The 117,409-nt window shown below is 42.9% G+C and overlaps 1 protein-coding gene and 1 long non-coding RNA gene across 5 annotated transcripts; both read left to right on the forward strand.

Moving 5' to 3' along the window:
• Positions 1-24,133: 24,133 nt before the first annotated feature.
• LOC148057593 (uncharacterized) lies at positions 24,134-42,183 on the forward strand. Of its 3 annotated transcripts, none has more exons than XR_015707514.1 (6): positions 24,134-27,159; positions 29,758-29,961; positions 33,306-34,051; positions 34,208-34,287; positions 37,369-37,461; positions 40,550-42,183. It is a non-coding gene; the product is annotated as an uncharacterized LOC148057593 (long non-coding RNA). The 3 variants fall into 3 exon arrangements; XR_015707512.1 differs by having other exon boundaries at positions 33,306-33,466; XR_015707513.1 differs by lacking the exon at positions 37,369-37,461 and having other exon boundaries at positions 33,306-33,466.
• Positions 42,184-48,405: 6,222 nt separating this feature from the next.
• Positions 48,406-109,806, forward strand: ZNRF2 (zinc and ring finger 2). 2 transcript variants are annotated; one of them, XM_087770289.1, is made up of 6 exons: positions 48,406-49,308; positions 81,511-81,606; positions 101,821-101,926; positions 102,676-102,753; positions 102,862-102,878; positions 103,962-109,806. In XM_087770289.1, exons 1-4 carry the CDS (start codon positions 48,843-48,845, stop codon positions 102,731-102,733), a joined length of 726 nt encoding a protein of 241 aa, XP_087626415.1. In that variant the 5' UTR covers positions 48,406-48,842; the 3' UTR covers positions 102,734-102,753; positions 102,862-102,878; positions 103,962-109,806. The 2 variants fall into 2 exon arrangements, with proteins under 2 accessions (XP_087626415.1, XP_087626408.1); XM_087770282.1 differs by lacking the exon at positions 102,862-102,878.
• Positions 109,807-117,409: the final 7,603 nt, after the last annotated feature.

A 117,409-nucleotide genomic window follows, 5' to 3' on the forward strand; every position in this document is an offset into this window, starting at 1 on the left:
AGTAAAGCTTCCAGTCAGTGCCCGTCACCTACCCTTCATTTCTCAAAATGCATGCACTGCTCTTATTCGGCAGCGGTACTTAAATAGTGTCAATCTGCAATCCCAATATCCCATAAAATGATTTGTTAGCCATGATAACACAGGAGAAGAGCTTCCAAGGAGAAGGGGGAGACTGCTGATATCACCAATGTCTGTATTAGCTATTCTGGTAAATGAGCTTTTTAGATTAAAGAAAACAGATGAGACTTCCTGAAAAATTTCAAGCAGCCGGAATGTCTCCAAATCAAGCTCATTTTACCTTGTTAAACTTAGGCTAGAGCACAGTGAAAAAATGGCTGTTTCTGTAGGTGACCACTGAGGGACAGTGTGGAGTGCAGCTAAGAGGAGTGGGGATGCCCTGTGGTGCTCTCATGCAGTCCTAACCATCAGTAACCACTACTGCTGATGACCGGTGAGTCTTACAACATGCGGTAGCAGCAGAGTACACAACTATTACTCACCTGTCCAGTAGCCAGCCTGCACAGATGAAATTGGCCAGCACTGGCCATTCGTAGCTGGACCTGTGGCTTTCATGGCAGTGGTGGCCACATGCTTCTGAAGGGACAACCACGCTCTCAGTTACATCCTGTATTGTCACCTCCACTGTCAACCCCAAGAACTGGTCACAGTTCACAGCCTCCCTGACGAACAGCACAGCCCCTCCTAGCTAAGGTGGGCATTTCTCCATGAAGTCTCCTTTGAAAGGTCGGTCCTCTGTCCTCTTCCCCTCTTTCAGCTGCAGTTGCTGCTACTGCTACAGCAAGCTGTAGCCAACACAGGCTAGCAGAGCAGGCATGAGAGACTCCACGTGAATTAGGCCTGACACACCCATGGAAGAAAATCCTGCGTGGGGAGGAAACAACTTGATCCAGTGACTGGTTCTATGTGAAAGCAGCAAAACCCTGGTTTAATTTCCCTCCTCTGCTGTGACTGTTTGCATTCCTTCAACGCCACATGGTTACCTCAGAAATGCAAGTACCTTCTTTATTTCTTGAAGAAATACATGTTTGGTGGCAAAGTGCAGGGAGTGGAAGTATCCCAGGTCTGCAGGTGGGCTGTTACTGGGGTCACCCACTGGGTCTGCATCCCCTGGGAATACGCTGGGCAGGACAAGCTTAGTTCTTCTGCAGTGGGTCTGACCCCCCGCAAGTTAGCACTTCAGGTATTAAGTAGTGCCACTGGGTTTGTTTACTGATAAACTTGCTGAGATCTGTGTGACAAGACAGCACATGGGGAAAGCTGATTTTACTGACATAGCTCAGCAGTTACAAGAGCCTCACAAAAGAGCAAAATCCCAGTCTCCTCTTCAGCTTAATCAGTGAATCTGAGAGCTGATTTTCATCCAGCTTCTGCTCTTTTTGTCCATCTAACCAACTGCTTTACGGCTGCAGAGAACTCTAAAGATGTTCTGGCAAAGCCTTTTCCTTCTGTCCTCAGGATTTGCTGGGTCACGGAGTCCCCTGTCACGCTGCCCTGGCATGTGTACGTGACCGCCAGAGGTGCCTCGAAGGGCAGATGACAGGGATGCATCTTGAATGACCTGGCTCTGATCCAGGAGGACTGGGCGGCCTGCCTCAGAGCCTGGGCAAAGGCTCTGGCGAGAAGCCACGTGCGGACCAAACCCTGTCGGAGCCAGAAGCTGGGCAAGCCGCTGTGGAGGCAGAGCTCACCCGCAGCAATGTGAGCCGGTGGCACTGTGCGGAGGTGGCACAGACATGCACTGTGAGCCAAGGCAGGCACCCTGGCATGACTCCACATCCTCTGGCTCGCCTGCTCCCTCCTACGCCAGCGTAAGAAGTTTTCTCCTCACCCCTGCCCTAATTGCTCGTTCCTGGCCTCTGGCCACGGCTTGGTGCTCCCAGTGCCTCTGGTACAAGTATCTGCAGAACTGCACTGTGAAATGAGCTGGGTTAAAAGCCAACGAGGGCAACCAGGTTTCTGGTTCCTTCTGACCGGCTGTTTTAAACCTCAGTCATGTTAGCAACTCATTTACAGTTGCTTCAACTCACAAGGGGACAGGGATGGGGACAGGATGGGTGGGAACGTCTTGGGTTGGCTTTGCTGCCAAAGCTGGCAAAGCAACATCCCTACATCTCAGCCTCGCTAGAAGCTCTCTCCACTCTTCCCGGGCTCCCATCACTTTGCTGGCAGATTCCTACACTGCTTGAAGGAGTTGCATTTCCCCTTAGAGAGTAAATGGTTCATGTAGTTTGGCATTTATTCTGTCACAGCATATGTGGGACTATCACTAACATTAACAGGAATGACACATCCATCCAGCAGAGAATAATCTGCTTAATGGCTAAACAGGAAAGCTGGGTACTTTAAATTGCAGGCTAGTCAGCTTCATGGTGTAGTTTTCCCTTTGATAAAATTGAGACTCATTTCAAAACAGGAAATTAATTTTCCCTCTTTTTATTCAACGGGTGCCATAAACACAAACCCGCCCCTTGACAACCCGTAGAGGTGTCCATTGTTTATAGGAGCGGACGTGCCATAGATGCCTTAGTCTAACACCAGCTTCTGGCTTTGTTGATGGCTTCTGAAGTGACAGATAGCCTGGGACAACACTTGTCTCAGCTCACACCTTGTGCCAACCCAGGAACAGCTTTTAGAGGCTGAACTTAAGCATTCGAAGTTTCTCTGCTGGAAAGCGGGAGAGCAAGGTGATTTGAAAGAAGGGAGAAAAAAAGCAGGTGGATGATAGGTACTTAATTTGTACAGGTATAAGTTACCACCAAGTATTTAGCTGTTCTCAAAAAGAGAGTAAAATCTGGGTGCGTTTCATCAGAAAATTCAGAGCAGTTGTACTTAAGTCCATGCTATTCTTTCAATAATTAAAGTTCTGGCTACAAATTTGCATAAATAAGGGTAGAAGCTCTTTGTTATGCATTTTAATAAATGAAACGGAAATACAGCTATGGAAAATGGGAACTAGGGAAAAGAGTCACTGGGGAGCCAACAGCAGCGAGGCTTGGGACTATCATTTGAACTGCTGCCTTCTCCATTACACATTCAGCTCTGCAGTGGATGTGTAGCAGTTGCTGTTTTTCAGTATTTAGAGTGCATATACCACTGCACTGCCAAAACAGATTCTGAAGAGTGTGTGCAATAGGCAGCCCCTGCCTGCACAGCAGCAGCAGCGTTAGCAGATGATAGCACCTGGATGGCATGCACATTTTTGGAGGCAGTCTAGCTCAAGCGGGACTTCATTCTGCATTTGGCCATTCATTTCTCTCCAGCCCTGCTCTCTCAGTTGTGCCAGTGAGACTATTTGTCAGGACCCACAACGAACAGGACTGGAGACTTGATTTGTGTTAAAAACAACCTCCCATACAGACGAGGTTATTTCTAACCCAGGCTGGTTCACCTTTCGGCCCCAAATCAGGAGCTGATGGAACGAGGGGATGTTTCTAAGGGGCAATGAATAGCAAGAGGAGAAGCCACTGATGAAAGAAATCTGAGTCAAATGACTGCCTAAGATGACAGTCTGTCAGTCCTCCTGTATGTGCTCCACTGCTGTTTGCTTATGGACAGGGATGTTCCTCCTGAACTGCAGGTGGAGGGTACACATGAACAACGAATGTTTAAGTACTAGAATTCACAACTGTGTTATTGAACAAATATTAAGGCATCATTAAAAGTGCAAGAACTGAATTGAAGCTACTTTCAGTTGTCTTAAGGTCACAAAAGGACCTGGAGAAATCAGGGCAAAGTGTGTTTCCCTCCCTACAAATTCCCACATTGCTGTCCCCGTCATTCCCACTGGATAAGCTCTTCTCCCACTGCTAGCCACTGAGCAGCTCTCGGCTGCTAAAAACCAAATAAATCGGGCCAGATGTGTGAGACCTACGTCTGGGTTACAATAACCCCCTCAGCCCCAGCGGATCCCCTGGAGCCAGGGGACAAGTCCGAGGTGGAGGGGAACAAGATGCAGCTTCCCTCACTCCCCTCCTAACCCACCCGCAAACCTGGGGGTGCTCAGGCTTCTCCCCAAGAGGAGCAGCTCAGCTCTGGTTAACTGAAACGTACCAGGCTCATACTGAAGCGCAGGCAAACCACAAGCCAAAGGAATATCATCCTTGATATTTTGTTTAAACAACGGTTTCCCGTATAAGCCATGTATGCTACTGCTGTATATGCTACAGCCCGATAATTAACAGCTTGTTGATTATGCCCAGGGTGGATAATAAATACATTGTGTCCTGTCTTCTACTCTCCCCATCCCAAATAAGGAGGTACTGTGAGTGCCTTTCAGGGCTGCCACTAGCTCCTAACATGGGCTATCCCCAGCACAGGTTACACCGAAAGGGGATAAAAAAACCACCGCGAGCAAATACCTTAGTCCTCTCTCTGGCCCCTTGTCTCCATCTGTCTTTGCAGCTTCTGACCTCCCATGGGGAAAGGAGCTGCAGCATAACTTCTTCCCTCTTCCCCCCATCCCGGCCGCTCCCGGGGGAGCGAGGAGGGGAAGCCGGAGCCAGGGTGGTCCCATCCAGCCCCGCTTCGGCTGCTGCAGCTGCAGCCCTTCACCCTGCAGGGGCAAAGCTGCTGGACGCTGCAGTGTGAAGCCCGGGGAATGGAGACATTGGTGTCTTGCAATAATTTGTATTAATATACAACCTGGTTTCTTCAGTGTTTTCCTGAAAATGTAATGTCAAACACTCTCTCTTCTATCATCACTTTTGAAATCAAATATTTCTCCTGGAAAGCACTTTTCAGCCCAGCATCAGGGCGAGAAAGCTCGCCCACATAGCGGAGGCTCGTTAAAGCTTCAAATTATGAATAGTGGCTGTTCTTAACACAAGTAACAGACAGCATTCATAAAAAACCTTAGCATGGGACCAAGGTCAAACTGAGAACATGAATATTCTGCTGCTTAAAGAGTACTAGCCTAGCGCAGACTCATCCTGGCTTCTGCAGCTCCCCAATACAATTTGAAGAGATGAAGAGGGAAGATCCAATGAAGAAGGAATGGGGTTTTGGCTGGTGGACGCACTGGATACAAGAGAGCTTCGCAGGTATTACTCCTTGTTCCCAGAGGAGAAGGAGCTCAGGGCTGCAGATGGCTCCGGGCAGTCTGCAATTGCATGGGATCATAGGTTATTTTTCGCTTGTGGCCAAGTCAGCTGCTGTATTAAAAAATGGCCACGGGCAAAATCAGTGCTGGACACGGACACAATCTGGGGAAGAAAAACCATGCAGTAGTACATCTGCTCCCCTGGCACACAGCCCAGCGCGTTAACCAGCAGTGGTGGGGAAGAGGAGGAGAGGGGAGAAAGACCTACAGCCTCCAGAGGCTTCCCCGCTCCTGGCAGCAAGTCTTTCTTGGGCAAAATCTTCCCGTGTCGTGCGAGTTTGTGCACCCCTGTGCAGCACACTCGTAACTGAAGACATATGATTCAATAGTTTCCTGACTAGGGTAATCTCAAGTGTGTATTTATAGGCTTTTGTCCTGATCTCTTACCTAGGACCCGCGAAAGAGCAGGGTATAAGATGCTTGAGGGAGTGTCTGGGGGGAACGCAGTTGCCAGGCTTGCCAGCCTGTGCAGGCGTACAGGGAGGCGGCCAAGCGGGGCTGCGAGGTCAGCCTGGGAGCTTCCCTGAGGATGCCCTGGGGTTGGCAGCCAGAGCAGCAGGACCCTACATTTCTTCCGAGTAACAACCTTTCTTTGCTGCGGGGAAGCACATCCCACTGTGCTGCCTCGTCCCGCTTGCACTACCAGCTGCTGGAGACTGCAGCAAGGGGAATCCCAAAGGCAGTGATTTTGGATCAGAAACCTCCTGACCCTCACCAGCCCCTTGCTAGAGCTGTGCAAGCTCTCACACATGCTGGCACTCCCCGGGGGACATTAATTGTAGGATGGATCGGGGTCTTGCAGTGTAAGTGCTCAGGGAACCATTTCTTTGTCTGGATTTCTCTGCTACCGCCACAGAGGGGTACTGATCTCTGCCTGGGAGCCCTGTGTGCAGTCACTGTGTCAATATTTAATCACAGTAATTAGTTACAGGCTGGGTGGCTCAGGAATTCACAGCTCAGCATTTACCTCCTTCACCTCACCCATCTTTTGGGCACGTCTATGGCAGAGAGAAGCAAAGGCTCGCATAAGTGTAGCTGCCCCATTTTTTTTTGTAAACGTTTTATTTATAGGCTTTCACAAATGCATCTTCCTTTTGCTCTGGTGGCACATGACACTGTAAACCTAGGAACAGAGGAACTGTATTCCAGGTCAAAACAAAATATTTTTGTACCTAACCCATGGGCAGCTGCCCTTTGCTACCAGCATTTTAAGGTTTTTAACTACCATGGACTGGTGGCAGTGCAGAAAGCAGCCTCTTTCCTCTGAAAACTGGAGTAAGGCAAGACCCTGCGTGCCTCATGTAGCTCTGTCCCCAGCAGAGCAGCACATGCATCCAGTTACATTGATCAATGCCCTGCACCTCTCCCAAAAGCATCAGCTACCAGGAGTGGCTCCTCTCTGTTTTAAGGCGCGAGGTTCAGCCAGCAGACTGGGGCTAGCTGCTTCCAAAATCTTTAGGAATTTCTGTTCAGGAGAGTCATAAATTAAGCTCTCCTTAGGGACATCATAAGTCACATCCAAGGCCGCCTGCTTTGAAGCAGCTTTCCAACATGGCAGAAGGACTCTCACTTCTGTACATGAGCTAGGGCTCCGGGATATACCGATTCTTTGGCTCTGAAAGTTCAAGTTAATAGGTGTAGTAAAATGAAAGCCAAATGCAAAGAGTTGCAAAGGGAATGATCAAAAAAATGGTGGATAAAACTTAACATTGATAAATGTTTCTGGGACTCTTTTTCCTGCGACTCTTTTTCCTGCAAAAGAGAAAGTGCAGAGGGGGATACTAAAGGTCTGGAAAGTCATGAGTGATGTGAAGGTGGAGAACGGGAAAAAGGTTTTCACTTTCTCCTCCAATACAGGAGGTAAGGGCCATTAAACGAAACTAGCAGGAGGCAGGTTCCAATAAGTGAGAGGTGATTCTTCACCCAAAACATACTCAAGTGGCAGAATATGTTACTTAACGCAGGAGGATGTGGGTGCCCAAAGTTTAGCACAACTAGGCAAATTTGTAGAAGAATAGATTTATGGGAGGACCAGAAATAGCTGTAGTGCCCCCCCATTCTCTTTCTAGCCCATTCTCAGGAACAGGAGCTGCATTGAGTCCTGAACTGGAGAGACCCATTATCCAGGGAATCAAAATTCGCTGTTCATATAACAAAACAGTGACGGACTCACAACAGACATCTCCGTCACATATGGAAGCCTCTGTTGTCAGCACTTACTGCACAACAGAAGATAGTTACTGGGTCAATGTCCCCTCCTCATCCATCCTCACCCTGTCCCATATCTCCAGCAGGGCACTGATCCCACCACATCAGGTGTCTAGGATATATGAGTGTTTGATAAGAGAGAAAAGTCTGAGTTGGACACACCACTCACTAGTCTCAGCCCTCCCCAGAAATATGGATCAGTGGGCAAAGTACTGATAACAATGCTCCAAGACACATGGTAAACTGGGCTTCTGCTTTTTTAAAGTGCAAATACTGCAAAATATTGCAAATACAGAGCAATCAGCCTTTATCCTGCCCGAAGATGCTGGTCCATGGCACTGTGGTGTAGCAAAGTGGGCAGCAAGGCAGGGACTATCCATCAGGGCCCGGTCTGAAGGGAACCAGCTACTTGGCTCTCTCCCCTTGCACATCTGTACTGAGCCATCTTCTCTGTGACGCCTGGTGAGATCCACCTACCACCATAGCACCGGCCTGCCTGCTGTCTCGCACCATGCTGAAGATACTCAAGGTATCATTATCACCTTTCTCTAATGCCTGTGTGCACATGCTAGTGCATATGCATTAACTACAGTCATGGAAATACTTATGCATGTATTTTTATATAGATAAAAAAGCCTGGTTTGGGTCTGCTATTTTCTAAGGAGATGAGGATTTGGAAAAGGCCTTTTTTTCCCTGAGGAGGCAATTAGGTAGTCCACCTATTTTAATAAGGGCTGTATCCTGCTCTGCCAGTGATCAGTGCGAACAACTGCCACAACAGCCGAGCGGTGCAGCCGGCGAGCGTTTGGCTTAATAATTTTTCGACAGGTCTCTGTGGAACATTCATAAATAATTAAACCTGCTGGGGGCACGGGAGCCGACTCATCGCTGCAGACCCGCAACAAAACAGACAACAAAACCCCAACCAAACCCCGCATCTTTTCTAATTAGTGATGTGAAGCTTCCAACTAAACCGAGTTCAGAACAGAGCTTCTCGTTCGTGCTGCAGAGGAGAGGGTACGGCATTAGCATCCCTGGGAGCTCATCAGTGACAAGGAGAGGGAGGGGGAAATATCTGGAGCCCCGATGAGCGCGGATGGCAGGAGGTGAGTGAATAGGGAGCTTCACTCGGAGCGTGACAGCTGCAAGGCTCCACGTCCCCTCCGCTCCCGACAGCAGTGCCTCCTGGAGCTTTTGTTTCTCTGCAGCCAAGCTGACAGCCTCGCACGTCTTTTCACCGGGGTACGCCTTCCTTCCAGACGTGGATGCTGTGCACATGGGATCGAGCATTGTCAGAGCCTGCCAAACAATAGGGCAATAAGAGAAAATAAAGGGTGGCTTTCTTCAAACCCAGACTTTCTCATTTCCGAGTGATCTGGCTTTCAATGAAAGCAGCTTACCTGATTGTACCACTCCTTGCTGCATGAAGGGAGAAGGAAATAGAAAATATGCCCTGTGTTGGCAACAATTAGAAAAAAAAAGCTGCCTTCTCAACGCAAATGGAAATTGGTAACAAGCGAGCAATACACTCAGAGCTTTCTGGGTCCTGCTTTCTCATCCCCTTCCTGTGCATTGACCCTGCGCTGGTGCTGTCACCACAGCGCTGTGACCTCTCTGAGTTTAGCACCATGCCTCCCGACCTAGCACTGTGTCAGTCAGAGATGGGGGGGCTGCGCTCAGCCATGCATCGTGCAACAGCTCAGCAGAGAGACATGAAAGTCGGGGCTGACGTGCCCCTATGGCATGGCAGTGTTTGCTTTGCCAGCTGTTTTCTGAACCCCACTCCAGCAACAGCAGAAAACCACGCATGGCGGACTCCAGGTGTGTATCCGAGTGAGCCAAGGTCCTGATTTAGTGTGAGGTACAGCCTTCATCACCTAGCAGACTTCTTAAGGCTGCAAAAGCTCCGATAGCTGCTTTGGTTTTGTCTGGAGCAAACAGTGAAAGCTCCTGGTTGGGCTGGGATGCAGGAGGGTGGTTTGGGAACTGGCTGCAACTCTGGCAACGAGAACTCCTGCAGACAGCCTGCGGGATTTCCTCTGAACCCCTGCCACTTGCATTCCCATTTCCTTTCCTTGCTTTTCACACAGTTCTCTAAAAGCAACCTCCTCTTGCCTGTTCCCACCCCTGCCTCTGATCCAGAAGGGGGACTGCACAAGCCATTTTACTTCTGTAGCTCTTGGTCTTGCCACCCACCAGAAGTTCTGCAGAAAGACCTAAAGGTGACGGTTCCTGATTTAACCTGCATGGACGATACCACGCTGTGGTGAAAAAAGGGAGACACTTGATTCACACAGATGAGTGAGTGCCATACATTAGGCACCGTGAACACCACAGAGCTGTTGGAGTCCTGTATTTGGCATCTAACAGCACACAAAAAAAAGCTGCTGATATATTTCAGTAATTCAGGGGAAAGCAACGAGCCAGGGCGGGAGGGGTGTCTAGACAGCACCACCAGTGAGAAAAGACTGTACAAACGGACAGTGCTCAGTGAGACAAGAAAGGAAAAGAGAAGATTGAGAAGAACGAGGACTGCAGCCCTCAAACATGCTGCTGCTGATGTGCAGGGAATAGTCTTTCCACCACAGGCAGGACAAGGAGAAGTGAACTTAAACTGCAGCAAGGGAGACTTAGACCAGAAAGTTAGGTTTTCTAACTCTAGGCATTGTGAGACACTGGAAGAGACTGCCTGAGGTGCTTACTGAATCTCTGTTGCTGAAGGTTTCTAAGAACAGACTAGGAAAATTCCTGTCAAAAATGGTTTACATGTAATTGATTCTGCCTTGGCGCAGAAGGATAGACTAGATGGCTACTAAAGGCCTGAGGCAGTCCTATTTCCTGAGGTGCTTTTAGATGTGCTAATGATCTAAACAGTTCATAAGAGCTAGGTATTTGTTTTTAATGCCTAGCATACCTGGCATGTTTGGCATGCTCTTAACCATGGCCTGCCTACAAAGGGAAACTTCTCTTTCAGTCAGCTAGCAATGTCCCAAGCAAATCATCTGTATTAAAAATGCCATTCATGGCACATATTTTTAAGAGTAGCATATTCATCAGATTGCCAGCCAGCCAGCTTCAGAACGGAGAGCACATGAAATCCCTGTCTCACACATTTATGAAGCCTGTGTCCCCATGTCCTCCTTAAGTAAGCAAAGATCTGTGATTTATGACAATAAACAGCCTTGATTGGACCTGACTGGGTTTTGGAGCACTCACATGAGTGGTAAGGTGTCAGGTCAGAGGAGTTGGGACCCCCCAGCACAGGCTGGAACAAGCACCAGGGACACTCCACTCTGGGGATTTCCAGTTACTTTCCAGTACAGAGTGAGCTAGCCTGGCTTGGCCTACTGTACTCACCAGGAACACACAGGTCCAGATGAGGCAACATGCTAAAATCCACCGCTAACCTGACACCCATGAAAAAAAGGTGAACCAAAAGATACCCATTTTCTGAGGATGGAGATGAGATGGTGTGCCCCCCTGTACGTGACAGGCGAGCCTCCATACAGAGTGGTTTTGCAGCAGCTGTCAACCAGTTCTTGATGCAATCTGCCAAAAAACCCAGATTTCCATTAACCCCTGTGGTGCTGGACTTGGGATCTCTGCAGAGGAAAACCTTGTCACTATATAGGTTCTCCCCCCACGCTCTCCTGTAACACACATCCTTCACAGACCTTAATAACGCCCACTTCACATTGCTTCCCCAGACTGTTTCAACTCCAGCACCATCTACAAGACATGGAGAAGAAGGTAGGAAGCTGGGGCAATGCAGCCCAAGGTCACAGTTCAGGCCAAGGGGTAGAGCCAGCAGGCTGTGCATTGGTCACAGGTAAAACTCCCATTTTGTCTATCATTTTGTCTGCTCTGCTAAAAAACAGGTCTAAGCACAGTTCTGCCTAGCTCCTGATCGCTTGTGAACAGCCCATGCTGTCCACGAGCCTCAGCATATCAGGTATGCCAGGACTCCCACCAGCTGTGAACAGCTAAGTCCATGCTCTTGCAGGGGAGTCAGGTCTGGAGGGTGGCCATGAGGCAAGGTGGACGTGGCCACAAAGACCAGTGCTTCAGTCCATATTCCCTGTATGCTACTCTGCCTGCTCTGCCTGCTACGAGCTGAAAGCTAAGATGCTTATTCAAGTCACTCCTGTGAAGAAAAGCATAGGAGAAGGCCAAAAAGCAGGTGGTTTGCTGCAGATTACTACTTCTTGTGAAAGGATTTCAAGGGCGGACCTGTAGACCTAAGCCAGACGGGCTACTGAGGTCCAAGGAAGAGATGGCCAGGCCTTCTCCTGAGCTGCAGTCACAGACATCCCCCTAGCAGGCTGAAGCATGGCACAGATGGTCTATGATCCTCCTCTTCCCAGCCACAGCTCCTGGAGTCCCCTCAGGCAGCTGCAAGAAAAGTAAGTACATGTAGGCACTGCAAAGCCAGCCAGCCATCTGCTTGCAGGGCCAGCCCGCTCCGCCCCATGTTTGTGGACCCCACAGGAATGTGAAGCAGAGAAGCACACACACAACTGTAGGGGAAATTATCTGCCATGCTGGTGACGCAGAATGAAGAAAATCGTATCTCCAAACCCATGCGGCGAGTAGGATGGTGCTAAGCTCTGCCCTAAGTCTCCTTTTGTCGGGAGCGCCCTGGTGGGATGGATCAGGGACTCTGTGGCAATCCAATTTCAATATGAAAATGTACAGAGTAAGTATGAAAATTAATCCACAATTCAGAGCCCTCCGTACTGGTCTGGGGCTTGCTTCTGACAAGCTTACACTAAGAAGCAATTAACTTTGAAAATGACCCTGTTGGACCAAGAAAGCAAGGCAAAATTTTCTGCCTTGGCAATTTCAGTTCTGTTACACTATTTCAACGTATTCCATTTTTCATCTGCTATTATTGTGGTTTTCCCCAAAACAGTGTGCAACCTTGAGTTCCCAGGCTTTTGCGATTTTGGGAGGATACAGATGAACTCATTAGCAGGAGCAAAATGATCACTGAATGAAATAATTTGCATAGACCTTTAAATGGCTACTTTTAGGTTTTCACTAGAAGGAGTAGAACAGTTTCCTTTTGAAGTTACTGCTTGAAACTGCCTCGCACTCCAGAAAACAACTTGCTGGCAATTCACATTGAGTTTTCTTCACACGATGATGTCTAGTTTCAAAAAAACAGAGGTAAAACTTCACCAAATGCCTTGTTCCCACTCACTTAACTGGCTCCTGAGCTTCTCTCTTGCTGAAAGCTTTAGCCTCTTGGTCTCAGTTTCACATCCTGTTTCAGCGAGGTATGGAGACTTTGGCAGTTGCCAGCCGAGCACAGAAATAATGTAAATGTAAGCCTTTGGTAAAGGAAAGGAGACAGATGCATTAGTTACCTGCCAGAATGGAAAATTACAGAGGGTGTGTCTGTTTGACCCAGCCCAGCGCCACGCTGGTTTGCACCACGGAGGTGCAACGTCTGCACCAGCACTCAAGGCCGGCTCACCAGTTTATTGTGTAAAGGATGGAAGAATTAGAAAAGGCGATAGCAGTCTTCCACCCCTTCTGCTGCTGGGACCCCTGGCTGCTGCAGCACGGGATGAGCTCCTCTGCCTGGATGACAGCATGGTGGGATGAGCCCCGCCGAGCAGCTCTGAGTTCACTAGTGCTCTTACAGGGTGGTGCTCATGATACAGATTCACCAGTCGCTGACAGCAATTGGGTCCGGCATGTGGACTTGGGTTTGAGGAGTCCCTTGGACAATACGCTCCAATGCCCTTACCTCATTAATAAAATTACAGTTCCTGAATAGGTGCGTGTAATATTTCCAGTGGATAAGACAACGCACGACACATATACTTATGCCCATTGAATACATGTACCTTGATTAACTACGCATTGATTATGTGTATATTGGTTATACTTTTGATAAGATACACCATGATTAAGTGGCAAAGGCACAGCATCCATGACACGGAGGTGTACACCTGGGTAGTCATGGTACTGCACGTCGCTGGCTGGTGAGCGGTTGCACATTGCTCAGCGTACATGGGAAGGCCGCAAACACACAGATTGCTCCTCGCACAATAACTGCACTCCTCGTACAATCATTTCTGGGTCCCCCACGATACACACAGAAACAGCTAAGCAAATGGGCAGTTCTCCATAGGAAACCGAATGAAGTCAAGCAAAAATAAAAATAGCACACCACCACTCATAAAGCTCCACACACTCAAGGGCACTGGGATCAGGCAGCTCTGCTGAACCGAAGGGCCTTTCATGGCACTTCATGTATACGTGTGAACTGCGCCCCTGGGAATTGCTAACTTGTCCTTTAGGAGCAAGTCAGATGAATGAGATTCTGATATCAGAGCTAATGCCCCTTTGAAGTGTCGCTTTGCCTTTGTGTGCTTCTGTCTCTGCGTTATCAGAATGTCTTCCACGAAGCTTTATTATCACTGGTAATGAAGAACTAAGAGGCAAAATTTTCTATTCAAGGACTGAGTAGTTAAAAAAAAAATACTTCCCTGGATACTGGAAAATCAAATAGAAGACTCCAGGGCAGAAGGGCTAATTAAAAAAAACAAAAAAAAAAAGAGCCTGCTTTACTATGAAAACCCTTGAGGGGAGATAAAAGCTGAAGGGAGGTGCATGCTTGAATAATAAGGCCTTAATGGGTTTGGGTCCATGTCTAATACAAAGCATTGCTTTTGGCTGCTTCATGAAGTTAGTTATTCGATTTGAAAAATCTAATTTAAAGGGACACTGCCCACTAAGATCACTCTGTTGGAGAAGCCTGTATTGCTGTCATAAGTAACTACTAATTTTTTTGAAAAATGAAAGACACCAGAGTGAAAAAAAAATCCTTTGGGTAATCACTTGATTTCATACAGCTGGCAGAATTAGTGGTATGTCTTAGCTTCTCTTTTTGCTACGTCCACCCCTTGCACACTTTGTTTGGTCTCCCAGTGGCTCATCAGGAGTAGAAGAAGGCTGGAGAAGTATAATTTAAAAAATAATAGGAAGACGTGACTGCAAAAGTGCAGCAAAAGGTAGAAGCTGGCTAGATAGAAGCCAGGGAAAGGAGGCATTTCCAGAAGATATTTTAAACACTTTATTTGAAACTGGGCTATTTCCAGCTTGAGAGTGCCCGCTTAAGTAGGTGGGAACTAGACACATCATTCTCAGGGCAAATGTATAGTTTTATTTAGAAATGACAGATCAGGAGTGAGACTGGGCCACTGACACACCTCAAGATATTAAGAATAGTGCTCGACTCATCTAACTTTAGACAATACAATATAAATGTCTTTATCTCAGCTTGTGGTTTGAACTTCCTTTGTAGTCATTGGGAAGAGCGTGAGTCATCTCATCCCAATGCAGACACCTAAAAGAGGGCAGATGACTCATGCTTTACAAGTACCTACTTCTCTTCAATGATGGTAAAGGCCAGCTCAGATGGAGACATCTGATGTCAGGTGAGATGACCCCCACCTTGACTGGCCAGACTGCTGTAAGATGCAAAATATGAAGTTAGACAATGGACAATACATGCAGACTGCTTAGCACCTGTATGATATGTTACCCTAATTGGTGACTTGATGAGAAATCTTGTGTTTGATTGCTTTCTCACATCGATGTGCACCAGCTGGAGAAGAAAGTCACCATTCATTCAGGACTGCCCTGGTATGCTCCCACCCCACAGGAATGACAGCCCAGATCAGCTTAGCAGAAGCAAGGTTGTGGGTTAAATCCTGTGGACCAGGTTATGTGGTCGTTCAGACCGGGTGGCTGTAGCAGTCAATTTTGGTCTGAGCATCTGTGAGAACCATGCCAACGGACATAGTAATACATGGTGTAGGAACATGAATGTCAGTAAAGCAGCAGGTTTTCGATGTTAGACAGAAGCAGGCAGTCACCCCCTTTTTCAAACCCTCTGTCTGCAGTCATCTTGCCTTGTCCTTCTCAGGCTGCGACAAACGGTGACAGTGGCCACTGGTTCATCCACAGCTGGTGAGATCCAACTGCAAGGATCACCAAAGAGATCATCCAGAAACTCCTGTTTGTAGGTGACCGTAGCACCGTGTCATGCTTAGGAGGCAACCTTTGTAGCATCACCCAGGAGCTCAGCCTAATCATTAGTATTGAAAAAGCAGGTTTTCCCCCAGGCCAGTGTTAAAATCTCCCTGAAAGGCCAGCTAAATAGTGGTTGGCAAGCTTATCAATCTTGGTACCATTCCTTCAAATCAGCAGTAATTATTGTATTTCAACAGCAAACCTGTCATTTAGTCATCTACAAAGTTGTCTTTGGAGTGAATGAAGGATTCAGGGCTCAGCCAAAATGACTGTGTGTCTGACGCTTGTTATTTCTGCTCTCCTCCCTGGCTGGTAATCTTGGGCTCTGTAGAGTTGCCTAACCCAGCTTCTGCAAATGCTGCCCGTACTGGATTCTGGGCATGCGCTCCATGGACATGCCATTAACACTGAGACTCCGTCTTGCAACAGTTTCCTTAGTGTTACAACCTGATTAAGATCTCAACAGCATTGGGACATGCATTCAGTGAGGATGACTCTGGGTTCCTGAGCAGTAATTTCACAGCTAGTTAGCTTGGGGCAAAAAATAGCTAGTGGCCAAGAGAGTGCTTTCAGGATACCCTGAAATCATCCCGCAGAGCCCATCAAAATTAGTAACTGGAAGGGCAAAACCTTGGACACAGGCATCTAGAGACGAATCTGTGACCATGGCTTCTGGGGCCAACCCGGCGGGCAGAAGAGAGGAGAAGGTGCTTAAAGACAATCAGTTAGACACTTTTGCAGACATCTAAAATTCACATGTCCGGCTTGTAGCTGTGCACATCCCTCATAGACTGGTGTGTTTTCATGTGACTGCACAAAGAGTTGGTGCATTGGCTAAAATTAGCCACAACACATCTAGGAAACGGGCAGTATAACACCACCCATTAATCATAATAATACTTGTCATACTTCCCTTAGTTTCTGAAACAATACCTGTTTAACCATTCAAATGTCACAGGGAAGTTCTGCTGTCAGGTCTCGCCACCATTACAAAGCAGAACCTGGTGCTGAAGCTCGCTGCAAGCATTGTCTCAGGTAAGCACATTGCTCTATGAGCAGCAGAACAAATGGATATTGAATTCCTACAGATTTGTGTCCTATATTCCCTCATCTGCCTCCAGCTATGCCCTCCACAGCGCTCCCAGCTTCCACCTAGGTCATCTGATAAAGTAACAGTGTCTACGATGAGGTTCCTTCTGAGTGAAGGAAACTAGGATTACGCAGATCTGATCTCTAAATCATGGTTTATCCATATAGGTTGAAATTTCAGCAGTTGTGGAAGAAGGGCAGCACAAAGGGAAGGGTCATGGCATGCGATTTTGCACTACTGCAGAATCTGATACGGTAAAATATAACACTGCAGACACAAGGGCTTTGCCTCAGAGACCAGAGGAGGAGAGGAGTTGTGTGTCAAATTGTCTTTTTTGATATCACTAACAAGTGTTTTGAAATCCTCTCATTTAAAACCTTTGGCATATTTTTTTTCTCTCTCTCAGGCTTGTTGGTGATGTTCAGTTTTGAACCCAATTCTCAGTTTGCTCCATCCCTGGCAACTACTGAGTCCCACCTGCGTGCCAGCACCCGCACCTGCTATGGACAAAAGGGTTAGAGATCTAACTTGCCAAGTCCTACACTGCTTCAGTTCAGGGGCTATCAATTTCTATGAGCACTCACAGATTGTTTGGATTGGTTTTCTTGACTATGCAAGTTCCCAAATAGCAATATTATTATTTATATCCATCAAGTCTCTCATTAATCCAAATCCTGCCCTCTAACAAAAAAATATATAATGCCTCCTAAGGGAGGAGGTTGCTTCCGAGTCACTGGCAGAACAGCTTGTTCTCTGGTCTCATGGGCTCCCCAGCGTATCTGGCTTTTATTTCTCCCTCTTTCTGGTTTTACGAGTCCTCTCTTGGATTACAGTCATCCGCCAGAGTCCTGCAAGGTGGCAAGGACTGAACAGGAATGTCTGGGCATTTCTCTTATTGCTGCCAATCAGTACCAGTGTTGAGTAAATGACCTGGTGCTCTTTTACACTGCCAAGTAGCATTGAACATGAGTTTGGGGCATGTTTCAGCAAAGAAACCTAAAAATTAGTGATCTGTCCTTATTTATGTAATTTGAAGGCTATTGGTCAGAACTGATTAAGCATTGAAGCGTGCATGTTATAACATGGCACGATAACTTGGCTAGCCATTCAATGACCTAGCTAATGAAGAAAGATGATCTCAGTCTGTTTATGAGAAGTAAAACGCTTCCAGCAGTGTCCAGATGGCAAAACAAGTTGGTATATGGTAGCATCTCACTTCCACATGGCTGGGTGAAATCCCGTGTGAGAAACAACTGTGTTGGGCCCGAGTCCTGGAAATCCTCACACGTGTGCTATACTTTCAGCATATGGGCAGTGCTGTTTGAGTCAAGAGCACAACTTTGGCCTCTCCTTCAAATACCAAGGCCAAGCTTGTGATTGCCTTTAAAGGCAAGTTACATTCAAAAGCTTCTTGCTGCTGGAATATGAGGACTGTGGTGGGCCATTGCTGTTGTGGTGTAGGCAGAGAGGTGTGAAGGCTTGCCATTCTCTTGAGATGGTGATAAGCGTCACTAATAAACATCAGAATTGCTTGCCCTGCTTAGATGAAGGCAAAGAGCATGCCTGACTAGAAGTGTTAGCATCACTGCTCACTTTCTGGCAAGCAGGATATTGACACTGGAAACAGTGAGATTGGGTTTGTAGTTTTTGCTTGTTTGTTTTATTGTTTAAGTTGAGAGAACTGTAATGAGATAAAGTACCCTCTGGAAAAAGCTAATTGGATTTCAATAGCTTAATTAATGGAGATAATCACCTACATAAAACCTTTTTTTTTTCCCAAATAATGGGGATCTGCAGTCTGCAAAGAGTCAAAATCAGCACATGCTTTATGATACAGTGCTCAGGTATTGGTTAACTGTAACATTATTAATGGTTGATGAGGAACTGGGCATAGTTCTTCTGTTAAGGCTCTTTTTGTTCAGGTAGGCTATACATACATTCAAATGTCATGAGCCATACAGCAAAATACTCACCGCTAAGAACAGGGGAACTTTCTAGTTTGTTTTTTTCTTTTCAAAAAAATATAACGTGGTTATAATAGAGAATTAAAATATGACAAAATTATGCACAACCAACTAACATCAACTGTATGGTTGAAGTGCTAGCCTTCATCTGAAGTGAAAGCATTTCTTATTTAACCTGTGGAAATTGTTCTTGCAATTACTGTTAATATTGATTAAGCTGATGAATTTACAGTTGTAGCATTCTTGGTCACAGTTTAACAACAGTGAAAGGAGAACATTTGTGCCACATTCCTGCTGCCTGTTGGAGCAGGAAAAAGATATAGTCTCACGGTAGTAGAGGCATGGCTGTTCTCTAAACTGTCACCTCCCACGGCCTCCAGGAATTATCTGAACCAGGTAATACTTAGCTGATAGTAAATTTGATAAAAGTCTTTCTCAGAATAGCCAGGGGATTCACAGAGCAGTAGCAGAATTTCCCCTCTCTTGGACTCCACAGGAAAGAGGTATCAGAAGAGAAAGACTGCTGCTCTAGGCAGGTGGGGGGGACCGCTGGCTTGGGAGGGACTTGAGAGATGCAGAGAGAAATATCTTAAGTTACATGTTAATGGAAGCTATAGGCTTTGCAGGATTTCCTTTCAGCCATCCACTTATCCTATATTGTGCCCCGCCAGACTGGTACTGTGATGGACCAAGGGGCAGAGCTAAGGTTATAACGCTGACATTTATGGTGCTCAGTCATGATACTCTGTACCATTTTCTTAATGTTCGGTGGCATGTTTCTATGAAACACAGCTCTTCTGTTAAGTTTCAATGGGGTCTTCCTTAAAAGGAGACCCATGCTCTTAATGTTAACACCAGTTCAATGGGCCCAGTACTTCAGTACCTTCTGAAGTCCCTGCTGACATTAAGGGAGCTTCAAGCTGTTGAGCCAGCTGTAATGCTCTCACCTCCTGAGATATTTCTATGTCTATGGTGAGGAATTGCTTAGCAGACTTGAAACAGACTCTTGTTTTTGCACTTACATATTGCTAATTGTGGTGCTGACAGATTAGCTCTATCACAGACACAGCTTCTAACATATATGCAATCTAACCTTGGCTCTTACTTGTCTTTTTTTTTTTTTTCCAAATCTCCTTATTCATTTTCACCACCACATTTAATGCATTGGTCCTGAATATCCTTAACAGAGTAAATATGTTAAATGTATTGTGTTCGTGAAGCAACCTATCACAAAGAGGTTTTCCTTGGAATATAAATGACACCTTCAAATTTGTCTTCTTTCCATAAATAAATCTATTCTAATGAGGTCATTTGTGCCAAGAGCATTTTCTGTTCTCCAGTGTTAATCCCCTTGCAAGTCTCTTCAGGCCTTCAGAGTAATCAGTCGCATCGTTGGTAATCAGTCACAGCTCTCCTGAACAAACATGGGCCGTGGTGGCACACGGTCCCACAAACCAATGCCAGGCTAATAAGGCAGTATGAGCAGGGCTTTCGTATTTGATTGATTGAACTTTGGGAACGTGAATTCCCTTCTCGCCATCCTGAAGCAATTTGGTTTTTGACAGATATGGAAGAGAACCTCTGGCCCAGAGATACAGTTCTCTTTCAAATACTACCTGTACTTCATCATGAACATTTGCCTACCAGAATGCCCAGGTTTTCTACTGTAATGTGTGAGCATAAAAATGGACAATCCATGCTGGGACAAGAAACCTGATTGTACTGTATACAGAAAGGTGCTCAAGCACACTTTTAAGTATGGGTGAAGTTGCCAAGAGGTAAGAACATCCTAACTCATGTTCCAGATCGGAATAGACATAAACTATCTGCAGCTTAATGTGGTCTTCCTGTTAACGTGTATTTTATAAGGGACAACTTTATTTCCTGCACCCTTTGGAAAATGAATGAAAGTTACCACAAATAATAAATACTTCTGGTTACCTCATTCTGACCCAACTTATACAGTGTAAAGAAAAGTTACCAAGCTATCATGAGATGCGACTGATGGACTGTGTTGCTGTTGCTAGAAATGCTCAAAAGAAAAGAAAAAGAAATAGTAAACTGCATCTGTATGAATGATGCTGCTAGGCTGAATAATTAGGACTGAATTGTGCAGAAGTTTTTTGTTAATGGGGGATCAAAGAAGACAATTTCTCTCAACTTCTTAAAATTTCCACAGGGCTAATTAACTACAACTCCAGAGCACCAAAATGCAGAATCCACTTTTTCTTTCCTTTTTCATTAATGCAAAGTTCTCCTGCAATGAGTGGCTGAAAACACCCGTTATCATACCCGGCGATCACACCGGCAATGGGTGTAAAGGGATTTAAGACATAAGTGGAGCCTGAAGTGGCCAGCCAGCTGACCAGGAGTTGTACAGAGCATTCCCAGCAGATGTCTGCTTCCCAGAGTTAACAGAAAACCTTGGAAAGCAGAAGATAACATAGCACAGCCTTGAAGCTACTGTGTCTTGCCTTAGAGGGCTGGAAAAATCAAACCCAGAGCTTTTCCCACAACCTTGCTCCAGGTACCTGACTCAGGAGGAACAGGGCCCAGTTTTTACTTAGAACGGGGCCTTATGTTATGTCTGATCAACAAATATATACAACTTATTTTGCAAATTTATAGTCACAGAGATTAACAAAACCCAGAGATGACAAAAGGATGCGAATTAAACTCTTCTTCAGCAGCCATTAAAGCTACTGCTTTTCAAATGAAAAGCATAAGAGTATATACTTGACTATGTTTGAGTATGTACAAGAATAGGTGCTATGTCTGCAAAATGTGTAATTGCATAACAGCCAACTCCTTTTCCGAGAACTCTTATAACAGGAAACTATTAAAATAAAACACAAAGTAAATTAATAATTTAGAGATCTCATTTGTATGAATCCACTTCATAAAATATGTGTATGTGTGAAGGGGAAGCCAACTGACCATAAGAGAAAGTAAGAAGCCATGAGCTCATTGTGGAAGGAAAGTTATTTTTAGTCAAATTTAAAAGAAAAGCTTTCTATTCAAGGCATCATATCATGCTCTATTAAATTATAAGAGTTAAAACAGGTTCTGATTTAAAAAGAGACGGCATAGCAAGATGCGACGTGTCAGAAATGTAATTATATATTGTACAGTGATGATCTGCTTGTCTTCAATTTGTTGGAGGCTGACCAAAAGGGGAAGCTGATCATAGCCAGGAGAATCTTAACCCTCAAGAGTCCAATCCTGCAGCTCTTATATACAGCAGTAATATTTCCCCCTTGTGTAATCAATAGGGCAATTTATGGTAGTTAAGAAGTCACAGGAAATAAATCCCCCAAAGTATAGTTAGAGTCATTGGGGACGGAGGTGAGAGCTGTCTCTGAAAATTAAGCCATAAGGATCAAACCCACAAATAATATAGGCTGATATAGTCTTTAAGATGGACAAAAATCATCTGTTGAGAGTCCTCCCCACTATGCAAGGGCCTTCTCAATGGCAAATGAAGCCTGGGTGTCTTCCAATTAAATATACATTGCAAATCTCGCTCTGAGTGCTGGTAACACCCATCTCTGCCTTACCATGTTCCAGCAGAATTAGTGACCCTGGTTCATCAAATCTCCTCATTACCTCCAAGGAGCTTGACTTGTCCCCCAGGACACTCCTGACTTCTTTTGTGAGACAGCAGCCTCTTCCAGTCCCAGGCCCACCCGGTTCTTTTGTGCCTTCGTTGCCAAAACCTGACATTCAGGCAGTTTGAGCGGAGGCAAAGAAAGAAATGTATGTATAAATAAGAAATAAAAGCTATTTTGCAGTTTAAATGCTCTCTCAGACATAAAGTTTGACAGCCCTGGTATTTGAAGGGAAGAAAGGAAAGACAGGTTTTGACTGCTGTGATCCAGAACGACCAACCTTTGGCTTCTTACAGTGTCAGCGGAGAAAGGCAGTGCCCAAGAAATGGAGGCTGCAATACTGAATGAGGGGTTGCAGCGGCCAGGCTGGGTGTTGTTGGTGGTGATCATGCCTAAAGTACTAACAAAATCTCGTCATGTAGGAGGGCAGTCATTTTACCCAGATTTAGTCTTTTAGATATCAAGCATCTAAGGTAACCTTGGTACAGAGCTTATCTCTATAGTCAGTGGAGATTGGCCACCACTGGGGGCAATTATCACATCCTAAAAAAGAAGTGTAAGCTTGGTGGGCTGAACGGCTTTTGGAAGATACCTATCGTTGACCACTGACTATAACCAGAGCCTAACTAACTACATCAGATATAAGGTTAAGTGGAGGATGCCAACCTTTTCCTCCTTAGTCCCAGGACTGATCCTCATTCACAAGGTTACTCTTCTGACTAAGATTTATAATTCCAGACTGTACCACGTGGTTGAGTGCATGTGTAGAGAAGAGAGCGTACATTGTAAAAGAGGCCTCCTTGCCCAGAGCATTTCAAAATCACCTGACCCACCAGAACTTCAGTTTCTGCTCAAACTTTCAAGTACTGATGAGGTCCCCAGGTGTCTCTGGAGTGAGGAAGGACAGATGAGCAGCCTGCTCAACCCTGTTCTTCTCTACAGGCTCTGAAAATGGACTTCCACACTGACAGAAAAGTGGTTTCTTGAAACCTACTTGCCTTCCATCCTGCTCCCGAGGTTACTGCTGGTGCAGCAGTCACAGGGAGGTGGCTGGAGGCTCAGGCTACGACTTGCCAGCAGAGGCTCTTCTTCTGTATTCTCTCAGCAGTTAAAGAATGGCTTGTATGCATAAACTGTCTGCTTTAGCTATTCCAGCATGAACACAAACTGGTATAGCCAGCCTGGAGAGGACACACAGGTTATACATCTATGCTGCAATAAAGGGAACTGAAAAAATACCTAAGTTGGCTTTATAGGGTATCCCTGTGTCTCTTTTCACTGTCAAGTCAGAAAAAGAACTCATTAGTGCCCTACTGACAGCAGCAAGTGACTTTTGACTGGAAAATAGATGCTCTGGTGAGCTCTGAGGGGGTTGCAAGAAAACACTGGAAAACTAACAGGTCCTTAATATTTGTGCTCTTATGATTATAACCATAGTGAGGAGGACCTGAGAAAGATCCTCACCATGCCAAAAAATTCAGCAACTGTCCACATTGTTCAGAAATTAGGACATCTTGTATCTAGAGAGGAGCTGCATAATGGACTCATGAAGCTTCAATTCATAATGCTTTGCTACGGAACTGCAGCACTCAGGAATGGAACTGTTCAGGAAAAGTCACCCAGAAGAGCAAGTATGTGGTTCCAAAGTACTCTCATTTACCGAGACAAGAATTAATGACTATTCTGAATAGGTAACAAATCCAAAGGCAACAGGAAAAAATGGGAAAAGAAAAGAACTGAGCATTTAACTTGATAAACATCTCAGGAGGCTTGCCTGAGATTAGTTGATGAATATATGAGCTGGTTGGTGCTGTACTTACGCCAATCCCTACCTTTCTTCTAGGCTCTTCCTCTTAACCCATAATATGACAGGGTGTCCTGGTTTCAGCTGGGATAGAGTTAGTTTTCTTCTTAGCTGGTAGAGCGCTGTGTTTTGGATTTAGGATGAGAATAATGTTGATAACACACTGTTGTTTTGGTTCTTGCTGAGCAGAGTTTACACTAGTCAAGGACTTTTCAGCTTCTTGTGCCAGGTGCATAAGAAGCTGGGAGGGAGCACAGCTAGGACAGCTGACCCAGACTGGCCAAAGGGCTATTCCATACCATGTGACATCATGCTCAGCATATAAAGCTGGGGGAAGAAGAAGGAAGGGGGGGACGTTTGGAGTGATGGCGTTTGTCTTCCCAAGTAACCGTTACGCATGATGGAGCCCTGCTTTCCTGGAGATGGCTGAACACCTGGCTGCCCATGGGAAGTAGTGAATGAATTCCTTGCTTTGCTTTGCTTGCGCACGCGGCTTTTGCTTTACCCATTAAACTGTCTTTATCTCAACCTGTGAGTTTTCTCACTTTTACTCTTCCGATTCTCTCCCCCATCCCACCGGGGGGGAGTGAGCGAGCGGCTGTGTGGTGCTTAGTTGCTGACTGGGGTTAAACCACGACACAGGGTCATATTTATCTGGTGTTGTCCACAAGGCTAAAGGGCATTTGATGATGGATAAAAAAATAGAGAGAAAAACTCAAGAAATGCCATTTGCAATCTGAGGGAGGAAAACAGAGTGACTCACTTTGAGCACAGTGAACTTTCTGAGCCACTACAAGACTCTCTCTATCCATTTACCTGGAGGTCTGATGTAGCTGATCATTGCTACAAAAGTTTGCTTATGGAGGATTCTGACTTGCAGAGGTCCAGGAAAATGAGTTGGAGAGAAAACCAAATCAGGTGGTGTATTCTTCTCCTGCATTCATGCTGCCACAGGAAAATATGAGCGAAACATGCAAACCCTCACAGGAGCCCTCTGGTTCCCTACAAATGACTTTGTGCTTAGCACTGGTGTTGTTCTGCAAGTCATCTGTTGTATTCATATACATTGGTATATTGGTCATTTCATCACAAGCATGTATTCTACGTGCTATAGAATACAATTTTTAGTTGCCTCAAAATTTCTTCTTGTTGAAGGCTTTGCTTTTCCTTTAAAATTACTCACAGGCTTTGAATGCACAGAGTGCCCTGTGTCTGACTTCACTGCTGCATTAGACATAGTCAGGGCAGAGCTAGGGATATAATGGGACAACAGATTGGCCTGTATGTGCACAGATTTGCAACTGCTCGTTCCTGCCTCCTCTGGAAACAATGGAGGAGCAGAAGCAGCTGGTACGCAGAGGAGATGAAGCGTAACATCTCTCTAGGAGCGCCGACTGCCCAAGCACCTCTGGTCCTGCCAGTCCTGGGCTGTATGCTGGTGAGAGCAGGCAAGGTCAGACGGCTGTTTTCGAGGCTGTAGTCTATTCCTGTCTGTATGCCATTTGTTACTATTGCCCAGCATGAGCATCTTGCTTTGGTCCACAGAGTGTTTTTTGCTGTGCGTTGCAGCGCTTCTCCATGTGTTGGTTCTGAAAGTGGCAGCAATGATGCTGATAGGTTTGGGCCTTATAAGCTGCTTGACAACCTTGTAAGCCAAATTTGGCTCTTAGTGTGTTACGAGGGGAAAACAAATGGCATGGAAAGCATCAAAGTGCGGCTTACACAAAAAGGCTTAATAAAGAAACATCCTTCTCCATGTCCTCAGCTGGACTTGCTGGCTTCATTGACTTCAATGGAGTTATTCCATCCTACACCAGCTGAGAATACAGCTCACTAGACTATGCATTGCCATGTAAAATTCCCGTAAGCGGTACAGTTTATTTTCTCATTTGTTGGTTCTGCCATCTGGCACAGCCTTCTTATATCCTTCTCCATTCACTATCCTCTGAAAACATCTTTTGTATTGTCTAAGACACGTGACTTTTCCCTTGCCAAATATTAGCTTTATGGCTGAACACTTCTTCTGATTCCTTTTGAAATCACTTCACAACGTCACCTTTTTCCGCCTGACAACACCCCAGGTGTCTATTATGCAATGTTGTATTGTGTTTCCTGGTTCAGTATGGGTTAAAAGAATACAGCTCCAGTTTTGCAAACATTTGTGCAGCTTCACAGCTTTAATGGATCCTGGTGTCTATAAATAATAAAGGGAAACTAAAAAATACACTCCTTCCTTTGAGTCACATGTAGGTTGGCTACATTTCTGAATTCACCTCCTGAGAGAAGCAGCTTTGCCTCCATTATAAGACAGACACATATCATCCTGTGATGGCACCGCAGGGCCAGACTGTAGCCGATGAGAAGTCATGGATGTCACATATACCTGAATGAGACGTTTAAACTGAAAACTCTTGTGATTGATACAAAACACAGTCTCCCACAAAGACCTGTGCTCATCTACTGAGAGATGGGATTAGGAATGCAAAGATTCCTGCATTTCATTTCCTTTGACTGGATAGCTACAGGACCTTGTTCCTGAAGATCTAGATGCAGAACTCCAGGAAATCTCCTGGGCTTGCTCTCCACCCTCAGTTCTCTCTGACTTCAGGGACACTTACAGTTGTCTACCCCTCTCAAGAGTCAGTGGCTTTGGACTTTCAGGCTTTGGACTTTCAGGCTGATAAATATGCTAGATTATAGCCTTCCTCCCTCAGACTGAATGGTAGCCTGCTCCACCAGCGGCCCCACTGATGTCAGTGGGAGTACCTAAGAACTAATAGCCCCTTTGCAGTGATTGAGGGCACCAGATGCTGATGAAAAATTACATCAGATTTAACTTTTCCCATTTTGAGGAGTCATAACTAGCTCCCTCCTTCTCATTCAGGCTCTGTGGACTAAGGAAAAAGAAGCAGCTTTTCTAACTACATATGAACAGCATTTCAACCAGTTAAGTGTAGATACTCATCCCACTGAAACTACAACAAGACTTTTGACAGGCCTGCACCAGTTGGCCTTCACGGCTTTGTTCTCATGGCTTGCAGGATCCTGCACACAAGTCTGGAAGGACAGTTAGGATGGAAGGAAAGATGCAGTCAGGACCTGGTTCCGAAGCCTTCAGGCACTGAGATTAGAGGGAGCTTTGCTTTCATCAGAGAGAATAATATTTGCCTGCGAAGAACTTGTCAGCTAATGATTTCAAGAGTGAGCGAAAGGTGATCTAAAACAGATCCCTGAAAACCGATCTCTTCTGTGAAAGACCATTTATTGTTCCTGGATCAGACATTATGTCCTGCCATCATGAAGGACTTGTGAACAAGGTAATTATCCCACCTAAAAGAAGACAATTTTTTGGTGTGGCTACACCATGTCCACCTCAAGTATAGCAGCTCTTCAGAAAGAGGTCATTTACTGGCAATTTCAGTCAGTACTGCTTGTTGCTCCTGTGTGATCTTGCCTGCTTTTTGGCTAACTCTTGACCCCTTGGAAGAGGAGGGCAACAACCACAGCTCCCTCTCCAGGCCCAGAGTGTCATGCTATGAAGCAGTGAATGAATAGGCAATTTTTAATGGCACCCTCATCACTTACAACTGCAGTAACAGATCTACTTTTTCCTATAGATACCAGTGAGTGGATAGGAAATATAATAAAAAAGTTCTGCATATCAAAAAGTGCTGCTGAGCTCTTCTTTCTTTGAGACATACCTGAAGAAATGCATTGCTCTGGTTGGTACCTATCAGCTGATGGTTACCAAACAGGAAAGGTGGGAAGCAGATGCATCGGGGTGAAGCTTTTCAGTGCTGCTCTGACCAGAAGAGTTAAGGCAGGGCACAGGGAGTTACTTTGAACTTCCAGTTCTCATGGGAGTGGGAAAGGTTCAGCAGCTCTTGGGTGGTCCTCAGTGTGTTTCAAGACTAGGGCTTTTTTTAGGATGTTATGTATGGGTTGAACCACTTACAGTGAATAAGCACCAACTCAAAAATAAATTGTGAATGTAATGTGCAGGGTAGTTGACCTCTAACAGCAAACAAAGCAGAACTTTTGATCTTAAGACAAGTTGTTTCTCCCCTCGAGGGTGTCCTTTGATTCAGTCTGTGTTTGTAAAATTATTAGAGAAAATGAGATATATTGCAAAAGATCAGGAGCAGCAAGAACCAAACACAAGAAAAAACCTTTAAACACAAAGGCAGGCATCGCAGAGGGGACATACAGAGAGCGAGCTCTTCTCCATTTTGGTGGTGCTTCTTTCCCACTTGTAACTACACTGCTGGGAGATTAACTGAATGAAGTAAAAACAAGGGTGGGATGCAAAAAGAGGAGCTGTGACTGATTTCTATGACTCCCTAATAACTGACTGGCAAGCTGGCGTAGCGGATCACTAAATGCCATGAATCATTTGCAGACCAAGATCAAAGAGTAAAGAGGACACAGTTCACCTAGCTGGGCATTCATGCAGGGCTTTGACTACCTGAAGCCTTCAGAAAACCATTGTTTTTTCTCTTCTCATCTCTAACCCCTTTTCGCCTCTGTTTCCTTCTAGACTCAGCCATGTAACTTGTCTAGTTGTTCCTTACTTCATCATGTTAATCAAGGAGCAGAATTTCAGCTCTTTTCAATTGTTTTTTACCAAGAGGAAATTGAGCCTAACAATTTCTATTATGTTTTGTTCCCTTCCTTCCAAGTGCTGAATCTTGTATTGGGTGAAATAGAAAAAAATCTCCTTTTGGGAAAAATAAGGATTGACTGGTCCTGTGCCTGATCCTGTTTCATATTTTGCCTCCATCTGAATATAGTGTCTTGTAATTGGAAGACCTATGGAACCGGCAATCAAATTATTCTAGCGTATATGCAGTTCAGATCCAAATAGCCAGATATGGGCATCCCATAAACATAAATCCAATAAATCTGTACAGCAGGAGAAATTTGTCTTATCCAGATATCCAGAGCTGACAAAATATGTCTGAGACCTCTACTAAAATGAAAGTATGATGCATAGCAAACAGCTTGGAGAAAGAGTAGCAATCAATACATTGAAGACAAGAAATGGAAAACAGGGCTGTAAATTTAAGCATCCCTAATGCCACAATACTTCTGAAGCAAGTTTGACAGACCTCTGGTGCTTTTGTGGATACAGCAAAGTCATGCCTGAGATTTTCAAAATCCTCACTGAAGCTGCAGTTCTGTCAGAGTCTAAGCTGACCTCGGTTGCTGTCACCTCTTGACTACCTGCCCACCTGCCCCACGACACTACTGGCTGGATTTTCCGGCTCTCCCACACACTGGCAAAAACATACCTAATCCTGCAGTGAGTTGGTTCAGAGAGCTGAATTGGAAGAAAATGCTTCTCTCCCCCCCCCAAAATGAGTTGCTAGTTTCTCTCCCTTAACTGGCTCACTGTATGATCAGACAAATATCAGTGAAAAGTAGAATAGAGAGTGCATCTAAGGAAAGGGGGAGGGCAACCCCACCTTAGACCATACTAAACTGCTGTGGAATTGCAGCTTTAAGCACACAACCCTACTCCCAATCGTGCATATGTGTCTGTGTGGATGTTTCAAAAGACCTATGCATCCACTTTACTACAGTTGCGTATGTTTACTTTGATAGAGGATTCTTAAAACACAGGGTCCACTTGCTTCATGAGTTAACCACATGGAACCACCATACTCTTTGGCATTTAAACTTCCATTAAAGAAGAAAAAATGCTCCCATCCATCATGGTTGTTCAGGAAATCTTCCTAGTAGGACCCAGCTGTGCAGTGTTTCCTTTCTTGAGTCTGAAAATAGTCTGAAACAATACTGACGAGAGAGGTAAATGCTGCCCAAGCTGTTTGTTTGCATTCAGGCTTTGACTCAAAACCTTATTGACACCATTATAAATGTCAACATTTGGTACATAACACATGAATACATTTTAGCAGATGGAGAGGAATGGAAACAAAGCCAAGATGCAGTTGAGGCTGGTTTTGGAATTGCTGGAAGGAGGAGGATGAAGAAAGGAGAGACGCCAAGAAGGAAGTAGAGCAGAAATAGAAAAAGGAAGATGGGAAGGAAAGGAAGAGAAATCACTCCTACTGAGTTCTGCTGCATCAAGCACTAACAGAGTGAAAGAATAATAAACAGTGAGTTACCTTCTGCAGCAAAAGATGAGGCTTTGCCTTTGCTCATTCTATGAAGCTCCCTTTGAGACGAGCAGGAGTCGTGCTGTGGGCAGAAGGCAACATGCTCGCCTATATTTGTACCGTAGCCCATCCTCCATACCCAAGGCATGGAGATCGTTCTCCAATACCCAGGCATGGAGATTGTTCTCCACAGGATGAACAGGATAACACCTGGGTCAGAGACAGCTTAACTAAAACAGCCCATTAACCACCTATTTTAGATTAACAAGAGTAACCCACTGCCTAAAACCAATAGCTATATCAAAGCTACAACTTGCACTAAACTTCTGAAAGGGTTTTGTCATAAATAAAAATTATGATCATTCTAGATTAAACAGATATGGGATGCTACCATCACTCAGGCTCTAAAGAAATTTATACTTTTTTAAAAAGCTCATCGCTATGCAGCAGAAACACATGCAATAGGGATGAACTGTCTGCAAAATAGTCCTTCCAATCTGCCAATGATAACTATATTTTTAGGGTCTAATAAAAATATGCCAGAGGACAAGATGAGAAAAAATGTGCAATCAAAAGGTAAACTTAAGATTTTGCACTCTGGGGACCAGGTTGCCGAGAACTACTATCATTACCCACATACCAAACAGGCACAGAAGGTGATTTTCAGAAATTCCTTCACATTTTCCGAAGAGGAGCTTCTATGACTCTTCTCCTTTCTTCCTCTTCCTATGTTGTTTATGTGCTGAATATTCACACTGCTTTTCTTAGAAACACAGCTGATTTGTCCCAAAGTCTCTGCATTTAAAAGATAAGTGTATTAATTAATGATATTCACTATTCTCATGCTTTTCTTTCTCAAAATATAAAAGAACAACCACAATTCAATACTCAAAGCAAATTTCCCTAGGAAAACAAGGGATCTTTTCTATTTCAGATCCTTGGTAGCTCCATTTTCATAGAGCGGATCAGTTTGTCTGCTTTCAGTCTCAGGATTGCTTATCTAGCCTTCAGCAAGTGCTATGCACAAGCATAAGTCTGACAAACTTGATTTATGTTAAGAAATAATTTTTCTGTTGTCATAGAAACGACTGCAAGATGATCCAGGCATGAGTAAAAAGTAACAACGATAAGCAGGCTGCTGGTTTCGCCAGTGAAATTCCCCTCGTTGTTGATGTCCCACCAGTAATTTCCTTGCTCCCTAGGGCCAAAAGGGCAAAAAGATGGTATCTGGAAGGATGGCTGAAAGGAAAAATTTGCCTAGAGGGTGGCTTCAGTGTCACAAGGCAGGCACATTTCTCAGTCTAGAAGAGAGTGTGCAGCCAGCACAACTTCCCCTGCAAGGCTGCAGTATGGGGAGCAAAGTAAATGTTTCTTTCAAATAGGGAGCAAAATTGGACTAGAAATCCCCCAAGCCTGTTATAGAGACCTCCATGTCACGGTGGAGACAGACAGAATAATTTGCTTCTCTTATGCCAGGGGTTTGCTTCCATCAGCAGGAATGAATCATATCCACATTTTAATGTTTGCACAGCTCTTGCCACTGTGCTATGCGTAAACAATTTCTGCTTCAGTAAGAGGAAGCATCTGCCTGGACAGTAACAAATACAAGGGAGTAAAAGAATTGATGAACACCGATGACCATGACATATTCATGTAGAAGCGTCTTCACCCACCCCAGCACTGCCTGCCCACAAGCTCCATGCCACAGCATAGGCAATTGCACCCTGCCTGATATAAATGATAATTCATTGCCATTTTTACGCAATGAAAGCACAGGAATGTATACTGTGTACTGCAACACTTACACTCTACTTAATCTCCACCACCAGTCATTGACATTTTAGGGATGTTTATCCCCAAGATTTACAAGGGCAATGAACATTGCTAGTACTTGCCACTACAGCTGTCAGACTGACTTGACGTTCTTTCCCAAGGGAAATCTGTTTCTGCATCTGCTACTGTTGGTTCAGCTTACAGCAGGCTTTCAGCTAAAGGGTTGTTGCTGTGGATCTGTGGCCTTGCAAAAAAGGCAAAAGGACAAAAGTGTTACTGCAGAAAAAGTCAGAAAGCCTGTAACGTTTTGTGCAGGCTTGGCGTTCCTCTAAGTAATGAGTGGAAAAGCCAGAGGATTCCAGTCCGCGACACTCCTCTGCTGCAATTAGTACTGGGAACAGTCCAAAAAGAGGAGCACATGGATAGATTACAGCTTCTTTTTGCCTCTAATGCTGATTAGTTGCAATATGTCAATAATTAGAAGAGAATTTAGTGAACAAATATTGCCTCTTTTTCTGCTGGTGCACTGTCCAGACAGTTTTATTTCCCCCCTATTATTTATCATTTGAAAATATTTGCCAGTCAATCTCTCCAAGTCCTTTCTGATCTGAAGCTTACTGATATTAATTTTGCAAGTGTAAGAAACAGAGGCAGGTCTGGCATTGCTTCTGATTCCTGATAAGGTGAAAACAGCTTTTAGGACTGGGTGTGCCATGGATTGTTGAAAGTGAATTCCGAACTGATATTTTCCAATATTCTCTGTGACATGCATTCCTGTAGGCTTTCCATGCAGCTTTCTCCTTGTTAATAAAGAAAAAAATGCAGATTACAAGGGGCAGGAAGACAGCTGAAGTAAACTTGCCCCATGATTTAAGTGGGTATTAGTGGATATTTTTAACAGTGCTCACTGAAGTCTAGTTACAAGAATCTGAATAGAAAGCCTGGTTAGTTGCTTCTTTTCTCCAGGTACGCAAAGGTGCATGGAGGATGGGAAATGAAAACAGAACTTAATTATTGTCATGATTATTGTTGCTAGATTATAAAAAAGTGCCTATCTGCCACTTCTTCCCTATGTGCACATGTACACGTCTCTTTTTATGTTCACTGCCTGTCCACAGCTTGTCTTGTACATGCATCTCATTATGTCTCATTATCACATTTCATTCCCATGCTCTTTATAGTGCAAAACAAGGTGTGTATTTGGTTATGAAAATGCTGGAGGGGGTGAGGGCGTTTTTGCATGAGAGATGCTGTATTACCATGTCAATCATTGCTCCTCTTTCTTAGTCTTTGCAGATTAATCCTGGATGAGCCTTCAACTGGGATGCTTCTGGCACTGGTGAAGCTGAGATTTAGATAGCAAATTCTCAACCCAGGTCCACTGGCATGTGATTCACACACTGTTAACAAACTTGCACTGAGGGGCCTGAAGCTTTCCTCCCACCATGCTGAAAATCTGGTTTAGAGCTAAGCATAACTTACAGGTTGCTGGGGAAAGATTGTCTTTCCCAGTGAACTCTTTCACTCTGGGCCTACATATAATCCCTCCCCCCCCTTTTTTTTTTCCCCAGATGAAGGGCTGTTGTCTGTTAACCAGCCCAGCTACCGAAAAAGGAGTAGAGGAGGGAGACCGCAGGCTTCTTCTCCAGCACTATAGTACCCACTGATGCTGGCTGGGCATGCCATTTCTGCATATCACCCATGCTCCTGCTGCAGTTTGTCCCCCGTGAGTGTGAGTACTGAAGGACTTTCTGCTGTAGCCTGCTGCTGAGATGCTTCTCACTTTCTCTTTTGAGGCGAGCTGTGAGTTTTGACCTATGTTCAGCAGGAGATACCACTAAACATTGGGACCTGAAGGCTGCCAGGGTCTCTTGGAAGAAGCTTTCTTTCCTTGGAGGCAATGGGGCATGCAGAATGGCTATAGTGGGAAAGACATAGGCACCTTCCCCGTGAGAGAGGAGTAAGAATGGGTGGACGCAGAAGAACTGCAAAAGCAGCATGGCAGCATGTCTGCTCAGAAACAGTAAAACAAAACCCATTCAACTGGAATAACGATGGCTGCTGAGCAACGGTGGCTGCTGTGACCTGAGGTGTGGGCATCATGTGTTCAACTGCATAACCTACACTCTCAAAAGGGCAGTGATCCCTGAGAAGAAGTGCCTACGTCACCTACATGCTCAGATAGCACTGCCTTGACCGCTGCGTCCTGGGCCAATTGCAGATCCAGCACATTCATCAGCTGTTGGTAGAGGCTCTGTTACGGAGAGATGGAACAGGAGAATGGTTGTAGCATTAGAAGAGTTGCAGCAGCAGACAGGTCTGTGGGAGAGAAGGGGTGTTGCATTTTCTGGGATATGAATATAAAACCGTGCTGCCAAATCAAACGGTTCCCCTTGTTTGTTTTCTTTTTATACAAATAACCAGTGACTTAAAGACAGAAAAAGATAATAGTATGCCCTCCTTTATATTCTAGAGCATCACCCTTCTCCCTGCTGTTTGGCACCTTGCCCATTTCCAGAAGGCACTTTCAGATGCAGATTTCTCCCTCAATAGGTATGGCGGGGCTCTTTGTCCTCATCTTCCCCTACCTTCATTAGCGGCTCTGCTGTTGGGGGCCTTGTTCAGCTATCAGAGGGAACAGGGCCGGGTAAGAAGCAGAGCTGAATACTGATTCATTACCATACAAATGGAGGAACACCCTAGCTATGCAGAGGGCGGTATCTTTATAAAGCATGCGTAAATACCACACAAAACAATGATTACACAGCGCTTATGCACCAGTTAAAATTCATCCTGGACAGGCTGGATAACACATACACATATAGGCTAAAATGGATTCTCTTAGGATCTGCAAATGGTTTATAGATGTCTCCTGAGATAGGGGCATTGCCTGGGGCGTGGTGGACCTATCTGTGCAGTAATGTATCAGCAAGCTGCAACAAGAAGACAGATTATACAGGCAACTCGAGATGATCCCCCATTTGTCTGTGTCCGTGTGGCTCAAAGGCTAGCTGTCCTTGAGGATTCACTTGGGGTCCTGGCTGGGTGCTGTGCCCAAATCCCTGATGTGTCCAAAAATACCGACCGGCTCATCTGAGTGTGTCTTTTGCACTGCACTAGGCTGGGTTAGAACCCTAAATCCCTGTGCTGTCAACCTGGGGGGGCACATTTTGCAGGAAAACCATTTTGATAGCTCTAATTCTAGTTATGGCCCGTGGTCCATTGGAAACGAATGAGAGAGCAGCTTGGATTAGTATAATGCTGGGGGTTGTGGGATATACCCACAGCAGCTCCGAAACCGAACACAAATGACAACCAAAGTGCTTGTACAGTTCTTCCACCCCCGTTCGCCTGTCCTCTCTCACAGGAAGGGGGACTGGGATGCAGACGGGTGATGGCACTTGAATGCAGCCCTGCAGTACGGCTGCACGTGCCCTCGCTGGGTCTGCTGCTCACTTGAGTTAAACCTACAGCAGAGACAGATCCTGAGGGGCTAAACCTGAACAATTTGGCCTAATAAAACTTGGTTAATCAATGCCAACCTTTCTTGCCAACATGGAAATGTTTTCTGGAAGGATTATATAATGTCTACCTACACAAATAGCCACACAACATGCTGGATTCACATCCATATGATGACACCTTCCAAAATAATATATTGTAGCCCTGTAAACAGCTGAACAGGTAGGTAAAAAATACTTTGATGACAGGTACTCTGGAAGGAGTGCAAGAGCACTGCCTGCTGTGGAGAAGCAGAGGAACTAATCACCCTTTCTAGATCCTCTTTGATTTGTCGGGGGCGGGGGAGGAGGAAATCTCCCTGTTTCTTTGAAAATCAGCATAAGGCAATACAGTCTATAGAAATCTGCTTTCTGTCCTTTCAGGTTTTCACTTTTCAGGCATATCCATTTGCTGGTATGTAAAATACATGTAAGCCTCCCCAATAACAAATATGCTTTCAGACCTTTATTAACCAGTAGAACTGGGAGATTGGCATATCCCAGATCTGGAAGAGGAGGGTAGGGAAAACATCTTATGAGCTCCGTGAGAACCAAAATTTGGAATATAATTCAGGATTGCTTGCAAATGTTGACCAATTGACCTGCCCATTGGACACGTGCCAGGCTGTAGCCTCATTAAGAGATTCCAGATTAATCATACGCCTCTTAGAAAGGCGTCTTAGTGAACTTTGCAAAGACTATTGACGTGGTTCCAGTTATGTTGGACTCTGGTAAATATAATGGCAGGATTTTTAGCATGTGTGTTACAGAAAGAGGTGAAGAGGTATGTCAGGCTAGTTTAACCACATTTTCAGCACCAGTCTGGCTAAATCTGTTTCTAAATCAATCTAGTTCTGCTACCTCCATGACCAAACCATGCACAGAAAAGTCTTAAGAACTGAAATGATAAAACCCCAAGGAACAGCAGTTTATAATGAAAACAACAGGGCTGATAATTAAACTTCTACCAATGGTCTGAGTTGGCAGTCAGCTCAGTTAGCAAACAGTAACAGAGAGAGACAGTCCAAATTCTTTACTGTCTGTCTGTGGGACTGAACAGCCTTGACAGTGTTTCACCCTCTCTAAAATAGGGTGAAAGGCTCTATTCAGGCAACAGGCAAAGCTGTTTCCATCTGGCATACTCCTTTCTCATGAGTTTCCCCCTACTGATTATTAAGGAGCCGTTTTATATAAACCTCCCCACCCCCTTTGCCTATGGACTCCCAGCTCATTCTTGTCTCATTACTTCAGTTTTGATGCCCACAAGACATTTTAATAAGAATTAATTACCTACCTGAGAAAGCCCTAATAGGTACCGCAGAGTGATGTTAAAGAAAAACAGTAGGTGCTGTAGCACCTGATTCCTGGGATGTTGTGATTAATTGTGACAGCAGCATTAACAATAAATACATTTGTTTTGTCAGCTGCTGTTATTGACAAAATATTTATCTATTTTCTTCCAGTACAGGTCATATCTATAAATCCCCAGGTGAATTCAAAAGTGGCTTCTCTAGCCACTACAATCTCTACATGATAAAGTATTCCCATGACTCATTTTTTAAGAGATATCCTGCTGTAGTGAATTTACAGGGTATTTTTGCAGAAATATTTATTGCATGTTCTGTGCTTCATGGCTCTGCTTAGCAGGCTAGCATTAGTGGCATTATTTTTTTTTTTTGTGAGGATACCATGACTTCTGTAAAAGCTCTGTATTTCCAAAGCTCTCCTTATCATAGGGATCTAGTATAAAATGTATTGACCTTCTGTGCTTCTTAACGTCCTTTTACTTACTGTTTGAGTTTCTTGCAATTTCTAATGTGTTTTATCCTGACAAAATGATAAAGAGGTAGAGAGCAGAAAGGGAGGAACTGAATCAACAAGAGACAAAGTGACTTATAAGTTGCCCAAATAATCAAGCCAGATATAGATAGCTGAAAAACAGGGACAAGTTTCCTTCTGACCTAGGCTGCTGCTCTCCAAGCATTGCAACCTCCGTCCAGTTTCTTCCACTGGGAAGGAATTCTTCATGTAAATAATTTTGGATTTAATGACATATTTTTAATAGTTTTTAGCATCCTTATTCAGTTTTATTTTTTCTCTTCCCTTTGCAAAACGTCCTTCATAAAAATGGAAGTGCATTAAGATTTCTCCTTCAGTCTCCATTGCAAATAGGGACCTGAATCAAAGACCTGGTTTGAGCACTATTAGTAGAGGCACATCAGAACAGGTGAGTTACAGCTGACGAAAACTGCATCGTAATTTTGTCAGACAGAGCAAACTATCAGATCATCAAATACGATTTTAAATGAGGTATGAAGTCTGAAAGGATTCTGGAAAGAATCATTTTCAGATAAAGGCAAGGAGAATTACTCAAAATATAAGGAAGGAGCTGCAAAAAAAGGCTCTTCAGTTTCTTCAGTTCAAGGGGGGTTATGTATTTGTGAATTTTCTAAAGCATTATTTTCCTCCACTGTCGTTGTCTAAAACACTGCACTCCATAACTGTCCTCGTGCATTCACATGTTTCTTTGTCGCTGAGGACAGCCAGCTTGAATTAGAAGCTGTTCATAGCCAAATTCTGAAGTATCAGGATATTAACTTGGATGTGGCCACGGATTAAAGCAGGGCTGCTCCACCCCTTCTCCTAGCCTCGCAGGGGAGGTTGTTGAAGGGCCATGCAGCAGCTCCTGAACTGCCACTGCTCCCGACTGGCGTATTTTTTGCTTTACTCTAACATGTCAAGCTGTCCGTATCCCTCTGTCAGCTCCAGGCAAGGATGCCATCCTCTAAGATAAGGGCAGCATGATCAGGCAAGGTTGGTAGCTGTGTCAGCCACCCCAGCTTAATCTGCTGCTGCATGGGTCTGTACACTGCCAAAACTCTGTCATTCCTGTCTCATGGGCAGCAATTGTTTGTAAAACCAGTCTACTGCTCTACAAAAGTTACTCCTTCACCCCAACTTGGGGATTTGTCAAAGTCCTGAGTCCCTGATTAACTAAAAGGCCCCACAGAGGTTCTCTGACTTGGGTTGTGGTCCCTCAACCCTTGCTGACAAGTAGCCCTGACTCATGCTGTTTGTACGAACAGGGGTGTTCCTTTCACTGAACCGGACTCCTAAACACAAGGCAAAGGATCAGGTGGGGAATTTAATATTAAGCTCAGAAAACTAAATTATTACCATTCAACATAACTCACTGGTCCCCAAAATATATTTGAAATTTCATTAAAATAGATCGTGTTCTGCACAAAGCAAGTCCGTGCTCTTAGTTGGGATTATATACATTATTGCCTAGTACCATACTGAAAAAACATTGATTTTAATACACTCTGCAATGTTCCTAAAGGCTTAGGAACTAATGGCAGCTCAGTATATTCATACTGGATGTTCCATCACTGCACCAAATAATGCTCTGCAAACTAGTCACCTTTAAAATGTTAGTGGCGCCTTCTTGAATAATTCGCTACCACCAGATTGCATGTCCTTTGGGTCCTCTTGAAAGTTGAAAAGCAAAGGATGGACAGGAACATGATATGATGACACCAATGTTGAAGTGATTTAATTCCATGTTATTACTATACATTTGGATTTTTTTTTCCCATGTTTTTAAATTTCATCAGGGAATTTTCCTAAATTCCTGCATTCTTTTCTTGGCATTTCTTTCAGTCTTTCATTTTCTTTCCCTTTTTCTTTCTTCTTTCCTTTGTTCCCTTCCTCTCCTTTTCCTCTTTCCTTTTCCCCTTCTTTTTCTTCTCCTTTTCCTTTTCCTTGTTTTCCTATTCTACTCTAGTTTGTTCTGCATTTTTGGTTTTACTATCCTGTTACTTTTTATTTCAAGAAAATTCTAGACATGTGATACAGTTTTGCATGCTTTTGCTCCTAATAATAATTATGGGACAAATTTTGCACCCTATAAATTTGGGTGGATAAATTTGGTGTAATTCCACTGATATTAATGGAATTTAAACTGACATCAGACTCTAACCCTACATTTTAATGATTGATTTGCATGGTCTCAGCTGTGAGACAATTTGTCTCAAGCCCCCATTAAATCAGAAAATGAGTGTTTCTGACTGAGTATGCCAATCATTCTAGCTTATCTGGTGAGAGATGCCACATGCTTTCTCCTGCTCTAGCGTTATTTTTTGACAGCTACTTATGCTACTTATTGTCTAATTGGGCCTGCCAATCCTCCCTGTACGTCCCAATCTGTCCAGCCCAGACACAAGAGTCTGAAACGTTTTTAAAATCTGCATACGGTTGTTGATTACAAGAGATGATGGGGGAAAAAAAATACAGCCTAGATGTGACAACGTGCTTACTTCTATACGATTATTGCTCAGAAAAATATAGAATTGCAAAAATTAAAAGAAGAAATTATATCTGAGTACTTGGGCTTTCTGACTATACGGGGAGGAAGGGTACTATGGACGGGACAAAAGCCACATTTTCTTCTGAGGCTTTCACACTCCCAAGGCAGTAAGGGCTAAATCTTGCCATTTGTTGCTTGCTGTGGTGTGAAAGAGGAGGAGGTAAGAGCTATTCCCAGGTAGTACCAAATGGCAAGAGATACAGCTTGCCGAGGTGCCCCAACGCATAGCGTAGGGTTTCTGGAGGAAGAGGATGTCCTCACATGTAGCAATGGCTGGTAGGTTAGGACCTGCTTTGCCTTCATGCAGAGAAACAAGAAGTCCCCCGTGCTGGGTCCCGCTGTGAAATCCTGCCTGCCAACACCAGGATTCCCTCCGTGGAGGATACATCTGCCAACCTCTGCTTAACCTTACGGCTGCGACTTGCCAAACAGCAAGCCAGCATTTGGACTACAGTTTCTCAGTGGGGCTGGCAGAGTTCTGACATCTGTCGGGACCTGATCCAAAGCTTCTGGGATTCAATGGGGGAAAAAAACGTCCATTGATCTTGGTGGCTTTGGATCTGTCCTTTTGCTTGTCTCCTTTGATGATTTATACAACGCTGACATGCATATCTCACTTCTGAAGCACACAGAGCACATGGTTTTAATCTCACTATTTCCCTGGTGACCGGGAAGGAAGTGTGCTGACAGCTAAGACACTGAAAAACACTCATTATTCTGTACATTATTATTACTTTTTACTTCCACAGAAGGTAGAAATTACAATGAAAAATCACAAATATTGTTTTACAGTCTTTGCCTGCCCTTAAAGGCAGAGTAAAATATTATAAAGTGCAAATTTGTGTGTGTGTGTGTAAAAATGATGAGAATGTTTTGTATCAAAATGGGAGGTGAGAGAAGATTAACAACTAAAAGCCACTGCTAAACAAATGACCTCTTTCCCTAGGAAAAGCTCAGAGAGGGAATCTTTCTGATGTACCAGGGAACTATCTTCTCAGATTGGAAGGTGAGAACATTTCATCCTTCTAAAGTCTTCGTTTGTAAAATCAAGATTACTGGGCCATTGGCAGCAGTGCTCTACTAGTTATGCTGCTCCGGTCCAAGTCCTACAGTAACGGCGGCTACAAACCAAACTTAAAATAAGTCACAACTCAAGATTCCTCGTGTCCTGAGGAGCAGTTTCCGGGGCAGCCAGGGGTTGCTACACTGAGTACCTGGCCGTCGGACTCGGTAGCCCACGCAGTTCTTCAAGGGTTGCCCCCACAGCACCCAAGTTCATGGAGCCAGAGCACCTCCTGCCCACTGGAGAGATCCACAAACCGTCAGACGCTTTCATAAAGCAGGAGGGAGGCTTTGCTATATTTTTAGATTTTCATTCCAGTCCAACACCTTTTTCCTTCTTTGTTTCCTCACTGGCTAGTGCAATTTTTTCAGCACTAGATGTCAGTGTGGACTTGCGATACCAGATTGCTCTGTATTTTTCTTTTAACAAGAGGAGAATTGCCATCCAGAACGAAACCATGTCTCTCAAGCCTCATGATGTGCTTCCTACAAAACAGGTCTTGTCTTTACTGTTCGAACTCCACATGGAAAGCGTAGAACTGCATTCTGTCCTATGATTGGGATTAATACAGCTGCAAAAGGGCCCTATTTATTTTGTGATGATATCACATCTGAGTTAAAGAGGAGCTACCATGACTCTGGAGGAAAAACTTTGTTTAGAAAATAATAGAGAAAAAGAAAAGGTTCTGAATTATCTTGATAAATTGTGACCCTGCTAAGGTAACGTTGTACAGGTGCTCCACAGGGATGGTTAATCGGGCAACTAACAGTACTCATCCCAATGAGAACCTACTGACCAGACTGAGTCTTTGCATTCCTATTGTCTAGATAGACATTGCATCATCTAGAAATGTTTTGCTGCACCAGGCTGTTAACAACGACTGTTCTAACTTGAACTGGGTTTATTATTTGCCTGGTATTTTCTGAATACTGAACTGAAACCAGCGTGGGGCAGAGCAACCGACCAGGAAGCGTATGCTGGCTGCGTGGTGACATGGCTGGTTTCTGTCACTCTTTGGAAAACGTTTTGTTTCTTTAAGAAATTTAAGTCCCTCTGTCTAAATTGTCAGTGGTCCCTGTGCTGTTATGGGAGGGCTGAGGAAGATGCATGAAGCACCCCGACACCCTTCATTTTGCAAGCAGCAAAGAAGACACTGCTCCTCTTGCTCCTGGAGAAGTACAAACTGGGGAAGGGCAGAGAGTGGAAAGGAGAAAGCGGGTTCACAATTCTGATTTCTCATCTCTTACTTTCATGGGTTCCGGCTTCTGTCAAGTGGATCTGAGCCAACATGACAGATGGAGCCTTTTACACCACCCTTGTGCTTGGTTTACACCAGGCGTGATGCACAGAAGCCGAGGCAGAAAACGCTTCTGGCAGAGAACGCAAAGCGGAGCGCTCTGACATTCCTCCCGACTCGGTATAGTTGCGGCTGCGATCTAGGCCTTCAGAAAAATCCAGTTACATGCTTTTCTACTCTTCACTATGCATTAGTTAATAAAGTATTACCCTGATACATACACTAGGTACACCTTGCTTTTATTATACTTTAATGTTGTTACCGTCCCTTTGACTTCTGTTGCACGAAGTCACTGCAACACATGCGTGACTGCCCAAGCAGCTGTGCTTAAAAGCCCTATGAGTAACTACCCAGTGTGTTTTTGTTTCTCATTGTTAGGCTTATCAGTAGCAGACTGTAAGTAGGTGGCCACAGAATATTAAAAGAACAGTGCTTAAAACTATCAGTTGAAAATATTAGCAAATACTGTGCAACAATAAGGACAAAGGTATTTTTTCTCCTGGATTCTGAGAAGTTAAGGTAATACTTGGCAGATAATACAGAACCTGAGAGAATACAAATTGTACTTGGCAAATCTAATGTCACATGGCTCTACCGCCTGCTGTCATTCCTACATATTTCACTCTGTTATTGTTTCTGTAATACTGTTTTCCATTTACTCACCTCTTTCTATAGATGTCTAGCATTCAAGCAATTAGTACTGCTAATGAAAGATGTATCCTGTAAAAGAGCTTGTCTGCAATCAGCGTCTGAAGGCTGATTTACCTGTGTAATATTCACTGTGTCAAGACTTGGAGTGCCTTCTGTTGACTGTCATGAATGGTTCAGATCAGGCTCTCTGTAAAGCCAGCTGCCTCTCTGGGAGCAGAAGCGTTTCGTGGTCTCGCACCCTGCATCGCAAGGCAAAACAGCGTAATCCAGGAATATACCTTGAAAGACGATCATTGTTTCCCTCTGCAGAAGTAAAGGGAGCTGAGGCGATCAACAGTCCTCCCCCAGCTCCCGAATCCACATTCAGCTGGCATTGCTGGCTGCTGATACACCCGATCTGAAAACACGAGAGAGTAAACATACTTCCCATCTGTTAGTTTGTCCTCCACCCCCTCTTCTTAGAAATCACAGAAACAGAAAAATTAGCTGGGTGGGACATTTATATGTCAACTCATCTATCCCGGACTCCCATACCCACAGATCTGTGTATCGCGCCTTGCCCAGACAAACACGTGTTGATGTCACTTCATTTATGAATTGGTGCAAATGCCTTTAGTGTAGATGCGAGCATAGTCTAAGCAACTGTTTGTCCTCCGTTATTCCTTGAGCGTGTAATAAAAATGGTCTGCACGGTCGCTTCTGAAGAAAGATAGCGTTGGGGGGGCTACAGCCGCATGAAAGGTCAGGAAGCTGCACAATGGGATAATTCATGCAAAGCTGATAACAAAAACCACACCGGCGAGTAAAACTAACACAGTTTATTGGAGAACCAGTAACAACACTGGCCTGATTGTGCACTAAAATGGCAAATTCATAGGAATGGCATTTGGTATGGCATCTGGTTACCTACAAAGGTGCTCCATGGCTACGATAATACAACCGTGAATGTAGAACAGCTTAGAAATTATAAAGGTGAATACTCTTTCCTACTAAAATTGTTAGACTAAAGTATATTTCTTATAGTACTATACTTTATAGCATGTGGTAACACAGCACAAATTGCCATTTCTTCAAGTAAGTTATTTCCAAGAATTTCTTCCTGTACAAAATGGTCAATCAATAAGTCCAGTCAAAATGTCAGTTTATTTTTAAGATTGTGTTATCTTTTCTGTGAACATCAGTTTTCTCTACGGGTAACTTTAGTGTACAAAATACAGCGTACTGTTTACAGTGTGATAGAAACTTCAGAAAAGCATAAACTTCAAACAAAAGATAGATGGTTTTAAACGGAATTTTTGTAAAGCAAGGGTAAACTTCCTTATCCTTGTAAGCATCACCACACATTTCCAGAATAATTTTAGGACCCAAACCTCGACCTTTACGAGCTGCTTATTTTTTTTATTCCACGAAGACTGATCACAACATGTTGCAGGACTGTTTTTCATACATCAGTGTAAGCATGTGCGTAAATCTTCATAGGATTCAAGTCAATACGTACAAAAAGTTATTCAATGCAAATAAAAATCTAAGATACCGGATAATAGGGTCTCCTAAATCTCTCAAAATACAGTTACCAGCTGGAGATACACTGATACCAAAATATATCTAAAACGATGCCTGCAATAGGTTTATGTATAATTCGTAGTCACGCTGACAGGGATAATATGGGACCTATTGCCCTTAGCTTACAGATGCGAACACATAACAGTCTCAGCTGCTGGATGGCTTCCTCTAGCTGCAGATGTAAGGCATGTGTATTTTACACATCTTGTTTTAGAGGGATAGAACAGTTCTGTTTTCCTTTCTCTATGAGCAACCGAACACTTCAGAAGTCTCTATTTTCAGTATCTGTGAAGAAGTGGTGTGCAGCGCTATTTATTTTAAACAGCTGAAATACACGGTAACGTAAAAACGGCATTGATCTCTTCCAACCACAACGTGCACCTCTAGTTTGGTATCTGCTCAGAAAATCTAGTTGCCCAAACCCTATTAGGAGCCCACACTAGCTATTATAAAATAAAGCTGTATGTTACGAGTGTGTGCCATTACTTTTTAAACCGTTCTCCTTTAGAAAGGAGTGCCTGATCGGTTCTGAACAGAACGTAAACCTCTGGCTGGCTTTATTAGTTCAGGGTCAGATGCTTTTGTCAGAGATGAAACCTTGCTCGAAACCTTGTTTCAGCGTCCCTACAAAAGCCACCAAAGAAGGGAGCGGGAGGGGAGAGGGAGGATGATCTGTCTGCGTAGCTCACTCACTGTTGAGCAAAATCCAGACCCATTTATCAGCACACATTTTCCAAAACATGCAATATTATGAATTTACAGCTAATTTTGTATGCTTAGGGCACACCTGCCACCTGGCATTTTCAAGGAAACTGGTCAAGAAGCAAGTTCGTTATTTTCACTTGCTGATAGACAAGGTAGTGTAACCAGAACTGAAGTGGAGGTATGCAGCTTATAACAAAGAACAGCGAGTATATTTGCCTGTCTAAACCAGTTTTTTTCCACCATCCTGGACAAGGAAGAAGGTTAGTTCCTATTTCATGCTTACTTAAGTACGAACAAGATTCCCTAGATATGTTTCTACAGGAATAATAACAGCATTCACCCATATAGGCCTACAGAAGTAAATTTTTACATAACTATCTGGTTTCCACTGAGTCCTTGAGACCTGCGGAAATATGGTCAGCAGCAAGATGTTCTACTTTCTCTCTGCACTGTTTCCTCTTGTCACTGGTTATTTTCTATGCTGGGTAGGAAATTGAAATTTTTATGCAAACTACTTCTGGAGTGTATTTATGAACAAATGGGTGGAGGTTACAGTGCCAGGTACTTGCCTCTACAAGACTTAACGGCTAGTAGACAGTCATTTGTTTGTTAGAAGAAATGTTAGCTTGAAAACCTAACTGTACTGTTGGCTATATAAAGCAAATTTCTGTATGCAGAAAAACTTCTGTTCAACCATTTTCAAGAGGGACTAGGAAGGATGGAGGGGAGAAAGCTGGCTCAGAAGCATGTCATTGCTTTTCTAAAGATGTAGGTGTTCTTTGAGGTATGTGTCCTGTTTAGACTCACGCTTGATAGTGAGAGAGCTGCAAATATATGCCCTAGATGCAAAACAAAAACTGAAGCCTCCCCAAAAAAGAAAAAAGAAAACCACATAGCACTGGGAACAGCCACGCTCTCTGAGAAGGGAACACAGGCTGTCCTGTTGTTGTGACTTCTTTTCTGTGAAATATTCTCTGCTGTTACAGGTAATTTTCTGATTGCAAGACTGAGTAACTGTTTGGATGTCTTGAGGGCTTTTTTTTTCCCCATAGACTTTACCATTTAATCCTAAATTGAATAAAAGGTTATTCACAGTCAAATCTATATTTCATACCTGCTCAACTCTTAGATCCACTGTAAAGAAATTACAGAAAGTGGTACTGTGTAGCAATGTACTATTTTCAAAATGCTGTTTATTCTAGCAGCTGACCAGCTCTACTAGTGCTCAGTAGCGGAAATTTTAAAAACTCCATAAAACTCGGAGCACGCTGTCCTCTAAACCTGCTCCGATAGGGCTGAGCACGCCACAGGCATTCTGTGAGTAGCAGAAATTATGAGTCATGTTTGCAACATCCTTTGCCCATGTGGATTCTTGGACTCTAGCAAGACAGGAATTCCTACAGTAGCCGTCCCTTCTGTGGGAACATTAATAGGATCTCTATCTTCTACATAACCGCTTATTTTCTGTACTGTTAGTGTCTCTTAGAGATTTGGCTGTGGCTGGCCAAGGGTTTCAAACGTAACCGGTAGCAGAGCAGACAGCATATTCACACTGATTTTCTTTCTGTAGGAAACTGAACTAGAAAGCGCTCGTGCTTGATCTGCCTTGGGGTATCCACCACTGGCAGCAGAGACTGCAGTTTATAATTCACAAGTGGGGATGGGATAGCTTGGGACGGCAGATTATTGACCCCAGCTGTCTGCCCGACACCCAGCACACAAAAGACCAAGCTGTTCCCGGGACAGCTGTGGAATCACTGCCTCTTACTGAAACCGGCAATGCTTTACAGCAGCATCCTCTAAATGGGGTTCAGATTATTCGCAGAGTGTCTCAGCTAGGCAGAAAAGCGGTGTCGGAATGAAGAGTTAGGGCTGGTAACCTCCTCTGCCATACCCAGCTATGGTACCTCTTCTTGCGAGTGGAACTGTCAGCTGCACTGATGCCACAAAGCGACCGCATGCAGTTGTAACGGAGATGGCTAAAGGAGGTCTTTGCGCCTGTTCGCATCTGAGGATGAGTATCAAAGATACCATACGCGCACATGTAATGTACATGTTACATTTGTACATTACATATGCATAATACAGATAATAATGTACATGTAATAATTGTATACCACAAATGTGACATAATACTTTGTATGTTAATCAAGGTTTTGACCTGTTTTATTGTGTTAATTGTAAAATAGCTTGGGTGCTATGCCACTGTGTCACAGGCATGAATGTAGCTGGAATCCCTACCTAGACGGTATGACGGAGAGTCCCAAGATGGTGCAGAGCACTGCCTCGTGGTGACATACCGTATTTTAGAGCAGACGATAATCCATAAAAACAAGACATTCACCTTGGGTGACTGATTGTAGGAATCACGCTCATATAAACTCAATGTACATGACACTCAATATCATATACCTTTAAAGAACAAAATAATTCTATGTCACTGATATTTTTGTCACGAGCAATACCACATCGGTGTAATTCACAGGGCCAAAATTTTCGGCTGTTAGTCAACCCTTGTGTAAAGCTCTCACCAATAATAACGGGACGTTTTTTCTGAGTGACAGAGTGAGATCTGCAGGATTTTCTCATATCTCCTGTGAACGAAAGATGTAAGGGATTTTCGTCCTTCTTGTCCAGCTTCTCCCCCGCAAATACCACGAGAACCGAGACTCACAGCAAACCGCACGGGTTGCAAGTCCCCTCCCCGGGAAAGCTCCCGACGGGGCTAAGCGGCCCTTACGCCCACCACCCCGCCAAACCCAGGCTCGGGGAGCGGCGGGCTGGGCCCTCCGCCCCTCAGCCGGTGCGCGGCGGAGCCCGGGGCGCGGAGGCCGGGCATCCGGGCGCTTTGCTGAAGCGGCGCGGCAGGAGGGCACCCCGTTCCTCGGGCGAGCAGCGCCCGCGCTCCGTCACGCAGGTCCTGCCCGCTCCTCCCCTTCACCTGGCAGGACGCGGCACCCAGCGCGGCGCCGGGGCCCGCCGGCACCGCCAACGGCCGCCCTCAACGGCCGCCGCACGCGCCCGGCCCGCCAACACCACAGCTCGCCTTTTGCCGGCGGCAGTTTGGCTTTTAACTCCTTCCTCGCCGGGGCGGCCGCTCCGGCACCCCGCGGGCTTCCCCTTCGGGCCAGCAGGCAGGCGGCCGACCCCCCCCTCCGCCCCGGGCAGCTTCTCGCCTCCGCCCCGCGCTCCGAGCGGCCCCGTCTCTGGGACTCTCCCGTCCGAGGGGAGCGAAGCTGCCGGCCTCGCCCAGCGCCCGCCCACCTGGCACTGCCCCGCACCTTGCGTGAGGAGAGGGGCAGGAGGCGAGGCGGGGCGGCGGGCCCGTGGCGCCGCGCCGCGCCGCCGGGGGCCGGTCCCCCGCCGGGCGGAGGGGGGCGAAGGAGAGGCGTCGGCCCCTGCCGCCATAACCGCTCCCCATCCCGCCCGCTGGTGCCGCCCCCAGTATGGCGACACGGTAGAGGAGCGGCTGCGCCGGGGTGACCGCCCCCTCCCGCCTCCCTCGGCACAAGCACGGCGCGCCGCGGGCGAGCGAGCGGCCTCGGCGGCGCTGCTGCCGCCGTTGCCCCCCACAGGGCTCGGCGGCGGAGGAGGATGGCGGCGGCGGGCACGGCGGCGGCGGCGGGCAGAGCAGCAGCAGCAGCAGCGGCGGCGGGGCCGAGCGGCAGCGCGGCGGGAGCCAGCACCGTCCCGAGCAGCTCATGGTGGCGCCCCAGACCCGCGAGCAGCGGCCGCGCCGGGGCCGCCAGCTGAGCCGGATCCCGGCGGGCGGCTCTCCCCTCTCGACACCGACCCACCGAGCGACCCGTTCCCCTCCCCCGGCGCGTCCTCTCTCCCTTCCCCGGCGCGACCCGCGCCTCGGATCGCCCCCGCCGGGGCCGGACTCCCACCACCCGCGGGCGCCGCGGGGAAGGCGGCGGCGGCGAAGGGCAGCGGGCAGCGCCAGGCGGCGGCGGGACCATGGGCGCGAAGCAGAGCAGCCCCACCGCCGCCAACGGCCGCACCCGGGCGTACTCGGGCGGGGATTTACCTTCCTCCAGCAGCAGCAGCGGCGGCGGCGCTAACGGGACCGGCGGGCGCTCGGCAGGCGCTGGCGGGCGGTACGCGCACCTGGCGGCGGCGCCTCATGCCGCTCCCGGCGGCGCAACGGCGGCAGGAGGAGCGGCGGCGGCGGCGGGTGCCGCGGGGTCGGCACCTCGGAGCAGGTCCTTAGGGGGGGCCACCGCCTCCGGGGCCCGGGCCGCGCAGTCCGCCTTCAACATCCCCCACAGCAGCGGCCCCTACGGCTCGCAGGACTCGGTCAACAGCACCCCGGAGGAGGGCGGCCGGGAGCGGCCGGCGGGGGGCGGTGGCGGCGGCTCCTCCGGCGGGCCCCGGCTAGTGATCGGCTCGCTGCCCGCTCACCTCTCGCCGCACCTGTTCGGAGGTAAGGGCTAGCCCGCCGAGCGGGCAGGGCGGGAGGGTTTAGCTGCCTCTCCCGCTGCTGCGGGGCTGGGGGGGGCCTGGGGGTGGTGGGGTTCTTTCCCCCGCTCCCGGCCCCGAGGTGCGACGGGTCATGAATCATCACTTTGGGGAGAGCGGCGGCTCTCCCGGGCTTGTGGCCGCCGGAGGGAAGCACGGTTTGGAGACGGGGTTTTCAGGCCAGCGTCTCCCATTGTTTGTAACGAGAGCTGTGAAAGGGGGAGGTTAAAAATGAAACGAACCCCGCGGCGGTGCGGGCGGGACGGCGAGGAGGAAGCAGAGCCTCTCCGGCCGGCGACTTTAGACTCTAATAGCTGTAATCAGTGCCTGTGTAAATACTCTTGCCTACTACTTACATAATTAGAATTTAATTGGATCATGTGTCGCCGCCGTTTATTCTAAAATCGGACCAACCCCCTCTTTAGGTACTGATTAATATGTGGCCGATGCTTGTTCCTCTTTCTGAACTCTCAGGTTCTCGGTTCTGAAAGTCGATTAAGAAAAACAGAAGTTAAAGTAAGTTTCTTTGTTTATTTTCCCCCTAAGAGATGAGTAGAGCCGGATAGCTGTCCCTGCAGGTGAAGTACAGGCTTGCAGCACCGGTACCGTATAGTCTTGAGGATGGCCACATGTGCTCTTGAGGCAGGAGAAACACTCGGCTAACTCTGAATCAACCAAGAAGCTGAGGCCCTTTAAGAGGCATATTAAACGTGGAGCAAATTGTCATAGTTTTTTGTCTCTCCTGTGATACTGAGATGAATAGGGCTGGTATAGGACTTGCATTTTACTGCTTGTGTTCTTCACCTTAAAGTTAGAAATCTGCCTGTGAGTTGCCAACTGCTTTCAAAGTTGCTGACCACTTTCAGTTACCGCTTATCCTAGAGGTCGTTGTTAATACAAGTCAAACATTAAGGTACAAGGTGACTTTTTAAATTGATTCATTCTCTTGATAATTCTACTACATATATATGTATTATAACCTGTCTAAATACTGACCCACTTGCCCAAAAGCTTTCTTTTGGGAAACGGGAGGCTAATGTAAAATTCCCACAGTTTTGCATTCTAGTTAATCCATTTGTGAATGCTATTTGTAGCAGGCTGGGTTGTCGTCTTTTCTGTAGTGTGACCTGTTCATAGCCACCGCAGGGCTCTCTTCAATCCAACCCTCAGAGGGTGCGCAAGGTTTCCGTCACATGGCCTGACACCTATATGGTGTTGGTGTGTTGACCTGAAGACAGCATAGCTGTTACTTCCTACATCTAAAACTACCTCCTTCCAGCGCAGTGGTTGAACATTAACAGAAAACAGTCAAACCCTATTATAATAAAGGAATATTTGTCCTTAAGAACGAAAACATAACTATCCTTATAGTACTGAGCTGCTCAATAGGAGTGCTTTGTTGCAGGGCTGCTCATTATACCGTCACAGTAGCTTGTGGAGGAAGAAGGTGCATGTGTTTCTTTTAGTGGAGAAAGGATGCCCTATCACAGAGTATTGTGCAGTTCGTGCTAAGCACAAGGGTATCATTAAAACATGTAGCCAGTTGTTGGTCAAAGGTAAAACTTTTTTTTTTTCTTCCTTGCTTAAACATTGGCTTGCAACCTGCCTTGTTGCCAGGAGGGAGTGGATTAAATGTAAATGCAGTGATGAGGATCAATAACCTAGGAAACTGTTTATTCAGGTGCAGGAAGGTCTCTTCGGAATAACTCTGAATTTGATCGTACTCTTCTGTGGCACATGATAATCTACTAATTGCTGTACTACACCACATTTTGTCTTTTGCGAATCTCTGAAATTGGCATATTAAAGAGGATGTAGGCTGAAATGATGCAAAGCTTGTTGCTTTTCCCGGTGCAGGAAAAGCACCAGGAGGGGCATGCTCTCTTCATCTACTGAGTAATAAATAAGGAATGCTGTATGTTAGGGGTTTGAGCAGAAAGTTTCAAAATACACTGTCCTTATGTGGTCACAAGATGGTCGTGAATCTACTTGTTTTTTCTCTTCTAAAAATCTTAGTATTTCTTATTGGGATGAATAACTGTTTAATCATAATACTGCAACACCTGTGAAGAAGGCCTCACTTGAAACGTTATTCTTTTTTGCAATTTCAAGATTCTGTGGTATTAGTGATACGTTATACCACATCCCGTTGAATGCTGGCATTCTTATTTGATTGCATGCTTTGTCTTTTCTTGATTCATTGTAATAACTGGATGCTTGGAACGAGTAGTCCCACTGGAGGTCATACATTAGTAGCATCAGCATGGTGAAAAATAACTTGAAGCGTTGTTTTTGTCCTGATGGTAACTAGCTCAAGCTTGTCTAGGTGTGGTATCTGGCATTTATCTTGTGTATCATAAGCATGCTTGAAGTCCCCTCCCTTGTTTTGTAACTTGCAAATTAGCCAAATTGTTTCTTTTTATCTTGAAAACTACTGAATTTAATTTTGGGGCTTAGCATAGCAATTCTATGGAAATAAAAAAGAACAACAAGAATAACTTCTGTAAGTTGAACTGAATCTCCAACTGTTTATGTTTTTAGGCATACTGCTTGGCTTCATCCATCAGTGACATGTGGGTGTTGCATTTGTTAAATTACTGTAATTAATTTACCATTAGTGTATTACACTCTATTGTCACTTTTACTGAGCAGCTTTGCATGCTGAAGTAATGTATAAATATTAACTCTCTAATGTAACATACTTAAATCCATACTATGCTTGTTAATATGCCATTTGAACGAGAATATAAAAAGTATTATGTTATCGTATGTTGACACATTGGAAGGCGTGCTCAGTTAGCTCCTATATTCCTTTAACAGGAACCAAACAGCAGCCTTTCCTGACTGTGAGGGTCCGATGTTCCTGTCTGACCTCAGGCTCCTTTATGATCAAAGTATAACTGAGTAAATATTGCTATGTAACCTTATGTCTCATCTCGGGAAGAGTTCATTTCACTGAATAATTGGGCCTTGGTCTCACAAAAAATACATACGTGTCTAACTCTGTGCTGCGAGCACTCCTGGAGTAGGCTTAGAGCATTAAGCAGAGCGAGACCCAAATTCCATAAGATCTTATGGCACTCCCAGATGCAGAGGCCAAACCTGCACGTGACCGTTCAAACGCTTTCTTGCAACACAGTGCCGAGTTCCAGCTTCCTTTAAGGTGATAACACTGTAACTGGGAATTTTGACCAGTAGTTTCCTGCTCTGTTCCTCAGTGAATGGGACTTCTCCTCTCTCTCAGCCCCAAAGTAAATATTCTAACCTCTGTTAAGAACAGCCGGTGGGAGAGTTGGTTTTGAGATCCACAGTTAGTTTTTCCACTGTGTTTTTAGGCAGCAAGTGTTTTTGTGTGGACTCTCAGCACTGCAGCAAAGCTACCACTGTAGTTACAGTATAGCTTGTTTCTGTCAATGATGCTTGCAGCAATTAGTTCAGCTAAAAATGGACAGTTTTTGCTTTAGGTAACTGCTGATGTGTTACTTCCATCACTTAAAATGTTGACTGCTCCTTGGAGCCCACTTTGTTTGTGATCCTGTTTCTGGATGGCCACAACACAGAAAATTCTTGGTGAAAACACCTAGTATAAGTATCCTTCTGGTGTTCACATTTAAATCTCTTCTTGGGAATGTTGTTATAAGACAAGGATAAAGCCTTTAAATGTTTTGGTTTTTTTGTCTTTAAAAGCCTCTTAGGGAAGAATATGTAAAAATTCAACTGAAGATAGCAGGTATGTTACATTTTGAGTCTTTTAAATGAAGAACTGATTTGGAAATTTAAGGTGATTGAGCAGAGGATGTACAAGTATTATACAAAATCTCAGACTGTGTTATATACAGTCATATACAATTTTATATGATGTATTTATAGGCAGGTTTTAAAATATATAGTGTTGTCAGATACAACTGTTGACAGCTTTCAGGTCTATGTCAAGACTTGGAGTAATAATTTGGAGATGAAGTTGCATCTGTTCAACTTTATTAGGAGAAGGAAGTTTGTTACATTCTTCTTAAGCCAAATGATGATCAGGCTTTATGAAGTACTTTACAGTGCAGGATTTATCGCCAGCTACTGAATGTACGTAACACAGTATGGGTAGAACCTTATAGGTATGTTATAGTAGCACTTGTTTGTAATAATGGCTGGTAGCAGTAATGAATGACTTCTTTATTCTATAGAAGAAAGTTCACGAAAGCCTCAGGTTATAACCTGAATTACTTGTTGGATTGTGGGAAGTAGAAGAATGTATCAGTAGAAGAATGATGCGAAGTCTCAGAAAAGAAGTTTTTTAGACATCTGCCTAGAAAACCGCATCTTGTTTTGTTTTCCATCTGGTCTGTTTAGTTATATGGTACACTTGAATATGTTCTTGAGGTTCTCTTTATCTTTCTCACACCTTTTTTGGGGGAGTACGACTATCTTTTGGTCACTTCCTTGCCCTTCTCTCCCAGTATCGCACAAGTACTATTGCTTTGAGAAATCGTGAAACTCTTAAACACTTCAAACTTCAGTGCTGCTCCCATTTTGCCAGCCAAAGTCTTAGCTCTGAGGTCTTTGCCCCCTGACCTGGGCGAAGTGTTGGGAAGCGTGCTTTGTAATGAGACTATTGGGATATTCCGTGTCTGTGAATTATGTTAGGAGCAGTGAAACTTGCTATTGCAGTTTCAGCCTGTATGCCTTGGTACCGCTTGACGTACCTTCTCTTCCTGGCAGTTGGAAATTTATTTTGATGTTCAAGGAAGGCCAGTGAATCTTCGGTACAATATATATTTCTCTAAATTACTTCCTAACCATTCAGACTGAGGAAAGAGTGTAAGGATTCAGTCTAATAAAAGCTATAACTTTTCCATACAAATTCTGCCTTTTTTTTTTTTGGCGCTATGATAACACTGCTGTTTGCTGTTGTGAACACAAAAAATCCCATGTGCGTTTTCAGATAGTTTTGCTCTTGCTGTTCATAGATCTTCCAAGGTGCAGAACAGTGAAACCTAAGAGGCTGTCTCTGCTTTGGTGTTTTGATTTGTTTCTATTCACTTGGCTGCACTAGTGAGACACAATCATATCCATGTTTGTCCACTTTGGAAAAATGAGAGCAATAACAGTGAGAGGCTGGCTGAAGTCTGCTGATTGTAGAAGAACGTTAAAATGGAGACCAGCTTGGGAGCTGAGAGAAATACAAACATGTCTGTACTCATACACACACCTTCACAACAACTACAGACTGGGGGGAAGATAGATGTGTGCCTCGTTTTCTCTTCAGTTATACCTGTGAGTTGACTCCAAAGTGAGAGAAAAGAGTCACTTCTGCAGTCTCTGAAGATATGGGAGGTTTTGGAAATGTATTAGCATTCCATGAACCAAAATACAGATTGAAAAATCCAGTGTGCTGGGAAAGCAGTCCAAGGATAAGTCTGTTGATAAGGAGTTTCGGAAGAGCTGTTCTGACAGATGGGTTTGAGGAATCTGATCCCTTTTCAGGGTCTTGCTGTTGCTGTATTTAGTGGGCTCTTCTGTTCCTGCTTACATATAGCGGGCAGCATACAGTTCCTGGTTGGCAGCAGAGATGTAAACTCTCCTAAGGAGTGGATGGGGGGCAGGAAAAAGAAGAAGAAAGTCCACCACCACCTCCTACCTGCTCCAGCTCAGTCAGGAGGCTGGTTTTAGTCTCAAATGTTACATATTTGGACAAACGAGCTAAAACAATGAAATGAGCACTGTTTGGATCTTCTGGTAGTGATAGTGAAGCCCCTGGGAGCTGTGTTTAGTTTTGCTCAGTTGAAGAGGGAGCCAGGTCTCTGTGATGACGAGGGGCTTGGGGCACTGGAGTAAAGACTGAAGCAAGTGATAGAGGACCTTTGAAGGGCTTCTTTTTCTTCTCTTCCTCCTGCCTGTAAACAAAAGGGATTAGGAGAAGCCAGATAATAAAAATCTCAGTACTGCATTTAGGGGAGAAACGTAAATAGTTAATGGTCTGAAGAAAAGGAAACAGTCTAATTGTAATGGCATATATAAATATTTCTTTTGGCTATCAAGACAGCGATAATACCTGATTGAGCCTTTGCAGTGCCAGTTCAAACAAGGCCTTCCTCTTTAATATCTTCTGAATACCTAATCCAACCCTGATATCCTGACAGTGTGCCTTTTCTCATGTTCTCTCACATAATTGCAGACTAGTCTCCAACAACCTTCCAAGTCATTTCTTTGTCTTATGAGGAAAGCCTTTTGTCACTGCTAGAAATTCAAAACTATTTTTAAAACACATTGCCTACCCATCTGTTTGGGTAAGTTCTCCTCTCCTGTTTTTGCCAGCTGCTCATGGAAAACTTCATCATGTAAATGTTCTTGATGTGGTGTTTTAACCTTGCATGAAACTTTTAAGTTTTAAATAATGTTATGAAGGTTTTTAGGTAGGTTTTCCCTGCTGTTTGCAGATGCATGAACCAAATTTATATTATTTTCAAGATTTTTCTGCAATGTATCTGCTGCTCATTAACGGTTTAATTAGTTTCAGGAGAGACGTATGGTCATTTCTACAGATTGTGTTAATTTACTGTGGTAATGGAACATGTTGTTCTTGCAGATGTTTAACCTGTGAAAAGAAACGGTGAGAAACCTTGGAGTGCTCTGAGTTTTTATTTTGGAATATTTTTAAGGACACGCATCTCATAAATCAAAAGAAGAGAAAATTTGTGGGGAAAAAAACCCAACAACAACCAAAAAACCCCCAAAAAACCAAACCCAACCAAACCCAAAAAAACCATGATTACCTGAGTAGAACCAGAACAGCACTTCACAGGCATCCAGGAAAGTGTTTTTGCTGTCTACTCTCTGGTTAGATATTTCCTAAACAAGTGCCTGTGTTCCCAAGGCCACCTTTCCATTGTAAATGATCATCATGTCTTTCATAAGGATGTCTCAGTGCGCATCCAGAGCTCTCTGGCATCTGTTGTTTGATAGGCTTCAAATTCCTGATGCTTGCAAAAATGGGAGGGTAAGCCATAGTAAGAATGGGGCTGGTCCTCACTTTCACTCGGCGCACGCTTCTGTTCCCTGCATGGAAATTGCATAGTATTGGCCCGGAGAGGTCAGGAAGCACACAGGAAAATCTCGTAGGGCTCGGGATGTCTGACTGCCTGCCAAACGGAATACAAAGTGTTGTATGGGATCCGACTCCATTACTCTTAGTCGTCTTTACAAACTGACCTACCTGGGTGTTTTCTCCTTCCTTGTCTGCTCTGTCTAAAAATCAGACCACCACAGCCTGTGAATAGTCCCCAAAGGGTGGGTGTGCTGCATACCGTTGTGGATATTTTTAGTTGATTCTGTTTGCTGACTGACTTAGCGTGCTATAAATACAGAGTTCTCATCTGGCGTGCACTTTGCATGTCTTCTAGTAACTTATAATAAATTCACCTAAGAATAATGGCAAGAAAAAAAGAGCTGTTACAATTTATTTGGCTTTCCATACAAAGTGTCATTTATATAAAGCAATTATTTAGCAACATTTTAACTGTAAATGGCTTTAAAAACTAGTGCAGTTCCAGAACACTTCCTAGTTGGGCTACCATAATTAGTCCCTATGTCAGATTGATTTATACAGCGATTTCACTGCAGTTCTAAAAATTGGAGTTTTTAGATGTGAGAGGTTAGTTGAGCATCTGGAATATTATCAATGCCAGTAAATTACTTTGTTATGTCAGTACCAGCACATTGCCTGAACATGCCTAAAGGCTATTCTGTGGGGAAAAATGAAGCTTTAGTTATGATTGTCCTGGATTTTTTTTTCATAAAGTATAGGTGTATATACAGTTGCTTGAGTTGAAATATAGTTAAGGCACTTACCACATTTTTGAAATTATTAGGACTCAATGCAAAAAGGGGAGGGACCCATGTCATTAAAATACAGATGCATCTGTCTGAGTATTCAATTTGACACAAAATTGAAGGATGGGTTCTTGCTGAATTGCACTGAGCAAAACCTAAATGCAGTTCTTCTGTACTGCTAAAATAAAAACTCTCATAGTCTACACAAACAGATGTGGCCTTGATGAAAGAAATTTAAAACTGGTGAAGTTTTCCATATGCAGCAAAAGAAAGGTCTGCTTAGAAGTGCTTTCTGCAGATTGCCTGAACACACAGACAGTATTTTGAGAATCTTAAAAAAATTTTCTTTTATAATGAAATCTGGACCAATCTGGTGATAGTTTTTCAAAAAACCTACAAAATAAACAGTCTCCCTGCCAAGAATCCTGGGTAGTTCCCTGAAAATCATGCCGCTTTTGAATCCTGACTTCCTGCAGCTATCAGGAATTTTACTTCTTGTGGACTGATTCTTGAGCATGAATATGGATGGAAGTTCCAGTAGGGGGAAAAAATCTTGCCTGTCTTGAGAAAATGCTGTGGCCCTACCAGATAGAGCAGAGCATCATCAGTTAAGCAAATTTCAGAGAGATAATGGTGGACGATCTCCAGAATATAAAGAACAGTGACAACAGTAAAATGCAGTTCTCTATGGTCATTTAACTGCTTTCACCATGAGGCAGTCCTCTTTCTTCTCATTGTCTTTGCTGCATCAGCAAGGATGACTGGAGTAGCCTAAAGCAAGGATGACTGAAATAGCCTAAGATGCCAGGCTTGAGGATTTGATGTCCATTGTCTTGGGTGTTTTGCTGTCCTTTGGGAAGAATGAGTTTAAAATCACACACCTGCATTCTGAATGTTGAAAGGCATATTATGCTTGTCCAGCAAGTGGCTCAGGGATCCTATAGTCTCTTAAACTGGATAAACATGATTCATCTTCAGAGGTGATTTTGATGAAGTGTCCTGAAGGGTAGTATTACTGAGTTCAGGTGTGAAGTGCCAAAATACAGGGCTACCTATGCAACGTTCTTCTAGAGCTTTTTCATTTTTCAGTGTAGTGATTTTGCAACCTTAATGGTCAATTAGGGTTGTTTTCAGTGTGTTGGTTTGTTTTTTAACCCCCTTATCCATATGGGTATAGTTGTTAGTGGTAGTCAGATCAGTGTGGATAGATACTTGTTTTCTTTCTATATTGGGAGTAGTACTAAATATATGAGAAGTCGATTGTTTGTCTGAGTTCAAAACAAAAAAGAGCCTACTTCTTTGTTAAAGCTCTATGAATGTATTAACAAATTACAACTCCAAAATAATAAAATGCAATTGTAAAACTACTTCCATATTTTTAAAGTGCTGTGTAAAAAAATAAAATACCTGCTCCACCCATGCAATAGAGCCATAAGGCTGTTGCTGGCTGAAGAGAAATGGTCTACTGGAACAGCACGGGAATGAGAACAGCATGAAATTCACATGTAAAAGGGCTGCACGCTATCAAAGAAACACCCTTTGAATATCTAATTCAGCTGTCCTAACATTTGGATACTAGATGACTAACATTTAGATACTAGATGACAAGTGTACAGGCATTGCCTCACTTCTTGAGGACTGAATTGTATTACACTTCAGTTGGCTTTAATTGCATGTTTGCTACGGCTCAGCCTTGGATTAGTTCATATCTGAATATCATATATCCGCGAATTTGTGTGTTTTGTAAGTGATAACAAAGACAGATGATGCTGGGCTTCTTTGTAACGATGGATGTGAAAAACCAAAGTGTTTAAAATGCTTTTGAAGTAAAATACAACACTTAAATAGCTTCCAGTTTCGAGGAAATACAGATTCCATTGCTAGCATAATAAACTGCCTGCTAAAATAAACTTTCATTTTCACGCACTTGATAAGACGAAGATCCAGTGACAGCATACAGCTAGGGAGTGGAGGAAATGTTCCTTGCAAATGTGGGACTAGTTCTGCTGCAAACAAAGAAATAAGAAGGCTAACACAAATAATGTGTTTTATGTTGCGCAAGCATGGGAGATGACGTGTTCAGCCCAGGTTATTCTCCTTTGTGTCTCCACTGTGCCTCTCCAGTTGTAAAGCACGCAGTTGCATTCAGCTGATGAAGTCCAAAGGAAATGATGAACATGTTTGGAGCTGGAGAGCAAGAGTTCCTTCTAGTGGGCTGGGTGGATATATGGGACTTCCCTCTACAGGTGTGCAGGCAATCAACCTTTTAAATGCATTTGATGATGGTACATTTTGCTTTAAGGTTTTATTCAGAAGAAATACTCAGAAGAGTTTTAAGCTCAGATAATGTCACTTCTTGATGTTAAACAGTTTAATATATTGGAGAAAGCTGTTGATTTGTGAAAAGTGGACTAGAACTAACCTTTTTGAAGACCGCTTGGGCTGACAGCAGTGTTGAGATTGATTGTTCCTATCCACACAGATAAGGCAAGTTTATGCTGTCCTGGAACTTGAGGTCATGGAGTGGTTGTCAAAAGCATTCTAGTTTTTAAATTCTGGCCAGCATTGATTCTCTTTTAGGGATTGCTAGCTGTAATCTTTGATCAGGGTAGTTTTGACCACTGGCTAAATAATTTTTTAAAAAAACTTGTTAAATATTTGACTTTATTATTAAGTGACAGAGCAAAAAATTCCCAGGACCTCTGCTGCAGTCCTTGCTTTTAGTAGTGCTAGAAGAGTCAGTAGGAATTAATTTCTGTAATTTCTTTCAATTCTTGGAAAAAATTATACTCTAAACAGTCTTTATCAATGCTAAGTATGACTTGCCTTATATTTGTTGGAAGAGACATGGCAGTCTTTCTCTGCAAAATACATCCTTATGTATGGCTGTTGCCTGATTTTTAATAGTGGGTCATTGACCTCCATTGACATTGACCTCCATTTACCTGAATTTTAATTTACTGATGAAAATACTGGCATACAGGTTTTGTATTTTATTGATGAAAAACATGTACTTAGCAACAAAGCTAGAAGTAGCCAAAAGCATACAAAAATGAAGTGGATCTCTGTTGAAGAGTACTAGAGAGGTGGTTCTTGTATTTTGCTATCCAGAGGTTGTTCCTTCCATCTCTGCCATTATACAAATTGTTCATTAGTTCACTAAAGAAAATGGCAGGTGTAGTGTGGTATTGAATGAAGATGTAGCATGGTATTGAATGTTGTTGGCTTTTTGAGTCTCAAGAGCTATGCAGCCATGTTGTTGGTTTGGTGGTGTGTCTGGATTGCTAACTATGCTGAGAAACAGGGTGCTGGGCTAATGTAGCTATACTGCCTTTTAATAATGGAAATTACTCTAGCTACAGCTCTGATATTATAATGAGCTGAGAATGGGAGACCTGAAGGTATTCTGGTCTAGATGAGATGATATCAATTAGGGGGATTATTCTGGTTTGCCCCTTGTTTTGCTCAACAAATACCTTAGCTTGCAGGTTAAGTAGGCAAAAGTGACGCATAATTTGTCAATGTGAGGAAGGTTCTTAAAGGCTTGCAAGTAATCAAACGTCTCTATTTTTATTTAGCTGTAATATTTGTAAAATGTTCTGCATTTTATGAAGTGCTGCAAAATACGAATTATAAGATGCACCTCTAGGGACTCTTATTTTTCTTCCTTTTCCCATGATGGATTTGGACTATTTCTGGGCTGTTTAACATCTGTGTCCCATGGCAGCCTATTCTTAATTGTAAAACTTTGTTAGCTGTAGCATGCAAACATTCATTGAAATACATTTAAAAACAAATGTTTGTATTGAACATGTGGCTGGCCTCACGCTATCCATAAAGACGCAGAATTAAAATGAGTGAAAAACGTAAGCACCCCAGGAAATGTTAACCTCAAAGGAAATTCTTTGAAAAAAGTGCCGAATTTGTAAGCAACGGAGAGGAGAAGGAAAAGTCTGGGTGGAATGGTGGTGTTTGTTACGTTTCTCTTACTTAGAGGGAATCAGGATGCATGGGTATGTGTGCTGATACAGTTGTTTTCCAATCTTTTAAACTGTGATGTTGTGACACACTAAAGCTTATTGAGAGCTTCTCCTTTTTTCTTCCTTTTCTCTTGCTGTTTTCTGTGTGGATGAGTCATCTTACTGTATTAGTAACTGAAGTGGTATTAAAAACAAAAATCTGCAGAAATACTGATTTAGCTGGATCTTAAAAATATTCCTGTTTTTAAAAAAAAAAGTGTCTTAGTTTGGGACTTTTTTCTTTTTTTTCTTAGAAAGACATAATTTTGGGTATCATATTTAATTTGGATTTTAGCTTAGTTATCCTAGTTTTATCTAGCAATAGTTACATCTGTAGTGTTAATGGAGGAGTAACGCTGAAGAGAAACACACTGAAATTGATAATTAGTTCTATATCAAAGGGAAGAGAAGCCATTGTGATGATATTCTTTATTTTAGGGTATCTATTTTTAGGTATTTTCTTGTCTCTAGTTTTTACAACTTGCATTTCCCCAAACTTGAAAATTGTGATGTAACTTTTTTCTTTTCATTAGCAATATTTTGAAGCGCACACAAGTTAAAACTGATTAAACTTGCTTCCTCAAAGATCTAACCAGGCAAATGAGCTGTACATATAGCACAAGGCATGAAAGCCTGGAACTTAAATGTCAACATATTAAATTCTAATCCTATCAGTTTTCTGTTTATGCTTTACAGATTTGTAAATTTACAAAATTACACACTCGTAATTCAATTTCAGACATGTAAAATTTTATATAGAAATAGGAAGGAAAAGCCTCAAGTCAGTACCTTGTTTTTCTTGCATTTTCCCTACTGTAGTTTCTCTCTGACATATTTAGCCTTGTGCTCCTTCAGGCAGTGATGATAAATGTACTAGGTACAATGTTTTTAAGCTACTGGTACAGCTAAAACACTGAGAACAGCTTTACTCAAGTCAGTGAGTCTTGCGTGTGCAGAACTTTTTTGGTAAACTCACAAATCTGCCTTGAAGAGCATAATCCCATTTGTCAGAAATTGTCATATGTAACTGACAAGAATTCCTCCCTCTGCTGAAGGAACGGAGCTCTTTCCATAATCTCAGTATTCACATCTTTAAATTGTTAGATTCATAGTCCTTTGCAGAAATTCCTAAACTGCAAGCTAATTTTAATGGTGCTTTCTTAACCATGAAAGTCAGTGAATGCTATGACGATTGAACCCTGTAACTGAGGGTTAGGAATATCACCACAAGTACATGTCTATAGAGGGGTAAGTACAGACGAAAGACACTTTGTCAGCTATTACAGTCAGTCATTGTTGTATGCAGTACTTAAACATTGCATTTTCCTTTCTCACACAGTGTGCTGGAAAACAATGGGCCTTGCTCTCGACATTATAAATGAGTTTTCATTATTATTTTTAGGTTAGTAGGCATACAATATCTTTTCCCCCAAAACTTTACACAAAAGGGGTTACAAGAACAGATTTAAATCTAATGAGTGATGTGTGGGTGAAAGTCTCTTTGTTGATGATCATAGCACTTGAAGGGGCCTTGAGGTTAACAGTTCCTTCCTGCCACTGGAAATCAGGATCAGTTGGGCTTAGCCCATTCCGAGCAGACGATGTTTATCTATTCTTTCTTAATTTCTTAATGGAAAACCATCTTATTCCTTCAGTATTTTATTTTGACAACTAATCCTACCACTGGAAAATTTCCTAATAAGCAAATTACCCTTACTGTTTCACAACTGATTCCCAATTTTGAATGCAGAAATTTGCAATTGATGTATTTTTTTATTAATGGGTAGTTCTTTCTTCATTACAAATGCCAAGGGCTCTTTTTTCTTTTTTAATTGTACTTGACTCTTTCTAGCTATTAGATATAATTTCAACAATATATATAGCCTTGAAATGTAACTGAAAGGGCATTTATTGCACTGTTACGGTTTAGTATCTCTCAATCTTTATATCCACTTGCTTTGAATTAGGCTTGTAGAAAGCTCTAATTTGCTAGATGTGTCTGACAAAAAAGGACTAGGGTGGGAATGAGGCAGACAAGATTTAACAATAAAATAACTGTCTTAAAAAAAACTTAAGTTGCTCTTTCTGTCAGTGACTGTCCGCCTAGCCAGATTCAGGAGGATAGACTGATAGCAGTATTCGTTAAAAATAGACTTATGTAGAGAGTTATCTGATATTACTGTTTGGTTAGCTAGTAAACTTAGAATCATAGAATTGTTAAGGTTGGAAAAGACCCTTAAGATGATTGAGTCCAACCGTTAACCTATCACTGCCAAGTCCACCACTAAACCATGTCCTCAAGTACCCCTCTTTTAAATACCTCCAGGGATGGAGACTCAACCACTTCCCTGGGCAGCCTGTTCCAGTGCCTGACTGCCCTTTTGGTGAAGAAGTTTTTCCTAATATCCAACCTAAACTTCCCCTGGTGCAGCTTGAGGCCATTTCCTCTCGTCCTATCACTTGTTACTAGGGAGAAGAGACCGACCCCCACCTCGCTACAACCTCTTTTCAAGTAGTTGTAGAGAGCGATAAGGTCTCCCCTCAGCCTCCTCTTCTCCAGGCTAAATGACCCCAGTTCCCTCAGCCGCTCCTCATAAGACTTGTGCTCTAGACCCCTCACCAACTTCGTTGCCCTTCTTTGGACATGCTCCAGCACCGTGATGTCCTTCTTGTAGTGAGGGGCCCAAAACTGAACACAGTACTTGAGGTGCGGCCTCACCAGTGCCGAGTACAAGGGCACCATCACCTCCCTGGTCCTGCTGGCCACACTATTTCTGATACAAGCCAGGATGCCATTGGCCCTCTTGGTCACCTGGGCACACTGCTGGCTCATGTTCAGGCAGCTGTCAACCAACACCCCCAGGTCCTTTTCTGCCAGGCAGCTCTCCAGCCACTCCTCCCCCAGCCTGTAGCATTGCATGGGGTTGTTGTGACCCAAGTGCAGGACCCAGCACTGAACCTTGTTGAACCTCATACAGTTGGCCCTGGCCCAGTGGTCCAACCTGTCCAGGTCCCTGTGTAGGGCCTTCCTACCCTTCAGCAGATCGACACTTCCACCCAACTTGGTGTCATCTGCAAACTTACTTGAAGCTGTTTCTTCCTGTATAAACAAGAAAGCCAACTGCAAGTATTCTTTAAAACTCAAAGCATCCGATTGGGCTGTGAAAAGCTTTTCTATAACACAGAAGAAAGGACAATTGTGACTGTGTATGGAAATTGGCAGTAGTGCTGTATAAATACATTTCAGGGTTTTTTTACACTTGCATAATCCTCATCATCTGTTACACAAACTGAAGTCAGTATCTTTGTGTCTTTAAGCCATGAATCTTGCCTAAAGACCAAGAGTAAAAACCATGAAAAGGGCTTGATTGTGGCCTGGCCGCAGAAGGCAGATCTCATGTATTAATATATCTATTTGTGTCATTGTTGTGGTATTTGGCTAACTGCACTTAATAGCAGGATTAACAAAAGACTAATAATTAAGGATAAATTGTTCCGGGTTTAATACACACTCTGTAAAAGCCAAAAAGGAGAAAAACCCCAAACCCAGGCGAGCGCCTCCCAGGCCGGAGACCTGTTCAGCACCCGCGCCCTGGACAGCTCAAGCGAAGCCTCTTCCCGGCGGCCGCTCCCCCCAGGTGCTCCTGCTGCCCTGTGAGATGCGCCCGCTTCTTTAGCCAGGAGATAAACCAAGGTACCTTGCAAGAATAGTACACTTCGTGCTGGCCCAAAGCTTTGTGGCTGGGCTGCTGAACTGGATTTAAAAGACCAAGAATTTGTGATAAATTCTCCTTTGCCCCCGCTCCCTGTGGTACAGAAAGCAGCTTTGACAACCTTGAGAGCAGACCAGATAGACTTCCCCTGGAAGGCTTTTGTAACTCCTTCTAAGTCTGACTTGTATACCTACAGTTCCTATGTGGTGTTGTTTTGTTTGTTATTTTTAATCTTATTTGGGTTTCAGAAGTTCAGCCTTCATCTGTTTGTTCACTTTTATCCTAGAAAATAGATTTCTTGTCACAGCTTTCCCAAACATTGGTAAGCTACCTTCCTTGTTCTTAGTTTCATCTCTGTTGTTTGTTTTTCACGTGGTTTAAGGACTTTCTGGAGCTAGTTCTCATTTTCTGCTAAAAGTTTTGTTGGTCTTGTAGTCTCAACTGGACTTCCCTGCTTGATTCCTTCTGGTAACTGGCAGTAGAAAAAGAAAAAGCAGCTTATACAGATCCTTTCTGTTATCACACTGTCTGTTCAGTTTTCTTTGACGCTATGTGACACCACTTTTTTTAAAATGAGATTATTAAAATATTTGACCTTAAATGTTTAAAAACCTGGAGAAACTTCTGAGATGTTTTGAATTAGTATTAGAAAGACATCTTGAGCAGTAGGAGGCTCACTAAAAGATTAACCTTTCGAAATAACATTAGTTTTTCTTGACAAGAGGTTAAAATCCAGAAGATGGTATTAGGTGGTATTCCGAAATATTTACTTTTGAAAAGGGATAGTTTTGCATCCAGTAATGCTGAGGTAACAAGATAAGATCCATTTTTTGTGTGGAGGAAAAAGAACAAAACATGTAAATATTTAATTTCACTTAATGGCTTTCGAAGCCAAGATGGAAAACACAGTAATACTTTGATTCATGTGTGAAAACAGGGTTTGTAAATACTTCGGTGACCTTTTTCCTTTCTTTTTATGACTCTGCTGCAGAGAGCTATGTGGTTTGAATATTTTTTTCCCTGTTGTTAAGTGCAGTTTATTTAAGATAGTATGTGCTTTTTTTCCTACTTGCTGTTATCTTTTTACAAATGTCTTGCAGGATTTTCCTTAGGGGTGGGAATCCTAAGTAAATATTATTTCCTTTTTATGCTGAAGACCTTTTGGTATACTACCATACCATTATGCTAGCTTCTGTTAGAACATCGGCAGTTTTATTCAGTTTGCTACTAAACAAATAAAAAAGGAAGCCACGTGCATTTCTTACACTCCCTCCCTACTGGGAGAAATAAAGTGAATTTCAGGAGGAAAAGAAAGGAAACTGGTTTTGCTATTTCAATTGTTGGAGTACCTGCATTTCAACTTCTAAATGAAAAATGGAAATACCATCATTAAAGAAAATTAGTATTAGAGTTTCCCCAATGTCCTGGAAAAGCTGTGTTTCTAAATCAGTTGTCCCTAACTTATGGGTAGCTTTGCTTTGTTTAGGTTGGACCTCTGCCATGTATCTGGGAACTGTGGCAAGCTGTTGGGTAATTTCCAGGGTTGCATTCCACTTTTCAATTTTTTTTTTCTCCCCTTAAATTTGCTTCATTTGAGAGATGATATATAACATGATTTTATTTATAAGTCGAAGGTTTTTATTGAAGTCACATTCTAGAAATTTTCCCTGGTATTCTGATTTCTTAGGTTTGATATAAGAACAGTTTGTTCCCTGAGTAGTTACAGAAACATACAGAGATTGGATAGTGAATGAAACACTATTCCTGTTTGCTTGGGGGGGGTGGGGAGGGCACAGTTGGGGGTGGAACCCACCATGTACGTTTACATTTAAATAAATTTTAAACCTACTTTAACAGATTAGCCAGTGCAAGACGAAAGCTAGTAGTTTTATAAGAGGTTTTTTTTCTCCTTGCCTCGTTTTGAATTTCTTTCTGTAAAACTTTCCCTGGGGGAGTAGAAATTGATAATAAAAGTTAATCATAACTGGTACTTTAGAAGATGTTCCTGTATCTGTTGTAAATTGCTTGTGTACAAGCCATTTGTCTATTAAAAAAAAAAAAAAGCTTTGTAGCTGTCCATATTAATACATTTGAGATCAGAATTTTTGTCTAAATTGGTTTTAAAGACTCAGATTTGTATATACATGTTCTTGCCAGAATATTAATAGATTAGAAGACTGTATTGTCCTTTTAGTACTTTCAATTTATTCCAGAAGGCTTGCTGTTTTATTTTGCTGGATGGTGCCGCCCTCAACTTTGTGAGATGCCAGGCTAGGCCAAGAGCAACAATAACATACTGCAGGATTAATAATCCCACCTATGTTGTAGGTCAAGTAACATGCTGAATTGACATAAATGCATCTGAAACATTTGATTTATTTTTTAAGAGCATAAATGAGCTTTTTTCCCCTTGAAGCTGTTGCTGTATGGTTCTAGAGTAACTAGGTGACAGTGTAACAAGATTAATCTGTCTCAAGATTTAGTGCAACTTGTATGAATTTTGTTGCAGGTAGAAACCTGGTGAAGGAGTTGAAGATTTTATTTTTCTTTCTGGAAGTCACTGCTTAGATGTTAAGTGCTGTGAACTCTCTTCCTTAACTAAGAGCTTAATTTTCAATGTTGTTTTGAATGTCTCTGATGTCAATAAAAATTGTCCTACCTACACAATAGTGAAGAAGGGCAATTTTCGTGTTTATGTTGACTTCTACCCAAAAACATATTCTCATGTGTAAAGTATTTATATTCCCATGGGTATGACATAACCCTTCCAACTGCATCTATTTTTTTCCTTTTAGGCTGCTTTCTGGACAGTTTTGATACATTTTTAGCTAAGGACTGGGTTTTACACCAAGAGCAGAATTTCAGTCTGTCCTACCACGTTCTATGGAAAGCACCAGACAGATAGCGTGTCAGGCCAAAGTCTTCTGTTCACAGAACAAGTTCAGCATTCACTCATTTTTCAACCTAGAGCTGGAGGATCTCCCTGAAAGATTAGACAGCTGTTAGTCTTCTGTAGCCTGCCTACTGCCCTGTGGACGTGCCTTCCAAACCAGAAACTGCTGTTGTAGATTACAGGATTACTAGAATGAATGGTACAATGTCTACACAGTAGTGGAAAGCGAAGACATAAGGTTAGATGTTTAAATGGCATTCTTGCTGCACAAAGCCAGGAATTGTATTGAGTATTGCTTCTTCTCAAGAAAAAACCAATAAAAGTAGGTTTCTCTTATTGGCACATCCCCCAGCTTACTGATTTATGATTTGATACAACTGCTGTAAAGGACAGATATGGCAAGAACTCCACTAGAGACAGGAAGAGTGTGCTTTTGTGATGACTGACAGGAATGTCAGGCTTCCTTCGGGAGCTTTTATTAGGCGTTCCTGAAAATGGTAGCTAAAGGCGAATTTAAAAAAAAGTTACTTGATAAAACAACAAAGCCTGGAGGCAGAGGCTGTCCTTTACGTGCCTGTGGCTTACTTCTCAGTAGTCTTTAATACAGATAGAGTTTACTATGGAAGAACTGGAACGAGTCTGTCTTTTCACCAGAGCTGATGACATATGCCTGGCTTAATCTCACTAATTCGTTGGTGGCCATACTGTAAAATTTATCACAGTTGCTGTTACTGCACTCACCTGTGTGCAATGGACTTGCCTTCTGAGGGCTGCTTCTAGAACAAAAGGAGTGGATTTAAGCTGGTGTCCATGTGGGAAACAGCTACTTTGACCTCCCCTAAAATCCAGAATCAGAAGGCCTTCTCGAAAACTGGTAACAAGGTTTAAGTGTGAGAGTGTTATTCCTCAAGAGCATCATGGAGATTTTTATTTTGTAAGACGTTGAAGGTACATCTTCTGTCTACTGAAACAGAAGTCTTTTTGAGGGACTAATGCTCCTCTTGGATAAAGGAGGAGATCTAGTTTGAAACAGAAAAATGCCTATAAATGATGTTAATTATTTGTAGTTCTTAAAACCTGGTCTGTGAAAAGTACCAGTGTGACAATTCAGTACCTAAATACTTAGCAGTATAAAATCTTTCTTGCTTGGAGAATGGTTTGTTTAACTGAAAGTGCCTTTCAAGAACTATTGTTTCTTTCACAGAAGATTTTGGGAAGTTGGGAATGTTTTTCAACCTAGAATGAAAGGCTACAATGGGAGAATAGATATAAATCTCTCTCTCTAATCATTTTGGCATTGGGTTAGTAGTAGTAGCCCTGAGTAGTCTTACCTCAGGACTTTAGATGTCTAAAGTGATGGAAGATTCATAAATTTTTTTTTTTTTTTAATGACTGCCTTACACTTTGGGAGTTGGAAGAGAATTAAATCCTAGTTGTTTGAGAAGGGCTAGGTGTTGGGTTATTTACCATGCATCATGGAAGTTTTTTTTGTTTGAATAAATTGTTTGCTGCTGAAGTATGTATCTAGTACACATTTGGGGTGCATCCTTCATTAGCTTGTCTCTTGTTCTAGAAGTCCCCAGTTTTTTGGTGTGGGTTTTTTGTTTTGTTTATATCATGGAATGGTTTCCTTAAATAGACCTTACTGGTCTTTGCCCTTTAGCTGCTGTTTTGATTCTGTCAGTCTCTGAATTGTTTTATATGCTGCTGGCAGGCTGGCTAATGCAGCAAGGTGCAATAGGCTGCTCCAGTGTACCACTGGGAAAGCTCAGAGTCCTGCTCGCTTGGGCTGGTCCCCGCCAGCTGACATGCACACGCAGGAAGAGACAGCAAGAGCAAAGCAGGTAGTGCTGCCAAGAGACAGAAGGAGGGCGAAGGGTTGAACGTGTAAATGAGCTGAGAGGAGTGCAGGCTCAGACTCTGGCATTCTTTATCCTGCCTTTAAGAGCTGTTCTAAAGAGCTTTTTTCCTTCTTTCAAAATCAGGTGGGTTTTTTTTTTTGAGCATTTTATTATTTATATTTTAACTGCTCAGTCACTGGTTTTAGGGATCTGTGGGAGAGCGGTGCTAAGTCATAGGTAAGGCTCTGGTTAAGAAGGCAGTGCTACATAGAAAGGCAGATCAAATTTATGTCATGATTTATTTTTTCTGTGACCCTTGGCTCAATGTCATTGTGGGGAAATAGCATTTTTATATAAGGTGACACCTAGAGATTTATAAGAATTGTTTGTCTTTCTGTGTAAGCTAGGGCAAGTTTCTTACTGCCTTTCTAAAGTGTATAATGGAGACATTGCTCCCATTATAACCATTGCTTTTTCTTGTCTGTTTTAGAGTGTAAGCTCTTCGGAGGAGGGACTAATACACATATGCAAACAAACATATTTGCCGCTCTTGGCACACTATGATCCTGATCTTATAAGGGCATTCCTGAAATAGGAATACTAACTATGATCTCTCTTTAGTCAGTTGTTTAAAAAACAGTGAAAAAATAAAACAAACATAAAAAACCCCAAACAAAACCCAACACTCCTTTCTTATTAAAATATAATTTATTAGCATGTTGCAGTTTCATGCTCTCTCAGTATTCAAACTCAAGACAGTATCTCCTTTTTATGTATAATGCTTGTATATATCAACTGATAGATCATTATTTTGTTTGAACAGTGAAGAACAAAACATACTTCTTAATTAGCTGCAGTTTCTCTTACCTTCAGTAGTGTTACAGATGAGTAAAGCAATGAAAGCACATACTTCTTTAAATAAAAGCCATAATTGGATAAGTAAAAGCATTTGAGTTACCATGTCATTTTTCAAACTCCTGAAAAGTCAAATTATCTGTCATTTTAACTAATTTGTTTCAAGTGCACATCCCTGTGAAAATTTATTTACAGTTGATGCTATGTGTGTGTGTGTATGTATGCGTATGTGCGTCTTATTAGCATGATCTGGTTAATGTAAACAAGATGTTTCTCTTCTAAGCATAGATGTTTAAAATAGCTAACTAATCAAATTTCTCAACAATTTGACTGATAGACCACAACGCAGCAGTTGTAAACAGAGAAAAACAGAAAATACTCAGTAGCATTCTCTACAAAGGTCATTTAAAACGTGAGCAATACACAAAATATTTCTTAACAGTTTGTTCAAACAGTGGTATCTTAACCATGAAAAAGCAAGAATTACATTGCTGACTTAGTTGCTGTGGTAGGAATGATGTGGCACGTCATTTGAAAGTTTGGTTGGTTTGCGATTTATGGATGTTCTGTAAGGTTTTGCAGAATATGGTACGGGTGCTACGTACTCTCTCTTAATAGAGGTAAAAGACTGTAAATATAGATGAACCTGTCATGACTGATATGTTTAAAGCACGTAGGTCAATAGCTTGATTTTCTTCAGCTTTTACTGACAATATTTAAGGAAACTGGCTTGGGGGGTTATTTCTTTATGGGTTCAGTTCTGTCTTTTTCTGAACCAATTATGCATCTTCTTTACTATTCCTCTTATGAGGCATTTTGCATGCTTTCTCTGCTATGGTACATCCCCAAAAGTTATTAAAAGGTTCTGTCTTAGAAATAGGAACTTTTGTGAAACTTTTGCATTATAATACATAAACACGTATCATTCAAACTTAAGAAACTGCTCACACGTTTTATCAAAATTTGTACATAATTCATGTTAAACACTTGAATTCTGTTAATACTGAAGGATTTAATGATCTAATTCCAGTGTACGCCTTTCTGAAATTATGCATTTTGTAACCCTTGGTCTTCTCCCCGTTTTGTAAGATTCTCTTTAATTATTCCGTTAAAAGTCTGGCTTCTTACTAACCTACATCGTAGTTTCTGCAATAGTCCATACACTAAGGTAAATATTTTCCAAGTTGGAAGAATAGAGGGGTCAATGCAGAGTGAACTTCTCTTAGTTGAATTTTCCATTTAAAAATAAAAGGCTGCTTTATGATAAGCAGAGATGTCGGTACTTTTAAAAAGTTATTCTTTAAACAAAATTCCTTTGTGCTGAGGATGAATGATATTTTTCAGCCCAGACTTTTCTACTAAGCTCAGTCCTTATGCATAAGTCATTCCTTTACTCTGAGGGAAAAAAAAAACCCAACCCAAACAAACAAACAACTGCACTTACTCTACTCTCACCAGTTTCAAGTGAATGAAAGTAAATTAGTCCGTAGGGTTGATGTTTCCCTGCAGATTTAAGAAATTGGTGCCCTCTGTGGAGGGCTGCTATTTTGAGAGCTAAAGAGGGAAAAAAATAGAGTATAATAATGCAGGAAAGCCTGCTGTTGTGCTTAGGTAATAAAAACTCTTGTATGTGTGATGAAAAAAACCAGATGAAAAGCACAAGAAAACAAGTATGCTTTGAAACATTTGTCCTTGACTTTCTTGAAACTGTACTTTTCATAAGTATAATTTTTCTGTTATACTGAATGATAAATGTAATTTCAACTACTTTTGATATAGAATTTAATGTTGCTGTTGGAAAATGAAACATTATTATGTTTAGAATTAGTATTTAAACTCCTGAGAACATCCCACATAATAATTTAACTTTTTATTTACATATATTCCTCCCAGTTGTAATCTTTAATATTTGTACTCTTGACTTTTTTGTCATTGATTGGTTTTCCCCTTTTTTCTTTGTCACTGCTACCTCTATTTCTGCAGGAACAAGTAGGTTATTGGTAAGTATTTCAACTAAATCAGACTTTACAAAGTTTTGCCTTAGTGAGGACGACTTTTTTTTTTTATACCCTCACTTACTTTGGTAAAAACTTTGTAGACAACAGACCAATTGTCTGTAAATGCTGTGCTTTCTCAGGTCTCCATTATCGCCTTGTTTGTGTAGTAGAGTAATAGTTTTCAGATTCTCTGAGAGACTTTGTCTTCTGCATGCTTTCAAGCAGCATCATTATCTGTGGTGTCTTCTAAGATGCTGCCTTCTCCTGGGGCTTGCTCCTTTGTTCCTGTCTGCTGCGTTTCAAGTGCAGTGTTTACTTGTCTCTCCCATTTCTTTTTTTCGTAAGACCTCGTATATATTTTGGCCAGTTTGCTCAGAAGACTTCTCTGCGTCCGGCAAGATGCTCTGTTTCATGTGTTCAGTTTAGTCATCCTTGTCAACCATTATTCAGCCGTTTTCACATCATTCCTCTTCCCTTTTAACTATCATTAAATATACTGTCAGCATGGTATAACCACCCTCTCCTCTCTTATTATCATGTTTCATGTAATTTTAATCAGATTTGTTGCATTGTACAGTACAAGTTTTCAAGATATTTACGTCTGTGTATCTTCAAAAAGTAGGACTTCATTCTTTCTTCTGATCTTGGAGCAGCTCTTCCTGTACTTCCTTTTAGATGATGTGAATTCTAATGGCAGCTTTTTCTTTAGCCCTAATATATTTTTGAAAGTAGTGACTTTATTGACAGCGTGAAGAAGGGGAGGGGAGTGTAGACAAACTGGTTCCCTGCACTTAAAAATTTGTAGTTGTCTTGCCAAATTACTCAGTTACTCCAGAAGAGCCTACTTCTGGCGGTAGAACACTGTTATCCTGTCTGTCTTCCCCAACTTTCATTGTGAAATGATGAGTGGAAAGACCTTTTTCAGGTGTTTGAGTAAAATATTGCTCCAGGCAATGAGAGAAAATTGAGGGAGTAGGAAAATTAAGGAAGAAAGAAAAAAAATACATTTATAGGTTCAGCAGAGACTAGGAATGCGAGAGAAGAATTCTTCCTCCTTGAACTGTGGTAGGTGAGTTTAGAAGAAAAAAGCAATGAGAATATGTAATATCTCTAAAGTAAGAGTTTTAAGGCATTTCATTTGCATAAGGTTTTCAGACCTCCAAGCTGACTTGCAGGGAGTTATTTGTCATCATCTGGTAATGCAAGAACTAAGCTTGTTTGACAGGTTAATCTTGCCTGCCGTGTGTAAATAAAATACATTTGTGCCCCAAACCGTTGACCATGCTTTCTGGCTACTTGCTTTCTGAATGAGGTAGTTGATTGGGCTCCAAAATGTGTCCAACCTGGCTTAACTGCGTATTCAGACAACTTTGTTGTCCTCCACACAGCTGCACAAGATTTCTCCAAAGTGGCAAGAGCCCCGCTTGTGTACAGAAGCCTCTGAAATGGTGATAGGGCTAGTTTCTTCCCATGCTACTGGTGTTACTCTGCTAATGTGGCTAGAAGGGGACCTTGCTCTTATCTCTGCTTGCCAGAGATCTGACGATGAATAGACAGGAGAGTAAAAGTTTCTTTCCTTTGTTGCCCTTGATTCAGATTTTGAAAGGGAGTCATCGCACCTATATGAAAGAGAGAGAGAAAGTGTATTCTCTTGGGTTCTCCCCCCTGCCCCCGTCCCTTGGGAAAGATGCTATGGAAATTAATGGTGTTTTTCTGGGGAATAAGTTGATAAGTGGAGGTTTTGGTCGCTAGTTGAAAATATACTTCTTAAACATAGCAAGCTAAAATCTAAAATAATCTGAATTTAGGGTGTGGGTGGAGCTGTTTTTACATGAAAGCTGAGGCTTGCTCTTACCTTTAAATCTACCAAATGCAACTCCCAACATAAGTTTATATTCACACTTGTCTGTCTTCAGCTGCTTCTGTTCCATTGAGAAACTTGTGGCATGGATCTGTGCTGGGGGGGGGTGACATGTCTGAAATGCAGTTAATAAAGTAGTATGTTAAAGAGTGAATTAATAGCTTACAAGTCACTTTAAAAACTGTTCTTGTTTATGTGCTTGTCAATTTGAAAGTGCAAAGACTCTAGGAGTTTGGATGAAGGAGACTTGAGCTGTCTCTCATCTACGTTGACTACCGATCCCTATGGATGATGGCATGGGGGGGTAACGCCCACCACAAACACAGGTGGAGCTAAGAAGGTCTTTCCTCCTCCCTTTGTTGGGTGCTTGCACCAGTCTAAAATGTCACTCTTAAAAAGCTGTTCCTCTAATAGCAGCTGTTCTTATTTTTGTATTAAGAGGTGAAATCAATCTTTTCACAGGTCTTTCCCACCTGTAACTTCATCTTCTGGTTTGCAAGATATTTTCGCGTGGGGCTTTTTTCTGTCTTTAAATGGTTGTATTTATTGTTCTTCAGTTTCTAAAAATGTGCAGCTGTCAATTATAATCATCATCACATGTTACTTTCACATTGGTATTAGACACCTGAAGCTGTACAGTTGGTACAGGCTTTATTTATGAATAAGAAAATGTGTCTTGTTCAATTTCTCTTCTTCATTCTGTACTGCATTGTTTTTCAGTGATTGCTACTGAAGAGCTCACTTTCCCAATTACCAAGATGGGAGCTAAAGAAGTTATGTAGTAAGATTCTGTCTTTCTTAAGTTTTTGCTTAAGAGATGTAGTATTATCCAAACATGTCTTCTCTAATTATTCCATGGGCTCCTTAATTAAAGTAAGTTTCAGGTTTGTTTTTATTCGCCATTTTATATATCCCCCCTTTCCTACTGGGTGCTGTGGGAGCTTTAAATCAGAAAATACAAGAGAAAAATCCCTTGTTTCCCTCAAGGGATTCACAAGTGTGTTTACTTCAGTTTTATGGCTCAAAAGCAGGGAAGAAAACCCCTCTAGATTATGAGCACAAAATCAGTAAGTGCTGAGAAGAAGAAATTATTTGTGCTTATCCTGGTTTAGTTTTCTAGAAAAGGCAGAGTTTGGAATGTTTGTGTTGTGTTCCTTATTTCTGCTTGATTTTCTATTCTCTCCCAAATTGAGGGGAGTATTTCTTTATTTCTTTTCATCTCCAGAAGTCTTTCTAGATGGTGCTGTGTTCTCCCGGCTTAGACTATTGACAGCATAAGGAGGGATGGGAACTGGAGAACTAGATGTATCTTTTCACCAAGACACTTTCTTCCTTAATAAAAAACTTCTGTACATAAGATGGCAAACTTTCTCTGAGTAGCCACTTGTACTGGGAGCTACAGCACCTAGAAATTCTCCTGTAGAGGGTTCCCTGGGAATTGGTAATGCTCTTTGCTCTTTTTTCTTTTACCTTCTAACTTAAAGACATTTTTAAAATGTCAGTTCTCTGTTCTTGAATTTAGTGTGAAGTAATCTTCATATTCTCTTTGATGGTAAAGGTAAAGTTGCCAGGTAAGATGTTAGCAGTATTAAAGCAATATGCTTTCATGTACATAGCTTCATGGTTTTGAGCTTAAGGAATTACTCATTCTGTCTTTCCATTTCAGCTGTCTGAGGAGAAGAGAAGAGATAATTCTGTGGCCACATAACTCTGATAGACCATGTAGTCTTTACTGGAGCTTTTTTTTTTTTGTTGTCTTTAAGTTTTACAAATCAGTTTACAGAAGAAGGGAGTAACAGAAGTTTGACTTGATGAGGATTGTTGTTACTTCACCGAGAATCTGAATTATTTCCATCTGTTTTTCTGCTGTTCTTACACTCTTACTTCATAGAAAAAGACGAAGGGCACACATTTTCCAGTGTGAACATGTTTATTATATTGAAGACAGTTACTGACTGTTTTCCATGTCTACAGAACACATAAGAAGTAATCAACCTTTTTTGTAAGTGAAGGCTGCCAGATTAGGGATAAGGGAAGATTTTTCTAACTCCCTAGGAATAGCTGATCAGCATTGTAGGTTGTCTAGGATGTCTGTAAAGTCTTTCACTAGTTGATTTTTAAGGGCAGATTAAATCCTCTAAGTATGTTTAACCCAGTTTCCCAGTATGGGATAGACTTGGTGACCTCTTGAGGTCCTTTCTACCAAATTCTCTGATTATGTGAGGTCTTTTCTGTTTCTTGGGGGGAGGGGATTATTTGTGTTGTTTTGTTTTAGCATCATTATGCAGACTTTATTTGTGTGACAGTAATCTTGCATACCACCCTCATACCATCATATTTACTGGATGCTGTGCTTCCAGATTGTCTATACCTATTTTTCTAAGTACCAAAGAACAAGTGCAAATACGCAAGTAACATTTGTCAGGCTTCTTATTGTCAAATACATTTTAGAAAAGTATGTATATGCAAGGATTTATCTTTTCTTATGGCTTCTTTAAATGTAAACCAAGCTGGATGATCCATTTTATTTGAAAAAACAAGGATACAAAATCTTAAAATACTAATACGTTGCATACTTATTTTAAAAGAACAGCTGGTCTCATTATACTTTCAGTTTGGTTTTGGCAATGTTCCAGTTGAAATGTTTTCTGCCGAAAGGTTACTCTGATCAGGCTGATGCAGTCTTTTGCCTTGGTGCAGGTTTTGTTCATGGTTATTTCTTGCTACAACTGTTTAATATTGACCAAAAGGATCATCCATTCTTCTGTTCAAGTCTAACACCACTTTATCGTGTTTCCGTTATGTGCAGTTCTGTGACACTCTGCACTGCATTGTCTGGAAGCTCTTAGCTCTTTTTTTTTTTTTTTTCCCCACCACAGAGTAGATATTCCAGAATGAGTGCCAACATGATCTTGCAAAAAATTATAGAGGTCCAGGAGTTTGTTACTTGTTGGGTGGTTTTTGTTTGCTTCGCTATGCACTGAACTGCAAGTTAAACAGTCTGATGTTTGCAAACTAAGGCAAACACAGTAAGATATCAGTAAGAGGCTGAAATTGGTACGGATAGAGTGAGTGGCCACCCATCGACCTATCCCTGTGGATAGCTTCCAAGCCTGCCAGAGACGAAAGTTATGAGTTTGGTACATGGATGTGAGAGAAGATGGGATTTCTTGGCTAACTGGAGGTTCATTTGCAAAAGACAGCGGAGTCTGAAGAAAGTGATGTATTCAAGAGAGAACGAGAGAGAGAATTTACCTCTGAATGTTTAAGTCCTGCTACTTACGCAGGTTTAGTTATTTCAAACTTTCTGTGCCACCTTGGGATTTTCTAGTAGCTGTATTGCAACTTTCTGTTCTGTTTCTCTTTTCTCGTAATTGTACTTTTTTCCAGGATTATGGTTTTAAGTAACGTGTTACTTTCAGTATTGTAGTCAGGGTTGCAAAACTAGATGATGGGAGCTTGTAAGAATCTGTCTTCCTGCTTCTTAAGCATGCAGTTGTAAAAGTCAGCTAGAGGCATGCACTTGCTCAGTTTTGGTGCTCAGTTCTTTCCTGCTGTTCGGAAAGAGAATGGGGTGAGAGGTGGTTCTTCCCCTGACTTAGGTTGTATCACAGGCAGTGTCCGCTCTACTATGGGAGAAGGAAGGACAGCTTTGCAGTGATATGCTGACAAACAGTGACAGCCCTAATACAAAAATGATAGTACTTCATGTAGGATGAGGATAAGGGATGCTGTGAAAACAACACCTTCATAAGAGCTGGATTTTTACCTAGAACTATACATTACCTCTTGTACTGTCCTTGTAAAGAGAGTAAGAAAGTAGTTAATTGAGTTTTGTGGGTTTTAGAAGACACTTCATGTGATGCCACCTCATCTGATGACTACTTCCACTTTGTTGTCCAAATGTGTGTGAGTGCATTGTTTATCTGCAAAACTCAGTAAAATAAGTCATGTAGAGAGCAAGTTATTGTTGACCTGCTGATGATTGTTAAAGTCATGTGAAACTTTCTTCAAGTTATCGGAATTGTTCCTTGAGACTGGTGGTAAAAACAAACATAGGCTATAAATGTTGTTAGCCTGCTGGGCAGTGGTACAATAGAGTCTTTGTTCTTACGGAGCACTTAATTGTAAAGTGGGTCATGAAACTATTGCCTTCTGATTTGAGGAAAGGTGGGAAAATACCAGCTTTTTTAAAGGACCTTTAACTGGCTTGTGGACAGTGTTGATTGTTCACTTATTTATATTTTTCAAATACAGTTAAAAATAAAGGACATGTTGTGTCTACAGTCAAAATAACTTATTCTTTGGGGTTACTAAAGGAGTTGGAAATTGTAATTTCCTTCACATAAAACATACACTCTGCATCTCTTGGGGAAGATGGCTAAATACAGGACCTGGTTATTGCAGCAGAACATTGTGAAGGAATGAGAAGTCGGATTTCACTTGTATTTGAAAAATGTTTCAGCAAGTGTTGCGAGCTCAAGGCTCTTTTTCTGGTGTCATGCTAGTTTCTGGCATGCAGCTGATGCAGGTCACTGGAAAAACATCTTTTCCACAAAGATACCTTTACCACTGGCAGCTAAATTGGTCCATAAGGCTTAGTTAAGTGTGATGTCCTCTACTTCTTGGATTCTTCAGTGTACTGCTCTGCAGGCTGAGTAGAGCTACAGCAGTCGGATATCCCAGACTTGCTGTGTCAGGAGGATATTTGTGGTTGTTTAACTATTACCTTCAGATCCCCCTTGACACTAGACAAACCACAAGATACTGTATTGTTAAAATACTTACTATATTGCTAGAATGCAGACTGTTTACTAGGTTTAGGGGCAGGAACATGGTAGTATAAATGCATTCAGCTGAATAGGTGGATAATCAGAAAGATTTTTCGCAGCTGTCTATCTTTAAGCATGGTTTTAAGTAAAAGCATTATTATCATCATCATTATTATTTACCCAAATTCTCCCTACTGTTTTATTTGGATTTAAGTATTCTCTCCAAGCATTCCTGGGATATATACCTTCTAAATAACACTGTTTACTTTAGCAGTGGTTCCAAAGACCTATTGATGGTTTTCCCTGCCCCCTGTCACTCCCAATTAGATGTGCTGATGACCCTAGGGAATAAGCTAGAAGGGTTCTGTCCAGAAAGCAGAGGAAACCTGTTAATAACTGTCCTAGTGCTTAACTAGCCATGAACATAAACGTTAACTTGCTGTAATGCAAACACTCCCTTCTGGCACAGCAGGACTCAGTCTGCAGCATTTAAAGAACTTACGTGCTTTTTCACATCAAGATATGTTGTCGACTATGCCTTATAGAAGTCTATAAATGAGAATAATGCATCGGTCTTAGTAGGTTTTGACTAGACTTAAGAGTAATCAGCTGCATTAGGCTGAGAAAGGTTGAGAGAAAATTTACCCCGGGTCAGTTTTTGAAGAAAACCGTAACAGTTACGGGTGGTGTTTGGAGGACTGAGATACTAACTCCGATTTTAGTCATATTGAGATGCAGCCTGGGGGGAGGAGGCTACACAGTGGCTGAAGGGTCACTGACAAAGCTTTCTACAAGCAAATTAATCCTTTCAACTTCTTTTTTTCCAAAAAGATGTGTTTGGCTGTTGTATGCTTATTAACCTGTGGTTGTAACTGTTGTTTGTAAAGATGTGAGTTGGGGGAGGAGGATTAAAAATAAGGAGAGAAGAGCAATATTTAAATTGAAGTGCAAGACTGACACAAGAAGAAATAGATGTGAACTGCTTATGACTAAAATGGGAAGAATCAGAACTGTGCTTTAGCTCAGGAAGTGGTTTCCAGTACATGTTCAGCTGCTGCTCAGAGTTCCTCATGGTTACCAGTTGTCTGTTTTGACTTGCTTCCTATCAGCTGCACTAAAAAAAATAAAAATCATTGTCTTGATAAATGAAATGCATTTTTTCTATCAAGTGCTAATGGTTCAGGTTAGTTGCTTGATCTACATCTGGATAATAATTAACAGGAAAGATCAAAATTCTCAGGCATCAGTAATTTGAAAGTGCAGCATCAAGTCGCTTGTCATCCTTGACTGACTCGGTTTATTACAGACTCCCAAGGTTAGAACTACAAAAGCAAGGGGCAACAAACTAAAACATGTGGGAGCCAGCCCAGATGTGGATGTTGGTGGAAGGTGCAGTGGCCATTTATACATGCCTACATCATTACTGTTCACCAGCATCAAAGAAAAACTTGCTCCTTTGCACTGAGCATGGGTTTAGATATTTTTGCTGTATGTTGTCCTGTAGGTATACCTTAACAGCTGTTACGCATCAAGATCCCCGTTGGTGGCTTTTTGTCTCTCACTTGTGTGTTAATTATTCAGCGGATCAGAATCGGTCAGGCTTTTCTGTGGGCTGTAAAGCTTGTCCAGCCAATCTCATCCTTTAACTGGAAGACTGCTGTCTTTGGTAATGACATAAATTAAAGTATTAAGCAGTTTTGTCATGGACTATTATGCAGTTGCATCACAATCCAGACTGTTTTAATTATTCTTTACCCCATATTGCCTCAGGCTGTGACCTCACAAGCTAAACAAGGTCATGCTTGGCTAGGATGAGGGAAGTCAAAGAAATTCAGCGCTACAGGAAATATTAGTGATTCAGTAGGTGAGGTGACACCCCTGAGTTAATGTTTTCCCTGTGCCCCGTACTGGTAAAAGATGCTGCAGCTTGCATGATGAGATGTAAAACCTAGATCCTTTGTTAAAGTTTCAATGCTATTCCGGGTAAAAGTGCAGATGTTAACTCAGGGCTCCTGCCCCAGTTCAGATTTTAATGGCTATGTTCTCTATACATTTCTAAATCCTGTTTTAGTAGAGTCACATTATCCTCTTGCACTTGTCTTAAACTGTTCTTAGAGTTGTTGGGAAACTTTGTGTTCCAGAGGTGGTGACCTGTTTACAATTGGCAACAGATCAATTTGCAGAAACAATGGTCCATTTTGAGATCTTTTGAAATCAAGGGAATTACATTCATTTAAGAAACGTCAGGTCAAAACTGAAAAGCTGCCAGATTTTTTTTTTTCTTTCTTTCTTTTAATGTGTGCAGAATACTTTTTTTTTTTTTTTTGCTTGAATATACATATTTGCAACACGGTTGAATGTACTCATGCTTACATATTTTTATTTTCCATAGGATTCAAGTGCCCTGTATGTTCAAAATTTGTATCTTCTGATGAAATGGATTTACATCTTGTGATGTGTTTGACAAAACCGAGGATAACCTACAATGGTAAGAAAGAAGTAAGCTGCTAATTATTTATTCATTTTAAACATTAGCGTGACAAGAATTCCTTATTTAGTAAAATACTCTGGTAACTAATGCAGTGGACTCAGAAATGGTATATGTTTTTTGCTTGTTTATTTTTTTCAAAATAATTCCTATCAGCTTGGTCCTTTTTTATACTGTCTGCCAATATAATTTACACTGTTGACTTGTTCTACAAATCTATAATTATTCTTATTTGAGTTTGTGTATTCCGTTTTGTTGGCCACAAGATCAGATATTGATCAGTGTCCTTTTAATGCCCGCTTGAGATTATGTGTAGTTTAAACGTCCTCTCATCTAATGACATCAAATAGTGAGGTAGGTCAATCAAGTCTCCTTACTGGACGCATTGTGCATTTGCACCTTATTCAAGAAAATTACCCTTTCTTGAAGGAGCCAAAGAACTTTCTCCTTCTTCAGCTGATTGTGTATGTGATACTTCGTAAGGACTGGTAGATATGTATGTCTCGCCTTCATTTTTTTGTGGGTTTAGTGAGACTTTTGCCCATGTCAAATGAATCACCTGTTGTAGCTCTGTTTTTTCCCCATACCACTAAGCCCTCCTTCTAGGCAACCTTTGATGTAAGGCAAACAGGACTTTTGCGACTGTTGGGATTAAACCTTTCTATTGGCATGGCTTAGACTGACAGTTCTATGGCAAACACACAAAAAGGTTTCAGAGAACTAGGAATTAAAAAAATCTTACTGAAATCTTAGTGCGTGCTTTGGCAGAGCTGCCCTACCATCAGGAAGTCTTACAGTGCCTCCTGAATGAGCTTATTGCTCACCAGCCATCAGATGTGGAATACGTGAGAACAGAATGCAATTAGAAATAAATTGTAAAGGAGGCGAAGTCAGATTGTTTTTGGAGGTGCAGAGCAAAAAGTTGAGTGTCAGTAGTCACAAGTGGCATCAGGGAAAAATCTGATTCAATGTAAGGTACAAATGCCATATAATGAGGGTGGTCAAACACAGTAGCAGGCACTTGAAGAGGTGGTGCAACCTCCATCCTTGGACGTGATTAGAAATTGACTGAACACAGCTCTGAGCAACTTAGTCTGGGTTGTTTTTTTTTTTTAATTGGAACAAGTCTTGAAGAGTGGTTGGGCCCACCTTATTCTTTGTCTGGACAGCAATAATGCTTGGCCTTAGTCAGAAAAACAATTTGAAATCATATACTTACAGTTGTGAAATCGATTTCAAAGCACAGCACTCGGGAAAAGCAAATACTTTTTTCTCCTGGTGTTGCCACACGTGTATTTGAGAAGGTTGACTTCATCTGACAGAGGGGTCTTTGTTTCTCTTTGTTTTGCCTTTTGTAAATTAGGACTAAGTATTTTCCAAGATAAGTTGTTAGAAATCTGTGTACTGAGGGATGCTGAACATCAGGGAGAAGCAGGCTAGTTGCCCCAGTCAGGGCGGGATAATGCACTTGGGATCAGTTAGGGTAGAGCAGGAGGAGGCAAGTTGGCAGAGAGCAAGCTCTGGCGGTAATCTGGCTGATGGGATGTCCACAACTTATGAGTTGACTGACTGAAATCCTTTGCCCCTGCTGCTCCCTACATGTACATATAAGCGCACTCAGTTGACTAACTTTTTCCAAAGAAACAGCAATTACATAACGTAACCTCTCATTATTGTTTGTGATGTTCATTTGTATATTTGTATCACAACAGTGCCATATTCAACCTTTTTTTTTGTTTGTTTGGGGTTTTTTTGGTTTTTTTTCCTCCTGTATTGTTTCTCTCAGCTGGCACACTGGTGGTTGGAGCTCCTTTGGGCCATCTTGTTACCTCTGCACAGTCCGTTAAGTCAACAAACTTCCATATAAATGAGCAGAAGTAAAACCTGTGAGTGGCACCTGAAGCCACTCTCTGGATAATCTGCAACATGACAAAAGCAGTTGTGGACAACGCAATATGAGTTACTCCCAGCAACTTGTCGTTTCGCAATTTAGGAGTGTGTCTGCTGTATAGAGAGCCTCAGAAACTCATTCTAGGAAATGGTTATATAAGCTTGAAAGGAGAAAACTACTAAATTACATAGGCTGGTTTGAGAAGAGACACTTAGAAGTATGGTCTCGTTCTCATAAACGCTTAATAGAAGTGTGCATTGATCCTTGTAACTGCAGTTGGTTAGCTCCTGGAGTTGTGGACTAAATCTTAAATTATAGCCTATAGCTGGTTACATAAATTACTGCAGTACAAAGAAATTGAGGATATGGCTTCAGAGTTGTGCAGCGCTCGGTTGTTACTTTGTGGTATGATTGTGATCCCTTTAATGAGGCTAATGAAAGAGAATTAACTAGCAGATTAGTAGCTTAATGCTGCCATGATTACAGACCCAGAAATTACATATGAATGTCTATATGCATGTGGTTTTTTTCTTGTATATTTTCCTGTTTGCCCTGATGAGGAGATCAGTGATGCCCTTTTGTCATAAGTCATAAGCAGGGCATCTCAAGTTCTGCTTGAGAGAAGAAAAGATGCCACTATCAACTTTTGATACCTTCTTCTAAAATGGAAGGCATCTCTTTATGCTGTACTTTCTCATTGTTATCTTGGCCTTATGTCAGACATACTGAAATAGAGCCAAGTAGGCATTATTTGCTTGTGTTGGTCACTGGTGGTTTCCCAGTCCTATTAGCACTAGCAGGAAAAATACTTTTCTTTTTTTTTTTTTTTCCCCTTCCCCTCACTTTGTTTTCTCTCTGAATTTTGCGTTGCAAGTAGCTGAAGGGAGCCTTAGGCTTTGCAGGTGGTGAGATGTTTAAAAATTGAGCTGTTGGACTGAACTGTGCTTGTGTCTAGTTCTGTTTCAGATGCATTTCCTTATGATACTGTAAATGTATTAGTTGTCTTTCTAAGAAACAACAGGGAGCAAATTGTATGTATTTTGTCATTCTGAGAAGACAAACCTTCTTTCTTTTAAAATGTGAGTCTGAGGCATACAGTCTTCCCCAGAAAAACATTATAAGACTGTTTAGATGTGATTTGAAGTTTAAAAGAAATTTATGAGTCCTCCCAACCAATCTCTAATTGCTTTCTGAGCTACGTTTGTGCATTGCATTTGGCAGTTGGAAGGGTCAGTGAACTGCAAACTCTGGCAGCTGTCTGATTTAGACATGTTTTCTGAAAGAGAGTGGTCACAAATTTGTCCCAGTTCTATGCTGGAAGTTGTGCTGACTTTCATATAAATAAATCAGTACATTTTATTAGCCTTATTCTTTCAAAATCATGTGACTTGCCTGCAACAGAGATCTCATTGCTTACTCAATTTGGCATGTAAAAAGAGCTCTTTCTTTTTTCTGTGGAACTTTGTTCCAAGTTATCTCTTAAACTACTTGTGGTGCTCATACATGAACCAATATCTATGCGTTTTGATACAAAAGCTGGTTAAATGAATGGAATTGTGCAAAAACGTTGTGGTGTTTGGTGTTACTGTCTTAAATGGTCTTGCTTTTTTTAGCAATTAAAAACTCCCTTCATACTGTTACTTGCTGAGCTGCTGAAAAGCCCAGAGTAGGTCCCATGCACTGGTTAGCCACAGGTTGCTAAAAGCCAGTTTTATGAAGAAAGTGGGTTACTTGCTAGTTGACAGATTTTCTGAACACCACTGCTAAAATATTATATGGCTATACCTATTCCTTTGAGCTTCTCCAAAGTGTTAAATGAGGCCCCTTGCACCATCTTATTCACATTTGCAGGGAGCCCACTTAGGGAATACTCTGCCCAAGATGTTGTTTACAAGGTAGCCCTGTGTATTTGGTCAGGCAGGGGCACTTACTTGAATAACTCAGTGCTTTGGAAGCAACTTGCCTTTAGCTCCTTGCTGATGATTCAACCTATCTGGTGAAGTTTAGGTTTTGAATATGATTGTTGTTCATTTTGTGTTGTTACAGTATCGATGCTTTTTTTCACTGGAAGGTGTTTTATAAAAATTGAGGATACACTGGAGAGACTTGTGTCTTTAGGGGCACTAGTTTTAGATGCTTTGCAACAAATGCAACTGATTCCTCCTGAAGAAAGTTAGTTCTAAAGTAATTCTGGTTTTAATTTTAGAATTCCTTTGTTTGTTTCTCGGAACACTTTGTAAGACTTTATTATTATTATTATTATTGAAGGGCCCCTCTGAGAGCAGGGACTAGCAGCCTGGCACCTGGCCAGATGGGGAAGCCAGTGACCCCTGAGAGCTGGGGAGAGCCAGTCAGCTCACTGGACTGGTTGGCTAGCTCGGTGAGCCGGCCTGTCCTCTTTCAAAAGTTTTGATTGAATTAGCACATTCCTGTGGAGTATTTTGGGTTTCATCAAGTCAGCACTTTGTGTTGGAACGCTGTTCTACTGGAAACTTTCTAAGCAGGTCTCCTTAAAGCTGCTTGCTGAGGGGTGGTGCCGCTTTCACTCACACCGCTCTGCATTTAATTCAGATACAGCAGTGGGTCTGATTATTGGCCTACATATGTACTGAAGTTCATTTTAAGGGGAAAAGCTTTTGCTAGTGTAATTTCAGAGAGGGAGAGCATGAGACATCCAGTGCATGAGCTGCTGGAGACTTTTTCCTTACTCAAGGTAATGACTTTGCAATTCTTCTTTTTAAATTACAATAAGTGAATTTTTAGCCTTATGACACCAAAAACGAGCAGGGGATCAAACATCACAGATAGTGGGGATTACATATATGATTTTATATTTAAAGTTTTATCCAGCTCTGTTTTGAATGGAGGATTAGTATGTGGAAAGACTGTTACAGACAGAATATTGAAAATTAAGGTAGATGTACTGGAAGGAAAACATGAGTGAAACTTATTGTGCTCTTCCTGTCCGGCAATGTACTTTGTCTTCTGGGGTGTTCAAATCTAACACCACGCACAGCTAGCCAAATATATTCCTGTGCCATCTACCTAAATTCAAAGTGACTTGGGCCACAGCAGCGCAACTGATTTAGATTAGCAAGGATGCAAAGCAGGGTTTTGTCATGAAATTTAAATACACCGTTTATTCTAAATCAGTTTGAGGTATTGGGTTTTGTCTTGTGAGGAAACAGAAATGCTGGTACTGCCGCATGCTGAGGCCTGCATGTGAGTGAGTGTCAGAATCCTGAGCTAGAATCTGTAGGAGCAATAATCCTGCTAGAGGAGTTGTTGACATCTAAATGACAGTCATAACATACGCATTTTGATCAAAAGTAGAGACTTGAAGATTGGCATGAGTCACCTAAAGGACTAAAAATATTTTGGAAACATTCTTTGTGAATGGGACCGACCTAATTTTTTCTAACACCAGTTATAAGCTTTGCTGATTGGTAGCTGTTGCAACATCTTCAGGTAAAGCCACTTGTGCTAGAACTTATTCAGTTTATATTGCCCAGTAGAAGGGAAGCAAAATAGCATACCTTAACCTAACGTTTGGACGACCAAAAGACGTGATTCTGGCAGTTCTGCCCACTGCAGTGACTTGATTTCCTTGGTGACTTCTGTGCACAAAAAAAGGGAAAGTATTTTACTCAGCAGGGCTGATGCTGTAAACTGTTTTGACTGATGCACTCAAAACTTCAGTCTGGAATGAAGAGAATTGCTAACTTCAAGTTCACTTCTCTGCCAGGGTTCCTGAGATCATAGCTTAAAAGACCTTGCAAAAGGGCATCTTGCCAGTCTGCCTGGAAAAGCTTAAGCCTTCCTCCTTGTCCTCATCCTTTAATAGGACTAGACTTCCAGCAAAGCAGTACAAAATAATACTAAGGCAAATCAGTTCTTCCATTCCACTTTATTCGAGGTATAAAATTCTCCATTGAATTTCTCAATTCTTCCATTTTTGGAGTTTAACAAGATTCTTGGCTAAAAGTTTCTAGCTTCTTGCTCTGCCCTAGGTGGTTCTGTGCTCTGTCTTCAGGGGTGCTGGGGAGGGAGAAGGGCAGACTTTATAAGGTAGTTTAACAGGACACGTAAACAGACACTTCTCCTCCGCTTGCAGTTAAAATAGTGACGTTTACTCTTGCTTTGATCTTGTGTACTCATGAACATCCTCCAGAGTATGTAGGAGGTCCATTCAGCTTCCCTGATGCTTTAAAACTGTTTTCTTCAGTAGTTCTTGAAAATAATTAGAACTGTGGAACATCTGTTGAACTTTGAAATTTTGCTTAACATGCTGACAGCAGAACATTACTACAGTAAATAAAATTTTAATCTCAGACATATGCACAGCTGTTATTCTGTGAATTGGTATAGTATCAGCTCAGACTTTTCATAGCTTGTCTTGCAAATCATTGTCACAATTTTAAGGAGGGAAATTGTGTTTGAAGAACTTGATAAAAATATATTGATTAGTTTGTACTTCCTTCCTTTGGGAATTGTTGGTAATGTTTGAACAAGGAGGAAACTTTCACTGATGTTCACCAGTGTGGGCTGTGGATAGCTACTCCTCCAAACCAGACAGCCAAGAGGAACAGTGGCAAACGCTAGCTCTTCCTCCCTTTTGTTCAGTAAAGTTCTGTTTCCTTCCAGCCACCCCAGATGTCTCCTTCAGCAGTTTCTGGTACTTCACAAAAGAGCATCACTGCAAAAGCAGCCTGTTACAGTTTGCGTGTGTGGGGAGGGAGGTTGCTCATTTTACAGAGTAATGCTGACAAATGTCACTAAATAAAACCAAACTCAAGTTCAACGTGTACCTACCTCCTAAAGGGGGTAGGACCTGCTTTGGTGGCCCCGTTTCAGGCTCAGTCAGTGGATGAATTGGGCCAGTCTGTGAGAGCGTGGAGTTGCAGCACTTTTAGAGGCTGCAGTCTCTTATCTTTCCTCCACACCCACAAACTGTCAACCCTTTGCTACGGAGTCAAAAAAGTAAGCTGTGTATTTCTAATGGTATGGCTGTGAAGAAAGCTCCTGAAATGGGAACATAGTGTAACTGAGAGGGAAGTGCTTCGAATGTCTGGAACAGCAGTTCCCAGAACTGCAGACTACCCCATTTATCTTGGTAAAATATAACCGTGGAGGTTTACTGGTGGTGGTTGAGGGCTCAACATTGCTTATTATTTTACTCTTCATGTAAGAGAAAGGGAGGCACAGATTTGTAACGAAGCTACGACAGCTCACTTTCATGGTGCAGTCTGGGGATGCTTAATAGATTATGCTAAACTTTCTTGCTGTAATGAAGTAGAGTTGACGTGTTTGCATCCTGCTGAGGAGGACGCACTTCAGAGATCACATCCATTCATATCTTAAACTTTTCTCTGATTCATTGCGAATGGGACTGACTCTTTTAATGAACCTTTAGGGAGAAGTGTATTTGGCGGGTGATTCTCTGCATACTTTCCCTTGAGCCAGGCCTAAATCTGCTAGACCGAACTTCCTGTGACGGAGCTGTCACAAATCGCTCCTGGCCAAAATAGCTGCAATGTCACCTCATACTTACTTCCGTTTGTGAGAGTGGGACAACCATTTTTTTTTCCTCAGTACATTGGAATTGCCTTTATATAAATGCATACATGTGCCACGGGAGTATTTTATATGCAGCACTGGATCAATACAGTAAAGCTTTTGACAGCTATAGAACAAGCCTGCTTGTTTCTGAGAGAAAATAGGATCATTCATGTGCTGAATAGCTCAAGTTGTTTCTTTTCCTTAAAAGCTACTCGTAACCCCAGATACTGCCGTTGTCTTGCTTTGGTACTGACAGTGCTGCTAAAGTCAAATGACAATTCTTGTCCTAGAAAATTACAGATACACCTGTGAACCAGTGCCACAAAGAACATCTGCAGGTGACGCGAGGAGTGATTCAGATCGGGTTAGAAGAGGACCCGATACCTCGCGCTGTATGTCATTGTGTTTCTCTTACATAACGGCAGCGCAGTGCTGCATGCAGGAGAAAGCTAAGGGACCGTTCAGTTCGCTCGGTAGCGAACGCTCGCTGTGCTGTGACTCTGCGTCACGTGATGCGAGCAGACAGGAGCTACCTTCCGTGTCTTACACTTAATCAGTCTTTAGCTTTGAGAGGTCATTCGGAGGATGTCATAAATCGTGTCTGCAACTGCTGCAGTCTTGTGACTGCTGGGAATTTAGCTTCAGGGGAAATAATGTTCCTGGTTTTGTATGATAATTCTGCAGTCTTTAAAGCCGATACCTCTAAAACCTTGAGACTTTACTCGTTTGTTAGCAGCAAACTGACTTATTTTTTTGTAGTTGCTCTGTGGAAACAAAACCCTTGAAAATACATAGCTTTTCCTAATCTTAGAGAATAGGTTTCATTGGCTGGATTTTGAAATAAAACTACTTGAAATATTTAGGTTTTTAAAAATAAATGCCAAACTACATCTCACTGACATTGAGTGATCTGTGTAGGAATTTCTTGGTATTTCCTTCCCTAAATTCCTCACTGTTTTGCAGGAACGAGAAGAGATTGTTTGCAGATCAGGATTTTTTTCTAAAGAAATATGAAAGAATAAGCGGCACTACTTCTTGCTCAGAAACTACCCCAAGGGCAGATCAATTGAAAGAATTGCCTGAAATGTCATTTGTAATTTATTTTTATTTCTTCAGATTAACATCTTGTTTTAAAACCTGCTACCCCTTTGATGGTTTAAATAGTCTTGTGCTTCTGAGTTGCAGACTCAACCCGTCAATGACAAAAGAAGTCATCCCAGCTATTGCCAGGGATTTCAGTGGTAGAACAAGCCTAACTCTTCTGAACCAAGCTGGGTGACGACACTGTTAATGTGATAGAGTACTCTCACATCTAAATTGGGGATTATTATCACTGCTTACATAGGAGAAAAAATTATCAGTTTTTAGTGTTTTTAACAAAATCCAGTGATTCTAGGACAGGTTGTAAATTGTCTGTTGGCAGGGATTACGTTGATTATATGCCGGCATAGGTACAAAATACTAGACTAGCCTGTTATATTCTCCCTGGAGGAACCTCCTCACTCTCCAAAGTTTGCGTAAGTCTCGCACAGCTACAGATTTGTTCAGCTGCAGAAAAAACCTGAAGTTCCAACACAGAGCTGAAACACAAAAACCTGCACTATTGCTAGGTTTAGTGCTGAACTGTATTAACACTCACGAAACCTTGTTAAAGTTTCCTCATTCCTTGTATAACTTATATTTTAACATTGCACTAATAGGTATCTGTCATTTGAAGCCGTATCAAATCTTATTAATTTTGACCATATTCCTCATCCCCTCTTTTCTTGCGTGAAGTTTAATTACATAGTCTTCATGTATAACATTAGGTATTGGATAGCCTTCATGTAGCTAAGCAATAATGTAGTATTCATTGATAATTTTTAGCCCATAAATGATGTTTATTTGTTTGGAATGAAGAGATGGGGGGGGAGGAATTGTTTGGGTAACACTTATCTTTTTTTCTCTCCCATTCCAAGGAAGTCTGGTTCAATCTATGGCTTTATTAGCTGAAATGCCTTGTTGTCATAATAGTGTCCAATAGTTTTGATAGCCTATAGATTTAAAAAATGAGGAGAAAAATAAAACTTTAATATGGTTGTAGAAATATACTGTCAGGTGATGTGCATAAAACTTTGAACAAATACTGGAGAATTGTCTTTGGAGACTTTTTTTTAAACGCATGTCCCATGTTAATCTTCTTGTATTATTACTTGTAAATTATCATAATTGCTGAATACTGTTGAAATTATGTGGGTGTCTTTTATTTTACTTAATTGCTAGGATCTAGAAATTAATGTTATTTGCTTTAAAATGTAAAGGAAGGTTGTTTTAGGGTATTTTTTTTCCTCTTGAAATTAAAGACCCATATGCTCTGTAGCTTACTGGGATAATAAAAACCTGTAGGTACCTGTTAGCACCAGAAATATTGTATCTCTATCCTTGCTGGAACAAATTATAATACTGGATTATGGGTTAGTGTAGAGCAGAAAAACTGAGATAGCTTTGAAAACACCGACTCAATATTTGATGTTATCAGAACTTTTTGCATTCAGACACGTTTTGCATTCCGTCTATATTGCAAGGACAATTGCATTTAAAATAGAAATAGCTTGTAAAAAAGCAGTCTGTCTGCTGTGAACAGAAAAGACAAGGAAAAATTATGTAGTGATTTATATCCCTATCCTGCATACGCACACTGACACCAGACATTCAATTTTAACTTGGAGAAGACTGATCTTGAGCCTGCTGGGAAAAGCACCCTGTAGGCCTAGCACCTGGCACTGGGGTTAATAAGCCAGACTTCATGCACACTGGGTTTTGGCACCAGTGTTTTCATTGTGTGTTGCTCAGTAATGCATCATCTCTTTCCTAAGAATAGCGTCGTAGTCAGACACACCTGTTTTTTCTCCCCTCCTTCTGTTTTGAGCTTAGGCTTATAGATTCATCTTTCATGCCATCTTCCTTAGTGTTCCCTATGCATTCATTTTGCATCAGATCAAACCAAACTCCTCTGCAAGGTTGCAAAGAAATGAGTCAGTTATTTGGCCAATGTTAAAAGACTGGAAAAAAGACTTGGCAAAACTCATTATGCTCAGGGCACCTGTAGGAAGCCTGGAATAGGAACTTGAAAAAGGACAAAGTAAACAAAATGCTGAATCAAATCCTACATCCAACTTCAAAACAAGGACCATTAAAGTAACTCGTGTTGCCCAGAGTAATAGGCTAGCTACCTGCATTTGAGCTTCCTCTGTTCATTCCTTCTCTGCCTCTGCTTTTCAGGGACACTCTTCCCCTACCCTTTCCTTCCATGAAGGTTTCTAATGTGCCTGCTTCGCCTCCTTTGTGTTAGATGAGAGTTCTCATAGATTTCATTAGGCCAGCAGGTCCCCATCACACTCTCAATTTCTTGCAGACCATTACTAGAATGAAACTTCTTAATTGCAAATCATTACAAAGCAATTTCCGACTTCTGACTGTAGTTTCAGTGACGGTGAATGGTTGAAGCCTTGCCATTTGGAAAAACTGTTTTCTGCAATTGTCTTGGTCTCCTTTCGTGTTGGGGATAAAATAAACTTAGTCACTTTAAAAAGGTGCCAAAGCAAGAGGGATTTCCTAACCTCAGTGGCGATCCTTTTGTAGAGTCGCATCAACATCTTGCATTTGCAAGATCTTTTCAAATGTAGATGTTTCCTTCAGCTTGATCAGAGACAACCATCTTCTGTCGTACCTACTCTGCCACATCCATGCTCTGCTTTACTTTCCCAGTCTTTGTGAACACTGTTGGCAATAGTATCTAGTCTTGATTTGGCAAAATTGTTCATATTAACAGATTTACAGAATCATAGCTAAGTCTTTCTTCTGATCAAAAAGCTATTTGAAGAGAACTGTCTCTGCACGGTATATGAAAAGAATTCTTCACCCTCCTCCTAATCGGTGGTATCTTTTCCTCATTAAATCATTAAATTAGATTCCTGAGTGATTTACTACCAGAAGAAGCTTCTGTAGATAGATATTCTTGGGGTTTTGTGCCTGGCTGGTTGTGATGGGGTTTGTTTGGTTTGGGTTTTATTGGTTTGGTTTTTTCACCTTTGGTAAAGAAGTCATCTGCTATGCAAGGCAAGCTGCACCTCAGGCCTCTCTCATTTTTCTTGAATGTGCCCCCCTTGGTGACAAAACTTAACTTTCTGCCCCTTGCTCTGGACGATACCATATGGTTCAGCCACCTTTGGACTGGATCTATGTGGATTGCGATCCCAAGTTCTCAACAGGCCTAAATTGATTTTACATCTATCACAGCAGTTTCTCAGTGCTGATACAGATTGGCAGGTACATACAAGTAGCCCCTAAATATTTTGCTTTGTTTTACTCCTCAAAGATAAGAAGCATTGTTTAGCACAGAATAAAAGTGATAAAAGATCTGCATGTATGGATCCCGCACTGATTTTCTTCTTTTTTGCCTGCTTCTGTAAGTTTCCTTTATCCCAGCTATCTCCAGCTCCCTGTAAGAAACAATCCTCTCTAACTGTAGCAGACTTTTTTGTCAGCAGTACACGCTGGTTGCCCCTGGCCAATTTACTCAACCACTCCTCCTTTTGTAGCATATTTGTGGTGTAAGATCCTCTTTGATGGTAAAGTCAGCCTTGAGAAGTGTAAATCATTCTTACCCGATGAAGCCAAGGAGGAGGTGTTCCCCAAGTGATAGTTCCTTACACTATTTCCTAAGGAGACTTATTTTGCTGCTGTTCCGTTTCTTATGGGTTTGCCCCTTTACACGCTACTTCTGATTTAACTCCTGACATTCAAGATTAATACCCGATAACCTGAGAGGTCATGTAATATTGATTAAAACCCAAGAAAACAGCCTAAAGGCAGCTTCCTTGTTCCATGTGCTGCAATAAGCAGTTTTTGTTTCAGATGGTATGTGCTGGGGTACGCTATTCATAACGGAGTTGCACGGTGGAGCACTGGTTTGGTACTCCTGCACTGAAGGCTTTTTCACCCAGTCACCTCCTGATGAGACAATGTTTAGAGGTATTTTCATCTCCCAGGAACAATATTTCTGAAGGGAGGGTGGGAAGCCTTGGGACAAACGCAGCACCCCAAGGAAGACTGTTCAAGAGCAAGTTACCCCTTGGGTCATTCAAAACACAAATCTACATCAGTTCAGTTGGAATGGGGATTTAGTGCAGGATGAGTAAGGCTGGCACAAAGTCTCTTTACATCATGTTCTGGAGGATAAGACTGTTTATTTGTGGTTCGTTTGTGAACAGGTGCAGCTCTTTGGCCCATATCTAGAGGAAAATTTGACAGTTTAAGGACATGGTACTTACAAATGTGGTGAATGGAACTTATCTTTAGAAGTCAGTACAACAGGAGAAAGTTGTTTAGCTATCTTGGGATGATTTAACATTCAAGGGCATCTGAAACTGCAAGCAGACTGATTAAACAGAAGTTGGAAAGACTGTAGCTTAAGCAGAAGTTTCAGAGTCAATCAGATAATTGTCTCTGTATCGAGAACAAATCTTGAATCACTGTGGAAACGCATAGTTACTCTGGCAATAAATCTCGAGACAGGACCACAAGGCGTTTCATGTCCAATTGGGTTGAGAAATTTTATCTTGTATGAGTACCTATTTCACCCAAACACTTTCTACCAGAAGCATAAATACAGACTGAGAAAGTTGGTACGCTGATCACGGCAGCAAAGGAGCAGCTGTGGATGTTGTTGCTCAGAAGTGAGGAGCTTTAACCCGGACTAGTTGGCCTTTTTTCAAAGCCTGGCTCTTCACTGGGAGTCCTGGGGTGCAAACTTGACTTTGTCTATGAGCAAGATGTCTTAATTGGACATTGTATGAAAGCTGTGTTATTTAAACTTGCAGTTTAATTTTTTTTTTTTTTCAGAACTGTAGCTTGTATTGACAACACGTATCTTGAAGTTGCAGATAGATTTCCATTGTGGCCACTGAAGCAAACCTCTGTACAAAAGAACTGTTTCTCTCAATGCACAAATACCTCTCCCCTCTGTATTATTTATTTAGTTTACCTAGTTAGAATTGTATCCAGGTAGCTAGGACTATACAGCCTTTTATACTCATCCTGCTCCCTAAAATGTATTTCAGTGTTTATCTTTATTCAACAAAAAGTGAGTGTTTTTTCTCTACCATACACCCGATCATTATCTGTGTGAACAGGAAGCAGCTAGCTGTTTCTCAGAATTAGCTTCTGAAAGCTGAGAATGTCCCACAAAAATCTAAATCCAGTTCTTCAAATGTTGGGTTAGCTGAGAAACAATGAAAATTCTGCAGCTACCTCCCTCCAGGCTCAGCACAGTGTTGCGATGCAACTATTGCAACTTAGGCCGTATTCTGCAAATATTTTTCTTGTGTCTTTCACTTTACGTTTGTGTTTTAAGAGAGGGGAGCACCAAAGACTGTAGGCAATGTTTGTGCAGGAAGTCTTTCATGATGGGTGTCTGTTTGTATTTAGATATCTCAGTCTTGGACCAACATTGAGCAAGGTGAGAGGGAAAGGGAAAACAAGGATAACGCTTGGACTTGGAGTAGGAAATTGTAACAGTCTGCCGCATTGCAGGGGGTGAAGAGTGAGATGCCAAACAAAACCCCCAAAATTCATCAAACGCTTTGTCAGTATTTGAGGAAGCGTAACCTTTGTTGTAGCTGGTTAGTTTGCTTTAGAGAGGTTACGTTTTTCTGTATTGTGGTGGGGAAGGTGTTTTTAGATTGGTTAAGTTCTAGGTATTACCATGCAAGTTGTACAATGGTGTTTGGGGTTATTGTGCCTGTCGGAAGCGCACGAAAAGTTGCAACATGTGCATGTTTGATTAGCATGTGGCTACTAGTTTTTTCAGCAGTATAAAAAGGAATTTGGATTGAAATTACTCAGCAGAGCTGAATTCTGAATTTCTACATGTTCAACTTGCTGGTATTATGAATCCTGAAAACCACTTAGCTGTGGTTCAATCAAAAAGACTGGATGTTTAAAATCTTCCCTTTTGCTTCTGATCTACAGGAGGTTGCCTGTGTTAGAGCAATAAGAAATGTTTCTGGTCAGGAACCCCCTGTTTCTTCAGAAGGTATGTTCCTCACTGAGGGCAGTGCAAGTTTAACTTTGGGCTGGGAAGGTGCAGTCTCCATAGGTGAACAAAGCTTACGGCTTCAGCCTTGCCTTACTCAATCTGCTGACGGAGCCTGTAGCTTGGGAAGCTCTGAGTGGCAATAAAGTATCTTCTGCAGTGACAACTGAATGACCGTTTTTCTGCTGTTGAGGGCTCTGAGCACTACAGAATCAGCTCTCCTTCAGACTGTCCTTCTGCCTCAATTTTTGAGCAGCAGGGGATGGCTGACCTGCTCATCCAAGAATGATCCCTAGCTGGAGCATGCTGAATCAAGGATGTTCCTCTTGTGGCAGCCAGAGTACTAAAGAACAGGTAGAATGCCAGAGAAACTGCTTGCTCCGCTAGTGCTCAGGATAGACTAGGAGAGAAAGCTTTTGCTTGCAAAGACAGTTACTGAGCTACATGAGAGAAGCACACCCTGTGTAATGGCCCCTTTTCCTTCCATTCCAGTGTCTACTTCTCCCAAGGATATTAACCGCAAATAAGAAGGCTGTCCATATTATTTGTATCAGATAGTGGCTAATAATGTTAATCTCTCCCTCCTTTCTCCAATGCCCACATTACAACAGTAAATGAAATGAGATGATGGGGGGGGGGGGGAGTAGGAGGAGTGGTAGAAAAAGTAGGTCTAGAGAGAAATACTTTTGGGGAAAATGGGTGTGAAGAGGGGGAAGGGATAGTAGAAAATAGGCGGAAAGGAATGGAGAGGGAGAAAAACAGATGCAGGAGAAGCTGGAAAGATTTAGTAAATCAAGTCAGTAACATTTAATAAGTGTACATTAATCACATACGCACATACTTGCTGGCTACTGAATAGAGCGTGCAGGTCCTTCTGGTCTACTTGGTTTTGTAACAGTGTAAGGAAAAACTTTGGCTCATCCCAGGAGGTGATATCAGTAAAAGTGTAGAATAAATTCTGCAATGTGGATGAATTCATGCTATATGTGTGAAGATACACGTTGGCTTCTAGATGTCTGGAGCTTGATGTACTCCGTTTAAAAACAAGCAAAGACAGTCTCTGCTTACTTAACTGAGAGAGGTTTTTAGTAATCGGCAACAAAAATTAATGAATGCTGTAGCAGATACATGGTAATCTGTACTATTTAATGAAGTTTCATCAATATTTTTTAATCGCTTATGGCTCTTGTTTTACCAGTTTTAGTGCTGATAAGATACTGTTCAGAAGGTGTGTTCCGATTAAATTTCAGTCATATTCCTGAAAGGGTGCACCTTTGTGGTGTCCTTCACTGTTAAGCTAGCTGAGGTGGCAGCTTCCACAGATATGTAAGCTTTTAAGTTTTATAAAAAATACAGGTATTTTGAAAAATTGTCGTACTGGATTAGATCAAAGGCCTTTCTAACTTGGTGTTCTGTTTCCACTGAATGCCTAGAGAGAAATAAAATACTGCAGCTATAAGGTGATATCTCCCCAAATACTATTGCTGTCTCCATGATTTGTGACTTGGGGTTTCCTGAGCCTAGGGCTATATCTGTCTGTGTTTTAAAAAGAAAAACAAAAAGCGGTAGCACAGATTTTAATGACTTAATCCATAAGGTATGTATTGCATGTGCTTTTGCAGTCCTCAGTTTAAAGACAGACTATTTAATTTCAGACTATTTCAGGCATTGCCTATAATTTTAACCATGACCGAGTTGGTGGCTTTGATAGTTGTTGGATATATTTTTTTCAAAAGATCTAGAAAAAGTTTTTAATTGGTAAAGTATATGCAAAATTGCCAGGATGATTGTATTTTAATTCAGTACTACCTATTTTGCTATAAATGCAGGAGTGGGGTAGAATTTATGTTACAGTAAAGATAAAAGCAGAATTTTAGGAGGAAAAATTACTGACAACCAGAAGTTAAAACAGTAGTATTATTAACCAGGGACAGAGGAGAGGAGGAAGAAGTACTTGAGCAGACACAGGAGGGAAATACTATGCTCTTCTGCCAGATTTCATCTGTGACACCAGTCTTTGGCTAGTGAGTGCTCAGATAGCTGGGAAGGTGGAGGAGTGTTTACCCCCTGTTTGGTGCAAGGCAGATGGATGTGGGGGTGTGGTGAGTGTTTGTGTATGTACCCATGTGTGGGCGAAATGGAAAAATGTGGCCTCTGCTTATTTCCTCTTCCCACTTCCATTTAGGTAATACACTCATATAAATGTTTTAATCATAACATTGATGAAATCTCAAACTGTTCTTTTTTTTTTTTTTAAAGAGAAAAAGAATAATATGTATCTGCTGAATCACTCCACTGCAGGAAGATATGAAAACAAAAAAATTGTTCAGACTGCAGTGGTTCTGTGCGAAATTATTTACACATTTTCCCGTAACAGATACATTTAAGAGTCAGTGTTCAATGGCCCTTAAACTGACTTCCATCTGGTGTAACCCAGTGTTGGTACAGAAGAGTGCTGTATGAAGAAATTCTGACCAGATCCAGGTCTAGCAGGTTTTTCACTCCTTTTTCTTTACCTGGGATTGATGATCCGAGTCACCTAAAGTGGTCAAAAGGGAATCAGACCCAAAGTGTTGTAGGTTCTTGAAGGATTTGGATTTGCTGTCGTCACTCTACATGTGTAATCAATTATGAGCATAATTACATGGGCTTGGAGTCTGTTAACGTGCAGTGCCAAGTTGCCTATGGGCATTTATAGCAGTTGGGTGTTTTGTACTAATTCCTTCAGAACTTACGCTTTTCTCTTGCACGAGAGCCTGGTAGGATTCATAAAGTTAACACGAGAAGTAGGGAATGCCGACTCCTCGTTATTTCAGAGGAAGAAAAGTATTGAAACCCGTTAACAAAATCTCTTCTGCAGGGATGGCAGAACTCCACTGTGTTTTCTGAGGCCCTGTCCATGCCAGCCATCGTCAGCATTCGCACCAGCTCCCTCTGGCATGACTCGGCAAAGCCCAGTGTGTGCCCAGTGGGAAAGCCTGGGTAAAGGGAGGGAGGGAGGCAAGCTGTTTGGGAATTGTGCAGTTGGGCCGTGATTGGCAAGAGGGAGGCTAATGGCATTTCGGGAGAGTACAGGAGTACTGGAGGGAAGAAAAGAAGTCTCAGACACTTAGGCCAGGGCTGGTGGGAGATACAAATGTTTAAATTGGCATCTTGCCTAATGTTAGCCGAAAGGTGCAGAACCTTGTTAAATCGCTCAGCGGGAGTTCAGACCCAAGTGTTGTACAGTCTGTGGAGTGCATGGTAGGCCAGACATGTACAACAGAGAATGATGTGAAAGCAGTTCACAGGAATGTTTTCTTTTATAAATTGTATTGTTATTGGACAGCTTTTTAATTTTTGTCATCAAAACATGACTAAATGCTTCCCTCTTGAGAGTGCTGAGGGAGGGAGGCTGGGGATTAATTCACTGGAGGTATCTTAGTGGCATTTTGTTGTGGGTACCAGCTGCTGATCTGATAAAGTGACTCCACGGAAAAAAATGACTTTTATTAAGTATGCTCTGTGTATATGATACACGGGTGCCTCTTCCCGCAACCTAACTGTGGGAAGAGAGTAGACCTGCTCGTAGGACTTTTGGCAAAGTACTTGTGTAAAGAGGCAGTCTAGGAGGGTAGTGTCTGAGAGCCTCAGGCAAAGATTAATATCTCTGTAGCAGGACAATGCTGTCTGGAGAGTCTTTGCCTCCTGGTGCCAGATACTAAAGTATCTTTTTATAAAAAAGAAAACCAAAAAAACACCTCAAGGAAGTATTTATCCTTAGCACCCTCTTCTGGGCAAGTTCTTAGTGTCAGGATTTTGTAACAACAGACAAGAGGTCTTAAGATCTTTTGTATTGTTTTAAATTGCTTTCTCTCTTAGGTACCTCTAATGTTTTTGGAAGCTTACAGCTTCTAATAGAACAACAGAAGCAATTTCTTAATGTAATACCCACCAATAATATTACCATGTGTAAAATACATTTTTTAATTTTCTTCATTGTGGTAGGTGTATATTGTTCATTAATTTGTTTTTAATATTTTTATTTATAACAGTTCACCTCATGTTAGATACTCTTCACATATCCTCATGAAGATGCCCCACGTGTGGCATTATACAGTATTTTTAGCATAACCAATGAATGTAGCGGAGACTGAAATGAGCACTCTTTTAGAAACCCAAGCACCTGCAAGGCAGCTTGCTGTCATTCTCAGGGAAACAAGGTGGACCTAATTTCATTTCACTTTTTGCTGCAATGGTAACTTTTTAGTTGTCTGCTTGTCATTTTCTGTGTATTTGGAATGCCATAGTGATGAGTATTGGAGCCACTGGAGAGAATAGCGTAGAGCTGGTGGTTTCTCAGTCGTACCTGGGGACCGTAGTCGCCATAAACAGTCCCTTTAAGGCTCCTTTTGGTTAAGAAGGGGAAGCTTTTCCCATGAAACTGTGGAAATTTGAACGCGTGGGCTTTACTTTGCCAAGTGTGCACCCTTCTGATCTGCCAGAGATAGCCAGCTTGGTTGCTACGTGGTCCCATGTTGGAAATGCTCTGTGCACTGTGTGAGGTCGAGTCTAACCTGCTGCTGGCAAACGGGGCCTTACGTGATCTCCTGTTTTGCTTTGTGCTAAGACCGAATTCTGCATCCCACGTTCTGGCTAAGAGAAGTGTCCAAGAGAGAAGGTTTTTATTAAAAAGAATATATTTTCCCAGAAACTTCTGTGTGAAAGCCAACTCTTGTGCATTCCTACTAACTTACTTTCTCCTCCTTTGTTATGGAACTTGGTAATGCTGCAAAAAACCTCAGTATCTCCAGGAATTTAGGGTCATTGGAGCTATACAGCACTGATCTTTCCCTGATGGAAAACTCCCACTCCTATTGCTAACAGTTGCATACTTTACACTGAGGAAAAGGTGGATGGGATGTGGTAGAACATGCTGACACGTTGAGAAGAGGAGGTTGAAGGTGTGAAATATGAGTATTGGAAAGGCTGGGAAAAGACAGCCAGATGTGTAGAAGAGAGGCGAGTAGGAGAGTAGAAAAAGCAAATGACAGGCTAAGTGTTCAGAAGTTAAGAAGATCTTTACCTGGTTAATTACCTGCAGCATCCTGTCCAGAGAAATGTTACATTCAGGCTTGAACTTAACCTCCATAGTGAAAACCAAGCACGGGGAAGAAAGTACAGCTAGGGAGAACCCACCCAGCATGAATCCTCAAAGCCTGCAGGCATTACGTACCATTTGTACAAAGAACCCAACTTCTCCAATGCTTAGCTCCTGGGGTCAGCAGCACAGTGTGTGGCTGCTGTGGCTGCGTGGTTCAGAGCACAGGCTTCCGAGGTCAGATCAGAGCGGCCTGTGTGGTGGGGTATGGATCTGCTGACAGAGTATAAACTCCAAAGGGTAACGGCTGTTGATTATGGCTACCCTTCTTCTCCATATGGGTGTCTGTCTACAGGACTTCATTTTGAGCTACGGCTGTGTTTAGGCAAGAAACTGAATCATAACCGTGTTTTAATTTGAGCTGTTAAAATGTCTCCCATCAGGAATCTTCAGTCAGCTGGTGTGTAAGTGTGACTGATCCTCGCCTTGACATGGCTTTCTGCAGAACAAGAAGTATCTTCTGTAGCTGGCCTTGATGTTCTGAATAAAGAACATTTCGCTTGTAGTAGTCTGCTTTTTAACTGTTTTAACTTTGTGCTCTTTCTTCAGAGGATGTGCTGAGTAAAGATGCTGGGGAGTGTGCAATATGCCTGGAAGAGCTGCAGCAAGGAGATACTATAGCACGGCTGCCTTGCCTCTGCATATATCATAAAGGGCAAGTATTCCTCAGGATGCGTATAAAATTCCATAAGGTTGCATTTATTGGGTGACTCCTCTAAGGGGTGCTTAAAGGAGCACTAGAACTTGGTCGCTTTTTACATTTAAAAATCAAACCAACAACAAAGAAACAATAGCAGCAACCCTAAAGATGTTTTTCTTCAAATACATCTCCACCAATGTATTTGAAGTCAGTTTTCCCTACTACAGTCTTCTCATGCTTGCATGAAAAGCCCACAGGAAAAATAAGGCAAAATCACCTGTATGGGAAAGGAGTGCAAATCATGGCTAGGGAGCTTAGGTTGTGTGTCCTTAAGTTTTGTCAAATGCTAGTAGATTTGAAAGGGAGAGGAGGGAACACTTTTTAAACCTGTTTCGTATTTGTTTTCAGAAGTGTCTCTAACTACGGGAAGTAAAATATCAATGAATGATATAAGCAAGATGATAGGGTTGGTAGTGAACTAACTTGTCTATAAAACCCGGGTAGTAACTTGTAAAATGCTTCCTTAGAAAATTTTAACGCTTAGGAAATTTAGTTTTTCAACACTGTTTAATATCCAAATATTATTGTGGTTTGGGGTTATTAAATTTTCCAATGATGTGTGTATATACATATACTTCTTTGTATAATATAAAATCCTGCTAGTCATTGAAATTATGAGAAACCAATTTACGTTTGTATCTTACTGCTACATGTTACTGAGATATTCATGTCAATTTTTTTTATTTTTGTCTTGTATCCAACAGCTGCATAGATGAATGGTTTGAAGTAAATAGATCTTGCCCTGAGCATCCATCAGATTAAGACAAGATTCATGATTTTAGGTAATACTTATTTTTAGACAGGTACATTTCAACAATAAATATCTGATTATCTGAAATAACTCTTTATGTTCTTTTTTTTTAACTTGTGAATTTGCTACTGTGTCTCAGAACTGCAATATTAATCGGTAAGTATTGACGTATTTTGCAATATGTAAAAGGTTTCTGCCTCCTTATATGGCATGGTCTGAAATGATGTATTCCAGTTTTAGTACTGGAAAGTGGCAAGTCAGTGCCAATAAAGTTTTAACATTACCTTCTAAAGAGCATTTTTTCCATGGAAATGAAACAAAATTAAAATAATACAATTGTGTAATTTTAGATTGTTCCATGAGTACTGGCATTTCTTTCTACAGAAAGCTTTTGGAATCATATGAAAAAGTTGAAACTAGGTATTTTCAAAACCACTTTCACATTAATGCATTCCAGAATGTTTAAAATCTATAAATAAATTAAAAATGTTAACATGTTTCTATCCATCCCATCTCACAGAGGTGCACTTTTTTCCAGCTTATGTTTTGTGTTAATGATTTCAGATCTGCAATCAGTGTCAAAGGTTTAAAGGATAGGTTTATTATTTTAGTTGACTAGTTCGAAAACTTTATCTTGCATTAAACTGCCGCCCCTAAGCGTTGCAAAACACACCAAAAATCATCACAATTCTTAAAGGAATGGAGATATCTGAAATTCTGGTTGGTAGCTGAGGGTTTGATTTTGTTGTTCTGATGGAGATTTAAAAAAAAAAAAATAATCTGAAGACTTCATCGTTGGCATTTATTTGTTCATTTGTTTCATCTTGCTTCATGAGTCTGTGTTGCAGGTCACATTGCAGTGGTATGGTTGCTACAGGGGTAGCAGTGAAAACCTGAAGGAAGGTATCCTGCTACAGGGATCGTTGTTTTAATCTCAGGGCGGTGTTAGCCGATATTAATACACAAACACGGTTCCTATATTGCCCCCAGCAACTGAACTGTGGAAGAAGCCTGCGTGCTGTTTATGAATATATTTGTCTCTGTACATGCTCATGGGTGTCTAAGCTCACATTAAATCCAATTTGCTTCTTTTTTTTTCCACAGCAGAGGTGGTGATAATTGGGGCTTAAGGAGAAGGGGAAGGAAAACACGGTGGTTGGTTGTGCTTATGCCGTTTGAGTGTGTTATATACTGAAATAGCTGAAACGATGGTACTTTTGTCTTCTGCTTTTTCAACAGCTGCTTCCACTGATCAGAAAACATAGGAGATGTGAGGTTCCCTTGCTGAACACAGCGTGCCTGGCTTGAGACTTACAGTTCTTTGTGGCTGAAAAAGGCAAAGATGGACAGTGACACAGAAAAAGCATTGCAGATGCCGGTTACTTGCCAGTAGTGCTCAGTATACCAAACACTCATGCAAAGGACACACAGGGATTTTGAAAATGCTGCACATTCTGTAACAATCGACTCCCCACAGACGTTACTGACACTGTTTTGTATCGAAGGCCAAAGTTCCTAATTTCAGCCTAACTTCTGGTTCTGTGAAGAAGCGGGTTATTGGACGTTTCCTACTGCCTCAAGTGGAAGCGGAGACGTTCGATACGTGCTATCCGAGACCCTTGCAGGAGGATGGCCCCGGGTTTGAGTAGGAACATTTTCACCTTCTCGTTGGCTGAAGAAGAGTAAATGGCAAACTAAATATAATGTAACAGTGTGACCTTAATTTACTGAATTCACACCCTGTTTTACGTTCTTCACTTTTTTCAAGAACAGAAAACATAAACTTCTGTGGATAGGAATACTATATTTCAAAATTTTGTAACTAAACCTTTGTCACAATGCAGTCCAAAGAGTAAAACCAAGACAGGTAACTAATTTATATTGATCAAGCTATAGGGATTGTTGAAATCTGCACATCGTATTGCTATTTAAGTAACTAAAACTTCTCTTCTACTGCTTGTGAGTAAAAACAACAAAAAAAATGCAGCAAAGCAAAATCTTACAGCTATGCAACTTTTTTTTAATAGGAAAAAAAAAAAAGAATTACCAATTTTAAGTGCTGCCAGTTAAGGTGATTTGTTTAACGGGTATTTTTTTAAAAATGTTTCAGGTAATTATTTTATTGTACTACTCTCATCTCCAGGCTGCCTCCTGAGGTGTAAATGAATAACTGCAAATGTGGGCACAGCAAGAGGGTTTTTTACAGGCATGGGTGAGATAACATCGAGGTGGGATTTGTGTTTAATTTTTAAAACACTTACGCGCAAGTTTTTGTTTCCTTGTTTGAATGTTTTTTTAATGGCAGGATCTGTAGTACTTTGCATCTAAATCCTTGGTCTCTTCATGTGGAGACCAGCATTTGACGGTGTGGTTTGGGCTTGTTGGGTTTTTTTGGTTTTGTTTTTTTTAATGCACCTGCATTTGTTTAATTTATTATTATTTTACTGTATTATATTGGTATAACCAGGGCTCCATGAAACATAGGATGTCTCTGCAGGGGTACACCAAGTAAAACTGTGGATAAGTATTAGTTCTCATAAAGTAACACAGTTCAACAAAAAAAAAAGGGGGGGGGGGAGACAATAAACAGGAACAGATATCAGGGCTCAGAAGCATACTTTTTATATCAAGAATGAATTGTAGTAGTTTCTGAATTTCACAGTACAGGGAAGAGTTTATGAATATTTATTAGCGACAGCATTTTTAGTGGGTTTCAATAGTTAAAATAAATTGCACAACGCTTCGAACATTTTTCTTGTACATACATAATTCTGCTTTTCTTTTTTTGTTGCTACTGTGATTCATATCAAAAAGGGCAAAGAACAGGAGCAACTGCTGCTATCTGGAGAACAAGTGCAGTGCGTGTTACTAAACTCTCCTGTCTTGCTTGCAGAGCAATTCTTGCCTGGATAACATTTTCTCCTGAACGTTGCTCTGTAAAATGCCTTTGTTATGCTGCAAATCTAAAGGAGTCCAAACGAGATAATCGCTGGTGCAGTTTCTACATTTTTGGGCTTGCATCACTGGTTTCAGCTGAACCTGTAACTATGGGGCCCCATCGTATTCTCTTTTTCAGTGGGAGCAGCACCATTTTGTCACACTTTCAATTCTGTAGTCACATCAAATGTACAGTTGTTCCCTGTACAGATTCCTTTTTAGCTGAAAAGATTTGTGTTGCCTTGTATTATCATGGGGGGAGGGAGGGGATGAAGAATTACAGCACCTGTAATACTCGAATAGTGGTGTTGCCTGCACGCCCACTTTTCCAATGTTTTGAATTCCTGCTGTCTTCTGAAAGTAAAGCTTTTGCATTTGCATTGATTTAATGTTTACTGTTGGCTTCATGCCTACAGAAACTCACCTGTAATAATGTAAAAGGGGTAGGTAAGTGTTTTGGTGTCCTGTGCTCTGAGGTCATAGATAGTCTTTGGCTTGGAGATTAAGTAGGTAAATATTATAAACATAAATCTGTTTACAACTTAAGCTCAGATTTGGTAGTTCATATTTCTAGTTCATTTACTGTTTTTTCAAAAACCTTAATTTTCTGTATTCAGATGCAAGTAGCTGGTTTAAAGACCCAGCAGTTATCACTGCTGTCCTACATATAGGACCGGTGTTTGAAAAGCATGCCACTAGCAATCGCACTGGTGTGTGGTTTTGCAGGCAAGAGTCCGTTGCTGCTTCCATCAGCACGGCGGAGCAGCAATACCTTGGATTACTTGAGGAACTGATACGAGGTCAGCCTTAGATCCTAGTTTGACGTTCTTGGTATCCATAAATCTCTTCTGAAAGGCTGTGGGAGGTTTTCTTGTATCAAAACCTGTAATGTAGACCAAGCCTAGAATGACCCTGGAAGCATGAGAGTGATGCTTGGGTTTGAAAACGCCTGTGGATATTCACCTATGTAAGCTTTCTGTCACCAGCTGTGCTGGTCAGCTGGCGGCAGCCATGCTGTAGCCGTAGCTCTAGTCATAGGCAACACCTTCGTTTTAAAAACATCCTCACAGTCGTCCTGAGTCCTTGTGTTTCAGAAGAGGAAAATAAACACCAAACAAGTCCTGTGTCTCGATCAAGGAATACCACACTTGTCCACAAGAAGCAATAACTTAAATTACGGTGCGATATGCTTCTTTGCCTGTAAATATATTGAGATTGCCAATTCTGTGCTGTTTCAGAGTATTTTCTGTCATCTGGCCTATATCTTCCCCAAGTACGTAAGGGTGTGAAATAGTTCCCATACTCAGGTCTGCCATAAACGTGCTGCTTGCCAGAAGGGGAAGAGTAGACTCAACACTGTATTGAAATGTGAGATTTTTCTGAACTTGTAACATACCCATGTATCTTGAGTAGCGACTTGTGTTTTGAAGTTCGTAGTGGAGGTGGCTATGAGTTGGGATTGTATATAACCCTACTCCATACAATACCAAGAGACCCATGCTACTGTCGGCACAGGGCACCCACTGTCCTGTCTCTTATAAACCAGTATATCTAGAACAACACTTTCCTTTCGAAGGAGGTAGCTAGTTTTCTTTCAACGTGTACATTCGGTGATGAGTTCAGTGGGATGTAAAAGCAAAAATATGAAGCACAGTGCAAATTTGTGGTATTTTATTTTTGGGCAGAATAAAGCATAAAACGGTCTTATTTGTATTATCTGTCATATTCAAGGGTAAGTGTACTGCAGTATTTTGAAATGGAAAACGTGTAGGCACTGTACAAAGGCATGGGTGGATACTTGTGACCTTCTTTTCCCCTGCTCCCCCCCTCTATGATGTAAAGGGGGCTTTATGACTTAATCTCGAGATTTATACATTTATCCTAGTTCTTAATGCTAGGAGCACTGGCTTTTTAATTAAGTCTTTGCTGAAAGGCTGGAGAGTTGGTAAAACTGACTCCCAGTAGACTAAAATCTCAGCCAATGTGGGAAAGATAATTTTTATTCAGAAATGTCGATTTTTGGTGTTTCTGGTTGGATAACGTCTAATGCATAAGGTATGCTTACGGATGCTTTTAGTATGCCGCCTTTTCCATGTGAGGGCTTCAGAAACTTGCTCCATTTCTTCTGTGTTCCACCAAAAGCAGGGAATGTGGCACTTGAATGTTACTGCTATCTGTCTGTAAACAGCAACCAGGCTTATGTTGGTTTTGATATAGGCCATGATCTCTCTGAGTTTCTCTGAATTTTAGCTGCTTTCCCATATTGAAAGAGAATATTTATGTGCAAATTTGGTGTTGCTGTTTTGTACCGACTAATTTTGCTGTACCGTTGGGAGTTCCCTGCTAAGAGACTACTGTATACCCAGGAACTCAGAAGTGCTACCATGGGATCTTCCAGCTCACATCTGCCAGTGGAGGATTATCTCATTTTTTGATGAGTGCTATATTTTTATGATTCACTTTTCCACCCTTCCAAGCTTAAAAGTCATTTTAGTATCAATTTCTTCTCTTCTTCCTAGCTGAAGACACGATACATTTTAGGCCATATCCCCTCAATCTTTGGACAGGCTTTCCATGGGCTTCAACAAAAGTAACGTAAGAGGTTGTAGGTGGAAGAGGAAGGCTTGTTAGGGGTTTTGCTACAACCCAGCCAAACGTGTTTTTTCCTGCAGCAGTGTCATCAGCTCATACCACTTAACTTCTTGTTGCTCAAAATACTCTGTGTGAGAAATTCACGAGAGAACTATGTCCAGGATTTGTTTCCTGAGTGTGAATCTTCTGATGTTTCTTCATATAAACTAACCTGCTTCTAAAATCAGGTTGAAGATGTTTTAGCCCCTTGGAGGGGGGAAAAAAAAAAAACCACCACCAAACAGTCCTTACTCTCAAGTTGTCTCTAGTTGCATTTGGTTATCTTACTACACAGTTCGGCCGGCTTCCCAAGCTGCTGCATTGTGTTCTGTGAAGTCATTTCTCAATTAAGTACGTCAGAGCTGATGATGGGATAAACTGTAAAATGACCTCACTGTGCGGCATTACTAGTTGCTGAAGACTTGCTCAGGTAAACCATGGTAGGAATATCCTGCACCTGAAAGAGGTTGGACTTGGTTGTCTTTTCATCCAAGAAGTTGCCAGTGTAGAAGAAGTAGAAGGCAGCAAGCCCGCTAGCTGATCTTTCTGGCAGCTTTTAATCTATGTACATTTGTTTGAGAGACTTTTGCCCTCGGGTGTGCTTTGGCAAAGATTTTGCAATGATAAGTAGGATTTGCTTGATTCTGGCAGAGTTTCAAGTGTAAGTAACCCGACATTGCAAGAACATAATCTGTTGCTGTATCCCGTTCCTCTTGTTTTCCCTCAAATCTGTCCTTTTTATTGCTAATTTGTTATGTTTAATAGTAAACACTTCTCGGCACGACTGGTCACAAGCTCTCAAGGTGTGAAATGCTAGCAGGAAGAGGCATCAAAGTGTGATTCTGTGCTCTTCCTCTATATGTTAAGATGAAGCTGAAGTATTTATTATCGTACAGTCAAGAATTCTCTCCTAGCTGATATTGCCAAAGTACTATAACTTCCAAGGAAGAAGGGAGGTGGCTTAGCTGTAGAGGGGATGTTTTAATGAACTAATTTAATTTTAAAAGCTGCAGCATCACACTGACCGAGTGGTGATCCAGCATTACCCTTATCACTTGATTGCGAATGTCATTCTGGCTCTCCCTACCCTTTGGCAGGGGCCTGCTGGTAGGGAGCAGAGTGTATATTCCCCTTTTTCATACGCCTCTTCCCACAGAGCTAACCCTGCCCACAACGAGTTAGAGGGAACTGCGTGCTAGCTTCTGAAATGCCACCCGTACGTGCAGTGGTAACGGACAAGATGTCTTCCTTCATTACCCGGAGCAGAAATTGGAATGTAATTTGCAATGTCTAATGTAAAACATGTTTGGTTTTGTTTTTTGGTTTTGTTTTTTTTTTTAAATTCAGCAGTATGATTGCAAGTTGACTTAAGTTGTTCTAAGGTACTCTTTTCAGTGGTCTGCTAGTACATAATCATGAATGAAAATATTTTTTTATTGATTTTTAGGTTGTATGTTTAACATTCCATTCATGTAAAATATGTACAAATATATGTAATAAATCTTTTGAAGCACAATTTTCTTCACACTTCCGGGTGATTTTTTTTTTCTTTTTTATTTTAAGTATTAGTGAAAGAAGCGTTGCTGTGGGACAGAGCTTCTGTATGTCTGTGCTGCAGACCAAGCTGAAGCAGAGGAAGAAGAAAGCAATGCGTGGTGTATAGTCGCAGCTAGAAAAGCAACTTGGTGTCTCGCCTGTCTGCAGTTCTGCAGGTAGGAGTGTGGACCCCCTGGGCCAGCCTCTGGCCCCTCTCAGAGCCCCTTTCGCTCTTCAACGTCCTGCAAAGCGGCTGTGTGACGGGCTTTTATCCAGCTGGCCAAGGACGGCCTTGGCAGAGCGGAGCCCATGGAGCCGCTGTTTTGCCAGGGTGGCTGGTGGTGAGGTGTCTCTGGTTGATGTGTCCTCCGGTGATCCTCAGCAGACGTGATGGCCTTCAAGGTTAGCATAAATCAGAGCTGCAAGGTCAGGAGGTGGGAAACTCGTGGGTGGCTTAAAAAGAAAAAAGAGGGGGGGTGAGTGGGGGGCAAACAGCCCTTTCTCATCACCTTGATGCAGCTTCCCGGTCCCTAAGCATCAAGCTAGCTTAATGCACTGCCCGTTCCTTCAGTTTCCTCTACCCAAATACCGCTCTCGCTTCCTCCCAAAACGCTTCATAGTTTAAACTGACGCCCTGCCAGCGTACCTGTGGCCGGGCAGTGCCTGGATTTCCTTGTCCGTGACGGTCACCAGCACTCTCCTGTCTGTCCCTAAACAGCCGGGAGGAGGCTACTGCAACAGGCTCCCGCAGAGACGCGTTGCTGGAGGAGGGAATTTCTGCCCAGAGCCATGGAGGGCGTTAAATCGGTCTGCAGTTGAGCTCCCTGGCGAGGGCAGAGCACTGCGCTGCGACTGCCTGGAAACCTCCGCCCGGGGCAGCGGCTGCAGCTAAGCACCGCATCGGGTCGCCTCCAGCGCTGCCCGCAGCGGGTACCTGTGGGCGTGAGAGACCCGGCTGGCTGTGTTATTACCCCACGCCTTCCTGCCTGCCCCAGCAGCGGGTAAGGAGCTGCAGCCCTTGTGCTAGAAACGAGTGAGATGAAGAGGAGGGCACGGGTGAGCCATGTGCTACCGAGGACGCGCAGGTTTTGGATGGCGTACGGTGTAAGGCTGCTGGGTCAACGGGGTGACTTTACACCTCTTCCCCTGCACTAGTTGGGGGTGGAGCTGCGGGTGCTCCGAGCAAAACCAAAGTGTGTTTCACCAAGGTTATGCGTAGTGTAGGTGGGGAAAACGAAAGGAGTTCGCTCTCCAGGCAGGAAACGCCTCCTCTACGATGGTGTGTTGCATCTCAGCCCAACGGGGTGCTGCTCCTGTCGGCAGGCTGGTAACAGCTGCTGGTGGAATGTGATGCAAGGGTGTATAGCATAGGTTCCTCCGAGGCTGGGTGTCCGTCCTTGCTGGCTCCGCTTCTGAGAGAAGCCGCCTGGTGTGGCGAGGGGTAGCTGAACCTGTCGTTAAAACACGGCGACGGTTATGACCCTCACAATTTTCTCCATGGGAGATGATAGTTTTAATGCATGAATTATTCAAGTCTGCACCAAGAGACAGTTGGATGTAATTACTAAGGAACGTGTTCATATCTCCTGCTACTGTAACTTCCCCCCCCGATCGCCTTCTGGGAAGCCTGAATTCCTTCACTGCCAGTAATTCCTGTGTTTTTCTCCTCGGTCTTGAGCTGTATTATGGAAGCAATTGATAACTACTTAGAGCTGCGTTTGGCTTCACATCAGGAAAATCTGCTGGAAATCATTCCAGTTCAGTAGGTACAGGATTGCATGTGTGGAATTTAAATTAGTGGCATCTGTTGGTATCGTGTCCTGCCCTCCCGCCTACGGCTGGGACATGGGACGTGGGACATGGGACGTGTTGCCTCTGCCCCCAGTTGCTTGCCCTGAGGGGTGAACCAGCCAGCAGCACCGGCCCCGGTCTGTTCCCAGGGGCTGTCAGCGCGAGATGGTGGTGCTCCGTGTGTGTGTGCGTGTCTGGCCCCGCTACCACACGCTGTTGGTACAGCCAGTGATCCACGTCCGCTTCTGGATGCGGCGTTGCTTTTAGCAGGAAGGGGAACAAAACATCAGCCTGCAGCAGAGAGAGCAGGGAGGGAGGGAAGAGTCCCCTGCAGCAGCTGGAGCTGAACAGGGGCGTTTTCTCCCCTGGCTTTTGAGTGGCCTGTGCTGGAAGGTCTCCTTCCGCGGCTACAAGACCCGAGCAATGCTCATGCCTGGGGGGCTCAGGCTGGAGCCTGCTGGTCTCTCTGAACATCACCCAGTCTATTTGTTTAGCTCCGTATTTGCCCAGCTCCATCCCACCCTACAGGGAGAGGAGTAGCCGTGTCCAAAAAGCCAAACGAGGCCATAGAGGACACTGCTTGCGAGGTGCTGTGCAGCTCGTGCCCGCCGTCTCCTCACCAGTCAGCCGCTGGACAACAAGGAGCCTTAGCAAAAGCCAAGTGAGACGGAGTTTTCCAGCCCTCGTTTAATAAAGCATCTGTTTTCTGAGGGGGATGAGATCAGGGATGCGTGGGGGCAGGGAGGAGGGCTTGACATAAATAAATAATTGTATAAAGCCCATCCTCAGTTGACGCAAGATGACTCACTCCTCGTAAAGGCAACAGAGCGTAGAGGAGGCAGATATTAAAAGCGCGGGGACGGGTCCTCAGCTGAGCTTGGTGGAAACTGCAGGTGCTCTCCGGATTTGGCCTGTTATCTTTTGAATCATGTTTTGTGTCGAGCTCCTGCCCTGCTTTTTGTTTTCACCCTGGCTACTGATTTCTTTGTTTGAACATGCGTTTGAGTTTTAACAAAGACTTTTTTTTCACCCCCTTCCCCTCCTAGTTGCTTCTTTAAGCAGGCTTCAAGCAGAAGGAAAAGGAAAACCTAAAGGCTCTGTCCAAGCCTGGACAGGCTTCGTCACCGAGGAGAACGACCACCATGGCCCCGTCCCCCCCCGTGCCGCGGTGGGGTCTCCTCGTCTGCTCCCTGCCTCAGCGGACCCAGGTGACTTCTAAAGGGAGCAGCTTTCCTCTTCACAAGTCACCCAGGCCAGGATTAACATCTCCTAAACTCAGGGTTAAAGAGTCTGGCAGGTAACGGGAGCATGAAAACTTGACAGCGTCATTTGCTCCAGCCTGTGAGGTCTATGTCTCCTGGCTCGCAAGGCTTTAGCAGCTAATTAAGTTGCTGACTTTAGTGTATAGGATGAATCCCCAGACGCGAGCAGTTGGGCATAATTTAGTTGTTTGCGAAGGATTTGCTGTAGTGGAGCTCTAGCTCTCTTCCCTGCAGGAGCAAGGAGGACGCTTCCTCACCGGGGCCAGTTTGCTCTCGGGCGCAGCCGCTCGCTGCAGGGGTGGAAGTGGCCCCTTGGCCACAGCACCTTTCTCAGCGAAGGTGCTCAAATCCAGGCTCACCTGTGCTGCACAAAATGGTCACTGGCCACGGGTGCTAAGCTTGGAGAAGTGTCCGTCCCTTCCTCGTCAGTCCCGCTGGGCTGGCAGGAGGGACCGCGGGTGAGCCGGGCGTGATGATGTGGTTGTGCCCCCGTCGAGTGAGTACCAGCCTGTCTTGCTGACGCCTCCAAAGCAGCGCTGCTCCAGGGGGGCTGCCGCCCTCGAGCGGGGCTGGGGTGGCCGGGGCTGTGAAAGCCGGCGGCTCTGGGGTGGGGCGAGGGAAGGAGAGGAGCCACCAAAGCCGGAAAATTGCATCCCGTGAAGTGACAGAGCCGCTCCCCTGTGAGCAACCCCGAACTGTCCCAGGTGCGGGGCCGGGGCGGGGGCCAGGCCAGGGGGAGGGCTGGGATTTGGACCCCTGGCCCTGCCTTAGCAGCTCTGCAGTGGTGGCAGTTACCAGCAGGATGGCCAGAGCAAGAGGAAATATTTGGTTCCTCCTTTCCTGCACCCAGCGCCCATCTCTGCATCTTCCATTTCTGCGTTTCTCCGGGAGGTCCCAGCCTGCTGGGGCCATTGGAAAGCCCCCCCGTCCCGCAGCCCTGGTGCCAGCAGCGGCTGCAGGCCCTGTGCGTGACAAGGATTTATGTCTCGCCCCCTTAACGCGTTGGTTGACCCCGAAGGCACTGAGCTCGGGTGGGGGAGGCGGCATCAGCCAGAAATCTGCTGCTTCCCCATGCAGACACCCGGGGCCTCCCCATCAGCGCGGACGTACGAGGGCGCAGGACACCCCCTGCTTTCCCAGCATAAAGCGGTGGCTGTAGTTTTTGCCCCCGGCTGACTACAAGACCAGTTTTTATTCCCTAACCTGCCTGCCGTGACCTCTCATGCCTTGATGCTCCTGAAGCCGAGGCTGCTGTTTTCTCTGAAACATCATCCCTCCTTTCAAGTCCCGTTGCGTACCTGAGGCAAGTTATTTCAAAGCTTTGCAGCTCGTGCCCTCACCTCTGGCTTACCTTTGGGAGCGGAGAATGAGCACCGGCTAACCTCAGCCCCGTTGAGATTCATGGGGGATTCGAACGTGAATTTCCCAGGATAAAAGAGGGGACTTCCCAGCACCTGTGGCCCTCCCTGCAGCCTCTCGTCGTTTGTCCCCACCCGGGGAAGCGAGGAAGGACTCGCCGCTGTCCCTACGTCATGTTTTTAGAAGCCTCACCCATCCCACGGGGCAACTGAGAGCCCCCAGCAAGGGAACAGAAACCGTCTCCTGGGAGTAAATTCAGAGTCCCCAACGGCAGCAGGCAGCTCCCAACCTGGCCTCCATTTTCACCTAGCACGATCCTGCCATTTTATTTCTACCTACTAAAGCAACAGTCACGCGTTTCGTGCACGGCTGCAGCTTTTTGCTGCCAAGATTATTTGTTCCATCAGTTGAAAACTGAGCGGCGTCTGCAGTGACCTCATGGTGCATGTGTCCCTCGCTGCCTTTGGCCCGGCTCTGACGCCTTTGCTGCCGAGTGCGGCCATTTATACAGTTTTGCCATAGGCTCCTGTTTTCCTCTGCCAAGCCAAGGTAAGGGAACGGAGTGAAGCTACAGGGAAGCCAGTGTGGGTCTCTTGCTGCCTCTCAGCTTTGGTGCTGCTTTTACGGCATGGGATGGAGGGATGGGGATCCTGCGCTGGCTGTGGCTGGAGAGCAAAGGCTGCGCGGCCTTGCGCCGCCCTGCGAGTCTTGAAGTGGGGTCTGACAGCTGGAGACACAGGTCTGGCGCCCAGTTAGCGGCACTAAACCAGGCTCAGAAAACCATCCTTTCCTGGAGACCTGGTGGTGTGTGACCAGAACGGGCGAGTTGCTCTCGAGGGCCACGGTATTATCTGCCAGCACCAGTAAGCGCACGCAGCTCACACCAGCCCGATGCAAGTGTTGCACCTGGAGCCAGCAAGAGTTTGGCCCCAGCAGCGAGTGGCAACGCAGAGAGCTCCTGCAGTCGCCGTGGCAGGAGCACGACAGGGGCACAGCGCAGCAGCAGCGCGTGTGTCCCCGAGCTGCTATCCCTGTTTCCCTCACTGCCCCTAACTGGGTTGGTACCTGCTGCCGGAGAGGTCCCTCATGGACAGTGGCAGCTGTGAGCGCCCTTCTCCAGCTGTGGCAGCTCCTCTCTCTCATCTGTAGCCAGAATTAGTTAGGCTGTCACGGTCCCGTCTCGCTCTAGCCCAGTGTCTGCTTGACAGGGCTTCAGCAAAGCCAAAGCACTTGCAGGCAGCCTGCTCAAGTTCTTTCAAAAGCTGTTTATTGTCACAGTGGACAAGTGGAAGAAACATAACACTGTGTAAAGAGAATGTCTTAGCAAATTACAAACAAGTCTTAAAAAAGTTACAGTTGTCTTCGAATCCAAGTAAACAAGGCTCTCGCTGCGAGCTGCAAATGTGTTGCTCCGATGCACTCTACAAATAGACCAGTAAGACTACGAAGAAAGAACTGCAGCCTGAGATGCTGTGCCAATAAACAAGGAAACTCCCAGCTGCTCCCAGAGCAGCAACCAGTTTCCCCAGCACGATTCCCAAAGCTATGACGTGCTCCGTGAAGCAGACCCTCTGCCCTGGGTGAGTTGGGAGCAGGACGCTGTGCCAACCCTCGGTTTTGGCAAAGCCAGACTGAGCTGCACTCAGACCTTCAGCCCAGCCCAAACAAGTGCTCACCTCTGAAATGAGGGGCTGTGACTGGCACGGTCCCTGGCACCGTAATCGGTGCCAAACTCTGTCCTGTGTGGAGCTGGGCTTGATCCTGCCACCACTTACTCTGAGGCTGTGTGTAGCTGCTGCAGCCCCATAGATGCTCCTGTCCCTGAAAACACTGCCCTGGATGCCTGCCTTGTAACAGCCGGGCATGTAACACGATTTGCAACAGGGCTGAGGTTGTTGTCACGCTACAAAATAGCTCCAAAGGCTGCTCTAAACCAAAAAAGGGGCAGAAGTGTCTGCATTGGAAAGCTTGGAGGGAGCCGTCAGGGACACTTTGTACCGCTTTAGTCTATCAGTGAAATGAGGACAGGAGCTGGAGTTTTTAATTGTATTTTCTACCTGATAAATAAGCAAATAATTCAGTGATTAGAGCAAACTGGGAGCACGCTCCCCCCAATACAGGCAAATGACACTTCTGGTGAAGGCCCTTCCTGCACCAGCATCTCCTCCCCTCCATAACAGCAGGCTGGCAAAACAGGACCATTTTGACAAGGTGCATGGGTGTCTGATTTGTTAAAGTCGCTGAGAAGTCTTTAAAGGCTTTCCTTTGGCAGATGTTTTTGCAATTGAAATCCAGCTCATCTGTAACTGTGTGCCCTTTTGCTTCAGTAAACAAGCGGCTCAGGTGCAGAAATCTTTCAAGTTAGCTGACTTTCCTCTGGCATGGTTTAAAAGCCTCATCTGTCTCCCTGGCAAAAATCAGTGCTGATACCACGGACAGGGAGGAAAAGCCACTAAAAAATAATGAACACTAAGTCATTTTTCTTCTCTTTTTCTTTTTTTTTTTTTTTTTTAACTGTGGGTTTTGTGAAAAGCTTTGTAAGTATTTTAAAATGTGTTAGGGAGCTGAAGGGAGTAGACAGAATTGGTCACTGGGACAGGTCTGCCACCACATAGGAAATGGTGACACTGACCTACAAAGCAAGGCTTTTTTCATGTTTTGCTTTATGGGGCGGATTCTTCTTCCAGCCTACCGAGGTTTTGCGGGTTAGTCAGCAACTGGAGAATTGTTTCTCAAAGTTTTGGGAGAGCAGTAACACGGGAGAAGGAAGGAAAATGGATCATGCTTTTCCATTTTAGGTTCCTTGTACACGCTGTGGGGTAGAATTTGAGTTTACCTTTATAAAGCATGCCTAATTTGCACATACCAAAAAAAAAAAAACCAAACCACAAATACCCCACTCCTTTGCAAACTGGTTTCTTTCAAGGGCATCTGAAGTTACACTCCCTAAACATGAATTATTTTTCGCGGGGGGATAATGTTTTCTTGCTGGTCTTTATCATTGCTACCTGCCCCTTGCCTTCCTCTTTCCACTAATTCAAGCATAGAATAAAAGCTTTCCAAGCAAATCTCAGTCCTCTGTGCTTACACGTTGCTGGGAGAAGGGATTTCTACTTGACGCAATTGATTTTCAATTGTCCTTTCTCCCCCCTGAAGCTAAGCAACTTCATA

The sequence above is a fragment of the Nipponia nippon genome, unplaced genomic scaffold, assembly GCF_047370975.1.
Source record: "Nipponia nippon isolate SJK-2023a ecotype South Korea unplaced genomic scaffold, ASM4737097v1 scaffold_1, whole genome shotgun sequence".
Taxonomy (NCBI): domain Eukaryota; kingdom Metazoa; phylum Chordata; class Aves; order Pelecaniformes; family Threskiornithidae; genus Nipponia; species Nipponia nippon.

Coding starts and splice junctions, on each gene's coding strand:
- ZNRF2 (XM_087770289.1), top strand. CDS start 48,843: ATGGGCGCGAAGCAGAGCAGCCCCACCGCCGCCAACGGCCGCACCCGG. Junction 49,309..81,510: donor CTCGCCGCACCTGTTCGGAG/GTAAGGGCTAGC, acceptor TATTTTCCATAG/GATTCAAGTGCCCTGTATGT. Junction 101,927..102,675: donor CTCTGCATATATCATAAAGG/GCAAGTATTCCT, acceptor TGTATCCAACAG/CTGCATAGATGAATGGTTTG.